The sequence below is a fragment of the Antechinus flavipes genome, chromosome 4 (genome assembly GCF_016432865.1).
Source record: "Antechinus flavipes isolate AdamAnt ecotype Samford, QLD, Australia chromosome 4, AdamAnt_v2, whole genome shotgun sequence".
Classification (NCBI taxonomy): domain Eukaryota; kingdom Metazoa; phylum Chordata; class Mammalia; order Dasyuromorphia; family Dasyuridae; genus Antechinus; species Antechinus flavipes.
In genome coordinates this window covers 15,732,770-15,853,711 of record NC_067401.1, presented here as the reverse complement: position 1 = coordinate 15,853,711, position 120,942 = coordinate 15,732,770, and the positions used below count along the sequence as shown (strand labels likewise).

Sequence of the window (120,942 nt, the reverse complement as noted above, 5' to 3'; positions counted from 1 at the left end):
CTGTAAGTCCATTTCTGTCTCTGTCTCTCTTTCCTGTCTCTGTCTCTCTGTCTCTCTCTCTCTGTCCCTCTCCCCTTCTCTCCTCCCCCCATTTTTTCCTCTTCCCTTCCTCTCTCCCTCCCTTTCCCTGCCCTTCCCCATTCTCCCCCACCCCCATGAAGCATTTAGCTGTGCCCTATTTTCATATCCTCAATTAGGGATCCACAATTCACACTTGAATTATTAAAGGCTATCCTATCTGGGCTTGTTTCCAATTAAAAGGCAAAATATTTGAGATGAAAGAAAAAAACCATGTTAGCCCCCAAACGTTGTACTCTACTCTACTCACCACTCCCTAATAATGAATATCGGGATTACCCGTCAGTCCTCAATAACTTGTGAACAGTGGAGGACACAGAGGGTGTGAAAGAAAAGAAGGATTCTGTGCTAAAAACTCATCTGCCCCGTGTCCGCCCGACTGAAAGAGCCCTGGCCAAATCCGCCATCAGCTGGCTTCAATCACAGAGCTTGGGAAGCTCATTTCCTGGCTTTTTCTAGGCACGCTCCAGAAGCACATCACCCAAAGCCCAGACTACTTTTGTCTTCTTCTGTTTATTATGTCCCAACAAAGCCCCCGGCCTTTCTGCCCTTTATCAAATGAAAGCTTCTCCAGAGAAGACAAAGTGACTTCCAAGTCCACTGTTAAGATGCCTGGAAACCTGCCCCACAGCTGGGAGCCAGTTAACATTGTTCCATGTAGCCGCCCCGGGGTCAGGGAGGCCCCACGTTTGTAAGCAACCCTCTTAGTTGAGTGAGAAACACTAGTCCAGTGCGTGCTTGGTCAGACTGCGTGGCCACGCGAGGGCCATTTTGGAATGAAGTTCCGTGAGATGTGCTTCTTCCAAGCCCCGTGACCTCAGGACACGACGCTCGGCCCTTTGTACCCAAGGCTGCTCCAGATTTCTTAGGCTCCGGATCATGGCACGCACATCCGCCCCCCCGCAACCAGCTCCACCATCGCTATCTCCCCACCACAAAGCTGGGCTGCTCCTCTTCTTCCTCCTCTTCTTCGCTGTCACTGGACAGATGCTCCTGAGAATGGTCAGAGCCTGCCAACAGGAAAGAAGGATGCTGTAAGAACGCCAGTGCTAGGGTGACTTCTCAAGCACCTTGGGAAAAAAAGGAAAGAGCACAAATTCAAGTTCAAAAGTTCACGTCCATGACCGGCAAAATGAGGAAGCTGAAGAAAGCCAGAGCAATCTGACCTTGATGAAATGTCCGTTACATGCAAGACACCATGGTCGGTGCTTGAGACACAGTTGGGGAAAGGACAGCCCCTGCTTAAAGGTGTACACAATACATGGTGAAAGAAGCCTCCGAGGGCATGGGGGTGGCACAGGGCCTGGCAGAGCAGGCCCTCAGTCAACATCTGCTGATGGATGGACGGACAGACGGACGGACTGACTGATTGACTGAAAGAAGAGCTCCAGGTACCATCTGAGAAGGTGGACAGTAGAGCCCTTGCAGCAGATACCCTGCAAGGGCTCAGGGAGGAAATGGCCAACCTGAGCTGGGTCTTCACTCTAAGAATGGGCAGGAAGGGGGTGGCTGGGAGGGGATCAGTATAAATCCACTGAGGGTACAAGATAAGGAACGTAAAACACTCTGCCCCACACAATGTTGCAAGAACATAATGGAGAAGAGTGTAAGAAAGAGCACCTAGAGCTGCTCTTTAGAGCCAGCATCCTCCAGCTGGGCCTCCAGATGCTCCTATTAAGTAGGAGAACACTATCTGTCTGCCATGACTTCATCACTGGAGATGAGTCTGGGGGAAATAGAACACTTTACAAAGCAGAAAGGACAAAATCTGAAGAAAAAGCAATGAAGAAAACTGGGTGTCCAAAGCTCAGGATACTAAGTGACAAAAGCACGTACAAACAGAGCCCATGGTCTCCCTTCTCACTGCTTCCCCCCGAGGTCTGAGAATACAGAATTCCGATCAGAATGCAGATTTTAAACTGCGTTAACAAAGTCACAGAATGAGAAGGGACCGAGAGATCCTCTCCTCCAGGCCATCCCGAGGCAGACACCATTTCTGGAGGCTCCCAACAAAGGGTTCTTTGGCCTCAGCTCACTGGGGAGTCCGCCCCGTGGCCCCCATGGCAGCCTTGGACTGGAAGCATCTCAAAGCCACTTCCGTTTTCGTCCATCCACGGTTTCTAATTCTACTTTGGGGTCAGGGGAATCTTCCAGATGAAGGCCTTTTGCCTTCTCCCTGGAATCCGGGCCTCCTGCTCTTTGGAGCTTTCTCTGCTCTACCCCGGTATCTGTCTGTATGGTGTCATTTCAGCTGGCTGCCCTTTTCTGGAACTGACAGTTCTGGGCAATGGAACCTGTGTGGTGCAATGGAAAGAGCACCAGGATACCGGGGTCCCACCTGAGTGAACGCATGGCCCTGCCGGCTCCTGAGGGGCCAGGGATGAGCCTGTGAGGCAAAAAAGAAAATGGACGGGGACCAACAAAAGAATCTGTTCTGCTTGGCTGTACATGGCTATGATAAGGGATTTGTTTTCTTTTTTTTTCCCAAAAGGGAATGGAGGGGAGAGCTGGGAGGGAGACTTGATGTTTGTAAACGCAAATAGTCACCAGAGGATTGGAGAAGTTGACACTGTGGTGTTCCAATCCAAGACTTTAGTTCTCTTGGAGCTTCCCAGTTTCCAGAGGGACCTGAAGCAGTTTTCAGAAGGACTGACATCTTTTAAATCAGGACACGCTGCCTTTAGAAATGGGCCTCCCCACCCACACAGGGCGCCAAGCTGATTTTCAGTAATATTGGGAAGCATAATTTAAAACCAGCCCGGGGTCATTTCTGACTGGCTTGATAATGCTGAAGATTAAGCATAACTGATGCATAAAATGCCAGCTATTCAAACTTCCTCTATCAGCTGCCAAACTGAAGTGGCAATGCCCAACAGAGCTGGTGGGGGCCTACTTGTTCCCAATCCCGGAGCCTTGGGCAGGGGCAGCATATGGAGAGGGAGAAGCACAAAGACACAGCACCAAACTTTCTACCCTTTGTCGTCCTCACTCTGGGCAAGAGGTCAGTGAACCAAAAGAACAGAACAAAGAGATAACTTGTACCCCCTCCTCCTCTGTCTTCAAAGGAAATGGCCCCTGTTAAAGGCCCCAGAGAAAGAAGTAAACCTTCCAGTGTGCAACTCTGCCCTAGGGGAAACACATTTTCTCTAGATAATCTAGATACTCTGGAACCTCACTGGATAAGGACGGGGAAGTGGACACTCACGAGGACACAGCCTGCCGGAGCCAGGGCTCCAGGGGGCATGGCCAGCAGCCATCGCGATTAACTGAAGAATTTCAAAATGAGGGAAGAAGAGTATTTGCGGCACAACACAGATGGAAATGTACCTTCCCGTGGATTTCTTCGACAAAGAGATCTAATTCAGTTTCAATTGATCAAGGATGGACAGAAGCAGCTACACCCAAAGAAAGAACACTGGGAAATGAATGTAAACTGCTTGTATTTTTGTTTTTCTTCCCGGGTTATTTTTACCTTCTGAATCCAATTCTCCCTGTACAACAAGAGAACTGTTCGGTTCTGCACACATAGATTGTATCTAGGATATACTGTAACCTATCTAACATGTATAGGACTGCTTGCCATCTGGGGGAGGGGGTGGAGGGAGGAAGGGGAAAAGTCAGAACAGAAGTAAATGCAAGGGATAATGTTGTAAAAAATTACCCTGGCATGGGTTCTGTCAATAAAAAGTTGTTTAAAAAAAAAAAGGAAAAAGAAATGTACCTTCCCTAAGTACTAGTTTCAAGGAGAAGTCAACAGATCAGGGTTAGCAGCAGAAGGCTACTTAAAGAGCCTTGGAAAATGGAGGCATTTTCCTTTGAATGAGTCTTCCACTTAAGCGAATGCCTGGGTTACAAACCACACTGGACATCCCACAGCTCGGACAGCAGGCGAGCAAGAGAAGTTGTCCCTGAGATTCCTTCTTCTGTCCTAAGCTTAGTGGAGAGGAGCAAGCTTGGGGAATCGGGGCTCAGCTTCAGCTTTGGCTGATGGTGGAAATCAGGAAATCTCCGCAAGTCCCTCAATTCCTGTTGCTGAAAACTGAAACCCCTGAGAAGGAGGGTATCACTGGGAGGCTTTGAGAAAGCCATTGGCTTTAAGCTGTGCTAGAGGCAAGAGGGAGATGAAGGGAGAGATGGAAGCACTGCACAGGCAGGGGAGGAGAGACAACAGCATTCCCCTGTTGTTTTTGCTCAAGAAAATTTCTGGAAGGACAGAACAGAGATAGCAAACAGGGAGGTGAAACTCGGGAAAAGTGAGACAACAAGAGGAGAGGACCCTGGGCCTCAGGCACAGCTGACTCTCAGCAAATTCCCTGGAAGACTGTGGGAAAGCAAAGAGGCCACACAGGGCCAGAACATGGCAAACAGATAGGATTTCTAAGGTCACTAAACTTACGTCTAGAACTCACTGTGAAGAGGCTGCCTGGTGAACATGAGAAGTGGAAACTCAGCTAAATGTCAGTGTGGTCACATCCACAAGCGACCGCGCCCTTCTGGCTTCAGCTCCAGGAGGAACGGACCAGGGGGCCATGGCAGCCCAAGAAACGGGGAGTCCCTCCACGCTCTCAATGAGATCTCTCACGTTGTCCTTGGGCACTGTTAGGGACAGTGTGGTTGAAGGACCGGCACCAACAAGTCAGTGTTGATTTGAAAGGAAGTTTTTGAATCAATGAGTAGAATTACAAAATGTAGAGAGCTGAAACTCTTCCATCCCCTTCACTCCTACCCCTAAAGACCAATAATAAAGACTAAGGACTTTTGCTTATTCTGACACCGGCTGATTCTAAGGTATCTTGGGTACAAGCACGGTCATCACAACAAAACGTGAAAGACAAAAATCCCTTCTAAACACTGCCCACAAAGGGTCAGCCAGCTTCTGCACAAAGGCTTCAGAGAAGACCCTGCCACTTCCTTCCCTTTTAGACAGTCCTAATGTCTCGCCACTCAGTTGTCAAAATATCTCCATAATCACAACTTCCATCTAGAACAAGTCTAGTCCTTGGTGCACTCGTCAGCCCCACAAATGTCTGCAGCCTCCATCATGCTCCTGTCGAGGCTTCTCTTCACCTGGCGATATGGGCCTCGTTCATTCAACCAATCTTGCCAGCAAATGAATTCAAGCGTCCTTCTGCATCCTGACTGTTGTCCTCCGCACACGCCCCAAACTGAAAACAATGGTTCCGACAGAGTTTGGGATCACTGCTTCTCTGATGCTACACTAGGAATCATCGATAACCTTCACAGATGGCATTTTGTCAAAGAATTTTTGAGTTGGAAGCGGCCTCAGCAGTCCAAGCCATACCCAAAAGTAAGGCCCGCCATCACGTGCCCGACTCCCCTAAGAAGGCCCGTTCCATCGCCGGACCAATGGAATTGTCTCAAGTTTCTCACTTTCACTCACTGCTGGTCTTCCCTGGACCCCCAACACAGACTGAATGAATGGCCCCTTACATGACAGGAGCCACAGCCTTTCTGGGTCAAAGTCTCCCAGAACCTCTGATCTCACTTATGAACGCGGGATCCTTCACCCTCCCGGATGTCGGCCCTGAATACTCCTCAATAAGCTAAGTTACAGCCCAAACGGAACTGAGCAGTTAACAGGGAGCAACTGGGTCCTGACTTACCAGCTCCTGAAAGGCTAAAACGAGTGTGTCCTCTCCTCGGTCTCATGATGCAAATCATAAACCATGGGGCCTTGCGCATTCCACAGAGGGCCCCCTACAGGCTTGGGCACTTTATAACTTCCTTCTTCCCAACAGCCTGAGGAGTCCCAACACGTCCCCAGGACCCGGTCCAGCTTCTTTTAGGATCATGCAGTCTGCTGCATGATCTACTGAATGCAATGAATGAGTAAGCATTGATTAAGCACCTACTATGTTCCAGGCACTGCCCTGAAATATTGGTGTGAGAGCCAAAAAAGAAAACGTATGTCAAGGACAAGCAATCAGAATGACGACGCACCAGATAATGTACAGGAGCGGGCAGGGCTGGCCACTGGGGGCACCAGTCCCGTCCCCGATACCTCGTGAAATCACTCAGTGCCTGGCACAAGAACTGCACAGCAGAGGAGGTTCCTCACTGGGAATTCTCTGACTACAAAATCTCAAGTCCAGTTAAAAAACAATGTACAATAATGTATTATCACATAGCCTTTATAAGTAAACTTCAATGAACAAAACTGAAATTTTCTGTCGATTAAAACTCTGAAGAGGTCTCAAGAGTGTCATTCTGTAGCAAATCAGCCTTTTACAATCGCCACATAGAGGACCCGGAAATTCGACAGGATGGATACTGACTCCCAGGCACTCAACTACATTTAACAGCTACTGAGCTTCCATGGGGGCTCTCTTCTTTCTCAAGCTGCTGATGTGGTTTTGCTTTCATCACTTTTTTGAGTTAAAGCAGAGAATAGAATTCCAGGATTCTAACCCTGCTCCACAGCTCCGGGTGCCCACAGAGGCACGCTCCCCACGGCTGAGGACGCCCACAGAGGCACACTCCCTCACTGGTGCAGAATACAAACCATCCAGGCTTCCTTATCCTGTGCTATTCAGAACAAGGCCCTTTCATAAAGCCTTCAAAAAAGGCCTCCTGAAAATGCTGGAGGCATTCCTCTGTGTTTGTTTTTCTTTGTGTTTGGAAAAGATTTCATATATATATAGTGGCCTTTGTTAAGTTCTCTTTTATTGCCTCTGCAGGGAGTAAAAATCAGATAGAGGGAACAAATACAAATAAACAAAAAACCAGAATCCCCATTCTCCAATGGCTAAGTGGCCAAAGCACATGAAGAAATGCCTCCAAAGAACGACTTGACATTTTAATGATGTGAAAAACCACTCCAGATCACTGAGAAATGCAAATCGAAATAAGGCTGAGGTTTCACCTACTACCCGACTTGCAAAGACAACAAAAGGTGACAATGATTAACGCTGGAGGAGTTGTACAAAGATGTTGGCCAGAGTTGCTAACTGGTCCGCCATTCTGGATAGCACTTGGGAATTAGGGTAAGAAAAGACAAAAACGCCCATACTCTACCAATCCCACTGCTAGGCATATGTCCCAAGGAGGTCAAAGACTGAAAGATCCCAAGCACTTCCAAATATTTACAGCAATATTTCTAGCAGCAGCAAATGATTGGAAGTAAAGTCGACATCCGTCTATTGGACTTAAATGGATTGATGCAAATCAAAGAAAACAATATATACACTGACCAAAACAATGAAGGTAGAAAGAACGATAGTAACCAAAAATCAAAATTGGACATTGTGGAATACTAATGTTTGCTGGGATGGTTTATTTTCCTGAACTCTGTTTTTGATTGTTTCCTACAAGGCTCTCTGAATGGAGAGAATATTAGAATAATATTATTATATATGCTATATAATAATATCTATATTGGGCATTATGAAGAATTATCTTTTTTTATAAAGATATTTATAAGGAATATTAGATAATAACAAAACTATCAAAACAATTTTCAAAAGAGATTTTAAAAAGGACAAAAGGAAAGTGAAAAGAAGGGAAGGAAAGGGATCAAGCATCTTATATAGAACATACTATTTGCACCAGAAACTGTGCTAAGCACTTTAAATTTACTGTCTCATTTGATCCTCAGAAAAACATTGGGAGAGAGGTGTTATTATTTCCATTTTAAAGATGGGAAAACTGAGGTCAACAGAATGAAATGACCTGCCCAAGGTCATATGGCTAGGAAGTGTCTGAGACCAGATTTGAACTCGATTTTTTAAGCCCATCCATATAAAGTCATATGAGAATCATTTCCACATAAAACTAGGAGCGCCCTGGAGTCTAACTTACAGACAAACCACATCCTGACCTGATCACTGGTATGGATGAGGTGCTGGACAGAGAGAAAAGAACTGCTCCCTGAGACAGGCAGAAGGCTCTGATAGAGATCAGTTAGTACCATGGTCCCATCCTCTAGGAAGGTCATCCAGTCTGAAATCCAAGTTCTGTCAAACCCCTGAGAACTACCCTCTATTGAGGTCTCTAGCAGTCTCACCTTGCCATGCCCTGTCAGAAATCCCACTCATATCCCTGAGGTTAGATTTTTCCTATAAAACATACTTATGGGATGGTCCTTTGGGTCGGTCCGCCATGGCACTCCACCTCACAGTGTCTTCTTCCCTTTCCCTTTCTTCCTCATGCATCCCACATGGTTATCTCTCCTAACTCCACTATGCTTCCCAATCTCCTTCTCCTCCTTACAGCTACCTAACTCTTTTAGGGTGCTAAGTCCCTTTTAGGATTTAGCCTGCCAGCTAAACACAATGGGATATGCCCCATTTTGAGTTTTGCTGAGGAACTTCTCTTTCATATGCTCTCCCAACTCTATTTCACCATTCCAGGTCTATTGTATCCTTTCATTTTGTCTGTAAATTCTTGCCTAAATAAATCTACCTTTTTGCCAAAGAGAATGGCCATTGGGAATTCTTCACATGACCAAACCCCAACTTTTGGTGCCTACATCACCCATGTCATTTTGTGCAAAAACCCTCCATCAGTACAAAAAGTATAGAGAGCTCACAAAAAGTATTTGCTTTGGTAGAACAACCCAGCACTTCCTCAACATGGCACCCTTCAAATACATGAAAAAATCAGCCAGTTCCTTGAAGTCCACAGCAAAGATCTCAGAGTTACAACAACAGAGATCCTGTGTGGACAGTGAGGACCTCAAAATGTCCTGCTGCTGGAAGGGGAAATGGGTCAAGCCATTCTAAAAAGTGGTTTGGAACTGGGCCCTCAAAGTTAGTCAGCTGTGTCCACTTTTTGACCCAGGGGCATTATACGAATACCAACCAACTCAAGGCTTATCTCCCAAAGAGAATAAAGAAAAAGGAAAATGATCTACCAATCCACATATATTTATAGCAGCTCTTTTTGTGGTGGCAAAGAACTGGAAACCAAAGGGAGTGTGTGTCCCTCAATTGGCATTTATGGCTTCCGAATGTGATGAAATAGCTGAAAGAAATGACGAAGAGGATGGTTTCAAAGAAGCCGAGAAGACTTGAAAGAATTGTTGCCGAGTGAATTGAGCAGAACCACAAGTTATGGGATAACAATGTCATAAAGATTTAAGAATTCTCTAACCAACAACTGATGAAAACTGCTGCTCCCCTCCTATCAAGGAGATGAATGGACTCAAGGTACTGACTGAGACAGTCTGTTTGGACAGCCAATGCGGGAATGATTTTTGTTTGACTATACATACTAGTTAAAAGATTTTGGTTTTCTTTTCTTCCCCCAACTTCCTCCCCCAGTTTTGTAAGGGAGGAAGGGGAGGGTTTGGGTGAGAATAAATTGTTGTTAATTGGAAATACAATGTAAAACATTTTTAAAACGATGTTTCTGTTTCAGGATGATATGGTATTGTTTGCATGAAGCCCTGAAACACCACAATGCCTCTAAAACGTGCTCCATAATTATTCAAAAGTTTGGCCCAAATATCCCCAAAGGAAAAAATACGAGGATGATGAACTAGTCCAGACTCTAATCTGAAGCTGGACAGTGCTGACCCTGCAGAGCTGGCCCAAGAATAGGAACTTGATCGAGATACTGCCCATAGACATGGAACTAAGCCCAGAATTATACAGAAGAGGGTGGATTACTTTGAGGAAAATCAATGTTTCTAACCTCACTCACATGATCGAATCAAATATTTAAAGCTGGAAGAGCTCCACAAACTGTCTAGTGCAATCATTTTACAGACGAGGAACTGAGGCCCTGAGAGGAATGCCCACAGTCACACGGGGAGTCCAGGGGAGAAATGACCCCAAAGTCAGTAAGAAACTTAGTTTAGTTTAGTATGCCCACGTCAATATTCTTACAGCAAAATTATCTGGCCAAATTATGGAATACTAGTCTCGAAAGAATGATCAAATTAACATGGAAAAATGTTTTACATTATGGTACACACATAATCCAATTTAGAGAGGGGGTGGCAAGGGATGAAAGAAGGTAATTTTAAAAAAATTTTTAAAGAATGTTATATATTTAAACTGCTTGCATTTTTGTTTTTCTTCCTGGGTTATTTCTACCTTCTGAATCCAATTCTCCCTGTGCAATAAGAAAACTGTTCGGTTCTGCAAACATATATTGTATCTAGGATATACTGTAACCTATTCAACATGTAAAGGACTGCTTGCCATCTGGGGGAGGAGGGGGAGGGAGAGAGGGGAAAAATCGGAACAGAACCGAGTGCAAGGGATAATGCTGTAAAAAATTACCCTGGGTTCTGTCAATAAAAAGTTATTTAAAAAAAAAAAAGAATGTTATATATTTTAACATGTTTAACATACACTGGATTGCTTGCCATCTAGGGGAGGGGGTGGAGGGTAAGGAAGAGAAAATCTGAAACATGAGGCTATGCAAGGGTCAATACTGTCAAATTATCCGTGCATATCTTTTGAAAATAAAAAAATTTATTAATGAAAAAAAAACCCAACAACCTGTAAATCAAGTCTTACATTGTAACATTTGCTTATTTCTAAAGTGTAAATCCTTATACTGAACATTTAACAATTGGCTCTTGTGAAATAGTAGGAAGTGCCTCCAGCATACCACTGTCTGTATCTGTAGCACACAGTACCATAAAGTCGATCACAGAAGTCAAAATAAAGCACTGGCTAACGAATAACCTCCCTCCAGTATAAATCAGCTTTCCTCATGACCTATGTCCCTTCCTCAATTTGCCTCAGCAAAAAAAAAAAAAAAAAAAAGTTAAAAACTGCCTTTACATGTGATTAGAAAAATACCATTAAAAGAAAAAGAAAAGAATGATCAGAGAGGTTCATAGTGGACAGGAACAGCCTGTAATATGTGCACCATGCACAACAAACAGGAGGGAAGTCCTCAGAGGCAGAGGACCAGAAAAGGTGGTTCACAAAAGTCCAGTGCGCAATGTCACATGGGTGCTGATACTTTATGTGCTGTAAACAATTTGGATGCAGTTACTGAACAGCTTTAGTTGTTTAGGTTGATGTTCAGGGTTAAGCTGCTAATACAATATTTACTTTCAGAAGCTTTTAGATGACCCTCAGCAGGTGCAACCCTTCTAAGACGGGCAGGAACCGACAGGCTGTGACCAGGGCACAGTCTGTACTAACATGGCAAACACCAGTGCTGAGGAGTTTACAGATGGCCAGAGAATCATCTCTCATATTCACTACATGAACACATCTACTGTCTCTTTCTGGTCACACGTATTCTCCCTGATAACATTTATCAAAATCTATACCACTCTTCCAATGATTGCCACCATCCCCGCTCCCCACAGGAGCTTCTTTGGTAACAAACAAATACAGCCAAGGAAAACAAACCAACCCACTGGCCACGTCCAAGAGGGCAGCTGTGCAGTTTCTCCGCTACTGCTTGAAGGGCCTGATGTTTGCTTCATGCTATGCCCCCCCACAGACTGGAGCAGCTGAGAAGAGGAACTTCTCTTCCAGGGGTCCTTTTTACAAAATACCATCCATACAAGCACAGATAGCTTTACTGAAGACATTTCTCCCCATTTCATGTCTTTCTTGACATTGAAAATCAAATGTTTGCTGCACAAAAAAAGTCTCAGTACCTGCAAATACACACGGATCATAAGATTTCACGGAAATGAAGCAGCAGCACAATTGTTGATAGTTATGGACGTCTTCCCAGTTGCCTTTTGAAAAATAATCCTCACACTGTTCAAACATTCATTTGGAACCTTTCCCTGTTTTGTGATAGCCTGAAAACGGATCCCCACAGAGCCTTCCAAAACACATCACTCCCGCCCAGGTTTCCTTTCAACGTGGTGTTCTCCCCAACTTGCGTGGCTTCATTTCTATGCATCATGTACTGAGGTGCTGGAGCCCAAATGAGCTTGCTTCTAGGGCGATGGATTACGAAAACAGATCACCAGAGAAAACCTAACAGATCTGGTCTTTGTGAGCATCTCTTGGGGGTCTCCTATTTCACCTATCAATGTGCCCGGGATGATCCATTTTACCTGGCTCACCTGCCCAGCTTCCTACAGGCTCACATTCCTCTCCAAGGCGGTCTGCCCTTTTGTGAGACATCAGGACTCATATTTTCCCATTGTCCTTCTTTGGGATGCTTGGAAATGAACTTGTATTCTGAAGAGCGTCCCCAGAGGCCTTGATTTTTCTTGGCAAGGAAGTGAGCGTTTTTTGGCTAGTTGTTTCGGGCCTTTCTTGGCCTCCTTCTTGTGGCAATTATTTTATGTCCATTATAGTTCTCTAACAAACAATGATTCATCAGTCAGCAGTTTGCCTAGCACATAGTCTGGCATGTAATAGGTGCTTAATAAGTACAAAAACATAGATTGAAAAAGAAATAGATGAGATTAGAGCTCCTGTAATTATAGACACACAGTTTCTTATCTTGATCCTTCTGGAAAGGAGTCCCACGTATGTGCATGTGGATATGTGAACAATGCACGCCTTCGGGTGCATGTGCCTGCGTGTACGGGCGAGATGTCTCCGAGTTCCCCAGCCTCTACCTCCCAATGTCGTGGCCTTGGCATAAAGGCACAAGGCTTCTGACTCATCTCCAATCCTTCAGCCTCTCCCCTTGCTTAATCCAGACTCAGTTTTCCTGACACATGTTTTACGATTTATTTCTTGCTCTAGTGAGTACTGGAGTCTACACTGCCTTTGATGGAAGGACCACATCAAGGTCTCCACTGAATCTCACCACATCCAAGACCAGGCCCAAATAACAATGCATCTAACTGCTAGCCTGTCACACAAGATGTGCCCAGGAGGCAATAAAGCTTGGGTCAGACTCAAAATCACTGGCACCATATTCTGAAAGGTAAAATCTCCCTTCTTGCTAACAGTAATGTATACTGGTAGGAATAAGACACTCTGCCCTTTGCTAAGTCATTTGGCTTTGGCATTTTTAAGAAATATAGTATGTAGGGAGGAATAGAAGGTGCTCGTTCAGAAGAATTATGTCCAAACAGAATGTGTCAATAAAATGTTTTAAAAAATTTAAAACTACATGGGAAAAACGTTTCTACTTCGAAAAAAGCTGGCAACGAGTCGCAGTTATTTTCTAGGACACAGAATTAGAACTGGGAAAGGACTCCAGGCAGCCAAGTTCATTCCCTTTTACTTCACAGATGAGGGAACAGTTAGGATCTGGCTGGGGTTTTGTTCACTTTTGGAGGGTAGGGGCAAGCCCTACTTACTCCTCCAGGTGAGGGCTAAGACTGGGGGCAAATGTATTTTCTGGTTTCATTTGTAGAAAGACTGCTGTTCAGTGCCTCCAATAGCACATCAATTCCCAGGCAGTGCCAAGGACTCCTCGTTGGGTTAGTGCATTAAAGACCAGCTTATAACTCCCTAGCACCCCCTGCCTTTGAAGAAAGAGAAATGGCCTCCTGGGCCAGGGAGCCAACTACAGTGTTTGTATCTGTGCCTTCTCCTGATATGACCGAACAGCTGAGCACCGGCAGCCAACCCTGCTGGGGCCGAACTTGGCAGAAGCTCCCAGAGCTGGTGAGTCAACCCACTGAGAACTGGAATCACCATTGAGCCAGGATGAAGGGTTTAAGTTACACACTGAGGGAGGGGAACCTAGGGGGGGAAAGGAGCAAGAAGAAAAAGTGTCGAAGGCCAGTGAGAAGACATAAAGTTGCCAAGAGGTGGCTTTTTCTGTTGAACTAAAAACTGGCTTTTACCTACCTCGATGCAAGAGCTCCAAGTACATGAAAGAACTTTCAGAGATTGGGGGGGGTGGGGGAGGGGAGAGGAGCGGCAAGGGCGGGGAGGGAGCAGAATGGCCACTTTTTAAGCCTGATGTGCCTAGCAACAAACACTTGTCTGGCTTCGTGTTCAATAGGAGTTGAGGGGCATTGGTCAGAGAAGGATGGGGAAATGTTGTTTTGGAGCCGGTCACCCCAAAAGGGAACTGGCTACCCTGCTCACGCAGCCAAATAAAGGAAGGTCTCGGGAATTCAGAGAGAGGACAGAGAGGAGAAATCACCTCCCAGCAGTCCGTTCCAGCATTTAGGTCCTTGATTCATTTCACTAAATGGAATAGACCAGTATGAGCCAACTGTGGGAAGGCTGGGGGAAAAGGCCCCAGGTGCCAGCTCTACGTCCCCTTTTCCTGTCTGGAGAGAAAAACTAGGTTATGCCACCAAGCGCTATGTCTGGGTCTACCTGGGCCTCTGCTGGCACGCCACGGTGCAGCCTCAGGCCTGGCAGGGGAGAAATCACTGAAGAAAAGCACACGGGGGCCCCCAAGTGGCCCAACTGCATGTGGTCACAGCATGGGCTCCTGGGCTAACTACAGGTCCAGGGAAGCATCCCTTCAAGACAACAAAAATATGGCCATCATTTCAGCAGCAAGAACCTGAAATCAAGGGATCTAGAAGACAGGAAGGGGCCAAAGCCATAGCCCTTACTGCCACCAAAAAAGCAACTGAGAATTCATCAATAATTATCCACCAATCTGTCTGCATTCTTACCTAATTGATATCTGTGTGAGAATAACTGATTTTCATGAATAACATTACACAGCTGATCATATTTTTGGTTATATAACGAACTGGAAGGCACAAGAACACAAGATCTCACTGTGCTCATTATCTGTCAACTCCAGAAATGCATTTCATTAGACAAACATCACCCCAGAGGCTCTCTACCATCATGCAATCCCCGGCTCTGAAACCACATAAAACTCCCTGAAAGGTGCAACAAGAGAGCAAAACCCTTGGATTATTATTAACACAAGGAGAGGCGCAAAATGAGAACTAAGTTCTCCAGTGGGATATGTCACTCACAGGGAAGCGTGAAGCCCGAGAAATGGTGACATCAGTCAGATACTCTTGCTGACGTCACGCTGATAGCATTAGGCTCCAAAACATCACAGAATTTCCTAAAGGTCCACAATCACTCAAAAGAGCTCGACTTAACTATTCCCACTGGAAGTAGATAAAAGGATGAACAATTTTGATTACAAAAATTTAACGAGTTTTTATATAAACAAAACCAAAGCATCAAAAATCAGAAGAGAAGCTGGGAATTGAGGGGAAGGGGAAAGAGGAAACTTCTCTGATAAAGGTCTCATTGCTAAGTCAAATTTTAAAATAAGAGCCATTCCCTAATTGGTAAATGGTGAAAGGATATGAACAGACAGCTTTCAAGGGAAGAAATCCAAGCTATCAATAATGAGAGAAATGCAAATTAACACAACTCTCTGGTACCTCTCACACTCATGAGGTTGGCAAAGTTAACAAAAAAAGGAAAAAAAAAAAACAATTGCTGGAAGAGCTGTAGGAAAACAAGGAGAATAATATACCATTGTGGGAGCTTTGTTGGCCTGACCGCTCTGGAAAACCACTGGAAACTAGGTCTCCAGATCCATGACCCAGTGAGAATATTATTGGTCTGTACCCCAAAGAAATCAAAGAAAAAGAATAAGAACCCAAAGGCAGAAGTGTATCTACAGCAGCTCTTTTTGTGCTGTGGGGACACAGAACTAGAAAGGAGGGGCTCCCGTCCAGTGCCAAGGAACGAGTGATGGTACACGACGGTGACAGAATCCTCTTGTGCTGGAAGAAAGGACGAAGGGAATACCTCAGAGAAATCCAGGAAGACTTGTTGGAAGCAGCAAAGAGTGAGGCGAGCGTGCACGTCTGTGAAAGACTCAGGACCTGAGCAATTCCTGAGAATCTGCAGCTGCCCACCTCCTGAGAAACGATGGACTCAGGACAGATCCAAGTGAGCGAGTGCACCTGCGGGCCCATACCTGTTACATGGCCAGGGGACTCTGTTTCGTCGCCCATTCAAAGGCGGGAAAGGCAAAGAACTGAGAACTGGCTTCTTCAGATAGAGAAGTGGATGGAGATTGCCTCTTGTGCTGTCTGGGACGTGTGGCTGTGCCCAGCAGCCCCGAGGCGTGCTTCATCCCCACATATGCTGGTCCACGGCCACACAACGCCCCCGGTCCCTTACGCTTCTCCCCAAATTTTGAACGCCTGCATCCTTCTGCTAAGACTCTCTGGCTCCAGTCCTGGAGCACCAGAGCCTCGAAAGAATGGAAGCTGAGGATCCCCAAAAGGGAGAAGCCTGTGGTGGGAGTGAGTGGGTTGCAATTATCTCAAAAGGGATGAGACTGAAGAAGGGAAGTGGGGGAACATCATCAGAAGAGCAGAAGGAGAAGGAGATAGGACAGGGACACAGTGTGAGCATGGGACAACCAAGGCAGTGGCTTTCACACATGGTATCAAGAGGAACAGAGGCAGACACTGTGACCAGAGTGGTTTGAAGAAATGAGAATGGCTGTGTGGGCTGAGATCTGCCTGGGGGGAGGGAGGAAGATAGATAGATAGACAGACAGACACACACACACACACACACACACACACACACTCTCACACGACTCTTCACTGTGATGAACTCGCCAACCCCTGGAGAGCAGGTTCAAATTTCTTTAAGCAAATATACTCCAGTATTCTGAAAACCTGGAAAACGGGGCCATCACATCTAATCTTTGTGAATTTATAGGGACTTGTAAAAATTTCAGAAAACTACAAATAGTTAAATGCACTTATTTTCAAAAAGGGGAAAAGTCAAAGTGAGCAGAAATGCAATTCAAAATGGAATATTAAACATATGAGCATTTGAGGGAAAAAAGAAAAAATCCCAAACCTTTGATTTGTAGGAGCCAGTGTGGACTCATTAACTCCTAATCTGACCTCTTTTAAAACATCAGGGCCACTAGACTTAGGGATGAGAAGACTCAAACCAAAAAGGACTCTTTGTCTCAGCAGTCACCATGGTGGCGCTGAAACGACCTCCGGCTTTCTTGAAAACTGTGCCAATGGGAGCACTGTGGGGAGTTCTGGCAGGTACTGCCAGTGTTTTTAGCCGGAAAGGCTCTGAGGTTAGCTCTGTGAAGAGACGGGATCTGTTTTCTAAAGACTGACTTTGGCCCCGATCAGTAGACTGGTCACACGGTAATAAACGCTTTTTGTCCACACTTACCCACGAAATAGAAAAATGTTAACACGGCTTTCAGTCCTTGACATCTCTGTTTCACTCTGCCAATGACAGTTAGGAGATTGGAGAAAGGGGACTCAGGGAGCTACAAATTGCAGTTCTTAAACATTCGCCAAACTTTCACTTGACTGTTAGTTGTCTTAATGTGGGATCCTTGCTCAACAGCCAACGAGTCATCCCAGGACTGCTGGAGGAGCTGACGCGTACCAATGTGGGCACTCTTGCCATCGACCAGATCAGAAGATGGAAGTCCCAGTGAAACGAAAGGCTGGCTCACAGTTATTCTTGAAAAGGCGAAGGAGTTGGAGGAATGGGGTTTATTCTATACCCCCAAATTGTAAGAAATATTTCAGAGGACATTTGCTTATTATATACTAGAGTATCAATGGAAAATATTTGTGAAAAAGACCCGATAAAAATAATTGCACCAACATTGTCTGTTAAGAAATTAAGCGTTAAATTCTAAGGAAAATTTGGTGGTTGGTATTTCGCTGTTTTTCAGTTGGGTCGGATTCTCCATGATCCCATTTGGGGTTTTCCTGGCAGAGATACTGGAGTGGTTTGCCATTTCCTTTTCCAGCCCATTTTGTGAATAAGAAAACTGACGCAGACAGGGTAAAGTGACTTGCCCAGGGTCATACAGCTAGGAAATATCCGAGGAAATATCAGGAAGATGAATCCAGGTCTGGCTCTCTGTGTGCAGCATTACCAAACTGCCCAGAAAATTTAGTAAGAGCCTTCAAATCAAATCACTCTATGTTCTGATACTTGGTGACTTAAAGGGAAAAGTGGGAAGAAATGTGGGGAAAGTGCAGCTCTAGAGAAAGAAATAGAGCCAGCTAAAGATTTATAGACTATATAAAAGCTTCACATCGCAATATCATGAACACTTTCTTCAAAAAGAGACTCGGCAGGTGCCAGACATGGCGGCCACCAAAACCCACCATCAACGATGAAACTGACTGCATTTTCATAGACAGAACAAGACTTGTGGCTATCAAAGAGATCCTTGAGCCAAACATCGGTGCACAGTCACACCATCAATTTGATAATTAGAGCTAAGATTAGAATTTATAATAAACAGGAAAGGATGGTCATTTTATAATCTATGTGCTATTTATACAAAATGCAATTAGACTATCACCCTAAATTATTTACACAAGAAAACGGACGACAGAGATGACATTAACACGGACTATAATAACGCCAATGTAAATCGATTGTTACAAGAGGTCCAAAGAACTAGGCAGACTCCTTAGTCAGCAAACACCGACTTGCCTGCCAAACCCAACAACGAATTAGACAATAAACTCCTCTGTAAAATCTTACGTGGAAACGCACCAGACAGTTATGAGCAGCAGACTCTCATAAAGCACAAGTGGGGAAAGAGGAAGCCTGACATTGCCGAAGCACAATATGGCAGGAGGTCAAGGTTCGCCAAAAATCCTACAGGCATTTGTGAACCCTAAAATCCAATTAAAAGTTACTTTTAAGAATTAAGCATCCAAAGCACCCAAACCAAGGATAAATAGGATATAAAACACAGCAACCCCCCCTCCCCAGATGCTAGATGAGGAACTAAGGGAGCACCAAAGCTCAGCACAAAGTGTGGTGATCTTTTTCCTCCTCCAAGTAAATCCACGCACAAGTTCCCAGATGCGTAAAAGGGTTAGAGCAGCTGGGGCGGCAGCTGGCTCTTACTCTCCGGGAATACCAAACCGGTCCCACGATGCACGACCAGCATGAGCCACGACACCCGCCCCAGCAAAGTCACCTTAGGGTGGGCAAGGGGGACAACTGAAATAGGAATAATAGAAGAGAAAGGAGACAGCTTTGAATGGTGTCCTCCACCAAGGCTAGTGGAACTGTACTGCTGGGAAAAGGAGAACAAGAATTATCCCCATACTACACAGAAGGGGCCAGTGCCGGGGGAGGGGGGGGGGGGACATGAGGGGGAGGACACCCAGGGACCAATGCCATCTAAGGGCAACAATGTCCAATGACAGTCCAGAGCCACCATGACCCATGGCCACATACACCTCCCAGGCTGGCCAGGAGTCTTCCCCAGAGACAGAGCCAGCACTGGTCCCAGGTCTTGTGATCTAACGCTTTAAGAGAGGACTTGTCCTTCCTAGGAGTGGGAGGGGGGATGATTTTGCATAAAATCAGCAAAATTCTTGGGTCGGAGATGAACACTGAGTCACTAGGGGGTAAAAGAGTGCAGAGGGGGCTGGGGCTGAGAGTCAGGAAGAAGACCCATTGTCCAGTGTTTGAAGCCACCTAGGAGGTGGGGGATGTTGAGCAAGTCCCTTTATCCTGTCTGCCTCAGTTTCCTCATCTGTCAATTGGGTTGGAGAAGGACATGGCCCACGGGACCCCAGACTGGGTCCCGGAGAGTCCGAGAGAAATGGAGCGACTGACCCACCCCAAGGAGGGCAGGAACTAGAGCCTGCTCAGGAGAGAAAGGGGCAAGAACCGAAGTGCCTCCGGGAGCAGCTCCCCACCCCTATGGCACCACGGCCTACCTTCTTTCAGCTTCTGCTGCTCCTGCTTCGCCTTCTTGGCCAGCAACTTCTTCTCTTTAAACTTCTGGCTGTAAAGGAAAGGAAACAAGCTGGCTAGGTCCCTGGTGTCCTCAAAACAGAAGCCTTTCAGAGCAGCTGCGCTCTCCCGCGGGGAACGTCAGGACATTCTGCGTGGAAATGAGGCCACCGTAGGAGGAGTTTCCCAAGATATCCTGAGCCTCAGGCTCTGTGGCCAAGGGGAGCCATGGGAGGCTGCCCCTTTCTCCTCCCCTCTTCCCTCCTCCCCCCAATCACAGTGGGGCACCAAGAAGTTTCCTTCTTCTCAGGTAAGACCCAGAGGGGAAATCTGGGATCCCTGAGCGATTTCTTGGGGTCAAGAGTCTTTTGGCTCTGAAACACCTAGTTCTTTCCTGTTATAAGCTGAAGTGTGTGTTTTAAAAACACAACAATGAGAGGTTGGGGACAAAGAATTACAATCAGCACAATGCCTGACACACAGTAGGTGCTTAATAACAGTAACAGCTGTCATTGATATCAATCAATCAACGTTTACTCAGCTTCTACCATGGGCTTCGTGGTGGGGATAAGACAACCCCTGCCCTTGGTGGGGGGCTGATATCTGGTGGCAGAGACAACATGCAAACAACCAGTTCTCTACAGGCTAAGGACGACATAATTAACAGAGAAGGCATTCGAACTAAGGGGAGGAGGAAGGCTTCCTGTGGAAGAAAGGACTTCAGTTGGGACTTAAAGGAAGCCAGGGAGATTAGTGTTTGGAGTAGAGGAGGGAGAGTGTCCCAAATTTGGGACACAGAGTCAGGCCAAGAGGGGAAGGGTCTTGTTTGTGGCACAGTCAAGGAGCTGGAGGTCCTGGATCTAAGAATGACAGAAGTCTGGGAAGGTTAGGAGGGGCTTTGAGTGCCAAGCAGAGGATCTTATATTTGCTCCTGGAGGTCACGGGGAGCCACGAAGTTTACTGACTAAGGGAGGGACCTGAACGGCCCTGCCTTGGGGACGACCTGGAGCAGGCAGAGGGGAGGCAGGTCTGCGCTTTACTGGATAAAGCACACCACTTCACTTGGTCTTCATAATAATTCCCAGGAGTGAAGTACTAGCCTCATTTAACGGAGGTCACATAGACATCAGGTGGCAGATCAACCCCCCACCCACTAGAAAGGTCAATTTAGAAAATTGTGGGAGGGAAATTTAGCTCATTTTCATACTAAAAATTTGCTGTATTAAGAGTTTTCATTCATTCTACAATTTTCAATTCAATATTTTAGGGAAACCTTTCCAGCATGAAGATTTTTCTCCAAGAATCCCATTCGTCTCAATAAGCAGCATGCTGGGAGTTCCATGGACAAGTCTGGAAAACGCTAAACCAGAATAATCAGCTTTTTTCTGACCCCACAGGCAGAATCTGGCCTGGATTCCACTCACTCCCCAGCTCTCCCAGTCCTAACTCTGGTCCCTTTAGTCTATCACCAGAAAAGATGTATCCACCCCCAGAATTACTGCCGCAGTGACCTTGGACTAACCCCTCACCCCCCACCAGGGGCCTCTGGAAGCCACCTCCACTGTTCCCCATGTCCCAGTGCTCAGTTCTGCTCTGACGGGAAACCTCTTACCGCTTCTTCCTCCGTTTCGCAGTTTGCTCCTCTGCCGTCACTCTGTTCCTCTGCAGTCTCTCCTGGAACTCAGCATCCATTTTTTGCTGCAAAGAAAACATCACTTTAGAAAGATCTTCCCCTGATAGAATTGTCCGGTTTCTCATGGGTTGTGCTATGCTGATAGACACGGACCCCTCCTCGTCATTGCCCTGGGATTGCCTTTTATCACCTCCATTGTACAGATTTGGAAACTGAAGCTCAGGAGTAAGGGCTCTAAAATGATGCCTTTTCAAGTGGTACCACTATAGTAATTGGGGGAGGGGGGAGGAGACACTCCAAAAAAAAGATAGCTTTGGGGGCTAAGGTCTTTTCTTAAGATGAACTAATTATTTCATGTCACCAGACCACTACTTGGCAGATGGTTATTTCCTGGTAGCAAGGTGATGTGGTGGATACAGCACTGGAATCAGAAAGACTGAGTTCAAATCCTGCTTCAGATATTTATGGTAAGTCATTTAATTTCTGTCTCAATTTTTTAAATCTGTAAAATGGGAATAATAGCACCTACTTCACAGAGTGGTTCTGTGAACCAAAAGAGGTAATGTATGAGTACTATGGAAACACTTGCTATTAATAACAAATGTGTAAGAGAAAATACGAAGGAAAAAATGAACCAGAGGGACCAAGGGTGGAGATTGGGGGAGCCCCCAAGCTCTGCTTCTGTCTCTAGGCTGACTCAGAGGTGACCAAGAGGAAGAGGCAGGCTTGGATTTTACTTTATTTTTTAATAGTATTTTATTTCTCCAAATACATGCAAAGATGGTTTTTAACATTCATCTTTGCAAAACCTTGTGTTCCAAATTTTTCTCCCTCTCTCCCTCTCTCCTTCTCCTAGACAGAAAGTAATCCAATGTGGGTTAAACATGTGCAATTCTTCTAAATCTATTTCAGATTTTGTTTTAGAAAGATCACTGAGTGATCACCTTGCTCCCACAAGAGCTCCAGGTGACAATGGCTGAGAATAGAACCTGCAATGATGTGTGTGGAAGCAGACACTCCTGAAGAACCCAAGGAGGCACACTGGACTGATTTCCTGAGCAAATGACCCTTCCAACCTTATATACACAACCCCTGTTCTCCCATGCTGCAGTGCAGTGCGGCCTATGGCCTCCTCTCCCATTCTCCATTATTTCTGGCAGAGCCTGTGCCCTGACCCAGCCCAGGAAGGCTTGTCCTCCTGACTGCTGCCACCCTTTGGAAGCCCTCATTTCCTTCAAGGTTCAGCTGAAAGGCCACATCTAAATGAAGTTTTTCCTAATGGCCCCCACTGCTAACAGCGCCTCAAAATCATTCTATCATCTCCCTACATATGTGCCGCTTGTATTCCCAAATATCTAGGCACACAGCAAACATGGAATAAATGCTTTTTCATTCATTCACTAAAATAAAAAAATAATAAAAAAGAAATGTTTTTACTGATTTCTCCTCCTCCTCAGTTTCTGAGGCCTTCCCATCCTGGACTGCCTCCCAGTCCTGGAACATTCCTTCCTAAGGCCGGGCCTGGGCCAGAGCCCCCCGATGTTGGGTGGTCCCCAGGGCCAGACCACCTTCATTCCCCTCCTGCACCTGTTTCTCTCTATACTTCCCATCTAGGACTTTCACCCCTCCCCCTCCTCCTGCCTATCAGCTCCTCTTCCTCTGAGAGCAGAAGTCCCTAGGCGAGGGAGGGGGAGGGGGGTTATCTGTCTTTCTCCTTGTAGTTGTATTCCCGGCACGGTACCTGACAGAATAAGGGCTCAATACCTACTTAGCTTCCTCCTGAAGGAGTAATTTACCCAGAGTCAGTGTCACTCAGAGCCCGTTTCTTTCCACAACTGGTTCCAGTTACTCCCTTACTCACGCTTCCCACTCCTAGGTAGAGAATGCTCTCAGCAGAACATCAGGGCGCCCCCTACAGGCAGGCACAACGAACCCCGCTCCTTGTTTTTATAGAGCTGTTCCTAAGCATGCAAAACAAGGCTAATTCCTCCTTCTTCCCACGGCTCCTCGGACACTGGCAAGAGGCATGATCCCCCTCCCCCTCCCCCAGCTGGTCAGTCTTTCCCAATATGTGATGCCTCCACATGTACACAGAATTCCAGCAGGGACCCCCTGGCCTCCTTGGGGGGATTCCGGGCCCGATGCCGCGGCCTCAGAGAGCGCCCTGACCAACCTTCTCAGCCATGGCGTCCATGAAGTCCTGTCTCTGATACTCCCTGCGTCGAAGATGCCGGTAGACGTGAAATTCTCCGCTGCCGGCCCCCGCGCTCGAACCTAGGGCAAGATGGAGACACTCAGGGACCTCACTGAGACCAAGTGCCGGCCCCAAGCCCACAGTTTGGGGGAGGACAGAGAAACAGAAGAGATTAAGGGGGAGTCATGGACACCCAAGACTGTCCAGAAGCTTGGAAAACTCTAGAGCATCCCAGAAAGGTGAGTGTCTGTGACGTTAGCAGCACCTCGGGGTCAAGAAGCATCTAAACAATCCTCATGCTCAGGGGTCGTGGGCCCCCGCTTTGAGAAATGCACAGATTTTAGGGAGAGAAAGCTCTCAGCAATTCTGTGGGGCTTTAACCTTACAAAGGGGACATTTGTGTGTCTCACGTGAGCCTCCCAGCTCTGGGCAGCAGGGGCTGCTATTATCTGGCAGCTGCTCTCAGCCCAATTTTTCACCTACAGAGGCTGACAAATCTGAAATGCCTCGGCGGTCACAGAACAAGAAAATGCCTCAGGAAGAACGAGAAAGTGCTTTTGCCTGGCCCTGGGCTCACTCCGTGGCCCACAACTCCACTAGGGACAGAGGCAGCTAAACCATCCCTAAAGACCCCCGTGGGCTGCCATGTGGCTTAGGAGGCCACATACTAACCACAGTTCTGCGACCTATTGGATCTTTATTCATTTCGTTCCCCGTTCCCCAAGGGCTCTTTACTCCGCTCGGGGGCACATGGGTTTGGCGTGGTCACCACAGGCACAGATGCCCCCCCACCACACACACACACCCCCCCACACCTTACCCATAACATCCCGGACAAATTCGGGAGGCGGCCTGGGAGCCCACTCGTTGATTTTCTCTGGGATGGGCACCGTTTTGTCCTGCAATGGGAAACCCCACACCAGATTAGACGGGCACGGCCTTTAGGCAGCCCCTGAAGTCCCCGTGGTTTGATGTGCGACAGCTACCAGGAAGAGTCTCCTAACGCCAAGGCCGGGGCACCCCAGCCTGGGGAGACAGGGCTTCGGAAATCGGAAATCTTTTCCACTTGGGACCCCTTTTGCCCGAATTTTTAGGCGACAAACCAAGCATTTAGCTATAGTCATTCGGGATGACGTTTGGTTTCCAGACCCCACACATTTTTTTTTTTTTTCAGCTGAGGCAACTGGGATTAAGTGACTTGCCCGGGGTCACACAGCTGGGAAGTGTTAAGTATCTAAGGGCAAATTTGAGCTCAGGTGTTCCTGACTTCAGGGCTGGTGCTCTATCCACTGCGCCCCCTAGCTGCCCCAGACCCCACAAGCTTAAGAAGCTTTGGTCTAGGAGACTCCGGAACTCACATGTTTTTCTGAGAAAAAGCTCCACAGTTTGCTTGAGTGAGCCCTGCCCATTGCTCGGGTGGGAACAAGGAGGCTGGGCACTGGGGGGCTTGTCCAGGAACTCACGGGGGTTAAAGGTCAGCGCCCGGACTCTGTAGCCCGAACATCCCACCCCACCCCAGTCTCCCTGAGATCAGTGACTTCTGACTCTCTCCAGCCCTTCCCGCACGGATGACCTGAGCTGTGGACCGTCCCCACCCCCGCCTCCCGGCACTGTCACTACGAAACCAGCGGGGTGAAAACAGCCCTCGCCCCCAAGAACCCCCCCTAGTCCCAGGTCAATTAGGAGCTCCATTCGCTGCGGCAGGACAGACGAATGTTTAGAGAGGGCAGCCTCAGGAGCCCTGGCGCTCCCTGGGACTCAGTTTCCCTCTGTCAGGACGGACCAGCCCGGTCCCCGTCCCGCTTCCCCTCTGCCTACCGGGTTCTTCATGAGCCGCTCCAGCTTGAGCCTCTGCTCCTCCGCCGCGTTCTTGGGAATGATGAGCGGCTGCGGCTCCTTCTTGGGCCGCGGTGCCCGCACGGAAGACGAAGCCGAGCTGGCCATGGTGCTACAGCCCCTCTTTCGCCTTCACAGCCCGCAGCGGCGGCCCGCGCGTAGTGATGACGCCAGTCGGCGCGCCACCGCCCCTTCCTTCCGCTTTTCCTTTTGTACGTGCCCCCGACGCGTTCACGTGTCCTAGCAACTAGGAAGAAAGGCCTGAACTCGGAGCCTGCCCACCTCCAGACGGAATTTCATTGGCTAGGCTAGTCCAATCATATTGACGATTACGGAGTCCGCCCCCTCATGTCTTTGTGATTGGTCAGTACCTCTGTCTGTCCCGGGCTCTAGCCGAGCCTAAGATACGGCGAACGAATCAGAAACCGGAGAAACTAGGCCACGTGGGTTTAACCTCCAATAGAGTGTAACCTCGCCGTTTCTTTCTTTTTTTTTTTTTTTTCCTTTTTTCAATGTCTAAAGGAAAGCCGCTAGGTGGCGCTTAGATCTGGAACCTGGAAATTTCACATCCAATCTCCGTCACTTGTAAGTAACGCTGGCAAGTCACTTAAGCCAATTAGTAAACATTTAGAGAGAGAGAGAGAGAGAGAGAGACCCAGATAGAAACAAAGGGAGACAGAAAGAACGAGGGAGGGGGACAGGGAGAGATAGACAAAGACAGAGACAAACAGAGAGAGAGAGACACACGGAAGAGACAGAGAAACAGCCTTGGAGCCAGGGAGACACGTTCACACACAGACATGAGCACAGATGAATAAACGGGTCACTTAACCCCTCGGTGCCCGGACAAACCTTGAAGATGGAACTTTACAAAGAAATTGATCAGTATGGGTGGATTTGACACCCGAGGCTGTTGAGAATTAGAGAACCAAAAATGAAATTAATCATCTGTGTCCGACAGAACCCTGAGAGAAATTGTCAGAGCATCTTTGTATCCTTTTTTAAAAGCTCAGTTCCACTCTTCTCAGTTCCTGTATGAAAATACAGGAAAATACTCTCTGCCTGTTCTCTATGTTCTCATTCTGCGCAATGTCGTCTTCACCCCACACTCCATCCACCCCGTCCAATAAATGGCACCAAAGGCACCTCCCTCCACAAAAGATGATCCCAGTTGCCACTTATACCTTGTTTGGCAGCTAGGCATTCAGTGGATGGAAGGTAGTCTGGTGAAGCGCTTGTATTCTCCCTCAGAATAATGTTTTAAATTAATAAAATACAACACACAGAAACACACAGGAAACCAGTTACAGGAAAATACAACCGCCAATTTTTAAAAAGTTCACAGACACCAGGTTCTAAATAGTCTCATGCTAAGAGAACAGCGCCACTTCCCAGGGCTGCTGTCTCTATAGAAGGATAACAAACTCCTCAGGCTTGATAGGGCAGTGGAGGAGTAGCCTTGCGGGAACTCCTGGAGCACATCAAAGGACTAAGGGAGAACAAGCCAAGAATCAGTAACCGTCTAGTCACGGACCTGATAATTTTAAGGGGAACATTGAACTTTTTTGCAAAGCAGATGGTACTAAGGAATAAAACCTCCCTTCACTCAGAACCTGGGTTTGCTGGGGATTGTCTTCCCCACTGGCAGAAATCTATGAGAAATTGTGGTCATTTGTGTATGGGGATGAGATTGATCTTATGACTTGAATTTTCCCTCTTTCCCTGTTTGGTCTCAATTTGGTACTTTCTTAGTTTGACTTTTTCGACTGGTTCCTGATTGGTCTATTCAAAGACTAAACAAATGAATAGAGGTTTGACCTTATTCCCTCAATCCCATCCCCATACTAAATCCAAGTAACCTGTGATCTCAGAGCTGAGTGAGGTAAGTGTATTCATGTTCCAGTTCTGTTCTGGGCCCAGATCATCTTTCTTTTTAGTCCCTGTCTAAGATTTATATCCTGATCAAGTAGCTTAAAGGCTTGACCTCCCAACTTCATGTATCGTCTAGACATGAGGCACTTTTCATTCATTTAAATTTTCATGAATGGGTAGCTCGATTAGCTTTTCTAAAATCATAGAACTCATTTGAGGAGTCACTGTCATGTTCTGGGGCATCCAGAATAGAACTGTCTGGAGGACTTCATTGTTTCTCAAGGGCTCCTTTTTTCCTTTGGAACCCCATCCACTCAGGATCCAAAATGAGCAGTGCTTTCTATGCTTCCAAGATGGCCTTTGGCTGTAAATCCTATCTCTTTAATTTCAATGTTCTCTCATTAATCCTGTATAAATTTACAATCCTGGAACACCATGATCTCTGAAGAATCAAAATTGGGGATGACCCGAAGAGCAATGGAGAGGCACATAGTGGGTACAAATTGGTTGTCGGGTATTTCTAGCAAGTGACTTGTTTAAAGTCACATGAAGAGTAAGTAGACAAATCAGTATTTAAATCCAGGTTCAATGGTAAATTCAGTCCATCTGCTTTAAGCACCAGGTACTAACTAGTGCTTGGGTGCTGGAGATGAAGGATCAAAGGAAGTCATATTCTTTTGCTAGTCTGGACCAATTAACCCAGCAAAGCATCTAAAGATCACAGGAGATGGTGGCTACAGGACCGTGTTGTTCAATGCCATTAATACAGATAATGATCCTAGTTTGAAGGTACCAGGAAGACTCTTCTGATATTCCTAAATTTTTTTTGTGCTTGCAACACCTGATGCTGAATTCCACCATTACTGATTCATTTTTTTTTTTTTTTGGATCTTAAAAAGTTTTTCCTGTCAAAAGAGATTTATGGAAATACAAATATTGCTTAGATGGATTGTTAGAATCCTTACAAAGTTTTAAATCACTAGAGTTGATAGAAACAGTGCTTAAGTTCACACCTTTGGGAGAATTCACACATTAGAGCTCACACCTTTAAGAGAGTTTACACATTAGAGCTCATACATTGGAGTTCACAAGTAAGGGAGCTTCTGAATCCAATTCTCCCTGTGCAACAAGAGAACTGTTCGGTTCTGCAACATATATTGTATCTAGGATATACTGCAACATATCTAACATATATAGGACTGCTTGCCATCTAGGGGAGGGGTGAGGGAGGGAGGGGAAAAATCAGAACAGAAACGAATGCAAGGGATAATGTTGTAAAAAAAAAATTACCCTGACATGGGTTCTGTCAATATAAAGTTATTATAAAATAAAATTTAAAAAAACAAGTAAGGGAGATACACCAAGTTAACTTTGTAACTTTGTGAATTCACACCTCCCATAATCCCACTCTCAGAGGAGGAGTCAACCTTTGAGTTTACACCTCTAAAAGAGCATAAAAAGAGCTGAGTTAGTGAAGTGAGTTCAGTTCCAAAGATTGACAGAGTGAGAGTTCAGGTCAGGAGATTGACAAGCTAGAGACTGCATCAGGCAGAAAGAAGGATTTGGAGGAGTAAAACCAAGATTCAGAGAAAGCTGGAGGCTGAAGCTGGCAGACAAGCTGCAAGAGCTCTTGGAACCAAGGAAGGAGATAGGCCTCTAAGAAAACTAACTGGACTATTTTGGAAGACACAATAAAAGATTGGATTTTAACTCCTGGCTGTATTTGAAGTGATTATTACTTGGAACTGAAAGTAAGGCTGCCTCCAGAAACCTCCCCAAGAAACCTGCTCTCCCAGAGAACCACCATATATTATACAAAGGAAGAGAACACCACAATGGAGGAGCTGCCTGGATTGGCTAGCAGATTGTAAAGTAATCCTTTAGCATAATCAGAGAGAGTCAGAATCAATAAACATTTATTAAGCATGTGTCAGCCACTGTGCTAAGCACGGGAACACAAAGAAAGACATAAATCAGTCCTTGCCTTCAAGGAGCTTCCAATCTAACTGGAGAAGACACATAAAAATAAGCTGAAAGGGAGAGGAGTACAATGGAGTTACTTGGCCAGAGTAGAAAATAATGCTAGGTATAGAGCTGCAAAGGACTTCAGAGGCCAGAAAGTCCAATCCCTCTAGGTTACAGAGGGGGAAACTGAGACCAAGGAGGTGAAATAGCTGTGAACGCAGATCTTGTCCCTCTAGGGCCTGTGTGGTTTTCTACAGCACTCTATCGCCCCCTGCTGGAGAACAGGATACAGGCCAGGGACCAGTCAGTGGGTGTACAGGGAGGTGGAGAACAGGAATGGAAACACTTTTGATGAGGGTCTGTCCTGGTGCCCCCTCCCGGCTCGGTGGGGGTGGGGCAGCGCTTCTGACCCTGGGTCTTTTGCACTTTGACACTCTCTCCTGAATGAGAACTCTGCCATCTGTGCCCTTTGTCTCCATTTCCCCAAGAAGCTACAAGAATGGAAGGAACACGAGACAGAAAGAGCATTAGACTGGGTTTGAATTCTGGCTTGGCCCCTTGCTAGCTACATGACTTAAGGTTGAGTCCCTTCACTTCTCTGAGTCTCTAAGGCAGGGGTCCTCAAACTACGGCCGTGGGCCAGATGCGGCAGCTGAGGACGTTTATCCCCCTCGCCCAGGGCTAGGAAGTTTCTTTATTTAAAGGCCCACAAAACCAAGTTTTTGTTTTGACTATAGTCTGGCCTCCAACAGTCTGAGGGACGGTGAACTGGCCCCCTATTTAAAACGTTTGAGGACCCCTGCTAAGGCCCCTGCTAGCTCTGACAGTGAGATTTCATGAGGACCCCCGCCATGTTGGGTAGAAAGAGACGGATGAGAATTGCACAGGTGAGGTGTCCTGGGAGGGTGGGGGGAATGGGATTGGTTCTGACAAAATCACAGATCTGTAAAAGCATCAAACGAGACCTGGCTTCCCATCATCACCCTCTTCCAGCTCGCAGCCTTTGGGCTCTGACAGTGATGAATCGGAGGCATCTCCCTTTTTCTGCATCATCTCCATCAGACCTGAGGCGGGGAGAGGGGAGGGTGCAGGGGAGGGAGGCTCTCCCCCTCATCGGGCTGGATCCATCATTCTGAAACAGCCCAAGCAGAAATAGCCCGGGCGGGTGGAGAAATGCCTGATATTGACATGGGGAAGTGAAACTGACACAGGAACAGCCTCCTTCCAGGGGAGGAAGTTTCCCAGAGTGTGATGAAGGAGGGGAAAGGATGGAGAAAAAAAACTCAAAAACTCCATCTCCCTTTTAGTTTCTTCTCCTGGTGCTCCGGCTCAGACTCCTCCCTTGCACCCCAGCTCACCTATCTGGTGCCCATTCCCTCAGGAACCCCCTTCCCAAGCTGTTTTCTAAGTTTTGGAAGTTTCCCCCTCTCAGGAGGATTTCGGGAAAGATGAAGCTCGGGTCATATCAGAGGAGGCCAAGATGCCCATGGGGAGGGGAGGATTTTGTTCTGCCTTCCCAAGATTCTTTCCATCCCAACATCCAAGCAGGATCTCCACAAGCATCTTGGTCTTGGACCAAATCCCCCCCACAGCCTCCTTCTGAGGAAGCTGGGCTCTGCTGACTTGTGACCACGTCCCCAGCAGCTACAAGCAGCCAGACTAGAGGAAGACACAGAGCCCTAAATGAACCCCACCCCAGGGGGCCTGTGAATCCCGAGTCCGGCTGGATTCTGCCAGCAGGGGGTAGCAAAACCCCACTCCGTGCCATTCTCTGGAAGCTTGTCCCAAGCATGTCCCACCTAAGAGCCCCGTGGCCCCCAGACCCCTATTTTGACAGAGGTGTCGGCCTTAGCCCTGAAGCCCCAATAGCCGGGAACTAGTCATCCCATGGCCCCTTCATTAAAATCACACAACACATTCACCGGCTGGCTCTCAGCCTCCAGCCTCGCCAGCTTCTTCTAATCAATACCTGTTAAATGAATGAATATGCAGGAATTTAAGTTACTGTACAGGAAACAAGTATGGAGGGATGTTAGCAGTCATTGAGCCCACTTCTCTCATTGTACAGGTGAGGAAACTAAGGCTCAGAAAACAGCCAGAATTTATCTGGCTTAGAATTAACTCATTTTACTCTTATAATAATCCTGTGAGGATGGTGTGATTATTACCCCCATTTGATAGATGGGGAAAACTGATCCTGAGATAAGTTAAAAGACTTGCCCAAGACCACATAGGGAGTTCCAGAGGTAGGATTTGAGTCTAGATTTTCTTGCTTCCAGGCCCTTTACCTGATATACCATACTGCCTAATCAACCCCTGACCCAAGATGGACTTGAGACCCTGCACCATCCTAGGGTCTTGCCCTCGATAGCAGCATCTGGTCCCAAAAGCTTATGGGCTAGGGGCACCCCAAGCACCAGCTGAGAGTTGCATGTACAGGATTTTCTCACCCTCCCTCAAGCCCAGCCCTGAATGCTCTCATTTCCAGCGATCATAGAATTCAGAGATCACAGAATATCAGAGCCAGAAGGATCCTTAAAGACTCTGGAACCCAACCCCCAGCCCTCGTGGGTTCCAGAGAGGCCCAAGGTCACACAAGGAGTTAACAGCTGAGCTGGAACACAAACCTTGGTCTCCCGGGTATTAGGCTGCCAGCCCTTTCCTCCACATTGTACTGACTCCTCTCGGCCTCTAGCAAGATTTGGAAGCTGTTGGAGTTTCTGTCTGGCCCCTCCTTCCCTTCCTGGCCTCCTTCACCCCGAGATCGGTGCCTTTTCTCTGCCTTCTCTGGGAAAGGTTACCCAGAATCCTCATAGCGCCCACATGTCTCACCTATCAGAAAACGTGCGACAAACTGGGTCCCAGCTACTGTTAAGGCCAGGGACAGGACGTGCCTCCCCTCAGAGTCATGGGTCTCGGTTTAAGAAAGATGCTTGAGGAGGGAAATGCTGAACTCTCCGCAGACTTTTTAAATAGGGGCCAGTTCACTGTCCCTCAGACTGTTGCAGGGCCGAACTAGAGTAAAAACAAAAACTTTATTTTGTGGGCCTTTACATAAAGAAACTTCATAGCCCTGGGGGAGGGGGATAAATGTCCTCAGCTGCCAAGTCTAGATCTGCTTTCGCATCCCTGGTCTCCTAGCCCTTCTCTCTCAATTCACAAAGCCCTTTCTACCTGCCCAGGCCCTCTTTACCATAACTGTGCTTCCTTCAGGGGATCTTTATTTATGTGAAGAATTCCCTGGGCATCTGGGGGCCTCTTCTCAGTATTATATAAGCTTTTTATTTGTCATTTTAATTTTTTTTGGTAAGAAAATGCTAAACTGCAGCTAAAGGTTAGTCTTTTTTTCTATTCAAGTTTGCAGACCCATGATACATCTATCCCAGAATCCTTCAGACAGCAGAGGTTAAGAAGCCTCTCAAAGGCTATGTCTTTGCAGACCTTTTCATCTTCCCTTCCTTCTCCTTCCAATCCATTGGACTGCCAGAATGATCTTGCCTATGTAGGAAATCTGTACTTGCTGCTCCTGTTCCAGTATCTCTCTATTGCTTGTCAGGTTCAGGCTCTTCTGCTTTGTACTTAAGGCCTTCCATAGGGGGTACTCACTTTCCTGTATATCCTCCATATTTTGGGACAGAGACAAGATAGATTTCTAGACCTGGAGGCGTTGAAGGCCTTGATTTCAAATTTGAACTCATCTATTTTTACTAGCTCTGTGGCCCTGGACAAGTCATTTAACTTTGCCTCAGTTTCCTCATCTGTAAAATGAGAATGATAATAGTACCTACTTGCAGTGGTATTGTGAGAATCAAAAAGATGATGTTTGAAACAAATAATTACTTATTACCTGGCAGGGCACAAAGTAGACACTAGATAAATATTTATTCCTTTTGGCCCAACTATTCTCTGACCACTGAATATAAATATATTCATATTTATTCATTTCATAACTATAAATAAATAAAATAAACAACGTGTCCTTTTCCTAAAATGTCCCGACTTTTCTCCTTTGTAAACTGACTTTGTTATTGTTGTTGTTGTTGAACCTGTGATTTTCTTGGTATAAGAGTGATCCCTCAGGGAAACTCCCTTTCCCGAAGCAGATCGTACCTACTCTGAAGTTCTGTCTCTTCAAGTTTCCTGGGGATCCTGGGAGATTAAGTAAACTGGCCAAATTTACGCAGCCTATCCACATCAGGGGCTAGACCTGGATTTTCCTGACCCTAAGGCCAGCCCTCCCTCCAAACCCTCTCACTGCTTCTCATTTAATTCTTGCCCCTCTGTTAAAGCCCACCTTAAAGAGAACTTTCTGCAGGAAGCCCTCTTCCTACCCCTAATCCTCTTCCTGCAGAGGGTCTCACTTCCTCCGAGAACTCCCTGTTTTCCAACTCTCCGATGCACTTATATAATCAGGCATTGGATTATAGCTCTCTTTGTGGGTATATGCTCAAATGAGCCACCAAACTCATCTCTGTGGGGAGGGACTATCTTTTTTCTCAATTTCACACTTTCTCCAGTGTCTAACATAATGCTTTGTATACAGTAGGCACTTAATAAATGCCTGTGATAGTTTCTTTTTCCTGTCTTTTTTTTCTGTTTCTATTCACCCTAGGCGATGGACTTCTTCCAATAGAATATAAGCTTACTGAGAGCATGGGGTGTTTCCTTTTTATCCACCAGTGTGTTTTGCATGGTGCCTGGTATATATTAGGTACTTACTGTACTTGTATTTACTATCAGTATTTAGATCATTTAAATTTAAATACCTGATAAATACTTAAAAATCACTTTTTACAGTGGGTAGAGCACTGGCCCTGAAGTCAAGAGGACCTGAGTTCAAATGTGACCTCAGACACTTAAGACTCCTGGCTGTGTGACCCTGGGCAAGTCACTTAACCCCAATTGCCTCAGCAAAAAAAAAAAAAAAAAAAAAATCACTTTGTAAATATGATATGGAGGAAGCACAGATAGTTAACATTTTGGATGAAAAAGCTCTGGGGGGAACGTCTGGAGTGGACCGCAAGCTCCAAATGGGTCAGCCGTATGACATGGGGTCCAAAAGACCATATGGGACTTTAGACTATATGGAGAAGCGTGGGGTCCCAATCAAAGTGTCCTGAGCCCAGGGCTGGCAGCATCTGCGATACAGTGGTCATTAACTAATCGACAAGGACTTATTAAGCACCTACCACTTAATGACCCATCGCTAAACAAATGCCCTCCAGAGAGAGCTGTTTTCCAGCATCAGAGTATGCACGTTAATCAAAAGTAGCATGGAAAGGGTCACTTGTTGCACCCCAATGTGTGTGACGTCTAGAGCAGCTCCCCACGTGGCCTACCCCTAGTTCTGGTTTTGATAGAATGTTAAGCTTTCTGGGGTATTTTGTTGAGTGTAGTGATGGTAATGAAGTCTGAGGAATACAAGGGCTGGACAAAACCTCCATGATGTACGTGTGTGTGGCCGGGGTGGGGTGGGGGGGATGGTGGGGGTAATGGGAGGGTGGGGATAATGGGGGGGCTGCTTTCCACAAAATATCAAGAGGAAGGATCTTCCCTGGGGAACACTCCTTTCCATAGCACCAGAACCTTTCAGCAGAGCAGGGGTTGGTTTCTTTTGCTTTTGTCTTGCTCTGTGTCCCCAAGGCATCCCACAGTACTTGGCACACAGTAGGTTCTTAATAAATGTCGACTGGGGAGGCAAACCAAGTACAGCTGGTGGCGAGATTCCCCCTCCCCTCCCCCAATTTTGTCTGTTCTTCTCCAAGCATTCCAGACATGGGAGGGGTCCCCCGGATGTGTCAAAAGGATTTCAAAAATAACCTTGGGGCTGTTGAGCAAGCTAACGAAAACCTCACTTCCCTCCTCTGGTTGAGAAGTCCTTCAGGTTCCTCATTACCTGTTGTCCACAGGGACTGCAGAAAGCTCCCCCTCCCCTCAGTCCTTCTGAGACCCCTTCTCCCTTTCCTCCTCTCCTCACCCCCAAACTGTGTGGCCCTTTTTCTGGGTATTCTCTCACAAGCAAACTTTATGTAATATATATGATATATTGTTATATTTATATATAGTATATATATAATATATAAATAAATATATGTATGTATAATTATATATATATAAAGTATATATATTATATATACTTTAACCTGAAGTGATTGGTCCTGAATAAAACCACTTATTTTTTCTAAAGGATATCCTTTCCCATCCACCAAAGGTCGAGGAAGAAGAGTCCCGCTCCTGTTGTTTCCCATCTTCCCGCTGGCCAAGTTGGAGGACTGACCTCCATTCAGCTAGCTTTCATCAACCACCTCTCTTCTTTTTACATTGATAGAATGGAAGCTCATGGAAGGCAGGGACGTACCTGTGTGGCTTTGTGTCCCTCGCACTTAGCACAATTTCTGGCACTTGGTAGATAATGTAGAAATGTTCATTAAGGGATGACTAGGTTATGGTAGTCAGAGCACAGGTCCCGGAGTTAGAGACCTGAATTCAGATCCAACCCCAGACCTTTGACACTTAGTATCTGTGTGACCTTGTGTGACCACAAAAACCCCAACCCCCCCAAAGCCCAACAACACTAAAAGAGCTACTTGTTGAATGACTGATTAATTTAGAAGTCCAGGAAACCAGATTATTCCACTCTCTCCTCATTCATTCCTCCAATGGAGTGGAAAACCCAGGACTCCATTGTCCTTAAAGAACTTGCTACCCAGCTACTTTTCTCTCTCACACTTCCTAAATTTGAGGATCCTCCTTTCCAAAAACCTTTCGTTTCTGTGGGCTGGACATATCAATAATTACCATAGGATGTACTGGTATCATTATGAAACTAGCTTTGACCTTACAGATCCCCTAAAAAGCTCTCAAGAAACCCCAGTTTTCTTAGACCATATTTTGGAAACCGTTCTAGAGTATCCAACCTCTCCCTAGCTTTCCAGGCTTTCTGCCAACCTCCCTCCTCAGGATGGACTCCACCATTCTCTTGACCTTTCCCTCCCTCCATCCTGTTACTCTCCTACCCTTCCTCGTGACCCATTCAGTTACTCTGTTCCTGCCTGTCGAGCCTGGAAGAAATTTCCCTGACTGCTCACCACAAATTCACGTTATATAATTGCAGCTAGGTCCTCCCCGATGCATGGAAATCTGTTTCTCTTTGGTGGCCTCCCAGCCTCCCAAGCTCTTACTCCAAACATTTTGCTACTTCAACCCCCCTCCCCACTCATTTTCAGCTGATGACTGAGGTCCTGATTTTACCAAGACAAAGAGATCCTTCGTTGTAATGACTCGACCCGTCACCATTTTACCCTGATATTTTCCCCCAATGTCTCCCCATCTTCTCTTCTCAGAGGAAGGATTCTGCTTCCCAAGACTTCTCCCCACTCCCACCACTGCTTTTGACTTAATCTCTTCCATCTCTTCTTTGACCTTACTCCGTTTCCTCCTCCCTCCACCCGTTAAATGTTTCCAATAGGAAGTTCCAAAGGCATGTCCGACTCCACATGTGCAAACCAGAACTCGGTCTTCTTTCTCCCTAAATATATCCCCCTTCCATATTTCTTCCACATTTCTGTCAGAGGCACCACCTTCCTTCCAGTCATCCAGTCATGACCTCAGAGTCATTTTCAACTCCTCGGTCTCCAACCAAACATATGACAAGTCTCGTTAAAGCTACCTACACGATATCTCTTGCACATGATCCCTTCTCTCTCCTCACATGGCCAACATCCAGTTCCAGCTCTCGTCTTTTCTCGCCTAGACCAAAGTCTCCCGAGTGGTCTCCTCCGGGATCTCCCCAGTCTAATCCATTCTCCACACTCCTATCAAAGGCAGCACAGGGGGTAGTCATGAGTTCAAATCCTGCTTCGGAAACTTAACTTGCTATGTGGCTTTGAGCAAACACTGAGCATCTCTTACTCTCAGTTCCTCCATCTGTAAAATAGGAGAGTTGGACTCTAAGGTTCCTCCCAACTCTAAATTTATGATCCCTAAAAAAAATTCTTAAAACAATCTCTCTGTTGGAGTCATTCCCACCCTCAAGAAGTCTCAGTACCTCCTTAGGATCAAATACAAACTCCTCTGTTTAGTATTTGAAGAGCTTCACAATTTGGTACCTACCAACTTTCCAGGCTCATTACATCCAGGTCTTTAACTGCTCATCTATGATTGTTTCCAAGCTCCACATTCTGTTTTCTGTCTCTCAGGCCATCTCCCCATTGCCTGGAATTCACTCACTCTCTTCTCACCTTAGAAATTCTAGCTCCCTCCAGCGCTTACCTTGAATGCCATCTCCTACATCTTTCCTAATCGTCCCTCCCCGACCGCTAGTCCCTCCTGAAATGACTTCGTATTGATTTTCTTCGTACAAATCAATTTTACACACGAGTAGGCAAATCGCTTAACCTGTCCTTAGGTATTCCCATAGTCAAAGAGAAGATGCTCTATGTGATTGGTAGAGTTCCTCACCCAGGACTATCAAGATCAACGAAATCCCAGCTTTAGTCCCTAGCCCTTAAATTTGACATTTACCTAGAACATGTACATGTTATCTTTACTACTAGAACATAAACTCCCTGAAGGCAGGAAATTTCATTTTTGGTTTTCTGGCCCAGTATTTGGCGCAGAGTAGGTGCTTAATAAACTCCTGTTGATCGATTTTTGCTATCACTCCTCCAATGGGTGTTGTCTCTCTCGTTAGAACATAAGCTTCCCGAGGGCAGGGGATGTCTCCATTTTGTATTTGTAATCTCAGAGCTGAGCAGCACTGCCTAGCACATAGTAGGCTCCTAAAAATAATTGGCTAATCCTACAAGCCCTGACAGACTTTTCTCTCCCTTCTGCCCCCCTCAAGCTACCATTTCTTATTTTTCCCTTCTTTGTCAAGTATATAAACATTTCTGGCTGGAAATGGTACCAGGGCCACTTGTAAAACCAAATCCCCCAGCTTTCCCTCCCCTTCCCGACACCACTATTTTTATCATCTTAAATCATTCTCCCAGTCACCCAGGTTCAAAAATTCTGAGTCATCTTCATTTCCTTCCTCCCCCTCCCCCCTCCCCCCAGCCAATTAGTGTCCACCGCCTGTTAATTCCACCTACAAAGCATAATTCAATTCTCCTCCCCTCTCCGCTCCTCCTGCCTCCACTCTGGTTCAAGTGCCCATTACCTCTGACCTAAGACTGTTGCAATAGCTTCCTAATTGGTCTCCCTTCTTTCAGTCTTTTCCTCCCTGCAAGCCATTCTGAATTCCACTGTCAATTAATCTTTTCTAATTATAGCTCGGATCGCAACCCCTTCCGTCGCTTCCCATCGCTCCCCAAGAAATCGGAAACTTCTGAACCTGGTTTTAAAGACCCTCGTGAGCCGAGCCAGACTTCTGCTTATCCCTCACTATTCCCTGCGTCCCCACATTTGTCAAAATAATCTCCCCAAAGCCCAGGTTCGAGCAGCCGTCTCTCAAGCTCAGGGATCTTTGGTACTTCTTTGTTTCTCATCTCTGGAGAAACAGCAAAGTTCTCAGCGTCATCGTTAAAGCCTCCACAACGGGCGTTTGCAGATATCTTTCATGGTTTCCTTGAACGCAAGCTTTGTTTTAGAACCCAGATGGCCTCCTGGAAGTTCCTGAGTATTATGTTCTGGGTTCTCCCTCCATGACTTTGCCCTGGTTGTACCTCACACCTAGAACATACTCCCTTCCCACCATCTTAGAATCTTTAACTCTGGTCAAAGTCCATTTCTTCTGTGAAGCTTCTCTTGGGGCTTCCAGTTTTTACTTTTGCCTTCTCAAATCCTCTCTTATTTACTCATCTCAAATCCTTCCTGTTTTTTAGGTGAGTGTAATATCCCCAAGGACAGAACTTGTTTCTCTTTTGCGACCTCAGTGTCTTGCCTGTAAAATGGGCCTACTAACTGCTGGTTGATCCGAAGTCCATGTAATAATATGAGTGTGTCGGAGGCAGATTTGGCAAAGTGGTTAGACAGCTGGTTTCGGCTAGGAAAACCAGAGTTCAGATCTTGCTTCTGATAGAAACTGACTGAGCCAACCTGTGGCCCGGGTAATTTTCTCTATGACCAAAAGCTGTAAATCAGGAGCTCCTGTGTCTTAGTAGAGGTCATTTCCTCGCCTGGAAGTACACCAAACTACTGAGATCCCAGCTGCAGGCTGTATTACCAATTAAGGACGGAGACCATTTGCTGCCTCACAGCACAGTCCATCGGGGCCATGGCCAAACACAGAAAGGGGCAGACCAGTGGCTACTCTCCGTGTGGTCCTCGGATGCTGGGCAGGGAATGACTTTGACACAGGAGAAAAGCTGCTTGTCTTGGAGTCAGAATTGATGTGACTTCGAACTTGCCCCTTAGGTTTTTGAGCGGAGCACTTAGTAGGGATGTTAACGCCCCTACGACCTTCCTAACTCGCTTCCGTATGTCAGCTAGCATTAATGGGGATGTGCGTTCTGGAAGACAAAAATGGGCTCAAGGAGTCAAAGGTGAAAACTCTGGCCAGCATTTGCTGGGCCAGCTCTGGGGATTTAAGGCACATGTTGGGGTGGGGTGGGGAGCGATGACCTTTCCCAAGGCTCCATTCTCTCCAGACGTTGTGGGGGAGCTCATTCTAAAGGACTATTTCCAGGAGCTGACCTCCCTAGGGACACAGCCCCTCCACAGTCTTCACGGCTGCTGGAGGGGAGCAGCTGGCTCCAATCAAGCCCCTCCCCGCCCCACCCTTCTCTCTCCATCCAGAGGCAAAGTCTGGTTCAGCTCCTCCCTGTTCCCAGACCCTCTTCTCTTGGGGACTTTTCTCCAGAAGGCCTGCCCTGGCTTCCTGGGGACACAAATGGAGCTTGGGAACACACACAGTGACTTGCCTCAGAGCAGCCACCCAACCCACAAGTTGACTCCCTTGTCATGGGTGCCCACGGCAGTGGAAGGAGCTCAGGGGAGTCAGAGGACCCGGCTTCAAATATCAGCTCTGCTGCTTCTGGCTGCACGTCACTTACCTGTCTGCGTCTCAGCTTCCTCTTCCTCGAGGGGGCTTCAATTGGACACCTGGGAGTCCCTGGTTTCTGATCTTCACCTACTTCTACCTGATGTTATATCCCCTACCTGAATTAAGACACCCAGAGGCCTCTGGGAGCCACAGCTGGTTTCTACTCTGTTTTCCCCATTCTCTACTCAAGCCGCTCTTTGTAACTTCTCCCTCCAAGAGGGCACTGAATTTTGGGAAGGAAACCTCCCCGGACTTCAGCAAACAAAATAAATCCAAGCCCCCAAATCATCCTTCTGCCTTTCTTGTCTGAGATCGCTCCTCCAAAGCAAGCTGGGCCTCCACCGAGAGTGAGCAAGAACGAGGACTCCTCGTAAGGAGGCAGGAAGGCCTCGATGAGGAGGCTCAGCAGCAGAGGTTGAAAAGGAAGAGGGGGGCAAGTAGGGGAGCAGCTGGGAGAGCTACCCCTAAGACCATTCTTCTTCCCTGCCTGTTGCTCAGGGGCTTCTAACTCAGGGTCTGTGGAGAAATTTCAGAGGAAATTGGGTGGAAAATAATGCGATAATGACCTTTGCAAATGTATTATTTCCTTCAGTTATGGATGTAGCAACAAGTAGTCATTCTGAGAAAAGTTCCTAGATTTAACCGGACCATCAAAGGGGTCTAGAACACAAAGGGCTAATAAACACTGTGCTAGATGGACAGAGGGAACCTCCAAGGGGGTAGAACGAATCCCCGGTTTCCTTCAGAATCCTGCTCAGGTGCCGCCTTCTACAGGAAGCCTTTCTTGATCTCTTCCCAACTCCCCCACCCACAATCTTGTTTTAATTTCATATACTTATACATGTTCCTATTCTTTCTCTCCTCTCCTGTTCTTACAATCTAAGCTCCTTGAGGTCAGACCTAGTTCCATTTTGTCCTTGCGTGTCTAGTTCAGTGCTTAATAAATGCTCGTGGATCGAGGGATGTCCCGCAATCCGTGTTCTGGCTCCTCAACCACACTCAGGGCTGGGAATCGCTCTCATCTCTTTCGGGCCCACCTTCTTCACCCTCTGCCTGCCTCTCCCTCCATCTGGTCCAGAGGAGCTATCACAATACTGCCTTCATAGTCACTTAATTAGCCACTCAAAAATAATCAATGGGGACATAGGCCGTGAAGTTACTAAGAACCCAGGAGGTCTCGGAATTCATCCCCAGCCTCGGTCATGTTATGGCGAAGGAAGCCGACCCCCAGACAGATCAGGGCACCTTTCTCAGGACAGGCTCAGAGTTCAAGTCTCTGGGAGCTTTGGGAGCCCCCCAGAACCCCTCGCATGGGGTTAGACCATTCAGACCATATTTGTTGACTGAATAATTGATCACTGCCACTTGGTAGGGCAGCTTCACCTTGGCCATGTGGGTGTGTTTGGGAAAGGGAGCTCAAAGGCTCACCCATTTCTACTGGATTTGGGCTCAACTGGGTTGAGAACTGCAGGAATCCCAGCTCCCCCAAAAGGCTGCATTAGAAAGGGCCCTCAGGAGGCTAATGGGAGAGACCAGGTGAGAATTTGAGTTGGATGGGCCCAAGGGTCACTGGTCCTCCCAACTGGTCACTGGCCATGAAGATGATCAAATAGTTTGCCCAAAGTCACATGACCTCTAAACGATCATACAAGGAATCTTTTGGCTCCAAATCTCAAGGATTTGGGGGAATCAGAAAGGCCCTGGTTTGAAATCTGCTTCGGAGCTTTCTGATGATCGAGCCTGGGCAGATCACGTAGCTCTCCCTGCCTCAGATCCCCAAGAAAGAAGGGAGGGGCTCCAGGGCCTCCAAGGACCCTTTCCACCCCACACCTGTGATGGTCTGTTACCTTTTATATTTCTCCTCAGCCGACCTGCAGGGTCCTGCTCTCCCACCCGTGCACCTCTAGCTCCTAGCGTGATGCTGACAAACGCCCAGCACCTGTCCTGGCCTCCTCCTCCAGATCAGAAATCGGGGGCCCAGAAAGCAGGACATGGGGCTAGCAAGTGGCAAGGGTGCCTGGAAGGGACCAGCCCCATCTACCGGTCTCAGGCTCTTCTCCTTGCTCAGACACCAGGGGCTGGAGCCACAGGAAATGGGGGAGTACTGGGGTGAGGGGAAAGAAGAATAGAAGACGGGGAGAGCAAAGAAGGAGGCCCGGAGCTCGGGAGTTGCTGCAGTCCCTAAAACAGGCTCTTTAATCACATCCATATCTTCACTGAAGAGCTTCTGATAGAGCACTCGATCTCATGACCCATGGGCCGCTCCATGGGGGGAGGAGGGAAGGGAGGAAGGAGGAGTGGGAAAGGGACATCGGATCCTGGCCACGCGGCAGTGGCCCGTGCCCCCTCCCCCCAGAATGGGTCAGGGGGCGAGTTTCCAGAGCAGTGACCCAAGGAGGTGTGACCAAGACAGAGAGAAAAATGGGAGAGGGAAGGGGAAGAAAGGGGAGAGGACCTGGCCAGCTCCGAAACTCAGAGGACTCCTCCGGAACCGTGTCGGGTCAAACAGTCCCCGCCCCCATGAGAGAAGGGGGTTCCTTGCCCAGAAGCCCTGGGGACTCTGCTTCCTGGGCTTAGTAGAAAGAGTACTGGTTCTCTACTGCCCGGGTCCTGTTGCGGGCGCCTTCACTGTCATGATAGTCCTCGGACCCGGGGCCGGGAGGCTCCAGGAGGCGCTCGGCACTGTTGCTGCGGCTTCGGGCGCTCAGCGTGCCCTCGGTGCGATGGTACTGCGGGTGCGGGACGGTGCCCGAGGAGGAGGAGGCCGAGGAGGAAGAGGCGCCTCCGCCCTCTGAGGGGGAAGCCGGCTGGAAGGGCCCGGGGCCGAAGCTGGAGAAGTAATGCTGGGTGGGGGGCTCGCTCCAGCAGCTGGGAGGCGGGGGGGCCGTGCCGGGAGCCGGGCCAGGGTCTGACAAAGCAAACACAGAGCGTGTCAGTGGGCACGGGACGAGACCACCGGAGCCCTTCATTCCCCATCCCTCCCCTTAAGCCCCGCTCTGGCCCAGTGGTCCCCTCCTTGTCTGCTGGGGCTACCAGCTACACTCACACCCCACTATCCCTTTGCCCAAATGTTTCCCCAACTCAGTTGGCTAGTTCCTCTTTATTCATCCTTTGTTCTCAAAGACATCAGGGAGGTCGGGCTCTGAATCAGACCGAGGGAGGGCTGGGCAAGGTCTCCAGCCTCAATTTCCCTCCAGAGCCATCTGGGCCCAGGGGCCAGAGAGAGCAGGATACCTGGAGATGTCCCTGGGTGCCTTTCGAGGCTATTTCTTTCATGAAGCCTTCTTCAATTACCCCAGCCATCTGGATTCTCTAGTAACTACCCAGTAAGCATCTATTAAGCACCTACTATTAGACAACAAATACAAAAACAAAACTCTCCTTGCTCTCATGGAGCCGACATTCTACAAGTCTGGGACCCGGCATTCACAAACGGAGTTGGGAGGGAGGTAGCCCTTGAGATGCTCTTGAAAGGGAGCCAGGGATCAGTCCCATTCCCATAATGGGTACTGGGCTTGGAGTTCGAATCCTGCCTCCTACCCGTGTGATCAAATGACGTCACTTCTCTGTAAAATGTAAAATCTGCAAATCTGCAAAATGAGAGGCCTCTACGGCCCTTACGTCTCTAGCTCTGGGGTCGGGTCTTTTTGTCGGCTTTTTTGGGGGGGTTGGGTTGGGTTTTGCTTCTTACCCGGCTCCACGGAGGCCTTTAAGTCCCCAAGCCAAGGGGAGGCACTGAGGAGCTAGAGTCCAGGCTCACCCTCCTGGCTCGAAAGTCAATTATAGGTCAACAGTCCTGATAACGGGGCCACACGCTGATCCACAGCCCGTCTTCCTCCCAGCAACCCCGGGGAGTGGCAACGAGGTGAGCCATTTTCCAATGAAGAAGGGCGGGTTCAAGGTTAAGCGGCTCCCCCAGGACCACACAGCTTTAGACTGGAAACCAGAAGTCTTCCAAGTGGCCGTGACAAGATGCTGTTGGGGCTCCTACTTGCCTCAGTCTGAACCCCCCGGAAGCCCCGGGGATGGAGAGGGGAGGCTGGAGATCCTAAGGCAGCCCAGCGTCACTCAAAAGCGGTTCCCTCGGCCCTGGGCATGGCCAGGACGTGCTTCTGCCAAGCCAGGTTACCCTATTTCTCTCTCTAAGTTTCTTCCAAAGGAATTCACTTTGTATTATATTGAGATATATTTATATTATATAGAGATATATATTCTTTTTCTACATTGATGCATCTATATTATAATGTAATATAAATAGTAAAATTCAATAAAGAAACAAAACTAACTTCATGAGCCCAAGGTGGGGGAGCCACGACTAGATAATGAATTGTCTGAAACAGATCCGGGGGTCTGGGTGGATCCTAAGCTCAGCAGAATCTTAAGGCTGCCTCAGAATCCAGATTAAGGAAACTGCCCTAGCCAGGCGATGTCTGTAATAGACAGTGCCGGGCTCTGGGCCTCCATTTCAGGACCACCTGGTGTCCTCAAAGTCTTAAAGCTTAAAACTGCACTAAGGTTGTGTGCTGATTGGCTGGTAGCACCTGGAGGGAAGCGATCAAGGCCATGAAGGGCCCCGAGTGTGGAACTGCGGAGGCTCGGTTGGAGGAACTCGGGATACTGAGGCTGGAGAACGCCCAGGGGAGAGGGGAGAGCCGCCGCCTCCACAGATCTCGGAAAAAGGATTCAAGTTTTTTCCCAAGCCTTTTCCCTTTTGTTCCGATTCTTCTTTCCCAATCTGGCTAATGTGGAAATATGTTTAATATTATTGGACACGGCTAACCCAGATCAGGTCTCTCCCCGCCCCGGCCGGCTCCCGGAGGCCCGGGTCCCTCTGTTTCAGTCTGACACCGTGTGAACCTGGCAGAGGCGCTTCCTAAACCTCCACGGACCAGCTGAAGGGGGTCCTTTCAGCCTTGGGGTTCCCTGTTTACTTGGCTGGGGGCAGGGAATGGGATCTAAGCCCCCACCAAGATTGTGGATTGGGAAAGGCTTTGGATAGAAAGTGCTGGGCAGGGCTGGCGCTTGCCATTGCCGGAGAGAATACACGAGGTTCCCACAGTTCCCACCCCAAGCCATATACACCTATGTTCCCTGGTCCCCACCCCCCCAACCTCACCCAGGGGGAGGAAAGCAACTGAGGCAGACCCAGCCACTCCTTCTGATGGGCAGAATTCTGGCAGGAGAGGAGCCAGGCCCTCCCAGCAGCCCAGGCTACAGGGAGAGAGGCTTAAAACAAGGGGGCGGGGGGAGGTGCCTCTTACCAGGTAACGGGGCCTGGGCCAGCACGTAGCTGCGGAGGGTTATGTCGGCAGCTCCTCCAGACTCCAGGGGGATGGGGTGGGTGTGGAAGTGCCTCAGCATCTCAAAGATGGACTGGAACCAGAGGTGCTGCACGTGGCACTGGCCATTCTCATTCAGGGACAGGCGCAGGTGCTGTGGGAGAAGACCAGGGTCAGTGAGGAGGGAGTGGCGGGAAGGGAGCAAGAGAAGGAGGGAGAAAGGAAGGAAGGAAAGAAGGGAGGAAGGAAGGAAAGAAAGAAGGAAGGAAAAGGAGAAAGGAAGCAAGAAAGGAAGGAAAAAAGGAAAGAAGGAAGGAAGGAAGGAAAGATGGGAGGGAGGAAGGAAGGAAAAGGAGGAAGGAAGCAAGGAAAAAAGGAAAGAAGGAAAGAAGGTAAAAAGAAGGAAGACAGGAAGGAAGGAAGACAGGAAGGAAGGAAGGTAAGGAGGGAAGAAAGGAAGGAAGGGAGGGAAGGAAGGAATGAAGTCAAAGGAGGAAGGAAGGAAGCGGGGAAGAAGGAGGGAGGGAAGAATGGAAGGAAGGAGGGAAGGAAGGAATGAAGGAGGGAGGAGGGGAAGGAAGAAGTGAGAGAAGGAAGGAAGGAAGGAAAGCTAGGGAAGAGGAAGGAAAGAAGGCAGTGTGGTGTAATAGTAAGAGCCCTGACTCTGAAGAAGAGATTTTGGATTCAAATCCTGCCTCAGGCTACCTATCTATATGACCTTGAGCAAGTTATTTAATTTTGGTTGCCTCATCTACAAAATGGGCACAAGTGGGGTTAGACTAGATGGTCTCTGAGTCCCTTCAGCTCTAGATATTTGATCCCAAAGCAAGTTGGGAAGCGTATCAGTCTCACTTGAAGACCAAGGTCTCTGCCATCATGGCTGCCCCTCCTCAATCTGTCTCTGCACTGAGTTGGAAAGAGACGCTGTAGTATCTGCCCTGAGATCCCTAGTCCGAGGGGGAATCACAATCCCCTTGAAGACCAGGAAAAAATAAAAGCACATAAGCGTAAATGACATAAGGACCCTTGGCCGAGAAGAGACCATGTGCCGGTTCCCACGCTGTCAGAGACGACGAATGGAACGCAGCGTGGAGCCAGAGATCAATCACTTTGAGACTTTGAAGAAGGCTGACCCTATCGTGCCTCACTTTCCTTCTCTGTAAAATGAGGAAGTTGGACAAGGTGTCTGTCTCCTGGGTCTCCTTCGGTTTCATCCATGATCCTTTAGTCCAATAATAGTTATGAGGTCAAGGAAAGTTTTCTGGGAAAAATGAATCTTGAGCAAGTTAGTCTGGAGTGAAGGTGAGTGAGGGAAAGGGAAATAGGCAGCTGTGGATGGATGAGGAGGGAGAGTGAGGAGGGAGTGGGCTGGTTTCTGTGCCGTGGAAAGGTCAGCTTGGCAGGAATATTTGAAAAGCAAGAGGAGCCCTACCAGCCTTTCTCTGGGCTCTCCAGCCGGGCAGGCCACGCCGTCCCCATGGCCTGCTCAGGAAGAGTGCGGTTTTCTTGTGTTTTCAGTTTTTAATTTTCTCTCGTCTCTTCCGGGTGGAAGCTGAAGAAAGGTCAGCTGGCCCTTGGATCGGCCCCAATTTGGACAATGGGACAATGCTGGCCTGGCTTGGGTCCCGAAGTCCTGAGCTCTCTTTGGGGTTCCCACTGGAGGCCATCTTCCTATGATTCTTTAAGGACTTTCCCCCTTCACCCAAGCCCTTAGCTCTCCCCTAGAACTCCACCCTGCCCGCCCCAAACGTCCGGGCCGGTGGCAGCCCCCACGCAGCGAGAAAACAAATTGCCCCATTTCCGCCTGGGAATTCATTAATCACCTGGTTATCAGAGAGCTGGCTTTTAAGTTGGCTGGCAAGAGTGCGCTGGATTCCAAGAGAAGGGCCCCTGAGGGAAAGGCATTAACTCCGAGATGATCTTTAAGATGTTCAGACATCGCCCAGGCTGCCAAGAGCGCGGTGCCGTGCACGGCGAAGGGAGGAGGTGCCCCAGCCGAGCACCGGAGCTCTTCCGAGGAGAGAGAGCTCAAGGGCAGGGCCCAGATTGCAGCCCGCAGGGAGGGCAGTGGACGAAGCAGCCACCCGCTCCTTCCCATGCGGACGGGAGGCCGCCATCTGGGCTGCCCAGGGGAACGCCTGTGTCCTTATTGCGGCCAACTAGGACAAGATGACTTCTCAGGGCCAGATCAATGACTATGAACGCTCAATTAGCCCTGATTGGGGGCGGGGGGGAGAAACTACTACTGATAATACAAAAAAAGCCCAAGTTATTCTGACAGGCCTGAGAGAGGAACCGCAGCAGGTTTCATCTTCTGTCTGTGGCCCAGTGAGGAAGAATGGTGGAGTTCAGCAAAAGCAAGTCACCTACCAAGTGACTGATTATTTGGCCACAGTGATCCAGGGAACAGTTTGTAAAAATACAGATCAGACAATTCTGATGGACGTGGCCGTCTCCAGCAATGAGATGGACCAAATCAGTTCCAACAGAGCAGGAATGAACTGAACCAGCTACGCCCAGCGAAAGAACTCTGGGAGATGACTAGGAACCATTACATAGAATTCTCATTCCCTCTATTTTTGTCCGCCTGCATTTTTGATTTCCTTCACAGGCTAATGGTACACTATTTCAAAGTCCAGCTCTTTTTATACAGCAAAATAACTGTTTGGCCGTGTATAATTATTTTGTATTTAACTTATACTTTAACATATTTAACATGTATGGGACTCCCTGCCATCTGGGGGAGGGAGTGGGGGGAAGGAGGGAAAAAGTTGGAACAGAAGGTTTTGCAACTGTCAATGCTGAAAAATTACCCATGCATACATTTTGTAAATAAAAAGCTATAATAAAAAAAAAAAGGAAGAAGAACCTTCTTGAAAAAAAAGTACGATCAGAACTCCTCGGACTAAGCGCTAAAAGGGACCTCAGGGGGCACTGAGTCCAACCCCTTTATTCTACAGATATGCAAACTGAGGTCCAACGAGGGGAAGTGGCTTACGCAGTGTTATCCAGACAACAGCAGAGTCAAAATTTGAGTTCAAATCCATCATTTTCCCCCCATTACACACAGTGTATGTGTATATAGTGATAGTGGCAGAAATGGCAAGAGATGGGAAGAATTAATGTTTCTTTTTAAGTACTACAAATATTCATTTAACTCTCAGGATTCTAAATGTAAAATCTTTGGCCAACAAAAACAACAGGGATCATTTATATAGCACCTACTATGTGCCAGTCCCTATAGTAAGTGTTTTATGATACAGCATCTCCTTTGATCCTCATAGAAATCAAATTAATAGACCCTGGGAGAAACTGAGGCACATCTATGCTTTATGATATAGTATCAACTTTGATCCTCATAGCAATCAAATTAATACATCCTGGGAGAAACTGAGGCACAGCTATGCTTTATGACATAGCATCAACTTTGATCCTTACAGCAATCAAATTAATATACCATGGGAGAAACTGAGGCACAGCTATGCTTTATGATATAGCATCAACTTTGATCCTCACAGCAATCAAATTAATATACCGTGGGAGAAACTGAGGCACATCTATGCTTTATGATATAGCATCAACTTTAATCCTCACAGCAATCAAATTAATACACCTTGGGAGAAACTGAGGCACATCTATGCTTTATGATATAGCATCAACTTTGATCCTCACAGCAATCAAATTAATGCACCTTGGGAGAAACTGAGGCACGTCTATGCTGACATTCTTACTAGGAAGGAAAGCAAAAATCAACCAAATTTCTGCTAAATGAAAGAAGAAACTGAGATTCTCCAAAAGGAGGTGAAAAAAAGAGTTAGTCAAGTTAACTTCCTGGTAAGCCTTAGGACAACAGACTTGTGGAATCATGCAATGCTTGGTCACTGCACTCCAGAAGGGTCATGGTGAGCACAGCATGGTGGAGTGAAGGGGCTCAGATTTGGAATCAGGTAACAGTAACACCACCAGCAGCAACAGTAATACCATCAGCAGCAACAGTAACAACACCAGCAGCAATAGTAACAACATCAGCAGCAACAGTAACAACACCAGCAGCAACAGTAATACCATCAGCAGCAACAGTAACAACACCAGCAGCAACAGTAACAACATCAGCAGCAACAGTAACAACACCAGCAGCAACAGTAACAACACCAGCAGCAACAGTAACACCATCAGCAGCAACAGTAACAACAGCAGCAGCAACAGTAACACCACCAGCAACAATGATGAAGAATTGGCATTTACATAGTACTTCAAAGGTTCCAAAGCCTGCCTGGGGAGGGAGGTGCTATTCTTTCCATTTTATAGATGAGGAACCTGAGGTAAAAGGCAATCAAATGACTTGCCCAGGTTCACACAGCTGTCAGCATCTGAGAGAGGGTTTGAATTCCTTCCTGACTCCTCCTCCAGTCCTCTTCCACACCACCTAGGAGAGTGAAATTCTAGCTCTAGCACTCAGCAACTGTGTGAACTTTGGGCAGGTTTAGGTCTCAGTTTCTTCATCTGTAAAAGGAGAGAGTTAGACTAGAGAGCGGCTAAGATCTCCTCGGCTCTAAAGCCGTGGTTGTAAGGGGGGTGCCGTGATGACATCTGAAGCTTATGAGCTAACTCTCATTGAAGATGTTGAAATAAGGGAGTTCTAGGAAGAATTCAAGATTTTTCAAACCAAGTCAAGCTAGAAAGCAGGTGCAAAGGTGGGCACGGGGAGGGCCGCTTCCCCCAAATGTCAGAAATATTATTCACAATTAAGCATATTAAAGAGGCCAAAAGCTCGCTGATTTTTCAAAAGATTCACAGCTGTATATTGTGGGATCAGGTCAGTGGTGCAGTGGATAGTGCGCCAGGCATATGTTTACAATAACTCCAAACCGACCTAATGGATGGATGACTGAAAAATAGGAACTGGATAAAGACACTGACTGATTCTTCTTCTTTACCGAAACTAAACTCATGTAAAACAGTCACCACAATGGTAAGATTAAGAGGTCCCAGAAACTGCCTTAGACAAAGTTTGATATTCCTCTAATTTGAGTGTCGTGGCCATCGAGGGAAACATTGGTGTAGACATCTAGCTTATCTGGTGCCAGATGGGAAGGGAAAAAAGGATGTAATGGACAAAAGACCAGCCTTAGAACCGAGATGACTTGGGCTCAAGTCCTGGCTGTATGAACCTGGGCTTACTTAACTTTTACATTTTCCTCAACTATAAATGGGCTTAACTAATAACGGCAGCCACTGAGCAAATAATTAGAAACCGAGGGGATGCCCATCAATTGGGGAATGGTCGAATAAGCTGTGGTATATGAAGATAATGAGATCCTGTTGTGCTCTAAGAAATGATGAGCAGGTGGATTTCTGAAAAAACCTGGAGAGACTTACATGAACTGATGCTGAGTGAAGTGAGCAGCACAAGGAGAACTCTACACAGTAACAGCAACGTTGTGCAATAATTGACTATGATGGACTTATCCTTTATCAGCGATACAACGATCCAAGGCAATTCCAAGGGACTTGTAATGGAAAATACCATCCACATCCAGAGAGAACTAGGGAGTCTGAATCAGATCAGAGCATACTATTTTCACTTCCCCCCCTTTCTCTTGGTTTTTCCCGTTTGTTACGAGTCTTCTTTCACAAAATAAATAATGCGGAAATATATTGTACATATAGAACTTCTACTGGATTGCTCGCTGTCTTGGGGAGGAAGGGAAAAAATTAGAACTCAGGATCTTATAAAAGGGAATGCTGAAAACTAACTTTACATGTAGTTGGAGGAAAATTAAAACACTATTAAGGGGAAGAAACACATTTTCCTATTATCTATATCTATCTATCTATCTAATCTATCATTTATCCATCCATCTATCTATCTGTCTGTCTGTCTAGTCTATCTATCTAATCTATCATTTATCCATCCATCTATCTATCTATCCATCTATCTATCTGTCTGTCTGTCTGCCTGCCTGTCTGTCTAGTCTATCTAATCAATCATTTATCCTTCCATCCATCTATCCATCTATGTCTATCTAATCTATTATTTATCCATACATTTATCCACCTAGTTTATCTAGCCATTTATCTATCTTTCTGTAATCTTTCCATCCATCCATTCATCCATCTGTCTATTCTATCTATCTATCTAGTCTGTCTGTCTGTCTACACACACACACACACACACACACACACACATATATATACATATATAAATAGCACTGTCCTTCCAAGGTTATTGTGAGGATGAAATGAGATACTATTTGTAAAGTGCTCAGCACAGTTTCTGGCACATCTGTACTTCATTGTAGCTAAAAGCAACTTGAGAGTGGGAGGCAGGAGAATACCTGAAGTACATTTTGCAACAAGATCAAGGGAACTTTTGAACTCATGATACATTCTTCCTTGGCTCCCAGTGGATTTTATTCATGGAACAGTTTTTAGATGGAGAGAGAAAAAGATTCCCTAATTACACTGTTCAATTCAGCTGTGTCTGACTCACTGTGACTCTATCTTAGGTTTTCTTGACAGAGATGCTCAAGTGATTTACCATTTATTTCTCCAGCTCATTTTACAGATGAGGAAACTGAGGCAGAGAGGATTAAATGACTTGCCAGGATTCTATAAATAGGGATGGCCTGAGGCAGGATTTGAACCCATGTTCTACCTACTACACCACCCGGCCGCCTATGAATGTGGAGAGAGCTTGATTTGAAGCTTTTAGGAAGGAGAGGTGCTAGTTCCATGTTCAGAGTCATCCGATTCCAAGTCTCCTCCCAGGCAGGGAGGCCCCCAGGCCCCTTTTTGTTCTAGGGCTCTTTCCCTCACTACACCCCTACCCCCGACCATCCAACCCACGGCCCATCCACACTTGCCTTGGCCTTGCCCTGGAAGTTGAAGGTCAGCACGTACTCGCCTGGCCGAGTTTCGCTCTGGCGGATGACAAATAGGCCGTGGTTCCGGGCTCCTCCTGCCAGCACCAGCTGGGCCGCCTTGATCCTGGACAGAGTCCCATGGAACCAGGGATAGTCCGAAAGGACTATCTCCACATCCACCTGGCTGCACTCCTCCCCTAGGGAGAGAGATACGGGGCCGTGAGTCGGGGGTGAGCCTGATGGACAGCCCCCCTCATCGGGCTCCTGAGGAAGAGCTCCGGCATGGCTGCTCCAGATGGGATGAGGACACAGACATGGAATGAGTGTGGACAAGGAAGTCAGTGGGTAGAGAGAGGGGAACTCGACAGCCCTCAGGGGATTCAAGGTGATGGAGTGTCCTAAAAATCCTGGATGTGAGGGCCAAAATGGTGCAAGGATGGGGCGCAGCAAAGAGAGGGGATGGCCTTAATGTGAAGGTGACCTGGGTTCAAGTGCTCCCGGATGCGAGACCCTCAGACCCTGGGTGATCTGGGAAACTCTAGGCTGCAGAGCAGGTACTGACCTGCATCAGAGAGCTCCCTGCAGCCACGAAGCCCTAGTTCTGTGATAAAAACTGTGGGGGACCAGCTACTGAAACGTAGTGATTGGGGGGGAGGGTGTGGAAAGGCAGGAGGGGCCCTGGAGGCCAGGTCCCCATAACTTGGCCTTGAGCCACTGAAGATGGCTGGGGAGGGCAGGGGAATGACATTCGGAAAGAGTAACTGCCAGGGGCCCGAGAGTCATAGGCCAGGAGGCACTGCGCCACAGCAGAGGGACATGGGCTCTGTGTGACCCTGGTCTCGTCACTGCATTCTCTGAGGTCTGTGGAAACCCACGGGGTCTGTGGGCAGATTTGAGGGCATTCCTGTACTCGTAGGGAAAAAAGGGCCGAAACTGAGCATTTCCCCCATTGTGACCGTAGGGCTTCACGGAGGGCTCCATGGCATTCGCTGGACCAGCAAAGGGCCCGTGGCACCAAAGCGGGCAAGAGACCCTGCGGTGAATAAGGATCTGGGGGGTCGAGCGGATGTGACACTGGACAAGCCAAAGCAACGACCTCCCCGGGAGCTGCCCATGCAGATGGAAGCAGAGATCCGGGAGACTCAAAAAGGGGCCTCTACCCAGGGAGATGGGGCCGCAGAGACCGCCACGGACTTGGAGAGCAAAAGGAGAAGCCGTTAACCGTTACTCCCAGGAAGGGGAGCAGGTACCTGCTTGGCTGGTGCTGGCGGGAGACTCCAGGGTCTGAAGGAAGTTCTCGAGGGGGACGTGGGTCAGGTGCTCGCCCGTGGAGTCCCTGGCCCTGCCATGAGGGGCTGTGACCACGGCACCCAGCGAGGATTCTGGGGCTCCGGAGCACCTCTCCGGGACCCGCGGACCATCTGCTAACGGGAAGACAGATTGGCGGGTGAGCTCGGGATCCCGCGTGGAGCCGGCCCCCTCCTCAGCGGCCCAGCGAGGGGCTGCCCTTTCACGTACCGTCGGTGAGGAATTCACAGCTGCAAGAAGACACCCGGCCCGGGAGGCAGCCTCCCTGCGCACAGGACGAGAGCTCGATGTCGTCTCCGCTGTCTCTGCAGAGGAAGGACGGACGTTCTAGACTCACGTTCCTCCCCTATCTCCCCCCATAGCGCACACACGAGACCGCCAAACACTGTGCTCTCTGCTTTAGCAGCGGGAACAGGACACAGACTTCCGCCATCATTCCCGCCACCCCATCTTTGCTCAAGCCATCCCTCCCACGTGGAATTCTCTCTCCAATCATGTTGTTGTTCAGTAGTTGGCAGTCCTGTGGGACGCTTAATGATCCCATTTGGGGTTTTCTCAGCAAAGATACTGAAATGCTGCCATTTCCTTCTGCAACCCATTTTACAAACGAGGAAACTGAGGCAAACAGAGTTAGGTGACTTGCCCCGTGCAACACAATAAGCATCCGAGGCTGAACTCAGGAAGATGAGTCTGCATTTTATCTACTGCAGCGCCCCCCAGCTGCCCACTTTCCAGTCACAGAATCACAGATTTATTACCAGAAGAGAATCTCTGAGGAACCTCTAGTCTCATGTCTTCATTTTTACAAATAAGGAAACTGAGGCTCAGGAAGTAAAGTGATTTACCCAACGTCCTTCTGTACTGCTATGTGCATCATAGTTTAGGGCTTGCTGGTTTTACTGGGGGACTAACTGCTGTGTGTGTATGTGTGTGAGTGTGTATGAGTGTGTGTGTATGTGTGTGTGTGTGTGCGTGAGTGTGTGTGTGTGTATGTGTGTGAGTATGTATGAGTGTATGAGTATGTATGAGTGTGTGTGTGTGTGTGTGTGTGTGTGTGTGCACGCGCGCAAGTGAGTGTGTGTGTGTATGTGTGTGAGTGTGTATGAGTGTGTGAGTATGTATGAGTGTGTGTGTGTGTGTGTGTGTGTGTGTGTGTTTGTGTGTACCCACCCACAGGCGAGCACATCTGCTCCCTCTCCCTCGCCACAGTCCACTCCTGCCTCTGACGCTTGTTCCCTTGTGGTGGCTGTTACTTCCCACATGAAGGGGATTTGAACTCAGGTCCTCCTGACTTCAGGGCTGGGGCTCTATCCACTGCGCCCCCTAGCTGCCCCTTTGATGTTGATTGGACTACATTGTCATCAACCTATGATTCCTGTTTCCCTTTGGAATTTACGGGATTTTCTTTGCGTCCAATATTTGGTCAAATACCGGGACAAAGGCCTAAGATAGATTTACAGATGCAAGAGATCTTTGAGGTTGTTTCTTCTCATTTTACAAAGGAGGAAACTGAGATCCATAGAAGTGACTTGGCCAAAGGCAAAGAGATACTTGCAGGGAGTAACACAATTTCTTTTATTGATTCAGCAAGTACCTATTGGGCACCTAAAGTAACTCTAATGCTAACTCCGCAATCAGACCGAAGTTGGGAAGGTTGGAGATGCTCAGCGAGCCCTCCCCTCAGCGAGCCCTCCCTCTCAGCGAGCCCTCCCTCTCAGTGACCCTCCCTCTCAGTGACCCTCCCTCTCAGTGGCCCTCCCTCTCAGTGATCCTCCCTCTCAGTGACCCTCCCTCCCTCTCAGTGACCCTCCCTCTCAGTGACCCTCCCTCTCAGTGGCCTTCCCTCTCAGTGATCCTCCCTCTCAGTGACCCTCCCTCCCTCTCAGCGAGCCCTCCCTCTCAGCTTTCTCATGTGGGCAAAGAGAGAACTGGGTTGGGCCTGTCCCGGAGCCTCGATTGTAAAAGCATCCTTAGCTTGGGGATGTGGTGGATGGGAAAAAGGGAAGAGTACGTTTACTGATATAAGTCAGATAGTTCTGCCTCCTCCCTACCCCAGAGTCCGGCTTGCCCCTAAGGCTTTTCATCAGCCCTTGGGAACATGGGACGTCTGCGCCCAAACCCCAAAGGGAAGGAAAGTATGAGTGTGTCAGGGAGAGGTCCCACCCGGACCCACCCGGACCCACCCGACATGACGCAGCTGGTCTCCCCTCAACACAGGAAATGTGAAATTCACTGAAACCCATGAACTCGGGGGGGAAAATGAGAAGTAGTGCTTTCTAACCGGGAGCGGGACTGGCCACAGGCGCAGGGGGCGGCCCCACTGACTCATGGCCCTTCTCCTTGTGCGCCTCCCCCGCCTTCTGTCTGCCTGCAACCCACCGCTGCTTACCCTGGGTCCGTGCAGTCCTGGATGTCGGCCACCCACGAGTGTTTCTGTAGGGAGTCGATGGTTTCCAGGATGTACTCGGCTCCATTCTCCACCTAGGCCCAATGGGGAGAGGAAGGTGAATGAACAACAAATGACATTCACAAAGTGCTTATGATGTGCCAGTCACTAAGATAAAGGCTTTACAAATCTAATCACAGATGATTCTGAGAGGTTGTACAGATGAGGAAACTGAGGCAAACGGGGTTAGGTGACCTGTCCAGGGTCATACTGCTAGTGAGTATCTGATATTGGTTAACCTCAGGTCCTTCTGACTCCAGGACCAGCGTTTGGTTCATTGCACTACCCTATCTTAATTGCCAGAACATCACAGTTCCTACTTTCTCCTTCTTCCCCAACAGCGTCACAAGGGTTAAAGGGCAGAAAAATGGCCAGAGAGAGTCACCCCAGCCCTGGAAGGATGGCTGAAAGCCCTTCCTTGATCTTGACCACTGTGCTTTGATTCCTACAAAATATCAGATGGCTCGGACTAGATGGTTCCCGGGGTCTCCTCCGGCTCTGAAATTCTGCAGTTTAATGAGGTAAAACTAGGAGGGGCAGGATTCTAGACCAAAGTTATCCTCAGGGAGATGTAATAATAATAACAACTAAGATTTACCTTGTGCTTAAAGGTTTGCAAAACATTTCATTGGAGCTTCCGGAAAATAATCCCCATTTCACAGATGGGGAAGTGGGTTAGTGAGATTATATGGCCTGCCCAAGATCACACAGACAAATAAGCGTCCGAGGCTGGATTAGAACTCAGGTTTTTCACACTGAGTCCAACACTCTCTCCTGCGCTACCAGCAAAGGGCTCCCCCCACACTCTGGAGTCTCTTCCTCAGCAGCCTGCCTCGGTGCACCCAGTAGTACTATGAGAATCTCTTCAGAAGACACCGCCTGCCTAAGAAAGGGCCGCCGTTACCTCGGAGGCACCCAGGGGCACTCAGCAAGCTCGTGGTCTCCCCTCTCTCCAGTAGAGAGCAGGAATGGGGGGTGCGGATGAGGAGAAAAGAAGGACCTAAGTTCTGGAAGAGAAAGGCGGGTGTTCCCCTAAGACAAACTTTCATCCACTTAATGATTCTAGCTCTGTTGGCTCTGAAGATGATCCACATGGGGAAAGGGTTCAATCCTGAATGGCTCTAACCGGCTACTAGGATGCCGAGCCGTAACTAGGGCTGGGTGACCAAGGTTGTTTCTCAGGATGCCAAAATTTAGAGGGTGCTGACAGTCCTTCTGCTGCCTAGAAACAACTGAGTTTAGCACCTAATTAGCAAAATAAATAGTTAACAGAGGAAGCTACCAGATGGTGTCCTTGGCCACATCCAGGTGAGCTCTTCCTCCCCTTTCCCCTTCATGGGGAGGGACCCCCCTTTTTTGGCTGCTTTCCTCAAGAGTCTGAAGCTACAGTTTATTCAGTTTGGCTCGGGCACAATGGTTTAGTTTTGGCTCTGATAGGATGGCATCTAATCCAAGCTGGTCCCGAAGCCTTTTGCTCTTAGAATAAACAGGAGTCTTGCTCTGTGGTTAAGCCCTGGGAAAGGGAACAGCCAGGGAAGCCTGCAGACTGGAGGTGACCGGGGAGCTTCGAGATCTGCCTATTCACAAACAGCCCTTTATCCACAAATGAGGAGGAGGAGGAGGAGGAGGAGGAAGAGAAGGAGGAGGAGGAGGAGGAGGAGGAAGAGAGAAAAAGGAGAGGAAAAGGAGGAGGAGAGGGAGGAGCAGCAGCAGCAGCAGCCAGGACAGCAGGCAGCGGGCCCCATTCAACAGGAAGCCCCATCACCGTGGCAACTCCAGCCTGTCCGGGGACACCCGAAAAATAGCAAAGACAAGAAGATTCAATAGTGAGCCTGGGAAAGGGGGTGGATGGGCAGCGAGAGCCTCCAAGAAGTCCCCTCCCCTTTTTGGTTGTGCCTTTTTTTTTTTTTTTTTTTTACTCTTTTAAAGACTGAGCCGCCGCCTTTCTCTTCCCCTTCCTTGCCCCACTTTTTGGGGAGGAAGGGGGCTCAGGGCTGGCTAAAGCTTGGGAGGTTCCCACACTCTGGTGACCTGCAATGGGAACATTTGCATATCAGAGGCTCTGTGGGTTCATAAATAGCACATTCGATTCCCTCTCCCCCATCAGCACTGTCCTGGCTGGCTTTCCCGGGAGAGCAGATGAGCAAGAGAGGAAGAGGAACTTGGGGGCTCTCCGTGGTTTTCTCCAGTCGAGCAAGCCGGAAATGGGCACAAAGAGGGAACCATGAGAACATCAACGGCGCCAAATAATGGGTCAGTCCATCCTGGCTGACAAAGGCCAGTAGTCTCCGTCAGCAGCGCTACTCCACTTTGTGATGGTGGGAAAGTCCCTTGACTTTATTGGGCCACCTTAAAGAGCTCTTGACTCAGTTAGTCAGCAAGTATTTATTAAACATCTACTATGTGTCAAGTACCTACTATGTGCTAAACTCCCCGGATATAAAGAAAGGCAAAAGACACTGCTGGGAAGTATCTCACATTGTGATGGGGGAGATGACAATATACAGATAGGAGATTAATGTAGGACAAACCAGAGATGATCAACAGAGGGAAGACACTTGCACAAGATCTCCAGAGGAGATTTGGCTTGATGGGGAACGGGGATGTCCAACACCCAAAGGTACCTCCCAAGAGGTCTTAAGTTGGCAAAGCCCATGGTTGCACGTCACCCATAGTGCCAGAAGAGAGACAGGCAAATAGAATGGGGAGGCACTGCGTCCTATTTTAGGATCTGAGGGCTGCACATTAACTCAGAAAGTCAAATGTGAATTATCACATTGTTTTTATTGTATTTTTTATTGTGTTTTTTTGTTTTATTGTATTTTTATTGGTTTTTTTTGTTTTGTTGTATTTTTATTCATTTTGTCAACTATTTTCCAATTACATTTTAATTTGGTTCAGGCAGCGCTCAGAAATGCCATGGGCTACGTCCAAGTGGCTCATAAATTGCGTGTTTGACACCTTAAATAGCGATGGAGGGCTGAACCAGTCATGAAGACCTAGATTCAAATCCTACCCCAGATATTTGCCAACTGTATAATCCTATAACAATCCTATAACCTCCCCAGCCTCGGTTTCCTCTTTAACAAAATGAAGGGATACAATTTGATTCTTTTCAGCTCTCAATCTCAATCTATGATTCTATGAAGGGCCACACTAGCAGAGTATGGAGGTCCGTCTAGGAAATGGCTCAGAGAAAGGTGATGGGATCATGGATACAAAATTCAAAGCGACCCCCGGGTTATTTGGTCCAATCCTCCCATTTACACGGAGGAAACAGGCCCAGAGATAGTGATTCACTCATGGTAATGCAGCCAGGGTGTCAAAAGTAGGAACTCTGTTCTTCCTGCCTCCCATTATCCGCCATCTTGCTGTGTCCCGGCACGATCATAGAGCATGGCTGAGCTAAGCAGGTGGCCAGTCATCAGAGACATAACTGAGCTTTCCCATCCTTCTTTCAGGTCCTAATGTTCAAGTTCAATGCCTCAAAGTTCCTCTTGGGGGAAGAGGGAAATTAAAAAAAATTTTTTTTTCAAACAGTCTGACTTCTCTCCCTCCCACCCAATGAGAAAGCAAAGAAAAACAAAAACAAGCCCCCTTTTTACAAACTTGTGTAGTCAAGCAAAGCAAATTCCCGCATTGGCTGTGGCCCCAAACCCCAAAAAAGTCTGAATCTGCACTGAGTTTATCACTTCCCTATCACAAAGTGGGCGTCAGGTTTCATCGTTAGTCACTTGGGGGGAGGTGGTTGGTCATTGGATCAAAGCTCTAAGTCTTTCAAAGTCGTCTGTCTTTGCAATATTGTTGTCACTGTTCACTTCCCTCTATATCAGTTCATACAATTTTCCCAGATTTCTCTGAATCCATTTCCTTCGTCATATATTTTTGCACAATAGTACTCCGTCACGTTCACGCCTCCCCCCTAGTTTTGAAGTCTTTGTCATCACGAAAAAGAGCTGCTGGGGATAATTCTGTTCACATGGGTCCTTTTCCTTTTCCTTTGATATCTCCGGGCAGGAGATGGGGTATGGATCTAGTAGAGTTATCAATGAGACAATGGGTATAAAGTTTAATAGTTTTTGGGACAGAATTTCCGTTATTTTCCAGACAGGTTGGCCCTGTCCCCAGTGCCTCGAAAAGACCATTGGTGAACTGTTTTCTCAGAGCTCAGAAGAGAACCCTCACTTGCAGGGAGGAGAGAACAGCCTCCCTGGTATATTCACAAGCGGTTGGAAGCCTGGGAGAGAGAGGTCATGTCATTTTAGAATCTATACAGAAAAAAAGGGCACCAGTCATGGTCTCACGCGGACCTTCAACTTTAGAAGGGTAGATTCCCACAAGGCTTGTAGATAAGGCTCTTATGGATTGGGGTTCAGAAGAGGAAGTCGGCTCAAGAGGGAAGATTGTCACTAATTCATATGACAAGGCAAAAATGAGTGAGAGGGAAGATGGTTTAAGAAGCCACGGATGTAGCTGAGGGAGCTCATCAATGAACTCCAGCTTAAAGGTAAAAGCTGGTCTCTCTGAGAAGCCCAGTCGCCCCATGCTGACCGCCGCATAAATAATATCTCTGGAAATTCTGTCCTTACAGGAAGGTAAGGGGCTCACTTAGGAGGAGGAAGGAAAGTACAGCTGTGTTATGCTGACATATGGCAAAGAGGAAAAGCATCATGGAACTAGAGCCGAGTTCCTGTTGTTCTGCTTTTCAAGATGGTGTTAGAAGGTGGACACTTAATGCTATAAGTCACAGTCTTCAATAGGGAAAAACCCCACTAGATTTTGAGTTAGAAAATCCAGTGTCAGAGCTTCTTCCCATAGAAGAATTTACTTTTCTTGCCCCAAGTGGCTTCTGGGAGGACAGAACTGGCCCCAACTGGATCCCAGTCCCCTTTCCTTCAAGTCTGGAGCAGCCTCCGCTTCTTACCACCTACACCCTGCCTCGGTTCCCTGTTCTTGGGGCAGCTGGGTAGGACGGGGGTAAAAGTACGCAGCCTGGAATCAGAAAGACCTGACTTAAATCTGGGTGACCTTGGGAGCATTATTTAACCTCAGTTTCTTTATCTGAAAATGGGGATATTAATAGCACCCATTTCCCAGGATGGTTGTGAGGCTCAATTGAAGAAATAATCGCAAAGCACTTAGCATAATGCCTGGCCTGTTGTAAGTGCCATTTAAATATTAACTATTATTATTATAGGAGATAATATTTATAAAGTACTTGGCGCAGTGCCTGGCACGCTGCAAGTTCTACATAAATGGTAGTTGCCATCATCATCACCATCATCATCACCATCACCATCTGGTTCTCTGACTGAATGATGCTGTCAGCCAGTGGGCCGCTGCCCCACAGACTATATTTCCTCTTTCCTATATTTCTATCTTCTCTGAACCACGGGCGGTTGGTGGGCAGAGAGCTGAGTTCTGCTGCTCATTGCCCTGGAACGGTGAGCGGGAGCCGGGGCGGAACTGCCTGAGATTGCAGCATCAGCAAGGAAACTGCTGAGCAGATCACAGCACACAAGCACAGAGCAGACAAGGAGGGGGTGCTGAATGAGCCCCTTGGGGATTAGCCTTTTCTGCTCTTAAATCACCAGGCTGTTGTTTTATTAGATGTTTCGGTCTCCCGACCTGCCAAGACAGCTGCAATTACTTTGCCTCTTATGCGTAAATCTTATTTGGGGGGATTAGGAAAGGCCAGATGAGATAGAACAGGATCCCAAAAGGTCTTTAGATAGCCACTGATCCCAACAGAAAGTCCCAAACTGGCTTCCCCCCAAAAAATCGCAGAAATAAAATAATATAGTGAGTGGGTGAGACAGGGAAAAAAAGTGACTCCCCGGGGGTGAGGAGTGGGGCTCTGAAGAATTGGGAAGCCAACTGTCCAAGTTGAAGGAGATCCTGTCATTCTCAACCTTTCCGGATCATACTGGGGATGGGATGGAGGAAATTCAGTATCCGGTACTGAGCAACACATTTTAAAAAGGACATAAACAAATTGAAAGATGTCCAGAAGAGGGTAACATAAATGAGATCATGGAGGGACTAAAAAAAAAAAATCACACGTTACAAGAAAGAGTCAGCTGAATGAACTGGAGATGTTTGGCTTAGAGAAGAAAAACTTTGACCACAATCACTGACTTCAAAAATAGGAAAAATGGTTGGTCACCACAGTGAGAAGTCAGGCTAGCTCTTCCAGATGGAAGAACTAGTGACAATGGGGAGAAGTTATAGGGAGGCAGGTAGCGTTCATTATGAGCAAAACTCTTTAACTGATAGTTATGCAAAAAAAGAAAGGGGGCATCTGCCTTTGGCACCGTAGTGGCTGAGTAACAGGCCTAGAATTAGGAAGACATCTTCTTCCTGATATCAAATCTGGTCTCAAACACTTACTGTGTTTGCCTCAGTTTCCTCATTTGTCAAATGAGCCGGAGAAGGAAGTGACAAACACTCCAGTATCTTTGTCAAGAAAACCCCAAATGGCATCATGAAGGGTTGGGAAATCCTGAAATAACTCAATAAGAACAAAAATAGAAAGAGCTGCCTCTGGAAGTAACAAATGAGCAAATGAGGAGTGAATCCTCCATCGCTGGATGAGCAGTGGAAGATGGGATTCAAGATCTGAGTATGGGGCAGGGTGAAGTAATGATTTTGGAGATTTCTTTCAACAAGATCCTACAACGTACAAAAGTGTGGTTGTTAGCCACCAAAGTTCATCCTTACCCCAGGAAAGGGAATGTAACACAACAGGCCCCAAAATGGGCACGGGCCGGACTGAAAGTTTCATTATTGGATGGCACGGCCCCGCCACAAGGCTATTTCCCCTTTCTCACCAATGTGGTTTTCACTCTCAGAAGGCCTTTCTGGGGCTGTCTGGGGTATTCTGGGCCGAGGGCCGGGGAGGGCACTGACTTCCTCTCAGATGTAACAGATGTTCCAGGATGGGGTAGCCCGGAGGGTGAGAATGGGTAGGGAAATTAAAATAATTTCACCCAACCCACTCTTTTCACAAGTAGGAAAACCGAGGCCTGGAGAGGTGAGTTGTCTAAGGTCACACAGGTAATAAAAAGCAGACTCTGGTGACTTGACTTCAAATTCCAGGACTCCACAACCATACCATCTCCACCCTTCTCCCAATGGAAAACTAGACCCTGTTCCGCGGACCTCCCTGGGCTTTGCCAGGCTCCGTTTCAGGACTTAACAGGGCATCGCTCCTTCCTCTCCTGTTCCCCTTTTAAAAATATAATCTTGAGGACAGTGGCTGTCTGGCAGGCTTTTATTTGATTTTATTTTATTTCCTGCGCTATCTCATCCAGCCTTTTATTTCTAAGCCTAGTGCTTAGCACAGGGCTGGTGACTTTGGCCAGCCTCCCCTCACTAACTCTAACTCGCATGTCCCGGTGTCCCCTTCCTGAGGTCACGGTCCTCCTGGGGGACAAAGGACAGATATTAACAACCGAGTGTTTCAGCTAGTGCGTGAGGTGGAGAAACACCTTCCCATCTTCTGCTTTAGTCTTCCCCAAAGTGTTTTCACATCCGTTCTCAGATCTAGCCTCCCCATTCCAGAGAAGAAACGATGAGGAAGACCCACAGTGCAGAGAACTATAGTCATCCCTTCCTATAGCAGGGCCAGTCTGCTCTCTCGTCTGACCCGCAGGGAGGAAGAAAGTATAAAATATCATCGACATCGTTGTTCGGTCACATCCAACTCTTCGTGACCCCATTTGGGGTTTTCTTGGCAAAGATCCTGGAAAGCTTTGCCATTTCCTTCTCTAGCTCATTTTACAGGTAAGGAAACTGAGGTAAACTCACCCAGAGTCAGGTAAGTGTCTGAGGCCAGACATGAACTCGGTTCTCCCTGGCTCCAGATCCTGCATTCTATCTACTGCCCTATAAAATCTCATTATCCTCATTTTAAAAATGAGTCAACTGAGGCTCAGGTGAGTGAGATGCCCACGGTTAGGAAGCCATAAATGTCACACCTGGAGCTTGAAGCCCAGGATCCCGCCTCTCTTCTCTCCTTCGGTCAGCCCCCGTGTGCAGCTGACTGCTGATCCCATCTTTGCAACACGTCTTGCAGCGGTGCTTGTCTGTACTCCCACAGCCCCTTCCTAGTCCAGGTCCTCTCCATCACGATCCACCTCCTAGGGGCTCTCCCTGCCTCCGGTCCCTTCCCTGACACGGTCGCCAAAGCGATATTCCCAAGTTCCGATCTGGACGCATTGCTCCCTGTGTGAGCCATCCTTTGGCTCCCAGTCACTTTTAAGATAAAACACAGGCTGGCATTTTAAACCCTTTTTGGGCTTTGTTGTGGATCATCCTCCTCAGAGGCGCGACCGTCCCGCCAAGTCCACTTCCTCACTGTTCCCTGTGCCCAGCACGGCATCTCTGAGACTTTGAAGAGTCTGTCCTCCGTGCGGGGAAGGGCTCCTCTCCTCACTGCTCCTTTTTAGGCTCTCTAACTTCCTTCAAAGCACAGCCCAGAGCCGTCCGCCTCAGAGGCTTCTCCCGAGCCCACTAGCTAAAAGGGAAACACTTTGAACTCGGATCAATGTAATGAGCAGCCATGATTACGGAGGACTCCTGACAGAGTAGTCAGGGCCCCGGGAGGCAGAACGAGCGCCACATCCTTGGACTTGGCCGACGTAGCGGTCTCTTTGCTTGACTCTGCACATTTATTAAAACTCACAGTGGCAGAGAAGGGGAGAAAATAAATGCTGGCTCATTGAGAAAAATGAAAAAAATTAAATTAAAAATGTACTTTACAGCTATCTTTTATTTACTTACAAACAACCAAATTCATGGTGTTGGGAGCGTAAGCTGAGGGCAGAGAATGTTTCCTTTTTGTCTTTGGATCCTCAGAGTGACAGGCCCCCTGTAGGTGCTCAATGATTGCTTGTTCAGTAAATGAATGATTGTCCCCAAAAGGGCTGTTTTTGCTTTTTCTCTTTATCCCTAGTGATTACCATAGTGCCTGGCCATTTCTCCATCCTTTCCTCCTCCCTTCCTTCTCTTCTTTCTTCCTTCCTCTCTTCCTTTCCTTCCTTCTCTTTTTTCTTCCTTCCTACCTTCCTTTCCTTCTCTTTTTTCTTCCTTCCTTTCCTTCCTTCCTCCCTCCTTTCCTTCCTTCTCTTCTTCTTCCTTCCTCCCTTCCTTCTCTTCTTTCTTCCTTCCTCCCTTCCTTTCCTTCCTTCTTTTCTTTCTTCCTTCCTCCCTTTCTGTCCTTCTCTTCTTTCTTCCTTCCTTTCCTTCCTTCTTTTCTTTCTTCCTTCCTTCCTTCCTTTCCGTCCTTCTCTTCTTTCTTCCTTCCTCCCTTCCTTTCCTTCCTTCCTTCTTTTATTCCTTCCTTCCTCCCTTCCTTTCCTTCCTTCTCTTCTTTCTTCCTTCCTCCCTTCCTTTCCTTCCTTCTTTTCTTTCTTCCTTCCTCCCTTCCTTTCCTTCCTTCTTTTCTTTCTTCCTTCTTCCCTTCCTTTCCTTCCTTCTCTTCTTTCTTCCTCTCTCCCTCTTTTCTTTCCTTCCTCTTTCCCTCCCTCCCTCTCTCCTGCTTCACACCCATATCCAGCTTTAATTTTGGTATTAACTGAAGGAGCTCCATTTCAGGTGCCTGATAGGGAACAAGGTGGTGAAATTAAGACAGTGCTGATTTGGAGTCAGAGGACCTGGATTCAAGTTCTGCTTCTCTCACCGTGTCACCCATGTGACCTTGACCTAGCCACTGAACTGCTCTCTACCTCAGTTTCCTCCTCTGTAAAATGGCAGGCTGGATTAGACTGCCTCTGAGGTTCCTTCTAGCTTTAGAGCTCTGATCTTCTGTGTTCTATAAGAACTTTCTGTCACTCAATTAACAAACATTTATTAAACACCTACTGTATGTCAGGCAGTGTCCCAGGTAATGGGGGGAAAAAAGACCAAAAGGAAACCGTCCCTGCCCACAGATCTTGCTGTCTAACTTAACCCTACCCGTATTTATATCCTAGGGGAAAAGCAAGGGAAAGGGGGAAAGAAGTCCCAGGCAAACAATGAGAGACTCAGCCCCTGCAGGACTTGGCTCACTACTCCTCCCAACACCTCCATTCTAGAAAGATGTCTTAAGGCTTCTCAAATGTCCTTCTTGGAAGATCAAAGCCCTTTATAAACAATTTTTCCCATTTCACGATGGACAAAGTGAATCTCAAAGAAGCTGGGGTTGGATCTGCAGGAATGGGTCCAGAGGAGGACCCCCATGCTTTGACTCTGCTGGTCACGAATGAGACAGTGTGGTACGATGGAGCGTCAGCAGGCTCGGACCCCTGCTCCGTACCCTCCCTGACCTCCCTTCCATCTCCATCCCTTCCCACGGGCCTCACCTTTAGCACAAAAGTGTTGTCTTTGTCTGGCATCTCCAGGGGCATGGTGGTCCGGACCTCGATGATCGCAGAGAGGGGGATGCTCACCTTGGGTTTGGAGGCCTGGAAAAGGAGGCGGAAGCATGTCTGGTCGTGAGGCTGCTGGACAATGCACTTGTACATGGGGGTACTAGTACCCCCGCCTCCTCACACCTTACCAACCTTGCCCAGCTCCCACCTGGCTCCATCACCGCCCTCACTCCCACTTCCCTCGCCCTCTCTCCAACTTTCACACATAGACCTCTACGATTCAGATCTAGGGGAGGGTCCGTACCCAGACTCCCACTGGGCCGGGGCTTCTGAGGACAGGGGCCGTCCCTCCCCTTCCGGGCTTCAGAGCATCCAGCCCAGGGCTGCTCTACGCAAGCCTTAGAGGTCAGGCCTCAAGCCACCAGCTGCAACGATTCTAATGGAAAGACGTGGGGGAGAAAAGAGACCAGAACAGTCCTAATTTCCCCTGTGTCCCCAGTAGCTCCACAGCCTTTTAATTAAACAGAACAGGGCCCCAATGGAAGCCGTTAAAGTTAATGTCTTTTGTTCTCCATCCACAGCCTGCTCTGCCTCTGGAGCCCTGCCTGCTTCCTTCAGCCGAGTCTCCCGTAGGGGTCAGCCGGCGTACTGAGGTCTGGGTCCAGGCCCCCGGGTCCAGCCTCTCTGCAATTCCACTGGTCCTCCATCCGCCCACTGGGTACCCCCAGCGGGGGAGACAGGGGGAACTGGCTTTCCCAAAAGGCTTTGCGCTGGAGGAGCTGGTGGGCAGTCGGCCAGTGGGAATGAAGCAGCTACGGAAGCCATCGGCCAATGGAGGTGCCCCAAGCTGGAGACCCCTCTTGGGAATGAGGGCAGGAGTGGCCTGAATCCCTCGGCAGAATAGCCAGGGAGCTAGAGATTGCTCTGCTCCTAAAAATCTCCTCAGACACCCCACTGAACAAGGGGCAGCCCTCCTCCTTCCTCCTTCCCACTTCCCCATCCCCACGGACTAAATTAGGAAGGTGTGTTCTCACGGATGGCCACACATACACACACGTGTGCGCACACACACACACACACACACACTCACCAGCTCTCTACCACGTGAGGTCTGAGAGCTTACGGTGTAGGAAGTCATTAGAAAGGGTGGCAGAATCTTCTCCCACTAAATCTAGACAGAAGGCCCATACATAATCCAGAGAAAGGGAGCACAGCGGCCATAGGGCCTCAGGGTTCATGGGTAGATTTCAGGGGACCCATAAACTTAGGGGGAAATGATATCTTTCTTTTCACCAGTCTGTCATCGCAGCTGAGCATTTTCTTTATTATTATTATTATTATTATTAAAGTTTTTTATTTTCAAAACAGATGCAAGGATAATTTTTCACCATTGACCCTTGCAAGACCTTGGGTTCCAAATTTTCTCCTCCTTCCCCCCACCCCCTCCCCCAGATGGCAAGTAATCCAATATATGTTAAACACGTTAAAATATATGTTAAATCCAATATACATGCACATATTTATACAATTATCCTGCAGCTGAGCATTTCCTTCCGTTACGACCATAGGTGAGAAATCGGATTCTGAGTCGGGGCTTGCCAGATGCTGCCAAAGAGACCCACAGCCCAGCAAAGCCCCGGCCCTCCTCTCTTCACCGGCACAGAGATTAAACAGCTCGCCTGCAGTTACACAGGTAGGAAGCACCAGATGTGAAATCGGAACCCAGCTCTCTCTAGATGGGAAATGCCCACATAGAGGGAGAATGTGGTCTCAAGGGCCCCCAGCCTCGGGCTCAGTTATTCTCTCCCCCACGGGTGGGAGAGTTGTCTGCTTCCAGATCTAATTTAAGAAAATGAGGCCTTTCAGGTGACAAAGGTGACTGCCTCTGTTCACAGTCAGCTGCCTCCTAGAGCCTACTCAGCTCCCAGCGGCAAGGGGCCTCCCTCAAGGCACGGAGCTTGCTGTGACGCCTCCCTGGGCCATAGGGAGGGAGGCTGGCTTCTGTTAGCCACCTCTGTCATTGGCCTTGATGTTGGTCTTGTCCCAATTCTTGGATTGGGGGGTAGAGGGACTGCTTGTTTCTTGCAGGGAGGCCCTTTTAGGGTGTGGGAAATAAATGCTTATTCCCTTCTTCCTCTTTCCTCCGTCAGAAAATCCACTATCTCAAAAAGACTTTTCTGCAAAGACTATTTCTTTGGGGCAGGGAGAAAACACACGCAGGGTCAAGCTTGTTCCAGTGGGAAGCGGGGCAGAGGAGGCAACCGAAGAGCACTGTCCAGTAGGTCCAGAGCTGTCTGTCCTCAGAGAACCTGGGTGAAAATCCTGCTGCAGCTACTTATTATCTATGGACACTTGGTCAAATGATTTAAACTTCTAAGGCCTCAATTTCCTTCTCTGTAAGATAAGAAGGATGGACTAGATGGATCTGTATGATATTGGATAAGTCATTGAACTGTTTGGGGACTCAGTTTCCTTCTCTGTAAAACAAGGAGCTGGTCCCTAGCTGGCTCCTGAAATCCTTTCTGGCTTTAGACCTGTGATCTGATGATGGGTAATAACAGCAGCAGCCCCCCTTCTATGGGGGACTATTGGCTAGAGGCCAAAATTAAACAAGATTAAAAAGGATGCTGTCCTTTGGTTAAAGGAGGCCAGTGCCAGATCATGGAAATGACCAGGAAAGAAAACAAGAAGCTTGATTCTGGTTCCATTTAGTCCCCAAAGGCTGTGTGATTCTCTCCACAGATGGGAAATAAAGTGGCTGAAGCTCTGAGATCCCTTCCAGCTCTGACATTCGAAGGATCATTGTAAAGGAAAAGCAAGAGGGACAGGGCAATCTTACGCTCAACCTCAACTCTGACATAGTGGGGAGGCCGGAGTGAGAAAAATCAACCAACAAATTTACTTCCATGATGCTGCTGCACCCTGGTCAGGCTGGGCTCTCCTGCAGGGAAGCCTCCTCCTTGACTTTCAGAGAGCCCACATCTGATCAAGGAACTGAGCACAGTTCCCAATCCATGCGCCACTCCCTCATTCAGTGAGTCGTCCCTGATTTCCCAGCCCACTCAAGAACATTGACTTCTCTGAACTTCTCCAGCCCCATCTCCATGCTCTGCTCCATCATATGAACCGTCTTCTAGAATCAAACTGTTTTTCTTTCTGTCAACTCACCCAGCACCCTCCACCTCAACCCTCCAAACACAACAGGTTTTGCTTTCCCATCACAATGCTCTCCCTGACTAAAATACCTTCCCCGCTCCTCTACATTATTAAAATCCTACCCTGGTTTCTTCACTGGGCTGTGCCCCTAGCCCCATCATCCCTTTCCTGACCACTCCCAGGTGGGGACATCATGACAACAAAAATCCTTTTTCCTGATCTCTAATCCCCAAGTGTCCATGGGATATTTAATAGATACGGTAATGCTTTTTTTTTTTTTTTTGGCAAGGGTTAAAGTGACTTGCCCAGAGTCACAAAGCTAGTAAGTGTTCAAGTATCCGAGGCTAAATTTGAACTCAGGTCCTCCTGACTCCAAAGCTGGTGCTCATCTACGGCTCTATCTAGCTGCCCTACAGAATGCTTTTGTAAAGTGTGCTGTATAAATTATTGCAATATGCCTCACAACAACCTTATGAGATAAGTATCATTGTTCCCATTTTGCAGCTGAGGAAACTTAGACTAGGGCAGATCAAATGAATTACTCAGAGTCACAGAACTGCCAAGTAACTGAATCCAGGTGTTCCTGACTCCTGGCCCAACACTCTTCCCATTATCCAATCTGGCTGCCTTATTTAGCAATACCTGTAATCATGTTATTTCCCCCCTAAATAAAATGAAAGCTCCTTGAAGGCAGGCTCCTTTTTGTCTATTTGCCATCAGCACCTTGGACAGCACCTGGATTATAGATTTTAAATTGGAAGAGACCCTCAGGGTCTCTTAAATTAAATCCCACCCCCTTCAATTGACAGCTGAGGAAACTGAGGTCCTAAGTGACTTGCCCACAGTCACTCAGTTGGCAGAGCCAGGTTTTGTTTTCCAACCCCAACCTCTTCTTCCTGAGCCCTTACTGAGCATTTTTGATGGAGTCACTTACTCTTCAGTGTATAAATACTCTCTAAACTAGACTACAAGCTTCTTGCAGGCAGGGACTGGCTCCTGTGAGTCACGAGGCACCCAGCAGGCACTTAATTGATACTTTGATGAATGCATAAGAAGACTTCAAAGTAACATGATTTTATAACAAAAAAAGATTACAGCTTATGTAAAAAAGCCAATGCTGTCTTCTCCAAGGTAGTCACCATAAAGTTTTACATACATACAAAGTCCCTTTGCTGCAGCTGTTCAGATGCTGGTGGTCTTCCTGGCTGGGAATTTTGTTTAGGGCCGAGGCAAGCCTACAATATATGGCATCAATTCTAGCATCTCCTGTAAAGAGTATAAGACAGTTTCTACCCAAGCCAAGCACAGCCGGAGAGACAAAACTCACAGACATCCTTGAGGTAAAGTCTTTGCCCTGTGGCAGTATTTTGACTTTTGAAGCTGGAAAAATGATCAAAAGCCATCGGAAAAGGACAGTTTGGTGGTGCTGTGGATAGAGCATTGGCCCTACGGTCAGGAGGACTTGAATTCAAATCCAGCCTCAAGTTTGCCTCCAAAAAAAAATCACTGGAAGTCATCCTTGGATACTGGAGTGGTAGAAAGAAAAAGAAACTGGGATTTAAAAAAAACAAACAAGAAAAGGGAATTGTAGATTGTTCTGGAGAATCATGCTATGTCTTCCCTGGAGTAAGTGTGGAAGTGCCCATACCATGGATGAAAGGATGCAGCCTCCTAGGAAGACAGAGCCAGCTTCGGATAAAAGCTCTCATTGGAATGGGGAAGTGAAAATGTTGATTTAGGAGAATGGAAGCTCCTTCCGGGGGCAGGACCTGATTCATGTTTGTCTTTGTCCTTGGCTCCTGGACCAGAGTAGACTGTTAAAGAGATGCTTTTTACATTAAATGAATAGATTTTCTTTGGATTGTAAATGTTCAGAGGAAACAACCTTAGACATCACCTCTTCCCCCTCATTTTACAGATGAAGAAACCAAGACACTTCCACTCCTGGGTTAAGTGACTGCCTAAGGTCGCCCAGGGAATACGCGGCAGAGCTAGGAGAAGAATATGACTGGTTATGAAATGTGACTGGTGAATTGATGCCAACAAATCTTGGTACAACCAGGATCCCAAGGGCACGTGTGGTCTGCTGGAAAAATGGCTGACTCAATTCAGAAGCCTTGTGGTCATATCCCTCCAACGTATTCTCTCGCCTTTGTTTCCTGTGTGACCATAGGCGAGTCACCCTATATCTCTGCAAGCCTCAGTTTCCTCCTCTTTAAAAGGGGGGGTATGAAGAAGATGGACTCTCAGCTCTAGAAATATGGTCCTTTAAAAGCACTTAAAATAAAAGATTTAGAGCTAGACCATCTCATCTTACAGAAGAGGAAACTGAGGCTCAGGGAAGTGTGAAGTCACACAGGAAGTAAGTGGCAAAAGCGAGACATGAATTCTAATCCTCTGACTTCTACTTCTAAAAGATGCTAATGATGAACACAGATTTCTGGGGCAGAGATACCTCCGTAGATAAGATCCTATTCCAGTCTAGCTAAGAGGAGGCAGCTTCTGTGTACAGGGATCCCGCAGTCCGGACAGACAGACGAGACATGAATGCTCTCCTCACAAGACCAGTGTATAGTGGAGTAGTATAAATGCTCCCCATTTTACAGAGGAGCCTACTAAGAATCCCAAAGGTAGTGATTTATATGAGTCATCTAGCTCAGAAGGGCTGGAGCCACACTGGTCACTCAGGCCTGCAGATTCCAGCTTCTTACTGAGCTGAGCACACGCCCGTGAGTGCCACGGCATTCTCTCCCAGCACACTCAGCTAGCTGGGGCTCAGCCCACCCTCCACCTGGGCCCTCCAAGAGCTGCTCCCTCTCACCCCGCTCTTGTTTCAGAGAACAGAAGCTAGGAAGATGAGAAGGACTGAATAGAGAGCAATCCGATCCCTGCCTTGTTTGACAACACCCAGCATTCCCTGCTGTGACAAGAGGCTCCTCCTGCCTTCACAGGTGGCTCCAATAGGATCGACGCCAAGCATCCTTCCTGGATTTACTCACCCAGAACGCCTTCCTCCCTGCTCCCATCATGCCCTTCTTTCTAGTCTCAGTCCAGAGCTGTCTTCCTTGTGTGAGCCCACCCTATGCCAAGTTCTCCCCCTCACTAGTGCAGCCCCTTCAGTTTCCCCAGTATTGTCCCACGCCCACTTCTTAGAAGCGTGCCTCGTTATTTAGATTCCCTGGCTGGGAGATCCCTGCAGAAGTTTTTCTTTTCCATTTCCTATCCCCATTCCTAAACCATTTATTCACTCCTTCAGCCACTCATTTATGTATTCATTCATTCAATCAGCCATTCATTCATTTAGTCATTCTGCCATTCCTTCCTTACTTCATTCAACCATTCCTTCTTTTTTCCAATCAGCCATTCATTCATCCATTCCTTCTATCTTTCCTTCCTTCTTTCTAGCACCCCTTCTTTCGTCCCTCCCTCCCTCCCTCTCTCCCTTCTTCTCTTCCTTCCTTCCTTCCTTCCTTCCTTCCTTCCTTCCTTCCTTCCTTCCATCCTTCCTTTGTTCCTCCCTCTCTCCTTCCCTCCCTCCCTTCCTTCCTTCCTTTCTTCCTTCCTTCCTTTTCTTTCTTCTTCCTTCCTTCCTTCCTTCCTTCCTTCCTTTCTTTCTTTCTTTCTTTCTTTCTTCTTTCTTTCTTCTTCTTTCTTTCTTTCTTTCTTTCTTTTTCTTTCTTTCTTTCTTCTTTCTTTCTTTCTTTCTTTCTTCCTTCCTCCTTCCTTCCTTCCTTCCTTCCTTCCTTCCTTCCTTCCTTCCTTCCTTCCTCCCTCCCTTCCTTCCTTCCTTCCTTCCTTCTTTCCTCCCTCCCTCCCTCTCTCCCTTCCTTCCTTCCCTTTCTTCTTTCCTTCCTTCCTTCCCTCCCTTTCCTTTCTTCTTTCCTTCTTTCCTTCCTTCCACCATTCATTTAGCCATTCAGTCAACAAGACAGAAGGAGATTAGAGCAGAACCAAGACACTAGACTGGGAGTGAAGCTCCCAGAGCTAAAGACCCACTTTGGTCACTGGCCTGTGTGATACTGAGCAGGTCACATCCCTCTCTGGGCCCACCCTTCATCTCTAAAGATTTTGCTTGTTTTCCAGTCCATGTACATAGAATAGTCCCAGATCCAGATCTGGAAAGGACTCGGCATCAGGATGGTCGGACTTCATCAATCTGTTTTTTAAGCATTAAGACAGATTTCTCTGCTTCCCAGAGTGGGGGAGGAGAATCATCCAAGAGGGCCAAGGTAGTATAGCTCTCAGTCCTTGTCACCAGCCCCCATTCATCCACTACACGGCTGGACACCAGCCCCATGGCCCAAGTGGGACCCTCGGCTTCCCTACCCCATTCCCTCCCTTTGCGTGGCAGGACACCAGCACTCCGGAGCTGAAAGGGCCCAAACCCAGCCAGCCCCATCTCCTCTCCCCCCCCCCCGCTCCCCCTCACCTTGGGCGGGACGTAGAATTCTAGGAGGAAGCGCTCGCCCTCCACCTTCACGGCCTTGCGGAGCATCAGGCGGCACTTCTGCCACTGGGAGCCACCCACGCAGCTGGAGTCGTCGGCCACCATGTAGCGCAGCGTGCCCTCCCGCTGGATGTCCGCCAGCTCCACCTTGGAGGCCGGGCCCCGCGAGAGCCGCAGGCGGTGGGCCCACTTCTCCCGGGGCTCGGCCGGGGGCTCCCCCGCTCGGAGGCCGGCAGGCTGGCCCGCCTCGGGCTCGGGGGAGGCGCGCCGGTGCCACATCTCCTTCACGCCGTCCACCACGCACAGGCTCATGTTGCGCAGAGAGAAGCCCTTCTTGAACCGCGGCTTGGCCGCGGCGCGCAAAGACACGTCCTCCGAGCTCCGGGAGTGGCCGTAGGAAGAAACCTTGTGGGCCTGGGCCTGCTGGGCCTGGCTCAGGTAGCGGGCCGGCGGCGGCCCGGCCACGGGGTCCATGCTGTCCAGGGACTCGGTGGAGGTCTCCTCCCGGCAGGGCAGCGGCCCGCGGGCATTGGGCATGTGGCAGGGCTGGAGCCCCACGAAGGGGACGATGTTGTACTTGGTGGGCGAGTCGGAGACGAAGACCCGGCTCACCTCGATGCTGAAGACGTCCAGGAAGTTGGCGGCAAAGTGGTGGGAGAAGGAGGCCTCGGCCCCCGGCGTGTCGTACTGAGGGTTCTCCCGCAGGAACCGGCAGAACTTCTGGGCAAAGTCCACCGCCGCCGCCTGAGCGTGCAGCTCGCAGAACTCCCGCCAGTCGGGGACCTGGGAGGAGGTGTCCTGGCAAGGGGCATCACCATTCATGGCTCACAGCCCATTCCAACTTCTGGACAGCTGCAGGGGCAGAAGGAGGTGAGTTAGGGGGCCCGGCACACAGCAGGCGCTGCCTAAATGCTTACTCCCTTGGCTACCTCCCTTACAGGTTCAGGAGGGGGGCCGGGCAGGGAGGAGGAAAGCCTGTGCTGAGGACCACCGGGAAATACCCGCTCCAGATGCCCAGGTCTCCTCGGCCCACCCCGGCCTCCTCAGTGCACCCAGGCCTCCTGGGCCCTCCCAGGCCTCCTTGCCCACCCAGGCCTCCTCGGCCCGCCCAATCCCTCCCGACAGAACCCCGTTTCTTCCCTCTCGAGCCCCTTGTGCTTCTGGATGGCTGCCTTTCTGGCGCATCAGCAGCTCACTGGACTGGAGCCGAGGGCGACCTTGCGCAGCCTCAGGTCTGGGCACGTGAAGCCCGAGGAAGTGACCCATCTCACGTGGGCAGTAAGGGGCAGATTCAAACTCAGGTCCCCTGATTCAAACACTTAAAGCTGAGAGGGAACATAGAGGCCTTTGCTCCGGCCCTCGGTTTACAGATGAGGAGAGGCCGGGAGAGATCAAGGAGCGGACTGGAAGCAAGTGGCTGAGGTGGGATTCGAACCCTGCTCCCGCTGCTCTCCGGGACCGAGTCTGAATCCCCTTCGGCCCCGTGAATCCCCTGGCAGATCCCGGCACAACAGACCCCTCGGCGGCCGCCTTCTCCCCCCGGCGCAGACCATCCTCTGGCACCTCTGGAAGCTTCATTTCTGCCTCTTCGCCTTCTCCCGAGTCCCGCCCTGGCTACTCGACCCTGAGGAGGCTGAGGGCGTCGGGGTGAGGGCCGGCCCGGCCCCTTCCTCCAAGCCCCGGAACTTCCGAGGGCACCGGACCAGCCGCTCCTCGCCCCCCCACCCCCGCTCCCTCCCCAGCCCCTCCCCAGACACTGCCTCTGAGAACAAATAAGTTAAGCAGCCACTAATATATTATTAGCACCCGCTCAGGCTGAGCTGGCAAGGTTGCTAAGTGCCTCCAGGCAGCAGGGAACTGGTGCCCAGAGACTTTCCTTTTCATTACACGAAGCCTCCCCTTAAACTCATCCTCTTCCCCTGGCAGAGAAGGCGAGGGCGGGGAGCTCTGCAGGCCCAGGAACAGCTGGGCAGGGCAGGGCTCGCCCGGCTCCCAAGGTGCCAGGAGCGGCGAGTGAGCGCCCGTCCCGTAGCCACCTGGGAGGGGACGGCCAGCCACCGACTCTCCACCCACCCGGCGTTTGGAGACGCCTGTCATCCCTGGCCACCAGGTTCTCTGGGGGGACTGGCTGGTGCTGGGCCCCGGCACTGGGGAGAAGGAGAGGGATTCCTGCCCCGAAGGAGAGGGTGCTGCCCCACCCTGCGCACTGTCTGCATGGCACAGGCTGCCCGAGCCCCGGACAGAGAAGGGATCCCTCCGCACGTCTGCCAGCCTCGACCCTCAAAAGCTCTGAGCTGAAAGAAGCAGAGCAGCGGCTTCCTGCGGGGCCGGGGGCATCCTCCACAACCCCCAGCATCCCCCAGCGTGGATCCCTCCACCCTCGAATCCTTGGGAAGGGCAAGCCGCTCACTGGGCAGGGAAGCTGTAACTGGAGCAAAGCTGCCTGAGGAGGGGGGTTTGGAAGCTGTCCCTGCGTGAGGGATAACCGAGTCGCTCCCGACACCGAGGGGCTTACCTCCCAGCGGGGGAGATTCCACATGTGGGGGCGGCGGCCAGGAGGGGATCCGGGGTAACTGGCTGAGAGCTGAAGGAAGCAGGGTCTCTGTCTGAGCGGATTTAGGACAGGATTTAGAGCCTGGAGGACCCTTTGGCATGAGGGGGTGAGAGAGAGTTGTAGGAACCTGGATCCCCGGCCTCCCGGCTTGGAAGGAGAACTAGCGGACAGAACGCTGGCCTTGGAAGCTCATCTTCCTGAGTGTGACCCTGTTTGCCTCAGTTTCCCTCAATGAACCAGAGAAGGAAATAACCAACCACACTAGTGTTTTTGCCAAGAAAACCCCAAATGGGGCCACGAAGAGTTGTATACAACCGAAAGGATGCCTATCGAGCTGGCCGTGATTCAAAGCTACTCAGAAAAAAGGAGCTAGGGCAGAGGAACGGGATGAGACTGATCAGTCTGTCAAGAAGCACGTATATCAGTGCCTACTATGTGCCAGACCCCGAGGGTGCAAAGGTGAACGAATGAGCCCGTCCTGGGAGAGCTTGGTCCCCCGCCTGCCCCCGACGGCAGGCTCAGGCTCGGGCCCAACAGGACGCTCTCTGTGAGGTGCTTAGCCAGGGCCTGGCACACAGTAGGTGTTGCTACATGTTTACTCCCTTCCGCGTGACCTCTGAGTGCGCCCCCTCCTCACCCCCGAGGGCCCGGACAAAGTCCTCGAGGAGGAAATCCCCAAGCTCCCTCCCTGCTTTGGCCCCGTGCTCTTCCTGTCAAGCCCCGCCAGGGCCAGAGGACATCGTGTTCTCCCAGGGAGCTCCAGCCAACGAGTTAATTAAAAGCAGCGTGTGAAGAGCCAGTTTTGTGGCGGCCGAGCTGCCCTCGGACGGACCTGCTGCTCCTGAGGCTCTAAAAAAATATGTTTTTAATAATCAATTGCTATTGATTGAGTTTAAATCAGCAGAGCCGGACACCAGCTCCTGCGGGAGACGCGGCCGCCCCCAGGTGCCACGAGCAGCCGCTGCCCGGGAGGGACCCTTGCAGATAGCTCCAGGCCCGGCTCCCACCAGTGATGGGCCAGCAGTCAGGCGTGCCTTGGGGGCTGCCTGCGGACAGCGCCCCCTGATGGACAGGGGGACTAAGTGCCCCACGCAGGGGGACAATCCCTCCTTTCATTGCAGGGCCCGTCCTGATGACAACCTGAAGCCTCTTCTTCCCGGCCCAACCAGCGGCAGGTGGGCACCTGGGCACCCGGGGCGGCTCTGGGCCCATCATCCGGGCCTGAGGACGGCCATGGAAGGCAGTGGGAGCCCCCGATCCGTGAGACCGAGTTGGGTGATGGGAAGTAAGGAGAGTGGGTCGGGCCAGATTTCCGAGGGCCTTGGACCCGTGTTTCCCTGGGAAGATGAAGGCGCTGACTCTGGACCGTGACCCACCGGATGCCATGACTGCCCCCCCCAAGGAGAGAAAGCGGCCCGAGCCGGAGCGTCCCCAAGGTCACCCCCCCCCCGGGGCTCCAGCATCCGAGCTAGGAATAGAACCCCGGAGGCTCCTGCCCAGGCCGGGCTCCTCGGGCCCAGCTCCTCCAGCCCAAGTGCGGCAGATCCGGTTAAGAACGTGTTGGCTGCACTTCCAAAGAAGGACCCGTAGGGAGCAGGTGGCTGCTTGTCCGGGGGCCAGGGCACAGCCCCCAGCCTGACCTGGCGCCACTGTAACCCCCCCACGGGGGGCGGGGGCGGGGGGGCCGAGGGCAGCTGCAGGCCACCCCGGCCAAGGAGCCTGGAGCCAGCAGAAACCAGAGCCCCGGGGGACAGGTGGCCAGAGCCGCCCCACCCCCGTGCTGGGGCAGAGGGAACGGGAGGACGAGGAGGAAAACAAGAAGGGATGTGGGCAGCTGGCGGGCACCACGTCCCCCTGAGGGGGTCTTCCCCGGAGAATGGGTCTGCAGGCTGCTCACACCATCGGCTCTGCCCCTGGAGGAGCGGCCGGAGGAGAGCAGGCCCGGGGGAAGCTGGGCGGGCGAGGGCCCGGGGAAAGCTGGGCGGGCGAGGGCCCGGGGGAAGCTGGGCGGGCGAGGGCCCGGGGAAAGCTGGGTGGGCGAGGGCCTGGCCCTCTTGCTCCTCCCATCCTTCCCCGGGCTCCCTTCTCTTCTCCAGCATCACTCGCCCCCTCAGGACACATCCCCCCAGACTGCCCCCAGAGGCCCCCTCCGGCTGCCGGGGTCCCTGTGCCTCCCGAAGGGTGGGGGGTGGGGGTGGGAATTCAGAATTCAGCATTTGACAGGGAGAGAGAACACAGATATTGACTTCTGGCCAAGGCAATTGTTTCCACCAACAAAAGGCCCTGAGCTGAGAGGAAGTCAGCAGAAATTAGCCAGGCCTCCATCATCCCTGCCCGCCCCCACCCCCACTTCGGGAAAACCCTCCTGCCGGAGGAAGCCTCTCGGCCTGTGCCCAGAAACACCCCAGGGGCAGCCTCGGCTCTTAATGGAGCGGCCGCATCCATCCTCTTGAGGTTTCCTCTGAATCCACTCCCGGGGAGAAAGGCGGGAGGTCGGGCCCAAAGTACTAAGTGCGGGGTGGATGGTCCAGGCGGCCAGAGCAGGGGGGCCGGGGCTTGGGAGGGTCACGGGAGTGGGTGCAGGCCCTGGGTCGGGAGCTTCAAATGCTGACAGAACCGCAGGCTGAGAGCTGGGAGGGACCACCCGAGCCCCACGTTTTACAGGGGAGGAAACTGAGGCAGGAGTGCCCACCTCCTCAGAAAGCAGCTCTGCTGAACCAATTAAAGGCACCCCAAGCTTCTGAATGGGGCGGTGGGGGGACTCAAGCCAAAATACGGTAGAAAAGGGTTTGATAAGTGGGCGGCTGTTGGGGGGACTATGGGGAGAAGCCGTCACTGAAGGGGCCGGGCCCAGCCCCGTGGGGGAACGGACCTGCGTCTGGGCTACGGCCGCCTCTAGAGAAAAGACCCTACAGTTCCCCGGAGGGAGGGCGGGCCTCCCGGAGCCCATCCCTCAAGCAGAAAGCTTTGTGACGAGGGAGGGTGTCAGAGCCCTCGCCCCAAGGCCCAACGTTGCTAAGCAGAAATGAGCCCAAAGGGGAGATCCCCCATCCCTTCCACTCCGGTCAGCAAAGACAAGGGCAGAGGGCCAGCAGCTACCAGCCCGGCCAGCGCCGCGCCATCCCCTGCCCATGAAATACTTGGCGAGGATCTCCTGGGGACCTACTGTGCGCATACGGATCCGTCGTCATCCCCGTCTCCCCTAATGCACTCGCTTTGCTGGCCTGGCTTCCTGAGGGGCGGCTTTGGCTGGCATTTATCTGGCCATCCTCCCACCCCCATCTACTTTGCCGGATCATCCGTCAGCGTGGGGGCCGCTAATGGCTCCGTCCCCCGTCCTTCCCTCCGCGTTCCCTGGCTCCCGACGACCTCATCACTTTCCGAAGATCGATGGCTCTCTCTGCAGCTGGCTCCCCGGCCGGGCCGCTCTCTCCTGAGCTACTCGATGTCGCAGCCAGTTGTGGGAATCTCGGACCCAACAGGTCCCGCCGAGAGCTCCCTCTCTTCTCCCCACTCGCCCCTTCTTTGAACTTCCCTGTCTCTGGCCATTGCACTCCCGTCTTCCCAGACTCGGTCCCCTCCTCCACACGGGCTCCGACCTCTCCTTTCCACTCCCGCCGGAGCCACTCTGCTCTTCCCCTCTCACCTCTCACCGTTGCCGCTTAGTGGATCCCTCGTCCCAAATCTCTCCCCTTTCCCGGCCAACCAAGCAGATCTGGTTTCAAATCAGTTAATCTCTGCCTCAGTTTTCTCTTCTGCAAAAAATTAGGCTAATCCTAGCCCTTCCCTCTCAGGCTGTTGTAAGAATCAAATGAGATAATAATTGTAAGGCACCTAGCGCGGTGCCTGGCGCATAGTAGGTCCTATATAAATATCAGCTAGGCTAATGAAGATGATGACGATGTCATCTCAGAAACTTGCTAGGTGAGTATCACTGAGATTTATCAGACTCAGTTTGCTCATCTGTAAAATGGAGATAAAAACACCTCCTTCCCCCGTGGCAAAGACCAAATGAAAGCACCTTGCAAACCTTTAGGGCTAAAATGATTATTCACGCATGCATTTACTCAGTGTCCAACATATGCTCGCTCACATAGTAGGTCCTTAGAAACTGAGTTGATTTCACAGGGGCCATCGATGGGGAGCGGGAGCACTCACCAGTCCTCCTCTGCCCTTGTTTTCTTTTTGTTGAGTGGAAGGGATGGTGGAGCTCACTTTGGGACCATTCTGGCTTAGCAACATGAAAGAAGGGTGCGAGTTCTGACACCCCGTGACACCCTTCCCGAAATAAAGTGCCGAGTGAGCCCGCGCCCGACCCTGGGGAAGCTCACTTAGGCTCGTTCCCCATCTGACTTTAGGGGACTAATGAAGAATGCTGACTGGTCCATGACCAATAAGGGCCCCCCGGGCTCCCCTAGAGACCCCCTCTCAGTCAGGGCCTGAGGATAAATTTGGAGGAACTCGGATGGGGGAAACTATACGTGTGTGTGTGTGTGTGTGTGTGTGTGTGTGTGTGTGTGTGTGTGTGTCTATCATCTTATTTTCACTGATCTCTAGCTGAACATCATTCTCATGCCAGGCGGGTCTGTAACACAGGAGAACCTTCCCTCTGAGGGGACCCCGAACGTCCAAATGGCCGCTCGCCCTGGATCAGCCAATCCCTCCGCCACCGCGCCCTCCTCCGGCCTGTCCAGCCACGTGGCCCACCCGAGACCGTGACGGGATCTCTCCAATGTTGCTAAAATCCAGGCGACCCAAATCCCCAGCATCCCCCGACTTGCTAATCTCGGATAAAAGAGGTAACGTTCGAAGAAGCGATACCATCGGTCGGGGGCGCCCAGGGAAGGGAAGGGATCCCCCGCCCTGGACCAGTAACGCCTGGTGCCCCCTCTGTGACTCAGAGCACTGATCCACTTGTTCAGGGTCACTCAGCCACCGTACACCAGGTAAGACTCGAATCCAGCTCTTCCCGGCTGCATCTGGCTCTCCGTCCCTCTCCCAGTTACCCAGTCAGAACCAGGGAGTGAGGGAGTCTGGCAGGAGCCTCTCCTGATGAAGACATGCTGGCTCTCGGCGATCGCCGCTTCCCCTTCCAAAGGCTCACATACCACGCCTGCCACGGAGGTTACGTGAGTGTAGGTCACCCAGGAGGCCAGAACCGGAGCTCGCTTCCCCCGTTCCCTCACGTCGCCCATCAGGAGGAAACCGGGCTCCAAGAGGGACAGTCGGCTATGGCCGGCCCGGGCTGGGGAACCAGCGGAACCAAGGCCCAAACACGCGTGGAACGGGATGGGGAGAACCAGATGCCTGGTGCTGATGAGCAGTCAGCCTGGCCACGTTTATTAAACCTCTATATGCAGGCACTGTGCTGAGTGCTGGGACACAGAGGCAGACCCAGAAAGAAGCAGTTCCTGCTCACAAAGAGCTCAGGCTAATAGGCAACACCCCCCCCCCCTCTCTCTCTGTGTCTCTCTCTCACTCTCTCACTCTCTCTCTGTATCTCTCCCTTTCTCTTTCTGTCTCTCTCTCTCTCTCCCCCTCTTCCTATCTCTCTCTTTCTGTTTCTCTCTCTCTTTTTTTTCCTCTCTCTCTCTGTCTCTTTCTTTCTCTCTGTCTCTCTGTCTCCCTTTCTCTCTCTCTCTCTCTCTCTCTCTCTCTCTCTCTCTCTCTCTCTCTCTCTCTCTCTCTCTCTCCTCCTCCTCCTCTTCCTCCTCCTCCTCCTTCTCTCTCTCATATACTCTGTCAGGCCTCATTGATGGATGTTGAAATAGGCAGCCTATGGAGAGGGCCAGACCCTCTATCAGCCTGACCTTTGATCCTAAGACTCTCCTTCCTCAAGGTCAATGCCTCTAATCTTCCCCCCTCCATTGCTCCCTCCCCCAGGTGCCCTAAGACCCCATAGATCTAGAGTTGATGGGACTTCAGAGGTCGCCTAGTCTAACCTCTTCATTTTTACAGACGAGGACACTGAGACCCAGGGAAGTGAAATGGCTGGCCCAGGATCACTCAGGCGGTAAACCTCAAAGTTGAGATTGGAAGCACGGTCCTCCTGTCTGTAAATCAGCTCTTCTGGCCCTCCTCGGGAAGTGCCTCGGAGCCCTGGCGTCTCCTTCCCTGCTCCTGGGGGAGGACGGCATCTCAGCTTGTCTCCCACACCCTCTCAGGGCAGAGAATCCATCCTTCCCCCACCCACCCACTAGGGAAGCCTCTGAGCAGAGAAAACAGAGCCGGGCACAGCATCAACGAATCTCTATGGAAACACCGTATTTACCCACAGAGCCTCCTCTTCCGGATAACGGCGGCCCCCCTCCGTTTGGAACGCCAAGGGTGGCCCGAGGAGCCGCCCCCCGCTGGGAGTGAACGTGCCACCCGGGGGCTGGCTCCCCTCGCCGCCCCCCCAGCCTAACTAACCCCCTCCCCTGGAATGCTTCAGGACCAGCTTCTTTTTGTCTTTATTTTATGTCATCATTTATATTAGCTTTTTCCTCTTCTTTTTGTCAATGGATTTACCCTCCTCATCATGTCTCACTCAGGCTAATTTTAAAGTCTATTCGCATCTTGGAACACATGATGCTGACAGCAGGAGGGGGAGGGGGAGGGGGGCCGCGAAGCCACAATGGGATGCAGGCTTTTTCTGCTCGGCTCCGAGAGCTCCTGATCAAATGCTGCTGGTAACCGGAAAGCTGCACCTTTGCGAGCTGGAGATGAGGGGGGCCGGGCCGGGCAGCGGGGGCCGCTCCGGCAGGTCCATCTTGGATGGGTGCGAGCTGAGCCCTCCCGCTCGGCTCCCGCCTTCTGATGTCTGCCTTTGTTCCCTCTCTTCTCCTTCCCTAAATTCAAGGCCAGGCCTGGGAGCTTAGATCTCTTCTGGATCCAGTTCTGGTTCTGGTCCTGGTCCTGGTTCTAGTCTCAGATCTAGTCCTGGCTCTGGTTCTGTTCCTGGTTCTGATTTTAATTCTGGTCCTTGTCTTAGTCCTAGCTCTAGTTCTGGTCCTGGTTCTGGTACTAATCCTGGACCTCCTCCTCCTCCTCAGACCCACAGCCATCCTGGTTGAGCCCCCGATCGCCTGTACCTCTTTCTGGCTTAGTGCCATTCCCAGGTCTGGCCCTTCCCCAAGTCCTAAAAGGCCTCCCTTGGCCACCCCCCACCCCATACAGACTCACACATGGCCGCGCAAATCCCTGGTATTTATATAACACTTCAGGTTTGCTTTAAGGCACTTGGTGATGATCTCAGCTGATCCTCACAACTGTGGAGGCAGGAACTCTAATGAGTCCCATTTCACAGATGAAGAAATTGAGGCAGCCTGAGATGAGGAGACTTGTCCAGGTCACGCAGCCAGTGACTGTATCCACTGAGCCACCTTTAAAGTTGCCTTTATCCCTCATGTGGAGATATATAAACACTATATGTGCAGAGAGGAGGGAGCAGGAGGAATGTTTCTCTCCGGAGGCCCAGGGCCGGGGCCCTCGCTGCTCTGGGACTTTCCTGGAGGGGGAGGCTCCCTCCCCTGGGGCAGCTGGGGACCTCGCGTCCCTCTTAGTCTGCAAGGGGGGGCACTTCTAGATCCCCCAGTCAGGGCCCGGGAGGGTCAGGGCCCGGGCCGCGCCAGGGTCTTTGTCCCCTGAGGCTGGCTCACCATTTGCCTCCTTCTGGCCGGTGAGTGAAAGGAGACGGGACTCGGGGAACTTTCCTCTCCTGGGCCTGTTTCCTAACAGTGGGGGTGGGCGAGCTGGTCAGGAAACTCATGCTTACCGAGGGCCCCCGAGGAAGGACCCACATGGGGCCAGAGGCTCAGAAAAGCCCATTTTAGCATCCCTTGTTTACCACATTTCATTCGTTTTGTTGACCGTTTCCCAATCACAGTTTAATTTGGTTCGGGCCACCCCGGCGGTGTCCTTGGCCTTGCGTCGTGACCTCTGGCCCGGGCGACCTCTCGGCTCTGACTCCTACGAGACCACGCGAGGAAATGCCACGGGGCCGAAGAGAGGGGTACGGGGGGCCCGGCTCCGGCCTCGTCCCGGTGTCTGAGAACGACGTCAGGGCTCTCTCTGAGGCCGCGTAACTGCACGAGGGGCCGGGAGCCCCATTACGAGGGACCGGGGAAGTCAGACGGAGGCTCTTGGAGACTCACGTTCCCATCCATAAAGTGGGCAGAAGAACGCTTGCCTCTGGAGCGAGAGCAGGGGAAGCCAGTGGCCTGGAGTTCCGAGCCCTCCCTGGGCTTGCTATCTGTGGGCCTCTCCCAGGATCTGTTTCCTCCCTGTGAAATCCCAGGGTTGCCCCCGGGAGATTTCGGGCCCTTTCAGCCCCAGACAGCGAGTGTTGGCTCCCACATCGGGGCCGCGTGGGCTCTAGGGGAAGGGCCCCACGCCAGGGACCAGGACGTGTGGGAGGGGCTGGGGGGCAGGAGGGAGCGCCCACACTGCCCAGCTCTCACTCAGCCCCTCCGCGGGGGGCAGCGATTCTCGCATCACCCACGAGGGAGGCCGTGAAACAAAGGAAGGAACGCTTCTTGTTCCTCGCAAGGGAAGTGGAAGCAGCGCAGCCGCCCGCCCCCTCCCCACCCAGGAGCCCCCCGAGGCCCCGTCCCACAGAACCGGGAGAAGGCGGACAGAAGGAAGGGCCGCGGCCGGCGAGCAGCCTCCCCGAGCACCTCCCCCTTCTCCGTCCACCCCCAGAACGAGGCGGGAGGGGAAGGAGGGCCGGGGGACGGGTCCGTCCTTCCAGGGCAGCCGAAGCCCGCTCGACCTTGCTCCCTGCTCGTAAAGAGAAATGTTTATTCTTCTTTTTGTTCTGAAATCATCTGGGCGCAAGATGGATGGGAGCTCGATGGCAGCTGACAGAGGGGGAGGGTCGGGAGGGAGGAGGGGCGGGGAGCTCGTGGCTGTCTCCCTGGGCCAGGAAGCATCTCTGCATATCCGTGTCCACAGACACGTTCTCCCGGGAACACTCGCTCACACACACACTCACGCAGACACACACACTCACACACACACATACACACACACTCACACTCCCACACACACACTCCCTCACACACACATTCACGCACACACACAGACACACGCACACACACACAGACACACACACTCACACTCACGCAAACACACACGCACTCAGACACACACAGACACATGCACACACATACTCACACTCACACACACTCACGCAGACACACTCATGCACACTCACACTCACACACACACATATACACACACGCGTGCGCGGCCTTCCTTCTGTGACAAGGGCCGAGACCCCCGGGCGTCTGCTCCGCCAGGATCTGGGTTTGTTTAGGGGAGAGGATGAGGAGGAAGGGCCGGAGCCGGAGCCAGAGCCAGCGACCTGCTCCCATCCTCTCTCAGAGCTGTTGTTGCCGGAGCTTTTGTTTTCACATCACCTTCCCTTCTAAATATATCCCCCTTCCCTCCTTTCTCCAGAAAAGAACCGCTCCCGGTGCGTGTGCGGGGACCTGCGGGAGGGGCCCAGGGACGGCACCCACTCCCACCCGGGCTGGGAGAACAATGGGAGAAGCGCGCGCCAGCTGCCCGTCAGATGTCTGTCAGCTCTGAACCCGCACACAACGGCTCCCACGGGGAGATCTCGGGGGCTTCCCCCCCCCAGGGTCTGCAAGCGTCCTCACGGAGAACGGGGCCCACGGGCAGAGCTCGCTTTCCTGGCCCCCGGCCTGCCCCGGGTTCTGGCAAAGGCCACGGGCCCAGCCCCTGCCCGGCTCGGGAAAGTCTGCCAACCAGGAAGTGCCCATTATCCCACCCAGCAGACCCAACTCCAAGAGACCGAGCGCAGAGTTGGGCGACGGATTCCCCGGGAGCCCGGAAGGCAGCGAGGGCCTGACCTCACATGGTTGTCTCCAGGGCGCGGCCCAAAGGGCCCAGACGGGCCGTGCCGCTGGCCGCAGGCTCGGACCCATTGCCGGGGTCTTGCTGTTTCCCTCTACATTGGACCTACCCTCCCTGACACACACGGACACCCCCCTGTCCTCGCCAGGCCCAGGGAGTACCCACACATGCATGTACACATTCATACCGCACATGCATGTACACCCTCACACAGCACATGCATGCACACACTCACACAGCACATGCATGCACATACACAGCACATGCATGTACACCCTCACACAGCACATGCATGTACACGCTCACACAGCACATGCGCACACACACAGCACACATACATGTACACGCTCACACAGCACACACACGTCCATGCACATAATGAGCACGGGTACAGTGACCTGCCTCCACCCCCAGTAAGTTTCTGGTTCCAGGCCCATGGCTCCAATCACTTCGCCACCCAGTCGCCTTCCAACTACCTTCGCCCCTTAGTGATCGGCCTCACTCCTGCACCTGTTCCTTCCTCTCCCACCCAAACCTTTTACAAAATGTTCAATGAACAAGCGTGAATTTTTAAAAATAAAAAGTCCCCCTTTCCACACCCCCCAAGAAATAAATGAGCGGAGCTGCCCGTGCTGGCCGCACAATCCCTCAGAACACTTCTCTGTCTGCAGGCGAGGGGATGGATCGGTCCTAAAGCCTTTCAAAGTGGGGCTTCTCAGGATACTGTCTCTGCCCAAACCGTCCTCCCGGTTCTGCTCACTTCACCCTGCATCAGTTCAGGGGAATCTTCCAGTCTCCTCTGGCAAGGTCCACTCCTCATTCCTTATGGCACACTAGTATTCCGCTTCATTTGACTGCCTTGATTTCCCATTTTGGGCTACCACAAGAAGAGCTGCTCGAAATATTTTTGTATATTTTCTTTTCATTTTTTTTCTTTCCTTCCTTCCTTTCTCCCTTCCTTCTTCCTCCCTTCCTTTCTCTCTTTCTTTCCCCTTTTCTTCTTCCTCCCTTCCTTTTTTCCTTCCTTCCTTTCTCTTTCTCCTTCCTTTTTTCCTTCCTTCCTTTCTCTTTCTCCTTTCTTTTTCCCTTCCTTCCTTTTCTCTTTCTTTCTTCCTCCCTCCCTTCCCTTTTCTCCCCTCCTTCCTTCCTTCTTCCCTCTTCCCACTAAAAGCTTCAGCTTCATTCACGTGGGCCTACTTCCTTGCACCCTGCTACCACACACGGTGCCCACACTTTCCCTTGTGCCCTCCTTCCCTGAGAAGACTCCTGCCTCTTCTCCACTGACCTAACCACTAACTTCGGGGCCCAACCTCAGCTCTCCCTCCTCGGAGGGGCCTTCCCTCCCCGCTGGAGATCCCCGCAGGGCCCGTGGCGTTCCCTGAGCCCCTGCCACACTAGCGGAGACGGGGATCTGGCCCTTGCCCGAGGCCTGAATTGGCCCCTTTCCAGGGGTTTCAGGGCCATGGGCCCGTCCGTCAGCAGGACGGACAGCTAGCCCCGGGCAGTCTCGTGTCTCCTCCGCTCTTCCAAAGATTGACCCGACCCCGAAGAAACAGGAGCTCCTCAGTGAAGATCCGCTGAGTGACCGGCGTCAGGATGTGGCCCCAGGAAGACCCTCCGTGCCCGGCTCCAGTGACGTCATGGGTGACATTCCTGCCCCGCCTCCCCCCACCTCCAGCCCCGCAGCTGTCCCCTCCGGGAGACGCAGAGGAGAGGGAGTGGGCCGCCCTGAACCAGCTGGCCCATGGGGGGGGATGACGGGAGCCGCGAGGGACCGGAGGCCAGCGGTCTCACCTTCTAATGTGACATATGCAGAAACTGAGGCTCCGAGAGCTCAGCTGACCGTCCCTCCCAGTCCCTATGACCTCATCCAGCACATGTGGATTGAGCGCCTGATCCCTTCGGTGTCTGTCCTAATTAAGAACCGAGACTGTTGCATCTATGGGGAAAAGCGCCCAGAGCCCTTGGCCGAGCACTTAGTTTTAGAGCCGGCCTCTCCAGGCTTATTATCAATCGCCCCCAGCAACGAACGCTATATTTTCTGGCCAAACGGGCCCTTTATTGTTCCTCAGACGGGACACTCCGTCTCTGACCTGAGACCGTTCCAGGACCGGAGGGCGTACGAGGAGCTCTCTGAGGGCAAGGGGGGCTTTTTAACCCCCCGATCCTCGCAGAGACCCCGGCCCCCAGGAAGCACTTAGGAAAGGCTTGCTGAGCCCCTGAGAATGGCGGAAGGTGAAGGAGACAGTACCCTCTGCCCAGCGGGGAGGGGGTCCTTGAGAAGGAGAGGCCCCCTCCAGAGTCCTCAACATCCTCAGTCGCAGGATGCCCGAGGGGGCTGGGGGCAGAGGGGCCGTCAGGGTGGGGGCGCAGAGACAAGGAGGCCACAGCCCTGGCTTGCTCAAGACCCAGGAGTTCTTCCCCGGGTAAAAATAGCCTCAGTCCCGAGCTGAATGAGCAATTCCGGGCCAGCCCCTCCGGATGGGCCAGGCTCAAGGTCTGTCCCTTAAAATATTCATTAAGCTGCCTCCTGCCTTCCCTTTTAATGGGCAGGCTGCTCTCCCAGGGATCAATCACATGCTAAATGCCGGTTTGAGCCTCTGCCCAGGCTCCTTTAAAGGGCCAGCTCTGGATGAAGGGACAGCAGAGAGAAGAAGGGAAAAGTTACCCAGGCCCCCAAGGAAGAGGTCTTTGAGCTGTGAGACAGAGACCCCCCGGGCATCTCTCCAGGTGCTGGGCAGAAGTGCCAAACCATGGAGCAGGCTGCCCACTGGCACCGGCGCGGATGCCCAGGGAGGCTTTTCCCCCGGGGTCTGAGCACCCCGCCGTCTCGGGGCACGGGGGGAGCAGAGCTGTCAGTCTCAGAATCTTCCACTCCTTCCCCCCGAACAGGTGAATGGATGGGGTCATGTGACTCAAACATTCACAAAAACTGTTCATTTTTCAAGAGGTGTTTTTCCTCCTAAGGAGTAGCTGAAGAGCTGATTCATAAGTCAGAGAGCCTCAGAGGGCCAGAAGTGGAAGGAAGCTCAGCAATTAACTGGCTCACGATCCCCTTGTGTTTTACAGAGGGGGAAACTGAGGCGCAGAAAGATTAAGGGGCTTGGTAAGGACCGAGTCAGCAGGAAAACCAAGAGGAGTTCGTGACCTCCTGATTCACTGCTGAATTCTTCTTTGTCTTCAGGAAGGAAGAGAAATCAAGAAGTGAATCCAGTAAGTTAAGTCACAAGAGTCTCCTCCCCCCCAAAACCAACCAGGCCGGAACATTTAAGGAACACTTCAGGTAACGGTCCACGGGAGACACGGGGATGACTAAGACGCAGCCCCTGCTGTCTCTTCAGCTCCGCCATAATTTCTGACTCACAGCCCCACACGGGGAAGTGGGAGGCTGGGACTGGCCATGACTGAGCCTGCTGCACACAGGACATTAAGTCATCAGGAGGGGAGAGGGAACGGGCCCTTCCCTTTTCTGGCTCCACTGATGGACACGGAAGGTCCATGAGATGAGAGGGAGAACGCTGACTTAGGGTCCGAAGCCTGAGGCTTAAATCTGCCGCTCGCCACCCTGTGGCTCTGGGAAGGCCGCTTCTCTGTGCCTCGGTTTCCCCCTCTGGAGTTAGCGTCTGAGGTCCCTCCCAGCTCTGCCTCTATGACCTTGACTTCTCTGCATCTCAAGTCAGGAGACTCAACAACGACCTTGTCCCTCGAGGGGACTGATCAAGTCCAGGTTAAATTTTAGGAGAAAACAAGCCAAATGTCTGCATTTAGCCTGGGCCCTGGGATCGCTGATCTGGACCCGAATCCACCCCCCTTATTTACGGACGAGGAGCCTCAGGTTCAGACAGACGGGCCTTGCCCAGAGTCACACTCCTAGGGAAGCGTCAGGGCACAGTTTGCCCCTCGGTGCGCCTGGTCCGTGTCACGCTCCTGCGTGTGTCCTGGGGACACAGGAGCCCACGCAGACACACACGTGCACACACATGAGCATAGGGAAGGGCCGGTCCAGTCAGGGAAGTCTGCCTGAGGGGGGAGAGCTTGGCGACCATCCCGCTCTGGGGTGAAAGGTACCCGGCCGCTCTTTACTGATCTCACTTATCTCACCCTCGTTTCTAATCTAGGCTGCCGAGGAGTGACAGGCCGGGCCGGAGGAACCCCCAATCGTGGCTCCTGCACGTTAGCCCCAACCATCCCCGAGGGCTTCAGGGTCGGGTCACATCAGCCCTCGGGACCTTCAGGCTGGGGAGGAGCCCAAAGCAGGCTAAGATGCGGCCAGGCTCAGAGAGAAGTCCCTGCCTCTGTCCCTACTCTCTGTGTGGAGTGGGCCCTTCTCTGGGCCCGAGCTTTCAGGCTCCTGGAGGGAAACTTTGTTCTGTGCTTTGGACCCAGCCCCTGTCTCAGTACACTAGCATGAGGCCGGCCGTGGCCATTTTATACTCCGGCCATCTCTGAAACTGCACGGCCTCTGGGTCTCCCCAGCCTAGCTCTGGACCCCCAATCGATCCACGCCACCACCGGTCCTGGAAAGAGAGGGACCTTCTCCTCAGCCTGGCTCCAGTCCCCTTCCCTGTAACTTCCCAGTCCAAAAGGTTCCCCCCTGGCCACCATTTCCTGCTCTATATTGTCTCTGTCTATTAAAATACAAGCTCTCCAAGGGAAGAGGCTGCTCCATTTTGTATTTTTATTTTGTGCTTCACACACAGTAAATTCTTAAGTGTTTTTTATTCATTCTTCATCCATCAACTCACTTAGTATAATGCTTGGCATATAGTAGGTGCTTAATAAATGCTTGTTAATTAATTGTGGCTCATCAAACTTTAAAATATAATGCTATGGGAGCAAGTGTTTTTTTTCCATTCATTTTTCATTGTTCATTCATCTACTCAATATAGTTTTTGGTATACAGGAGGTGCTTAATAAATGCTTGTTAATTGATTATGTCTCATCAAACTAGGTGGTGCGGTGAATAGAGTACAGGACTTCAAATCTGGCCTCAGACACTTAACACTAGCTGTGTGACCCTGTGCAAGCCTCTTAACCCTGACTGCCATTTGTGCATGTATGTGTACACACACACACACACACACACACACACACACACACACACACACACACACGCGTGTATGTGTGAATTTGATGCTATGGACCAGGCAGCAAAGCCTGCATAAATTTCCCTAATTCCCTTTTCTCTCCGTTACGTCTTCCCCAAACAAAAGTTTCGGCCAGACCTGAGAGACTAACCTCCTGCTCTCAGTCACAACCCTTTCTCACTTTAATCGGGTCCCTGAGAGACGAGTCCACACTGGCAGCTTAATCTCTCCCCTCAGTCTTTTGATTCCTTCAGGTTAAATCCATGCCCCGGCCCGAGATCCCTACCAGCACCTGTCCCCATTCATGGAGGCCGTCCCCTCCCCCTCTCCCTGAAGTCGTACCAGGTTTAGTGGCTCCCACAATTTAAAAGAAATGCTCCAGTGCTCGCCATAGGAAGTAGGAGGGAAAGAGCTGCCCTCAAGGAGTTCACTGTCCTAGAAATAAACCTTTCACCCACCCTGTTCAGTAGGTAAAATAGGGAACTTTTGATGGAGAAGGAGCTGATCTGCCTTGGGGAAGGGAATTTCCTCACCCGGGAGTTCCTTCTTCTAATGAAACCCCTAATTCGGTCCCAGTTTCTGTCCCAGTAGAATAGAGCTCCCTGAATCAGAGCCACCTTAGGTCAGTCATTTATTAACCCTCTATAATATTCCAGGGACGGCACTAGCTGGCGATAGGGGGAAAGGCAAACCCAATCTCGGCCACCAAAGTGCTTACATCGGAACGGGGGAGATGGTGCATCAACAACTGGCTGGACGTGGGAGGTGAGCAGAGTGGATGGAGGGCAATCTGAGGGGAAGGGACTAGCACCTGGACGTCCGAGAAAAGCCTTAGGACAAGGTGGGGCTCGAGCTGAGTCTTGAGGCAAAATCCCTCCGGACTGGCCGCTGCCAGCACCCTGTAGGGACTCAATAGTTATTGTTGTCCAGTCGCGACCCAGTTTGGAGTTTTCTGGGCAGATACTGGAGCCGTTGGCCATTTCTTTTTCCAGCTCATTTTACAGATAAAGAAACTGAGGTCAATGGTTAAGAGACTTGCCCAAAATCACCCTGCTAATAAGTGTTGAGGGCAGATGTGAACTCAATCATTTCAAAGGAGGATTTCTCTACATCCTCCAGTGCTGGCAGCCCATCAAAGCCCAGAGCAATGTCGCACCTCCTCTGAGAAGCCCTCCGGGGTGTCTCCGGAGCACAAGGACCACCTCCCTCTGGGAGCCTTCTAGCTCTGGTGTTCCCCATCTGGACATTAGTATCCTTCTCACTTCATGCCAGAATGCCGGGTCTCCAGCTTGGGAGCTCCTGGAGGGCCCCGGGCGTTCCACAGAGTTCTCTCCTCCTTCCCAAGGCACAGACTGGCACAAGACACATGGAAGCTGTTCCTTAAGTATTTGTTGGGGGAAAGGCTAGTCTGCTGCCTCTGTCCGTCCCGATCACGTGGTGCCTGTCATGCTCTGACCCCCAAGTCCCTCTGGGTCCTCACGCTGATTCGCTTGGCAAAAATCTTTTGTGAGGCAGCTGAGAGAGCAGAAACAGCTTTGGCTCTGCCTGGCCCTGGGTTCAAATCCCCCCTTGGGGGGCCTCAGTTTCCTTATCTGTAAGAAATGAGAAAGTTGGACTGGATGGCCTCTGAAATCTCTTCCAGTTCTCAGTCTCTGATTGGATGACCTCTCTGATGAGACAGCTCCCTGAGGGCATCCTCTAGGCTGGCTGGAAATGCTCATCCGGGGAGCAGAAGCAGGCAGAATTCCAGGGTACCAAGATCAAAAGACACCTTAGAGACTACCTAGTCAAGGGCTCTTTGACCTGGAGCCTGTGAACTTTAAAACACGTACATTTTCTGATCTGCGGGGTGATCATTTCCGTCGCAACTCTGAGCATGTTATTTCCCATATTTAAAAGCACGATGTGGGCTGTAGCTGACAGTGTTGAAGGGCTATAAGCTATAAAAGGTAAGACTGATCTAGTCCAACTCACTCCCTCAACACAGAGGTGACCACGTGGTTCACTCGCCTTTTTTTGACAGGTGGGGAAACTGAGGCTCAGATGACATTACTTGCCTACAGTCACACAGGCAGAGATAGGCTTTGGACCGAAGTCCTTGACTTCCAAACCCAATGTCTTCATCCACTGCACCACGGGTGAAAAGTCTAAAACCCAGACAAGGAAGCAAGTAGCTGACATCCTGCCGGGCAATAGCGGCCAAATTGAAACTCAAACCCGGGTCTCCCAGCTTCGAGCCCTTTGCGTTTGTGTTCAATCTGACTTGACTGGGCCACCAAGCTGTGGGAGACACAATAAATCATTCCCTCAGAAGCGTCCCCTAAGCCACTGGGGGCCCCTCATATACCTGCCTTGCCCACAGCACAGGAAGTCCTGTGGTTTGGTGGCGAGATGAGGAAAAAAGGCTGGTGGCCATGCTTAGTGGCCTGGGCCAGAAGGGGGCCAACCAGCTAGGGGCCTTTAATGCCATTGATCTCCCCTAGAAGCCCCTCCGAACCCCCAGGCCCCACTGAGCCTGGCTAAGCTCAGCTCGGAGATCGGCTCAATGCTCAAGTATTACACGAGGGTGGGAGGGCAGGGCAAAGACATGGAAAATCCACTGCCACTGAAGTCTGCCCTTGTTTCTCTCAGATCTGCAAGGTTTGCGGAATCCTTGAATGTGTCGAAGTCCGCTGGGCCCCAAAAACCAACTTGGGCATCTTGCTGCTCAATGGAAAAGTCTCTCCCTTTCATCGCTTCCATCCCCTTACTCAGAGAAATGGTACTGGGAGGGGGACAATGAAAAATAAAAATGGTTTTTAAATGATAAAAATCAATACTACTCATGGTTTTAGACCCTTTAAGGGGAACTCCATGGTCAGCCTGTTGGTATAGTCAGCTAGATCAGTGGGGAGAGGAGGCAATCGATCCCCTGAGTTACGAGGGCTTTCTGGGAAGCCCTTCTCCCTCCCTAGCCCCTCTGGAGGCTCAAACTGACCCGGTCTCTCGCTGGATTCTTAAAACATTTCTCTGATTTGAATAGTATTCCTTAAACTCTACTTTATGAATGGAAACAACCCCAGGATCTTAGATATAGAATCAGGAAAGGGATCTTGGGAGTCAGCCGGTCTCAACCTGTCATCTTACAGATGAGGAAACTGAGGCTCAGAAACGTTAAATAATTTGCCCAAGATCACACACTCCTCATAATCGTCAGAGCTGGATTCGGATCCAGATCTTCTGGTTTAAAATTTAATGGATTTGGGAGCCAGGAAGAAAACCCGAGTCTGATGCTTACTAACTCGGTGACTCTCCAAGAGTTCACTTTCCTGAGCCTTCACCTATAAATGAAAGGTCTGGATGCCATGATCTCTAAGGTTCCTTCCAGTTATCAACCTAGGGTCTTTCCTGAAGGAAAGTATCACCCATTGATGCTGGAGACTGAGATTTTACTTCTAAGAAGTAGTAGGGGAGCAGAAAGGTACCTGGAAGTTGGGTGAACCTGAATGGGGAAAGAAAATGTCCAAGAAAGGGGGAGTGGAGGCCCTAGAACAACCTAGAACAATGGTTTTATTGTTCTAGGCAGAGGGATGAGTAAGTACTTCTATTTTTTTTTTTTTTGATTTGTCCTTATTTTATATCCTAACATTTCCCAGTTTCCCCTCCCAGAGAACCTTTATATTATTCCCTTCATAACAAAGAAGAAAAGAGAAGAAAGTCATTCATCAAAGCTAAACAATATGTCCTCCCCCAAAATCCAAATGTGACATTACATATGCAGTATTCCATACCCACAATCCCCTCCCCTGCAAAAAAGGGAAGACAGTCACCTCAGTCTTATCCCTCCTTCTATCTTGGCCCGCCCTGCCACGCTGGCATTTCATCCCTCAAGCATGGGCTGAGGACCAGATCAGCTGATTGCCAGCTCTGCCCTAGAACACCCTGTCAAGGAGACAGAGAGAGAAGAGAGCCTGCCCACAGGAAGCTCACTTCTGGGAGGGCAGTGCTCAGATAGTGGAAAGACCATTCAAACAAAAAAGAAAAATCCATAGCAGGTTACAGGACACCACCACAAACGGGAGTTCCATGACTGAGTTTGTGGAACTGGCAAGCTGCTCTAGAACTTCCAAGGAGGAAGTGAAGGGGCTAAACTTCCAGGAGGAGGCTTCAGGGAAGAGGTGGGACCTGAGCTCTCACCTGAAGAATAGCCAGAGTTGGGAGGGCAAGAAAAGAGAAGACAACTCGAATATGATTTCAAATGAGCATGGCATCTCTAGGGGCACCATGCCCCCTGCCAGTGTTTATGGAGGCTTGCGTCTGGGTGGGGCTGAGAGGCACTAGCTTGGAGTGGAGACTGAGGAGGAATGGGCTCTGGGCTCTGGCCATGAAGGTCCATTCCTTCAGCACCAAGATTCTGATGGACAGTTCCCAGGCAGCTGCTGGACAGGAAAGGGGAAGGGAAAAGAGGTAAGATAGGAAGGGCTCTTATGGCCAAGGATGGGAACTACTCTTGATGGGGGTTCTGGATCCCTCTCCAGATGACTCCAGTATATACCCAGTCTTCTTCAGGGTTATGAGGAGGAAGGGAGGAAGAGAGAGACCTGAGTCCATCCCTGTGCACTCATCCACCTGCAATGCTTTCAACTAGTCCTAACAGTCACTTTCTTCTGGGTCAGCCAAGGGAGATGACAGATGGAACAAGATGGGGCTGAGACGGGGCTGGACAATATCTGCGGGGTAAGTCACATCAACGGCTGTCACCCAATGTATCTACGTCTCATCTCAACTCTTTTCTCTCCCTTCTCCCCCTGAGGTCTTAATCAATCAGCACTTCAATCACCGGGGCACTTCTCAGCCCAATCTATGGCCTTCAGTGCCGACTCCTAGGCAGAGGGCCAAGGGACGGGTCAATTCTTCCTCCATTTCCAAACTCCAGTGTTGCCGCAGGAAGTCTTGGGACTGTGCCGCTGACCAGGTCCGCTTCCAATTTCCATCTTCATGACCCTTGCCGACAGTAATGCTTATATTCATTTCTCGATTCCCTTCCTGACTGTTCCAGAGCTTTTCCATTGTCCTAGAATAGAAGCCCACTTCTGTCCCATAAGCCCCTCCAAAATCTTTATCTTTAGCCTGACTTTCCTGTTCTGTCTAAAAGAAAAGGGCTACCCTCAATTTCCCCAAAGGCCAGTGGCCTCTCTTCCTCTGGGCTCTTCTGGGACCCCATTTCATCAGTTCTTCTCTCAATCACTTTTTAGCAATTTTCCTGATGATATCTTCCATCCATTCTACATTCTGCTACAAGATTAATTTGCCTAAAACAATTGTTTTGAGCATTTTTCTGCTCTAAAAATCTTCAAAATATGGGACAGCTAGATAGTCCACCAGCCCAGAGTCTAGGTCTGAATTCAAATCTGCCCTCAGATACTTGGCATTTACTAGCTGTGTGACCCTGGGCAAGTCACTTAACCCCCTTAAAAAAACAATAGCTGCTCACTGAATGCTGAATGAAGTCCAAATTCCTTAACCTAGCATGCAAGACTTTCCATAATCTTGGAGGAATGTCACTTCCTGGATTTATTTGTAATTGTTTCTCTAGAAGAACCCTTTCAGAGTGCAAGCTCCCCTCGACTAACAATGCCAAATACACACACAGACGCACACGAGTTCACGGAATTCCCTTCAGATGAAAGGTCATTCTCTCATTTCCACCCAGCAGAATCCCTACTTGCCCTTCAAGCTCAATGACTGCTTTTCCCAGAAAGCTTTGCCTGATTTCCCCACATTACCCTTCACAGAACCCCCATTCTTTCATCACAAAGAATTACCATTATTTGGGCTATTTCCATTATTTCCCCTATTAAATTTATTTATAGTAGGGGATATCTCTTTTTCACTTAGTCCACTTTCTCTTCTTCCTCGAAGCCAGAATGCTATCTGACATAGTAGGAAGTGGGTTTTTTTTTTTTTTTAACAGTGAACTAACTGCATTTCCCTGGGGTTAACAAAAGGCAGTGAGTGATCTGAGAAATTGCCTTTTGGGGAAGCAGGGTTAAATGGGCATGCTCTGGCCAGGGTACAGGGGAAGGGGTTTACAGATTGGATGGAACCAACGAGGGAGAAGAAGGAAATGGTTCTTCACCTTCATCGACCCCATCTTCAGGGAGAGAGGTCCAGCCCAGACCAGCAGAAGGAGTTCTGTGCCTAGAGTCCCTCCTAAACAAGTGAGCTTCATCCATAGGCTCATAGATTTAAAATGGAAAGAGACCGTGGGAAGAGGGTGAATCGGCGCATCTCGTACCATCTTTGAGAGGCTGATGATGGCCTAAGGTGACACACTCAGATTAGGAGGATGTGCAGGTCCCCTCTCCACACCCAGCCTTCTTCCCAAAGCGCCAAAATTCAACCCCTGAGCCCAGACCGAGCTGGCCACCTTTTTCGAGGGTCACTCCCTCCACACCCACTGTCGTCCGGGACTTCCCCTTGGGCCAAGATTGAGAGGATTTTCCTCTGCTGGGTTTCTCTCAGGATTTAATGAGCACCCATTGGGCTCCCCGAGGAAAAGGGAGAAATAAGAAAAGGAAAGCAAATTACAGAGAAACCTCATTGAGGAAGGAAGCCTCACACCTAGCACAGACAACAAGTAGTCTACAAATGCAGTAAATGCCAGAAAAGTTCATAGGAGAGTGAATTTGCTGAGGGCTAGCTAGGGCAGTCAGGGAAAACTTCCTGGAGGAAGCAGTATTCTCTCTAGCAAAAAAAAAAAAAAAAAAAAAAAAAAAGAAACGAAAAGAAAAAGAAAAAAGAACCAATTTCTCTTCTGGTCTCCTTCTGTCCCATAAACACTTGACCCTTGTTTCCAAAGCCCTAGTTCTTTAACAGGCAGCTGACGTGCTTTAGAAAACCAAGATCTGGCTGGGGGGAAGTGGTTTCCCTTCACTCACCTCCAGCGTCAGAGTCCTTCCCTTTCCCTGCGAGCTGTTGCTGACAAGCCTCCCAGAGCTGACTGGCTTTCATTCTCCTCGGCATGGACACTTGGATTTTTTTTTTTTTCTTTTCTGACTTCCCTATTCATGCCAAGAAGGACTCCGCGCCCGGGTTTCTTCACAGGGCAAGATCGGAACGGAAACTGAGCCCGGTGCCTCCCCTGCTGGTGCCTCAGCCCCCCTCCTTCCTGCGCTCCTCCTCTCCCCTTCCCGAGGATCACCCATCGCGGAGGGACAGGGAGAAAGAGGGGTGGCTGGGACCCTTCCCTCCACCCGACCAAGTGGCCCCCCTTCCCTGACTGCAGACCAACATCTCCCCCTCCCCCAGCCCTCAGTCCAGCCTCGTGACCGAGATCCAGATGTCGTCCATTTGTGAGCCATAAAGAGGGAACGCCCCCCCTCAGAGGTAGCAGGAGCTCCCCTGGGACAGCCGGAGGTCAGAGGTCAAGACAGCCATGAGGGTATGAATTAAATCAAGATACTTCCTCTGAACAAGGAGCCAGGCTGGGGCCCCTGAGCTCTGCCCCTAAGGGGGGGGGTGCTCTTAAAAGAAAGGCACCTTTAGCACAGGGCTTCCTGGCAGCGCCTCCCTGCCGTGGTCACTGAGCTTCAGGAACATTTTGAACTAGAATCCAGTGGAGCAAGAGTCTTTTCATTGAAATATACTTTTAGGAGAAAGGAAGAAGGAAATCAGGAAAAAGAGCAGGTGAAGGCAGGGTGAAGTGTACAGGGTTTCCATCCCCAGGGGAAGCCTTGAATCAACAGAGACCAGACCCAGAGAAAAAACCTTATTTCCCCTCCACCTCTATCACTAAAGCTGGCTTGGGGAAACCGAGGCTCTGGGGGACAGATCGAATTCAAAGTTCTACCAGCTCCCCGGGGCTCAGAGACGCCCCTGGAGGTCACCAGACTTTGCCAAAGCAGGGATGAGGAACTGATGGTGTGGGAAGATTTTTTTAAGTTAAAACAGCAGTTTTGGATTCACTTAGTTTCCCAGAATACCTGGTGATACCTCACTGTGTGCCCTTCGCTGCGTTTTAGCATCTATACTGAGCTTTAAGGTTGTTTGCCAATTAGCGTAGGATTTCATTTACATTAACTCTCCCCCATGTTCTCCACTGGCCTAACCGGAGTTCCCCCCATCTCATTCATATCCTGGAATATTCTCATCCATTCATATATTCACTCTCTCTTCCTTCTTCCCTCCCTCTCTCCCTCCTCCTCTGTCTGTCTCCCTCCTTCTTTCTCCTTTTCACTCCCCCTCCTCTCTTCTCCTTCCTTCTCCACCTCCCCCACCTCCCCTTCTTTCCCTCATCTTCTCTTCTCTCTCCCCCTTTCTTATCTCCTCTATTTTTCCTTCTCCCTCTTTTTCTCTCCCTCCCTTGCTTTCTCCCTCCTTCCTTCCCTCCCTCTGTTTCTCTGCATGTGTCTCTCTCCTTCCTTCTCTTTCTCCCTCCCTCTCTCTTCTCCTTCCTTTCCTCCTCCTCTTTTCTCTTCTCTTTTTCCCCTTACCTCTTTCTTTCTCCTCTCCTCTTTTTCCTTTTCCCTCTTTTTCTCTCTCCTTCCTTCTCTTTCTCCCTCCCTCTCTCTTCTCCTTCCTTTCCTCCTCCTCTCCTTTTCTCTTCTCTTCTCTTTCTCCCCCTACCTCTTTCTTTCTCCTCTCCTCTCTTTTTCCTTCTTCCTCTTTTTCTCTTCCTTCCTCTCTTTCTCTCTCTCCCCTCCTTCCCTCTCTCTTTTTCCTCCTCCCTCTTTTCCTCTCTCTCCCTCTCTCCCTCCTCATTTCTCCCCTTGCTCCCTTTAAAGACCCAGCTCAGGGGTGCTCTCCATCAAAAGGCCTTTCCTGATCTTGCCTTCTGGACATTATAGATGTTTTGTATTTACTTCTCTGCTTGCTCATCTCTCCCCCCCCACCCCCCTCCCCCAGCAGCTGACTGCAAACTCCTTGCCAACATGGCTTTCATCTCTGACTCTGTGTCCCTAGCACCTAGCACAGAGTAGTAGGAATACTCTGACACACAGCAGGAGCTTAATAAATGCTTGCTGAATTGAATAAATTTCTTCCTCCTTCTTCTGTCACCCTGACTCCAGTTCCAACAATCCAGTATTACTGAATACCTGCCATGTGTCTACTCTTTCAGATCTCTGCCTCTCCATGGCCTTCCAGCCTCAGTGATTGGAGAATTTAATAAAAGGTCTCCCCTCTCTAGAAAGAAAAGTCTGGTGGGGGGGGACTGAGGTTGGGAGGTTGGATAAACACTATGAGTGGGGAAAAAGGATAGAAAATAGAAGAGAGAAAGGGGACAGCAAAATATCTTTAAGTTTCACTCACCATCTCTATTCTCCCTACCCATGGTGGGGGATGGGGGGACACAGGGACTATTCAGCCAGAGCTGGAGAAAAAGGAAATGGTGGGATCTCCCTGAGGCTCCAGACAGAGTCCAAATAGAGGGTGGCCCGCTCCTGGCTTGGCCACTGTTACAATTGGGAAGAACGGCAATCTAAAGTCAGCCTTTGCTTTTAAGGATTTCAGGGTTCATGGATCTTGTTCCTACCCCTCAGGAGAGGACTATGGGAAAGAGCCACGGAAGAGCTCCCCAGCCTCAGCAGAGTCCCATGCTGAGGTCCTTGTTTCAGCACCCATACCCATCAACCAAAAGGAGGAGGAGCAGTATCTCAGATCTCCAGGGAAGCGCTTGAGAAGTGTGAGCCTGTTCCCTGGTGAAAGCCACACTTGTAAGCCCCAGGACTACGGCCTCCCATAAAACCTCCCACCTTTGTCCTTCTCTCCCGAGCAGTTCCAACGGCACCTTCGCCTTACAAAAGGGCTGGCTCTCGGCGAGCTTTGAGCCAGCTGCCAACTCTTATTTACACCTAGGTCTTTTACGGAGTCCCGCCGCCCCCCTCCCCAAGCCGGCCACAATCCTAAACCCAGCCCCTTGTTCTCCCTCCTCCCCATTCCCCCTGCCCCACGCGGTGGATCTGGCAAATCTAAACTAATTTGAACGTGAATTCAGACGAGAGGACCCAGAGAGGGTCTTGGGAGTGGGAAGAGATATCGATCATGAGGTCACCCAACTGAAAAGGGATCCAGCTGGGATCCCAGCCTCCCTCCCCCTCGGAAACCCCTGGGAGGGCTCGGAGAAAGGGCTGGAGAGGGGGTGGGCACACGATTAACATAGAGGAAACAGTGACCTCTCACCTGGCAAATGGGAGCTAGAGGCTTCATGGCCGGGGAGGTGACGGATTAAGCCAATTCTCCCCTCCAAAGTCACCAAAGTCCCAGCCTCAGAAGGCAGGACTCCGGGCTCGGCTCACCTATTGTCCCAAAGGTGCCGGCTCCACGGCCCCTCCCCTCGATCCCCTCGGCTGCTTCCCAGGCCGGGGAAACCCTAGCCCATTGAGAAGGGGTGGGGGCGGGGAGGCAGGCGAATAGCTTGAACCTAAAGCCATAAGGGGGTGGGCAACATTGCTGTGGAGGGGGGACCCGGATGACCTCCCACCACGCTGCTGCCAACGTACGATCCCTCCTCACCGCCCCCCCCAGCCCCACTCTCATCCCGTAGCCCAGAGGCTACACGGCTCCCTGCGTGCATCAATTGGGTTTTAGGGGAAGTGAGATCCCGATGTGGCCACACCGCCTGAAGCCAGAAACTGGGGGCTCTAGCGAGACTCCCAAGGACGCCAGAACACCCAGCAGCAGCGGTCACGCACCCCCGCGATTGTGGGTGGGGAGGGGGAAAGCTGGCTCCGTCCCCCCGCTCTCCGTGGCCTCCCCCCGGAGAGGAAGGGGGCACCGGGCAGGCAGGCGCCCGGGACCGGAGGGGGGGGGTGGCAGGCGGACACAAACCCTGCGCTGCGGTCCGGGGTAATCCAACACAAAAGCCGGTCCCCAGGGACCCCGGGGGGCGGGGGGAGCGCGCCCATTGATGGGGGAGAGAGCAAGCCGGGCCCTCGTGCCTCCCCTAGCCTGCGGGGAGCCGCCAGAGCTCGGGCACCGGGGACTGGGGTGCTTACCTCCACGCGCGCAGCTGCAGCAGTCGTGGGCCGGGCGGCTCACGGGCGGCTCACGGGGCTCATGATGGGGGGCGCGGGGGATGCGGCTGCCCTCGCTCCGCAGGCTCGGCTCGCTCGGGCTCCCCGGCTGCAGGAAGCCGCTGGCGGCCGCGCTGGCGGCCGGGGCCGGGCTGGGCAGAGCTCCGGGGCCCGGCGCCCCCAGCACCTCGCTGCCCTCCCGCCCGGAGCGCGCCTCTCTCCTCCTCCGGCCGGCGTGAGCCCCACACGCGCGAGAGCCCCGCCTCGCGCCCCCTCTCCCTCCGCTGGGTGCGAGGGGAATGGGAAGGAGGGGGCGGGGGAGGAGGAGAAAGGAGGGAGGGAGGAGGGGTGGAGGAGGGGGAGGGGAGAGGGAGGGCGCGCGCCGCGCAGCCCCAGCCCCCGGGGATCCTTAAAGGGGCCCGCGGCGGCGGCGGCGGCGGCGACGGTAGCGGCGGCTCACGCACGCTCCCGAGTGGCTAGAGTGGGCAGAGACAGCGAGGGCCGAGACGCCCGCTGAGCCCGAGGCGGCGCGAGCGCGGCGGGCGGGGGGCTAGCTCCGCTCGGGAGAGGAGAGGGATTGGTTCTGCCGGGGGGCAGAGTGGAGCTGGCTCTGCTTGGGAGGGGGTGTCTGGCTCTATCGAGGGGAGTTGGAGGGAACGCGAGGGGGAGACTGATTGCCCCAGGGCGGGCGGGGGACAGGCTCCACTCGGGGAGGAGAGGGGTGAGTCCTGTCCTGGGGGGAGAGTTGGGCTAACTCTGCTGGGAGTGGGGGAGGCTGATTGAGGTGAAGGGGGAGACTGACTCTGCCCGGGGGTGGGGAGGGGGGCTGGCTCCGCTCGGGGGAGGAGAGGGATGGGTTCTGCCCGGGAAGAGAGTTGAGCCTACTGCTGGGGGGGGGGGGAGGCTAGCTCTGGTAGGGGGTGTGACAGGGAGGGGACTGGGGTGGGATAGGGGGATGACTCTGTCTCAGTCTGGGACACCCCGACTGCTCCACTCCCGAGTCTTCCAGACTCAAAGAAGCCTTTTCCTCCTGGGGCACTAGAGAACCTTCCCATTTGACAGTAGGGAGAGCTGAGGTTTAGAGAGAGTGGGTGACGGCATCCGGGACACGTGGAGAAAGGAGCCCCAGAGCTAGCCGTGAGGGTTAGGAAATCTTTGACCTTTATATTCGCTGCAACTGAGAGGACTGGGTCCTAAATGATTTAGATTTGTATCAGAGGAACTGGGTTCAAATCCTGATTCTGCCCCGTTCGGTAGAACCTGTGTGACTCAACTAGTCCCTTTCACTCTGGATCTTAACAGGGAAACAAACTGACCTGTTCAATGAGACTTTGGGGCTTGCTGATCTCAGGTCCCTTAAAGCTCGAAATCCAGGAACAGGAACGTTCTAAACCCAGGATGCACCGGGCAACACGTTTCCCAGAAGAGCTGCCTCCCCTGCCCAGCCCTAATCTCGGATCCAATGGCGGAGACCTAGTGAGGGGCAGGACAGGGCAGCGCCTGAGCAGACCCCTGTGGGTCTCCTTCCCTCTTCTCGGGATCAGGGAGGGAATCAAAACCAAAAGCGGGGTCCCCAGGATTAGCTACCGGAAAAAGGAGGGAGGGGTCAGGAGGTGGGCTGCAGTGGCGCCCCGCTGAAGGCTCGGGCTCGGCAGGATTCAGGACTCTCGACCCTGAGCACTCCTAGAGTAAGAGAGCTTAGGAGGCTTGTGGCCAGGGTGGGCAGTGAGACCGTTCTAACTAGAAGGACAGATTTGGTCAGTGGGGGAGGAAGTTCCCTTTCGGGGGACTCAGAAAGAATGCCTTTCCTTGTTTTGTGGCAACTTTTCCCAAAGTTTTCTCACAAATTTCTCACTACCCAAAGCTGAGGCCCTGGGGAGCTCAGAAATTCAGCAAAAGTAACTCATTTGTAATCTGATGGAACATGTGCCCTCTTTCCTCCCTCCATCTGTCCTTTTCTTCCTTTCTCTCTCCTTTCTTTCCTTCCTCCTTTCTTCCCTTCTTCTCCCTCTTACTTCCTTTCTCTCTCCCCCTTCTCCTCACTCTCCCCCCATCTCCTCTTCCCTCCCACCTTGAGAAAAGCATTGCTTTTAAATAAGAGAATTGGATCGAATGACAGTTACCTTTTGGCTTTGTTGAAAGCCTACTGTGTGTCTAGCCCTGTGGTGGGCTGGAGGAGGGGCTAGAGAGAAACAGAGAAGGGGGTGGCAAGAGGAGAGCAAGAGGGAGCCCTGAATAGGCTAGCCGGGCTGGAACAGAGGATAGCTATCTAGGGAGTGGTAGGGGATATTATTGGAAAGGCACGGTTTCCCGAGGCTGTGGGGATGAGACATGTTGCTAAAACTGTGCCCGAGAGCAGGGCCCGCTCCAGGTGCCTCTGTTGCCAATGGAGTGTTGGGAGTGGTGAGAGGAGTGGACGGGGTGCTTACCTCCCCCTCCCCGAGCAGAGTCAGGGCTACCACCTTTATGTACTCAGGGCTTCCTGCTCCCAGTTCTGGAGAGCAAATGTGGCCAGGGCTATTTCTAAACTGGCAAAGGTGCCCCGCAGTCTAGGCATGCTGTGCTTTGCCAGTTATGGGCAAGAGGAGAAACGCCCAGCTGGGTGACTTGGGCCACTGGAATGAAGCTTCCCTTGCCACTGCAGCCCACGGCGTTCTCCCCCCACTGTGAACTGTTTTTCTCCATCTTTCCTCCCCGCCCATGGATTCTGGATCCCGGAGCCCAGATGAACTACACCTTGTTCCTTCTGCGTTGCCTTATGCTTTCCCATCTCCGAACATTTCGTCTCGCCATCTCCTCTTTCTTTAGAAACCTACCTTTCAAGCTTCAGCCTAAATTCTCCTTCCAGAACCTTCCAGGCTCCCCCTTCCTTTCCCATCCAGCAGAAGAGCTTACCTATTTATCAAACTTTCCGTGTCCATCGCCTATACCTCTCCTTTGGCTCCTGTCACACTCTACTTTATATTTCCATTATTGGCCTTCCTGTCTCATTTCCCCTAATAGATCATCAGCTCTGGGAGAGCAGAAACAATGTATTATTCATCTTTTCTTTCCTGACTGCAACCCAGAAACCTGAACAGAATGAACATTTTTTGAGGGAAGGAAGAACCAACTCCTTAGTCCCCTACACGTGGATCCCAGGATCCAAGGGATTGTAAGGGAGAAGACGATCCCCTTATTTTCCCGATGAGGAAACTGAGGCACAGAGAAGCAAAAACACACAGAGATATAGAGTTGGAGGGAACCTGTCTCCTTTTACAAGGAGGAAAAGTGATCTGCCCAGAGTCACGAGGTAGGAACTAGCAGAGTCTGGATTTGAACCCAGGTCTTGTGCTATTACTCTATCTGACGGCACCAGACCGCCTCATCCATTCAGTGGATGATCATGTGGTCTAACCCCATTCCACAATGTCACAGCAATAATAATGAGCAAGGTGGCAACTTCTATTTCTATAGCACTTTTAACTTTCTCAGAGCGCTCCCACCTGCCTAATCCTAGCTGATTCTCAGGAAAGGCCTCATGGATTTGGATTCAGGGAGTATGGAGTTCAAATCCTGTTTTAGAGACTCCTTGGCTGTGTTTCACGAAGATCAGATGAGGTCTTAAGGCCTTTTTAAATGTCAGCTGTCAAAATTCCACTGAGGCAGGCAAGTATTAATTTTCTGCCATGTTGTACTCTCTCCCCTATGTGAAGGTGAGCTCTTTGAGTGGCAGCAGGACTGTCTTGTTTTTTCTTTTGATTTTTGTAGCATAATGATTTTTTTTTTAAACCAAAGCCTTCAAAGGATATGAACAGACAATTTTCAGATGAAGAAATATAGTGATGAAAAATGTCTAAATCACTATTGATTAGAGAAATGCAAATGAAGACAACTCTGAGGTTTCACCTTATATCTCTCAGATTGATTGAAAGGAAAAGATATTGACAAATGTTGGAAGGGATTATGGGAAAACTGGGACACTACTGCATTGTTGGTGGAGTGGTGAAATAAACTAATCATTCTAGAGAGCAATTTGGAACTATGCCCAAAGGGCTATAAAACCGTGCAAACCCATTGATCCAGCAGGGCCATAACTGGGTCTGTATCCTAAGGGAATCATAAAGGAGGGGAAGGGACCCACGTGTGCAAAAATGTTTGTAGCAGCTCTTTTTGGGGTGGCAAAAAATTGGAAAATGAGTAGATGTTCCTCAATTGGGGAATGGCTAAACAAGTTATGGTAAGTGAAAGCAATGGAATATTATTAGTCTATAAAACAATGAACAGGCAGATTTCAGAGAGACCTGGAAAGACTTATACGAACTGATGCTGAGCAAAACAAACAGAATCAGGAATACACTGGATACAGCGACAGCAAGATGGTTTGATGATCAGCTGTGGCAGATTTGGTTCTCAGTGGTTTGGGTTCTCCGTGGTTATGACAGGTTTGTTTCTCAGACAATCCCAATAAACTCTGGTTGGAAAACAAACACCATCCAAACACAAAGAGAGAACGATGGAGACTGAATGTAAATCAACACATGCTATGTTCAGTTTTCTCCTTTTTCTTCTGTTTGCTTGTTTTTTCTCTTTTCTGATTTTTCTCCCCTAACACGATTCATAAGAAAATATGTAAAAAAATTGAATGTACATGTATAACAAAAAATGTTTCTATGTATAACTGGGAAAAATAAAACTTTTTAAAAAGCAAAACCCTTAGCATTTTAGTAAGCATTTAATGAATTTTTTTCCATCCCATTCTATTATTCTTCTGATATTACAGATGAGGAAAGCAAGGATGGGTAGGACCAAATAGATGGCTTGAGATAAAACATTTAATTCTTCAGTCTCCTAGAGTCTAATGTACCACCCTAATTCAATTCAACTTAATTCAGTTCATTTATTAAGCACCTACGGTATACTGCTGGGAGGCAGCCTAAATCCAAAGTCAGGAACCTTGAGGAACAAATCTGGCCTCTAAGACATACATGTGTGACTCTGAAGATTTCTCACTGTTTTAGTCAAGTCTGTAAGACTGTCAGTAAACATTTATTAAGCACCTATTATGTGCCAGACACTGTGCTAACTAAGTAGTGGGGACACAGTCCCTGACCTCAAGAAGCATATGGTCTAATGGAGAACAAATTACAAACAAGCATATAAAAAGCAAGCTATGATAGTAATATTTAACAGAGGGAAGGCAGTAGAATTAAGGTTTTCTGTAAAAAGGGGGATTTTAATCAGGATTTAAAGAAAGCCAGGCAATCAGAATCATGGCTGTAGAGATGATAATTCACCAAGTGAAATGGCATAGAGGAAGAGGAGAAACCCATTGAGGAGAGATCCCTGGAGGACATCTAGATGAAGATCCTGCAAAGGAGACTGGGAAGGCCCAATCAGATGGGGAGGAGGAAAACCAGGGGAAAGTAATGTCATGGAAACCTAGAGATCAGAGAGTTCCAAGGAGAAGGGGGCGAGCAACAATGTCAAAGGCTTCAGAGGAAACTGCAGAACAGGGGACAAGCGCCATTGATAGAAGAATCTTCTTACCTGGACTTCCTTACAACAAGAAGGGCATCTGTTTAATCTAGAAATGTTCCAGGCAGTGCACTACACCAAGTGCTAGGGATATACAAAAACAGAGGAAAGAACTTTCGGCCCTCAAGATGCTCGCCTTCCATTGGGGAAAACAATACGGGTGTAGAAAATTAAATAGAAAATATATGAAATAAAATACAAAATATAAATGTATCTGACAGGCTGATGGAAAAGGATTGAGGTAGTTCTTATGTCCTAGAAGATCACTGAGTAGATATTAAATAGCCTCCTGTCCAGGTTGGTTTAGCCTAAAGGCTGAAAACTGGACCACTTTCTCTCTTGATCTTCCAGCTTTGGGATTCCAGGATCCCAAAGCTACCTCTCTCCCACAAATACCCCTTATGCTAAAAAACTCACCAGCCTACAGACCAGGTGTGCCTTTTCCTACCCCCTCCCCCTAAACTGTGATGTTTAACCCCCTTCCTGAGCTCTGGTTTGGGGTGGGGCAGGGGGCTGGCCTGTTAATCCCTCCCAGAAGGGGCACACAACCCCAGCCCTTCACAAAGGTACGACTGTTTGATGGGGAGAGCCTGTCTATCCCCCTCAATCCCATTGTTTGGAGTACAGAAGCTCAGTGTCCTTGCCTGCTCCCCGTGCAGAAGGTTCAAAGGAGCTTAGTGTCCAGGAGACAGCCAGCGGTTGAATGACTGTGCCTTCTGGGAATGGGTGTGTGTGTGTGTGTGTGTGTGTGTGTGTGTGTGTGTGTGTGTGAGTCATTCAGTCAACAAGCATTATTAAGCACTTACTATGAGCTGAGGAGGGGAGGGGGGTAAGGAGACAGGTAATACATCCAGGGTCGCTGTGAATGGGTGGGCGCTGGTGGGCAGCAGGCAAGGCTTCATTCCACTGCTCGGGCCATTGATTCGAGCTGCTTTCTCTTGGCTCCTCCCTCTCTCCCAAGATTCTGCTCTCATTCATGCGGCTTCTTATTAAGACTCAGACCTAATCAATAGCCTGGCTGCCTGCCCAAGCTTTCATTAAGGGTTTTCACTGATTCTATCCTGTGCAAGGTGCAGCTGCTATGGTCCTGGCCTAAGCATTTTGGGGAGGGGATAGGGGAAGAACAGGGATAAAGAGGGAAGACAGACATAAAATAGGGGCTATATTTTTTCTCCACAAGTTTACAGGGTCATAAGTTTGAATCAAAAGGATCTGCGAAGCCATCTAATCCCTCCTCCCCCCATTATATTGAGGCGGAAACTGAGTCCCGGAGAGGCTGATTTAGAATCATAGCACTGGCATTCTAAGGGACCACCGAGACCATCTAATCCTCTTCATGTTATAGAGGAGGAAACCAACAAGATTTATCCAAGGTCACATAGGTAAAGGACTGTCAGAAATGGGATTTGAACCCCGATTCTTGAAGTTTAGACCCCAGATAAAATCAAGAGTACCCCGGGGGTATAATGTTCTCTTCAGAATCCCACAGAATGGTGAGGTGGAAAAGCCCTGGCCTGGGGGGATAATACATGTTTGTTGATTAATGAGAAGCCGGAAGAATGGGATGCTCCCAGTCTTCAAGAAGCTCTTCAAACTATCCGCTGGTGAATTTGATGTCAATCCTGGCAAAATTCTAGGATGAATCATTAAAGAACTGGCTTGTAAAGTCTTAGAAACGGAAGCAGCGGTCACTGAAAGCCACCGTGGGTCCATTAAGAACAAGTCATATCAGACTAATCTCATTTTCCTTTTTTCTTTTTTGACAGCGTTACTAGGCTTTCGGACAAAAGAGATGTCAGATGGATCATATAGCTAGAATCTGGCATGGCGCTGACAAGGCCTCCCCAGCATCCTCATAACTGATTCAGTCGGGTGAGATCATCACTAGTTGACTGATATAGTGGGTAGAGCTATTGGGTGTGGACACATCCTGTGGAGCTTTCCACTGGGCTCTCCCTTTCTGTGGCCAAGGAACACCCTGAAGCAGTGGCACCTTGAGGCAGAGATGGGAGTCGGTGTGTGCCATTAGACTGTAAACTCCTTGACTAGGGACTGCCTTTCGCTTCTTTTTGTAACCCCAGGGCTCAGCATGTGCCCGGCACATAGTACTTAATAAACATTGATGGATTGATTGCTACGGTCATCTTGATATAGCCCCCAAGTCTAGAATCTTAGAAATAGCAGAGCCCCAAGACTCCTATCTCAGATCTATCAGCTAGTATTTCTGGTAGAATCACTAGGGAAAAGGGCCCCCAAATTTCTTGATACTAACCCAATTGGTAGACATGAGCTTGGGTCTCCAAATCACTCCTCAGCATCTGCAGCCTTCCCTTCTGGGAAGCAGCCCTTGTGGAAATGAGACTCAGCACCCAGTTCTGCAAGAGCTAAAATCCCTGTCTCCTTGGTAGCCACAGTCAAACAAGATCCGGAAAATTATTGCCACCAAAATCAATACTTTCAAATGGCGCGAGGTGGGAAATGGATACAATTTAATCAGAGAACACATTTAAAAAGATGCCTCACAGTCAACTGGCTGTTGCCCCCCGGCCAATCCCCCAGGCACTATGGGAATTTTTTTATCTGACTTGCAGTTGAAACCTTCTGTGTATGTTGTGAGCTCCTTAAGAATTCACTTTTCTTTGAAAATGTCTTATTTTTCTCGTTGTATCTCCAGCACTTAGCACTCAGTAAATGCTTAATGTAGAGTTTTTCATTTATTTGCGCAAGGCATAGTGATGATCGATTATGACTCCCCCTAGAGGACATTCCAGGTAGTGCAACTGGGGTGATAGGAAGGACCAACGAGACTGCTCCCTCAGGATGTGCAAGCACCTGACTCATTCTCTGTGCACACTCATATTCACTGACCAGACCCAGAGAGAGAGAATTAACAAATCATTGTCAAGCAAGAGGGGGTAGAATTGGTGTAATATTTGTAGGAACACTTTAATGAAGGCATATTTGATGAGCTTATCAATATTATGAGTGATACCTTGGCAAGCACACGCTTTGTTGCCTTGTGATTCTATTATAAGGGGCTGGGAAGTGGGGATAGGAGAGCAATCTCTTCCTGCTTTTGGCAATAAAAACAAGAGAAGTAAAATACTAGACCAGTCCCCAAAAAGGAGGAGAATGGAAATGGTTGCTTTATTTTTTTTTTTTTAATAGACCAGGGCTTCTTTAACTTTCTCCACTTGTGATATCTTTTCATGCAAGAAATTTTTAGGTAACTCCGGGTATATAGGTATATAAAATAGATATATAAATCAAACATTTACTGACAATAAATCATAATTGCATGACACCCATTATGTTAGAGTATGTAGTGGCGACCCACAGTTTAAGAAGTTTTGTTTATATAGATCACCAAAAGGGAAAAGATTATGATTATGGCTGGGCAATTCTATTCATAGTGGCACATGGATGTCACTTGTCAGCTGTTCTGAAAGCCTCACAGCTCTCTGAAATTTGGCATCCCTGGCCTATTGGAGCTTACATTCTAATAGAGCAAAAAACATCAACATTTTTAATTTTTTTTGTATTTTTGCCCAGTTTTGTATTTCCCTTTAAAAATTTTTTTAATAGCTTTTTATTTACAAGTTATATGCATGAGTAATTTTACAGCATTGAGAATTGCCAAACCTTTGTTCCAATTTTTCCCCTCCTTCCCCCCACCCCCTCCCCTTGATGGCAGGATGACCAATACATAAAACATAAACATTATATACAAAATGTAGTTATTTTCTAGAGGAGAGCATTAAGTGCACCTGAGGGAGAGGTGGAAACTGGAAAATATGAGCTCAAGCTTTCTAAGCTCTGACATTCTATAATCCATGAGTCCTCTCATGTTCTTTTACTATCTATCCATGTTCTTTCCTAATTCTGACAATCTGTGAATCACAGTATCATAAATCTAAGATTGAAACAAAGCCCAGAAGCCATGTTGACCAATCCTTTCATTTTACAGATGAGGAAACTGAGGCCTTGGGCGAGTAAGTGACTTACCCAACATCACTTAAATAGAGGCAGATTTTGCATCTAGCTTCTTGGTACTCTCAAAATTCCAACAGGAAGTAGTAAAGTCTGTAGTCAAGTCTTTGAGATGAAAGGAAAGGTGGTGACAAGAGAGTCCTTAAGCTTCCCCAATAACCCTTATTGTTGGAGGATAATGAGAGCACTTGAATTGGAGGGGGAGGACCCTTCCTCCAAATTTCTGCTTCTGCCTTTTGGGTTTTTGCTCATTCTCCTAGGATTGTCTTAGAGTATGGGTGATTTCATCCTTGGCATCTCATACATAATAAAGACTGAGGTATTTGAAAATAAACATGTCTAAAAGAGAATTTATATATTTACCACCTAAAACTGTCCCTCTCCTCCCAATTTCCCTATTTCTGTCTAAGACAACAAGACTCTCCCAATCTTCCAGTTTCGATCGATCAATTAAAACATTAAGTATTTTCTATATGCACGTCATTGTGCTGGGCAATGGTAAAAGATAGTGCTTGATGTGAAGGAACTTACAATTTAATCATGGAGACAACATGGAAAGAAATAGAAACACACCATCTATGTACAGGATAAATTGGAAATAACGAACAGAGGGAAGGCATGGAAATTTAGAGGGGTGGAGGAAGGAGTTTAATTGGGAGTTAAAGGATGTCAGGGAGGTTAGTAGGGGGAACCAATGAGAAAGAGCCTTCCAAGCATGGGAGACAGGAAGAAAAAATGCCTGGAGCCCAGATATTGTTTGTGGAATAGCTTGGAAACCATTGCCACTGGATCAGAGGATTAAGGGGCAAGAAGGCTGGAAGGATAGGAAGGGGCTGGGTTACGAAGGGCTTTGAATGCCAAACCTAGCAATTTGTATTTGATCGTGCCATGTTTGACTTTTATCTCCTGCTCATTCTTCAAATCCGACCAGTTGTCTCCGCCCTCCATAGATCTATCAAAATAACCTTCCCAAAGTATAACTCGGAACATGCTACCGTCCTACTTGCCAATCTTTAGTGCTCTCACCTCCTTTGCCAGACATTACCCATTATTCCCTTTCACATTGTACATTCCAGCCAAACTGGCCCATTTGCTGTTCCCCAAACTTGGCACCGCATCTCCCATTTGCCTTTGTTTTGGCATTTTTGCTTAGCTAAGTGCTTGGCACATAGTAAGTGCTTAATAAATGCTCATTCATCTAGTCATTCACTCCCTTGCCTTTTTGCAGGCTGCCCTGAATGCTTGAGTTGCACTTTTTGTTTCCTGCTCTTAAAATCCTTAACTTCTTTCCAGGCTCATTTTAGATATCATATGCGATGGGAAATTTTTTTCCCTTACGTTTTCCTTTCTCTTCTTACCTTATCTTTTCTATCCTTTGCTCTTTTTCAGAAAAGGCCTGGGATTTCATTGGTGAAGGAAACTCTCGGCAAGAAAACCGTTTCTACTTATACAAATTAGCAACTGCTTGCAACTTATAGTCTGAAAGATATACTTGGGAAACTGAGAAATTAAGTCACTTACCCAGGATCACAGTCAGTAGGAATCCGAGCACAGTGCCTTATACAGGCCGTTAACAAATACTACTTGAATTGAGTTGAGGGAATAATTAGCTAGGACAGATGAGTATTTATTTTGCACTTAGTTTACATACACCGTGCTTGTATGTCGGAGGTAGGACAGGGGTCCAGTTTTGACTGATTCTGAGATCAGCTTTGTTCTCTAAGGCTACTTTTAGAATAATAATAGCAAACATTTATTCATTCATTTATTTATTTATTTATTATTTTTTTAGTTACCCAGGCATGGGTTCTGTCAATAGCAAACATTTATTTAGATAGCACTTATTATGTGTCAGACATCTTACAAACATGATTCTCACAACTTTGGGAGGTAGATGCTATTGTTATCATTTTTTATAAATAGGGAAGCTGAGGCAAAGTTAAATGTCTTGCCCAGAGTTACACAAGTCACAAAGTCAGATCTTCCTGACTCCAGGCTTATCCCGAAGGCCACTCTGCGACCCACCTGCTTTCTATGAAAGGTGATGGATTCCCTTTGAAATCCATGCAAGTTTCCCCTGGGCTCCTATTCTCTCAGTGGATCCTTGCTACCATAAGGTCATTTCTAGTAAAATTCTAAGCACCTCTCCTTCTTGGGAAGTTTTTCTTGATGCGCTTAATTGTTATTGTTCATTCATCCTCAGATTATTTCGTCCTTATTTATCTGTGTAAATGTTGTCCTGTCTCGCGAGAATGTAAGCTTCTTGAGGTAGAGGATTCTCTTTGATTTTGTCTTTGAATCACCCGTCTGTAGCCTTGTATACAGTAGCTGATTAATATAGACTTGACGGATGAATGAGTGAAATGAAGGAGCGGCAGCTCTTGGATGTTTGTGTGTTTTACTCTCCAGGCCCATATGCAGCTCCCCACCCATCCACAACTTCAGAATTCTCTGGAAGAGTACAAGGGGAGGGGCTTGATTATTACCCCTTGTTCAGACAAAGAAATCGTCCAAGTGACTTGTCCCAGGTTAGTGATGGGTTCTCTTGGGGCATCAGAGAGTTGCCTCAGAGGACAGCACAGAGAGGGATCTTGGGATGGCAGACAGAGCATCCTCTCTGAGGTGGGGGTTGGGCAGAGGGATGCACCCTCACTGGGTCTTTGGTCTGTGTGTACCTAGATATTGCGAGCCTTCTTCCCAGGGGTCTCTGCTCCGGCAGCCCTGCGGCCGAATGAGAAAGGGGACAGGAGGAGGGTGAGAACTGGGGAGTGAAGCCCTCGGCATCAGGAAAGATCATGACATTCTGGAGTGCCCGGGTCCATGGAAGGAGCTTTGAGCTGAAGGAAAATGGTCCTAATAAAGAAAAGCTTTCTGTGATTCTCTTATGTTGCCAGAAGGATGCTCTCCCTCTTCTCAGGGTGGCCTGGCCTGTAACCATGGAAACCAATGAACTCCCCAGCTGGGGCCTGATTGTCTGGGCTGGCATCTGGCCTTCTTCCCCAGCCCCCATCGCCTCCTCCCTGCCCCTCATTCATTGCTGTGCCAGTCCCCGTCCCCTGCACCATGCCCCAAGCTCTTTTTACCCAGGGAGGTCTGGGGATTTGGGACTCCCTGCCTTCTCAGCAAACCAGGGTTTCCCATTTGGGGAGGAAGCAGCCGTGTTTAGACCCCAGAGATCAGGGTCCAAGTCCCTTATGCCAATCCCGGATTTAGAACAGGAAGGGATCTAACAGACCATAGAGGGCCAACCTCCTAATTTCTGGAGGAAGAGATTTGAACCCACATCCTCCGTCTCCAAATCCAGGGCTTTCACTGCTGTCCGAGGTTTACTTCATCCCTCAGAGCTCGACATTGCCCTCCCTCAACAGCTTTTCCAAAATACAAAGCCCCCTGGGGAGAGTGACGTGGGACCTTCCAACGGGGTGTGATGGAGCCAGGAAGCTGGTACGTGCCGGCTACACCAGCCAGAGTAGCTCACTCTTCTCGCTGAAAAAATGGGGCTGATCCTGGATGACATACTTCGTAATGGGCTTGAGTCAGCCTCAGGGTCGCCAAAGAGATGACTTGTGTGAAGAAGAGCTTCGAGAGGCCCAGGATGAATGCCAGTCATTATTGGGGAATGCCCATTATTGGGGAAGGGATCTGAGACCGGGGACTTCGGCCTCTTTATTTTATGTTGAAGGAAAAGGAAGTTCAGGGGTGAAAAGGGACTTGCCTGGAATCCCGAAGCCAGTGACCGGCCGGATCGGGAGGAGACCTCGGTTTGCCGCCTCCTGGCTTTGCCGTCCCCTGGGAACCAGTCGTCAGAGATTTGGGGAGAGCAGGAGGACGTTGGCCATCGGAAGGACGGGGGACAGAAGGGAGAAATGAACCCAAGGACCCTAAGAGGATCTGCTGTGGTTTCTGTGTAAAGGCTCTGCCTCCTTCCCCAGAGCACCGATGGAGGAGGCAGCCTCAGGGAAATTCCAGCTGCCGACTGTGTGACTGTCATCCGGACGTGAACCTCAGTTTCCCTCGATGTTTGTGAGAGGGGCTCCACTGGGAGACCCTGCGCCGCTTCTGTCACGCCACATGTGTTCTCCCTCAGGGCTGAAGGGCTGGGCTTTGTAATTAGGAAGCAAACTCCGGGGGGTCCCTTGGCTCCCCCCTCCCCCTACTTTGGAGGTGGTCGGGTGGGGGGAGGGAATGATTTGTCAACCCAGAGCTCCAAACCTTTCTGCACTGAGTCATAACAACCCGGCCAGTTAGAAGCGGCCCAGGGTCCTACAGATGGGGAGCGGATAACGAGAAGGGCCCCTGTGGTCAATAAACATGTGTTAAGTGCCTACTGTGTGCTAAGCAAAGGCAGTCCAGTCTCTTCTCTAAAACCACTTACATTCCCAAAGCTGCTAAATGTAAATAATGAAAAGGGATGAGGCTGGAAATAAGAGGGGTTGGGATGCCCCGGAGAAGGGAAATTGTAGTGGAACTCAGAGGAGGTCGGGTGGGAGTGGAGGAGGGAGAACATTCTAGGTTTGGGGGACAGAAAAAATGGCTGGACCGGAGAGAAGACCGAGAAGCCAGCGTCACTGATTGGACGTATGTGAGGGGGGCACAAGGCCTAAAAACCGTGTCCGAGGCTCCCTGTGGCTCCGATGCCCAGAATTCTAGGGGCCAAGCGAGGAGCCAACCCCATGGTCATATTCCTTTCCTTTAAGTGCTCTGAGTCCCTTTGTGTGTGGCGTCAGCTCCCGAGGGCAGGCCGGCTTTCCCGTCTCTGTTCCTCCCCATGCTTACAAAGCTGCTTCCAATTGCCCCCAAGTAGGCCAAAGCCCTCCCCGTGACTGAGAGAGGGGCAGCTGTGTGGAGGTCTCTGAGCACCAAGGAAGGGAGAATTCTCATTCCCAGTGCTCCGTCCCCTCCCCTCTCCCTGACTCAGAGGACAAAAATAGCTCGGGACTTCACCCTGGTCCTAGGCTCCATTCAAAGCCAGGGAAACTTGTGCATTCCCACAGTTTTCCTTAGAGAAAGAGGCAGTGCGAGGGCGATCAGTCTCCAAAACACCAGGGTTCAGGCCTTAGCTCTGAGCCATCTTACTCAGCAGGTTCCTTAACCTCTCAGGGTCCAGGCCCCTCTCTCGGAGTCCCAGAGGCAGCTCTGTATGGAGGCCATCCCACTGAAGACCCGAGAGCAGGTCTGAGCTTTCTTTGGGGTCTCAACACTTATCATAGTGTCGAATACATTAGGGGCATAATACATGCTTACTGTTTGATCGACTAACTCAGTGTCAGAAAGTCCCCGGTTTTAATCTTCCTCAGTTTCCTCATCTGTAAAATTAAGGGGTTAATCTAGAAGACCTCTGAAGTGCCTTCTCGTTCCAAAAAAATTATATTTTAATTTAAGTTGTACAATAGGTACTGACCTCTTTTTAATGGTCAGTCTCTCCATTCCAAGAATACCTTATTCTCACATTGTCACAGATACAGTACTGATAAAATGGGGGAGACGGTCGGGGCCCTTCGTGTGAGCCCAGAGGGACCAAGTGCCTTATGGGGGAGAGGGTCGGGGCTCATGTGTGAGCCCAGAGGGACCAAGTGCCTTATGGGGAGAGGGTCGGGGCCCTTCGTGTGAGCCCAGAGGGACCAAGTGCCTTATGGGGGAGAGGGATGGGACTCTTATGTATGAGTACAGAGGGACCAAATGCCTTATGGGGGAGAGGGATGGGACTCTTATGTATGAGTACAGAGGGACCAAGTGCCTTGTCTAAGACCCTAAGTCTCCTGGCTCCCCCTTGGCTCTTTACGGACCCTTAAGTGAGCCGAACACTAGTAACAACAGCCAGATGATTTGGGACCCGGGGGTCCCCAGATGTGGCCATTCTGTGGCGCTCCGGCCCCGCCCTCCCGATGACGCTCTCCATGGTCCTTGCGGCCGAGGGGGAGGAGGAATCCTGGCCGTTAGGAGGAGGCTCCCCTCCTCCCCTGAGATGGGTGAGTCAGAGACCTAAGAGTTGTCCTTCTGAGTCAGGAGGAGCTGATTTCAGCTCCTAATAATAAAGGCCCCATGTTTGCACAGGGCCGGGAGATTTACTACAGGCAGTGGCTTTTTTGATCTCTGAAACAAGACTATGAAGTCAGCAGGGTGTGTGTGACCGGGTGAGGTCAGTCCCTGGCCCAGAGTCACACGGTGGAGGGGGAGGGGGAGAGCCCTGGGCTCCTGCCTTTTTCTGCACCTGCTGTGGCCCCCCCTTCCCCCCAGCTAGCCCATCTTCTCTCCCCGAGGCCAGAGGCCATTCTTCCCAGGGGCATGACTGGAAGCACTCCGAGGACAGGACGTGGCTCGATTTTTGCAGCCTCCACACATAAATATCTGTTGAGTCAAGTCAGAGGAAGCTGGGAGGGTGAATAATAGCATCCATTGCATTTATGTTCCTAGGACTCCAGGGCTCTTTGCATCTTCCTTGAGCCAGGTCAGAGAATCATAGGTATAAAGTTGGGAGAGGTCCATTTTACAGATTAAAAAATGGAGGCCCAGAAGGTAGCTCAGGTTCTTTCGCTTTGGTAGCAGGATCCTTATTTCTCCCCTAGCATATAGTAGATGCCTTTAGCCAGCTCAAAGAACCAGAGCTGTATGGGATCTCAGACCTCCCATTTTATAGATTAAGAAACGGAGGCCCAGAAGGTAGCTCAGGTCCTTTCTCTTGGATATACCACACTCCTTCGGTAGCAGGATCCTTATTTCTCCCCTAGCACATAGTAGGTGCCTTTAGCCAGCTCATAGAACCAGAGCTGTATGGGACCTCAGACCTCCCATTTTATAGATTAAGAAACGGAGGCCCAGAAGGTAGCTCAGGTCCTTTCTCTTGGATATACCACACTCCTTCGGTAGCAGGATCCTTATTTCTCCCCTAGCACATAGTAGGTGCCTTTAGCCAGCTCAAAGAACCAGAGCTGTATGGGACCTCAGACCTCCCATTTTATAGATTAAGAAACGGAGGCCCAGAAGGTAGCTCAGGTCCTTTCTCTTGGATATACCACACTCCTTCGGTAGCAGGATCCTTATTTCTCCCCTAGCACATAGTAGGTGCCTTTAGTCAGCTCACAGAACCTGAGCTGTATGGGACCTCAAGGCCTCCCATTTTACAGATAATGAAACAGAGGCCCATAAGGCTTCAGGTCCTTCCCCTTAGATATACCGAGCTTCTCTGGCAGCACAGGCAGGCCCAGCTGGGTTAGGTAGGCCACCCACGAGATCCTGTTTTCTCCCTAATGAGTACATGGCTGCCAATGGCTAGGTAAAGAAAGGCTGGGTTCCCCCAAGGCCACAGAGCCCAGGGCCCTTGCCTAAGGGAGGCAGTGCCAGTCTGGGGGGGCAAAGGGGGCAGAGTGACAGACTCCTCCCCCTCTCCCTCCCTTCTCCCAGAGGCAGCAGGGTTTGGTAGGGGAAAGGGCGCAAATCAGCTTGGCTTCCAGGCCTGGCTCTGAACCACCCAGCTGGCTGACCTTTGGCTGCGAATTGCTTCTCTGATTCCTCCCCTCAACCCAGATTCTCTCTGTGCAAGGAAGAGCCTTTGTCAGTCCCTGGTTCCTTTTAGCAAATTGGAGTGAGGCGGAGGAGACTTGGTTCTGAGCATGAGAAACGGTGGTCTGGCTGGGCTCGTGCCCATTTTACAGAGCAAGACCGATGGGCAGCTTTTGAGAACAGAAGACCTGAGTTCAAATACTGACTCTGCCATGTATGACTTCTGTGGCCTTGAGCAAATTAATCCCCTTGTCTGGAATAGTGGACAAATAACTACCCTGCTCCCAGCCTCAGTTTCCTTATTTGTAAAAAATAAGGGATTGTTCTAGATGCTCCTTTCAGCTCTCCACTTAAGAGCCCGTAATCTTGGTTATTTCTCATATTTCTCTCAATTTTACATGGATATATCTGTCAACTCATTGCATGTGGCAATCAACCAGCAAGCATTTATTAAAGCACCTACTGTGTGCCACATACAATATTAATTAAGCATGAGGGACACAGGTACAAAGAATATGACTATTCTTACCTGCAGGGATTCTATTGGGTAAGAGATGCACGGTGAGAAAAGCTGGATTTGAGACCTGGGCTGGCTCTTTACGAGCTGGGTGACTTAGAACGAGTAACTTTAGCTCTCTGGGATGGGGATGATAACTTCCTATTTCCAGGTGCACAGTTAAAAATAATCAATCAAAATTTTTTTAAAAATCAAATAAAAAACAATCAAAAAATCAATAAAAAGGCCCTGTTCTAGCCTTTCCTCTCTAGTATTCCCTGCCCCTTCTCCCATTCTTGGGAATGAACACAAAGCATCCTTGCCTTGCCTATCTGTCCCCTGGATCTGTTTTTATGGCCACCACACTCTGGACAGTGAGACCTGAGATCCGCAAATGGGCCCCTGCCTTAAGGCCCTCCTCACCATTGGTCAATGCCACGAGGGATGCTCCACTGGTTCCACACCCAGACTTCGGGGAGGGGAGCCTTAGTCCCACTTGGAGATCCCCGTTTCTGCAAACCTCCTTCTGCGCCTCTGCTTGCGGCCGTCCGGCTGCTGCCGCAAACACTCGTGCGGGATGGGATGCAGATGCTTGGCCGGGAGGTCTGAGGATTAATGGCCTTCCTCTGTGGTAGGGAAATGGACAGTGCTCCATTCATCAGAGATGGCGGAGCCTGGAATTCATTAAGGGAGCGGGAGAGGGAAGGAAACGGGCCACAAGGGGCGGAATGCTTTGCCCACCTCCAAGAGGTGAGAGGCTGAATCGGAACTCTGTCTCCGGGCCAGCGAGCCCTGGGCCTGGGACTTCCCGGTTAGCACTGCCCCTTCCTCGGGGTCTCCACACGGGGCAGGAAGGAATAAAGGGGTCCGGCTCGGGGCCGCGTGGAGGGGGCTCCACCATCTGAGTGACCGGACGCAGCACACACGTCTGAATGCATGAATAACTTTATTTCAGA

General features: G+C 49.9%; 3 protein-coding genes across 5 annotated transcripts in view; all 3 read right to left on the bottom strand.

The window, feature by feature from the left end:
* Positions 1 to 572: 572 nt before the first annotated feature.
* On the bottom strand, positions 573 to 25,495 carry PRKRIP1 (PRKR interacting protein 1). Its single transcript, XM_051991868.1, has 6 exons — positions 25,295 to 25,495; positions 24,297 to 24,375; positions 23,456 to 23,556; positions 21,262 to 21,347; positions 19,634 to 19,701; positions 573 to 1,088 (listed from the first exon to the last, which is right to left on the bottom strand). The coding sequence occupies exons 1-6, from the start codon at positions 25,418 to 25,420 to the stop codon at positions 1,000 to 1,002; spliced, it is 549 nt and encodes a 182-aa protein (XP_051847828.1). The 5' UTR covers positions 25,421 to 25,495; the 3' UTR covers positions 573 to 999.
* Positions 25,496 to 42,302: 16,807 nt separating this feature from the next.
* SH2B2 (SH2B adaptor protein 2) lies at positions 42,303 to 102,756 on the bottom strand. Of its 2 annotated transcripts, none has more exons than XM_051991866.1 (9): positions 102,466 to 102,756; positions 73,970 to 74,839; positions 66,376 to 66,477; positions 55,976 to 56,067; positions 53,797 to 53,891; positions 53,529 to 53,702; positions 52,279 to 52,475; positions 45,395 to 45,566; positions 42,303 to 43,041 (listed from the first exon to the last, which is right to left on the bottom strand). In XM_051991866.1, exons 2-9 carry the CDS (start codon positions 74,807 to 74,809, stop codon positions 42,707 to 42,709), a joined length of 2,007 nt encoding a protein of 668 aa, XP_051847826.1. In that variant the 5' UTR covers positions 74,810 to 74,839; positions 102,466 to 102,756; the 3' UTR covers positions 42,303 to 42,706. The 2 variants fall into 2 exon arrangements, with proteins under 2 accessions (XP_051847826.1, XP_051847827.1); XM_051991867.1 differs by having other exon boundaries at positions 53,529 to 53,699; positions 102,466 to 102,753.
* Positions 102,757 to 120,915: 18,159 nt separating this feature from the next.
* The window catches only part of CUX1 (cut like homeobox 1), a 382,812-nt gene continuing 382,785 nt past the window's right edge, over positions 120,916 to 120,942 (bottom strand). For both annotated transcript variants that reach the window (XM_051991864.1, XM_051991865.1), the window contains exon 23: positions 120,916 to 120,942. This exon is cut by the window's right edge and continues 1,716 nt beyond it. The gene's annotated coding sequence lies outside the window, so the exon portion shown is untranslated.

Bases quoted from the DNA above. Each gene is read 5' to 3' on its own strand.
- SH2B2 (XM_051991866.1), bottom strand. From the start codon at position 74,809: ATGAATGGTGATGCCCCTTGCCAGGACACCTCCTCCCAGGTCCCCGAC. The intron at 56,068-66,375 runs GTGAGGCCCGTG...CATTGGGCCTAG, and splicing joins ACAACACTTTTGTGCTAAAG to GTGGAGAATGGAGCCGAGTA. The intron at 53,703-53,796 runs GTACGTGAAAGG...TCTTCCCGTTAG, and splicing joins CTGTGAATTCCTCACCGACG to CAGATGGTCCGCGGGTCCCG.
- PRKRIP1 (XM_051991868.1), bottom strand. From the start codon at position 25,420: ATGGCCAGCTCGGCTTCGTCTTCCGTGCGGGCACCGCGGCCCAAGAAG. The intron at 24,376-25,294 runs GTAGGCAGAGGG...TTCCCATTGCAG, and splicing joins AGCGGCTCATGAAGAACCCG to GACAAAACGGTGCCCATCCC. The intron at 19,702-21,261 runs GTAAGAGGTTTC...TTTCCTTTACAG, and splicing joins GCGAAACGGAGGAAGAAGCG to CCAGAAGTTTAAAGAGAAGA.